We start from the raw sequence: 135,431 nt of genomic DNA on the forward strand, positions 1-135,431 counted from the left end.
AACATATTTGATAGTATACCCAATTTATAGATGAGGAAACAGAGGCTCAGAGAGGTTAATTAAGTAGATGAAGGTCACACAGCTCATAAGGTATACAGCAGGAATTTGAACCAAGCTCTGCCTGACACTAGATATCCCTTTCATTTGCTCTTTTCTTTCTTCCTTTCTGCAAACAACTTTCTAAAACTGCATAAGGAATACGTACAATGTTTTGTGTGAGTGCAGCCTAATTCATTTAGTCAGTCTCCCATTACTGAGGGTTCTCTCCATTCCCCCACCCCCTGCTGCTATCATAAGCAATTCTTCAGTGAATATCCTCACAGCTAAACCTTTACGCATAGTCCTTAATTATTCCTTTAGGATGAATTCTCAGCGATGGAATTTCTAGGTCAAATACTTGCATGTTTTTTTAGACTTTGGAAAAACATATTCCCAAATAAGTCTCATGCTCTTTCTACTGCACTATACTGGCTCCCAAGTGGTTTGCCAATGACAGGGAGCTGCCCTGAGCTTTCTCTGACCTAAGGCATCAGGAAAGCAGGGCCCAGAGCTTCTGTCTGCAGGTGAATCTATGAAATCAAATGAATAATCAAACCTGCTGTTTAAGCAAGCTCAGCTGACCAGTGGTTCTTATATGAATAGGGCTTCTTTTTCCAGCCCCACACGTCATTCGTTCAGAATGGATTAGATTGCCCTGACTGGTGTGGCTCAGTTGGTTGGACCATCATCCCATGTAATGGAGGTGGCAGATTTGATTTCTGGTCAGGGCACATACCCAGGTTTCAGGTTCGATCCCCATGCAGGAGGCAACTGATGGATGTTTCTTTCTCACATCGATGTTTCTCTCTCTCTCTCTCTCTCTCTCTGGGAATAAGGAACAATTAAAAATTGATTAAATAGCCCTAGCCAGTTTGGCTCAGTGGATAGAGTATTGGCCTATGGACTGAAGGGTCCCGCCTGGGTTGCAGGCTACATCCCCAGAGGGGCATGCAGGAGGCAGCCAATCAATGATGCTCTGTCATCATTGATGTTTCTATCTCTCTCTCCCTCTCCCTTCCTCTCTAAAATCAATAAAAAATATATCTATATATTTATATATTTTATTGACTTTTTACAGAGAGGAAGGGAGAGGGATAGAGAGTTAGAAACATCAATGAGAGAGAAGCATCGATCAGCTGCCTCCTGCACACCCCCTACTGGGGATGTGCCCACAACCAAGGTACATGCCCTTGACCAGAATCAAACTTGGGACCTTTCAATCCGCAGGCCGACGCTCTATCCACTGAGCCAAACCGGTCAGGGGAATAAAAAATATTTTTAAAAAACTGATTAAATGTTATGTATTCTTTTAATAGATAAGGTATAAACAGGGTACAAAATTGGAAAGACAAAGGACATTGATTACAAAGTTTCCCTCCCACCCCATCTCCTAGACACCCAGCTTCTCTGTAGCGAGAACCACTGTTCTGGGGACTAGAAGGCACGGGCACATTGTATTTCACTGGATAAGAGGGCTGGGAGATTTAACCTGTGGGTGCTGATGTTTTGGTATCTCAATATTCTTGAGCTTTGTTCTTTGAAAGTATAGTTGACCCTTGAACCACGTGGGGGTTAGGGGCCCCCCCTCCCTCGCGGTGAAATGTCTGTGTTTAACAACAGAAGATAGCCCGCTGAGTGTGCTGCTCAGCAAGGCTTCTTCACCTGACTCCGCACTTGGGGGCTTGCTCTGTATCAATACAAGGAGACCTTCTCTGTTCCTTTTAAACGGGCACAGGGTGTTCCGTGGTGGAGACGGCCCAGGATTTCTTCAGTCACCCCTTGTGCGGCCGTTAGATTGCCCCCACTCTCCTGGTACAAATCAGTGCGGCAAGGAGCATCCTTCACCAGTGATTTATCAGACTCCCTCGGTGCCCGGGATGAGGATGAGGGAGAAGACGAGGCAGATGTTGTTCGTGCCCTCAGAGAACATCAGATCAGGAGGGAGGGACGGTCAACAAGCAGTCGCACAAACAGGGAAGCATGCGGTGCTCAGGGACACCCATGGTGCCTTGGGAGCCCTGACAGGTGCCCAGCCGCAGAGGCAGAGCCAGGGAGGGCGTGGGGGAGCCCCTCACCTGCCTCTCGCCATTCCCAGCAGCTGAAGTAGGGAGGGGACGTGTTTGATGTTGACGTGGACAACTTTTGGATCTCCCGTAAAATGTTATTGTCTTGGACCAGGTCTGACCCAAGATTCACTGAAGCAGGGCAAGAAGGCGTGGCTGGTTTGGCGCAATGGATGGAGCATCGGCCTGCAGACTGAAGGGTCCAGGGTTCGATTCCGGTCAAGGGCACATGCCTGGGTGGCAGGCTCGATCCCCAGTAGGGGGCGTGCAGGAGGCAGCTGATCAATGATTCTCTCATCATTGCTGCTTTTCTCTCTCCCTCTCCCTTCCTGTTGAAATCAATAAAAATATATTTTTGTAAAAAAGGAGAGAAGCAGGATCGGGCAGGTCAGGGGCTGGTAAATCCAGCTGTGGCCTGACCCTCCAGGGCAGGGCAGGGGCAGGGGCCACGGTGCTCTGGAGACTAAATTGTACCATAGAATTGTCCCACTTTGAGGTGGGAGGGCCAACCTTTTGTGTCCCTGTATCAGTCACCAACCATCAACGGCAGGCTCTTGGGTAGGGGGGCAGCAGGGGGGTCACAACCTCCTGCCCCCTGAATAAGGGCAGTTCTCCGGAGCAGGAGCAGCCAGCACTCCCAGCAGCTGAGGAATGGATGCCTTGCTGGGGCAGGGATCCGGGCGGGACAGCACGCGGTGGCTCGCTGACTGCGTGTCCTTCTGCAGGTAGCTTGCCCTCTCTGGGCCTCGGGTGGACTGGGGAGTGAGTCTGTGAAGCTCTGAGCTGCTGTCTCTGCACTTTTCAGTGCATCATAAGCTGAGTACATCATGACAAGCCCACATGCCGCAGCGTGCAGCCTGCTCCGCGTGGTTTCAGAGTCCCCAGGGAACCTGACCCGCCCGCCAGCCCCAGCGCTTAACAGGACACACTGGAGTTTGCACCCTTGTTTCGATGAGTAGCATGTTGCAGTTCCTGTCTGCTTCCCTGGAACATGTGTTGTTGTGGTCACACTGGGGGTAGAAGGTGGCCGGGTGGGATGAGCACAGAATTTGAAGTCATTTTCCAGCTGCATAGCCCGGGGGGAGGCTCCTTCACCTCCCTGGCCTCAGTCTCCTGAGCTCTGAAATGGAAATAGCAGTTCACAAGAACGCTGTCAAAAAGATAGGGTCAATAAAGCACCACACATGCCCTGGCCGGTTTGGCTCAGTGGATAGAGCATCGGCCTGCGGACCGAAGGGTCCCAGGTTCGATTCCAGTCAAGGGCACATGCCTGGGTTGCGGGCTCGGTCCAACGTGCAGGAGGCAGCCAATCAATGATTCCCTCTCACCATTGATGTTTCTATCTCTCTCTTCCTCTCCCTTCCTCTCTGAAATCAATAAAAATATATTTAAAAAAAAGAAAAGCACAACACAGGGTAGGTGTTCACTAAGAGTTTATTAAAGATTTAGGGCCTAAATCTTTAGTGGTTCTCAACCTTCTGGCCCTTTAAATACAGTTCCTCATGCTGTGACCCAACCATAAAATTATTTTCGTTGCTACTTCACAACTGTCATGTTGCTACTGTTATGAATCGTAATGTAAATATCTGATATGCAGGATGGTCTTAGGTGACCCCTGTGAAAGGGTCGTTCGACCGCCAAAGGGGTCGCGACCCACAGGTTGAGAACCGCTGAAGGCAGTTCTGAGATCTTACATTGGAAGGGCGCAGCGGGATGCGTGGCTCTCGCTGGGGCTTAGAAAATGTGCATTTGTGCCCCCAGCTTCCTGATTGCGGGCAGAGCCCTGGGTGAGGAAGTTTTGGCTGAGCCAGGGCCGAGCACTCAGGCCAGGGGCCGCCAGAAGGGCCATGGACAGCAAAGAGACTGGTCCTCAACTGCCAGAGCGTCAGGTGTGAGGGCGAGGGCATGACGCCAGGGCATGTGTCCGGCCACACCCTCTGGTTTGCATGAGAGCCATGGGCTTCTTGGGAAAGACCTACTCCCTGTCCCAGTGCCTGAACTGGGAATTGGGGCAGGTTCCACCAGCCCAAGCCAGCTGGGCCGGGCCAGCAGACGCTGGTTAAAGGGAGCAAAGGGGCCTCAGAGCGGACCACAGAAGGAAGACACGGGCAGAGGGGCCTGCCAGGGCCTGGAGCGGCGAGAACGGCTGTGCCAGGAACCGTCTGAGGCCGTTTGCCCTTCTTCATCCCCCACCTAGTCCTTGTTCGCGCTGGGACAGAGGAGGCTGTGGTGTGAAGACAAGAAGGGGTTCCCGTGGGGCCCCCACAGCTCTGCCAAGGGGCCCCCCTTCTGAAGGAGCTCAGCGGGAAACACTGTGAGGGCTGGCCAGAGGGAGGGGTCAGCAAAGGCCTCCTGGACAGGCAGGGCCGGGGGATGTTGGCAGGGGGCCAGGGCCTGCGATGCACGGACAGCGGGCAGAGGGCCTCGGGCCTCAGAGAGAGCCACAGCCCGCAGAGCCCAGCGCCCACTGACCACCTGGGGAAGGGACCGCGTCCAGGACAGATCTGCTGGCCCAGCTGCAGGGACTGGGCACCCAGACGCAGGCGTGGCTGCACCGCGGCCCGTCGTGCTCATGGCTCACCGCACCTCCTCGGCACCTGCTCCGTGCCCAGCTCCGTGCCAGGTGCACAGCGAGGAGAGATAACACGCAAGTGACGGGAGGATCGCGGTAAGCTGGGAGAGCTGCGTGCGGTGGCAGAGTGGCTGGGGGCGGGCTGAGGGACAGGGCAGACTTGGTCATTCGTGTCCTGGGGCGGAGGCGGCACAGCTGTTCCTGTCCTTGGGCCCCTGTCCCACCTGGGGGTCAGGCCCACCCAGTGGGTTGCCAGGAGGGCAGGTCAGCTCCGCACGCCAGCTCCAGGGTCTTACCCTGGAAAGGGGCTGAGTGCTGGGTCTGGGATGTGCCCCTACCTGCCCAGGAGGCCCAGGCTCCAGGAGGCCGCGTCACCTGTGACTCATTGACTGCGGGCTGCCCTGGGGAGCGCCTGCCACACCCTCACACACACACACACACACACAGCCCCACGCCAGGCCTCCGGGAGGGAATCTGACCAGAAACGCTCATGGGAGTTGGGCTTGTGGTGACTGAGGCAGCAGCCTTCCCCCGCAAACCCGCACCCCCCACACCACCCCTTGGCTGTGGTGAAATCTAAGGTTCATTTTGCTTCTCCCTGTGGGGAGGGGCAGGGCCCTTGAGGACCGATGTCAGCATTTCTCTGGGGAGCGGCCGGGACTGTCCTGCAGCATTTGCAACACTTGCTCTAAGAGGCGCTAGCTGGCGGCTCCTGCCCGTCACCAGCCTTGTCCTGCCTCCTCAGAAGTGCCTCCTTCAAAGCCCCCTGATTCCTTCCTTTGTACCCCCCTCGTTCACTCAAGCCAGACCCTCCCTTCCACTTCTGGGCGTCACATTTCCCTGATCCAAAGCCTGGCCCCCTGGCCCTGTCTGCCCTCCGACTGTCTCTCTCCCTTCCCTGCATTTCAGGTTCCTCTTCTGTAAAATAGGAATAAAGAGTCAAGCCTCAAAGTGGTATCTGATGTTTAAATCCAGCAATTATTGCGTGAGTTAAGAAACAGAACGCACTTGGAGCAGGGCCTGGGCGTAATAAGCACTCAGTACAGGGTAGCTGTTTTACTATTGTCACGATGAAATGTTTAGCGAGAGTCTTTCGTGCTAGGCAGGGGACTCAGTGGTGAGGACAGCAGACGTCATCACAGTGGAGGAGGTAAGATTCAGAAAGTGCGGCACCGGGCCCACAGAGGGTCCCCAGTAAGTAGGGGTCCTCCTCCCCTCCTTCCCAGGGGCGCGTCCCAGCTCTGAGAGCTGTGGTGGCCCTCAGTGTTCACTGACACCCGTATATCGGACGTCAGCGGGAGGCTGAGTGACACGCTGGCTGGCAGAAGAGCCCAGAAGTGCCTGCTCACCTTGGGGCGTGCCATGCCCCAAGGAATGCTTCCCTGGGGAGGAATCCTGAAGAGAATCTGCCAGACAGGGGGCCAAGCTTCCCACACTGCTCACCAGTATCTGGAAATGGGTTGTTAGGCCCGGCCAGTGTGGCTCAGTGGTTGAGCGTCGACCCATGAACCAGGAGGTCACGGTTCGATTCCTGGTCAGGACACAGGCCCAGGTTGCGGGCTCCATCCCCAGTGTGGGGCGGGCAGTGGGCAGCCGATCCATGATTCTCATCATTAATGTTTCCATCGCTCTCTCCCCCTTCCTCTCTCTGAAAACAATAGAAACGTTTTTAAAAAGAAAAGAAACGGGTTGTTCGGAGCTTGCCTTTCTTGGGTCCTCCTGGTCAGGCCTGCGTTTCCTGAGGCCACACAGCTAACTGGAAACAGAGTCAAGATGTGCTGCGTGGAGGGACTCCGGGGCCCAGTCTGACCCACAGCACTGATGTCACCGCCGGTGAAGCCCAAAGGAAAGTGAGAATCCCGAGCTGCGTGGTCTCTGGTGGTTCTCAACCTGACGGGGCATTAGAATCATCAGGAAACAGTGGATTCCGAGTCCCTAACACTACAAACACTAATCCAGGAGCTGGGGCCCAGCATCCCTATTTTCATCGTTTCTCAAACGACTCTGCTACTGTGGGTTGAAACTCACTGCCGTCGCTGAAAAAGGTTTGAGGGCTCTCACCTCTTCCCCGGCCTTGACTGTTTTCCAGGGGGCTCCCGGCTGCAGCCCAGCCCACCGCGCAGGTGGTTAGGAATGGTTGTCAGGTAGAGCGAGGGTAGGGCCATGTCATCCGGCTGGTTTCAAGTCCTGACAGGCCTTGCATTAGGGGTGTGACTTTGGACAAATGGCTTCACTTTTCTTTTTTAAAAAAATTAAATGTATTTTTACTGATTTCAGAGAGGAAGAGAGAGGGAGAGAGAGACAGCAATGATGAGAATCATTGATCGATAGGCTGCCTCCCACACACCCCCTGCTGGGGATCGAGCCCACAACCCGGGCATGTGCCCTAACTGGGAATGGAACTGTGACCTCCTGGTTCATAGGTCAACACTCAACCACTGAGCCGCACCAGCCAGGCGGCTGCACTTTTCTAAGCCTCAGTTTCCTCAGCTTAAAAATAGGGGCTAATTATATGGTGACTTTACGGGGGTGCTGTAAGGAATAAAAGGATTAAAGGCCAGTAAAGGAAGTAACAGCAGAGTAGCTTGGTAAGAATAACACTCCCTCAGATTAGAATTACACAATCTGAACAAAACATTTCCAAACAAACACCACAAACAAACAAACAAACAAACAAAACCCCAGTCATTTGACAGCACTGGGAGAGCATCGATTTGACAGGCGGCAGAGCTGTGAGGGAAGCCCGCCCTTGAGACAGAATGGGGCTTACATTTTTGTCTTCCTGCCCGAGGCGCTCTCTCATCTGTGTGGGAGGTGGAGAGCTGCAGAAAACGCTGGTTTTACTGGTGTGACGTGTCAAGAGTTCAGGATTGCAAGCAAACTTCTGGAACTTTAAGGTGATCCCAGAAAGAAATGAGCTGAGATGAGTTCCACATTTTGCACATAAACTATGTCCAAATCCTGGGCTGTCCACTGAATTACATGCATGCACAGGAGGCCCCAGGGGCCCCAGTGAAATCAGCAGCTGGAAGTGGAAAGACCTGAGTGAAACAAAGTTTAGAGCTTGAGTCCAGCCAAGTTAATTGCCTGCTAGAACCAGACCAACACCCTTGAGAGGGACATAATGGAATCCAATGTGGACCCAACGTGTCACTGACAACGTCTAGCACAGGAAGCAACAATGGAGAGAATTCAAGGGAGAAGCAGGCAAACTCACAATCATAATTAGGAATTTTAATCTCTCTCTCAGTGATCGATACCAAAAGATCTGCACATTGTAAACCCTTGACTTAATTGCTGTTTATAGAACATTACAACCTAAAATAATAGGATAAAAATTCTTTTCTAGTACACGTGGAATAGTCGCTGGGCAAAAACATGTTTAACAAATTAACAAATTTTAGAAGAATGAAATTAGAAGTCATAACAGTAAGATATCTGGGAAAGCCCTAAATTGTTGGAAATTAAACAAAATACTTCTAAAAAACCCATGGTACACTTAAATAAGTTGAAAACTTACATCCAGCCCAACCAGAGTGGCTCGGTTGGTTGAGCGTCATACTGTGCACCAAAAGGTTGCTAGTTTGATTCCCTGTCAGGAGGGCACATATGAAAGGCAACTGATCAATGTTTCTCTCTCCCATCAATGTTTCTCTATCTCTCTTCTTCTCCCTTTAAAAATCAATAAAAAATATTTTTTTAAAAGAAAAGAAAACTTGTGTCCACACAAAAATCTTCACATAAATATTTATAGCCATTTTATTCATATTTGCAAAACCTTGGAAGCATCCACAGTGTCCTTCGGTAGCTGAATGAATAAACAAATCCTGGTACATTCATACAATGGAATATTAATCAGTGATAAAAAGAAACAAGCTATCAAGCCGTGAAAAGACAATGAGAAACCTTAGAAGCATATCGCTAAGTGAAAAAAGCCAATCTGAAAAGGCTACACACGGTATAGGCTTTCAACTACTGTGTGTGACATTCTGGAAAAGGCAAAACTGTGGAGACAGTGCAAAGATCAATGATTACCAGGAGCTGGGGGAGAGAGGGGTGAGCAGGTGGAGCCCAGGGGATGTTTAGAGCACTGACACTATTCTGTATGACACTGTAATGGTGGGTACGTGTCATCATACGTTTGTCAAAACTCACAGACCTGTATGACACAAAGTAAAATCTAATGTGCGTTATGGGTTTTTTAATAATGTGCCATCATTGGCTCATCAATTATAACAAATGTACCACAGGAATATAAGAAGTCAGTAATAAGGTAAACTGTGTGTTGTGGGAATTCTTTGTACTTTCCCATCAATTTTCTCAGTAAACCTAAAATTGCTCTGAAAAATAAAGTATATTTTTAAAAAACCCATGATCAAAGACTATAAGTGACCTGATGAGTACTATGCTCAGCATATGTCCTGGCCCAGTAGTTCAGTTGGTTAGAGCTTCGTCCTGATATGCCAAGGTTGCGGGTTCGATCCCCTGTCAGGGCACATATAAGAATCAACCAATGAATGCATGAGTGCAACAACAAATCCATGATTCTCTCTTTCCCTCTTTCTCTCTCAAATCTATAAATTAAAATCAAGGACAAAAAGCTCACCATATACCTGACTTCCAATATTTTGTCTTCCCATAATGTGGAGATTTCTCTGCCCTTAAGGATTTTCTCTTTCTCAATCGGGGAGGGAGTTGCAGGGGGATGGGAGAGGAAGCTGGATATGAGATGAGGGAGGTAATCATGGGAATATCAGGCGAGACCAGTTGTTCTGGAACCTGGCTGGCCTTCTCACTCACGAAGCATTCTTTCTACAATCTTTGGGCTTCTGCTCTGCACGAAGTTCTGCACTGGGCACTGAAGATGTAATTGGCAACAAGTCACATCCCTTCCCCGAGGCATTCACAATCCAGTGGGAGGGAATGACAAGTAAACGGGCAGTGCCAGTTCCCTGTGCTCCGTGTCACTACAGAGGTAAGTGCAGGGTCCGTGGGAGTAAGGGGAGGAGTATCTAGCCAGCCATGGTTTGGTCAAGCGAGACTTCCTGGACGCCAGGCCTCAAAATTATGAGCAGCAGTTAAAGGCAATGGAATGCCTCCTGGGCTTGGTCAAGGTCTGGAAGCATAAACAAGAACATGAGCCCATTGGGAAACTGTAAGCAGTTCACCATGGAATGTGTGTGTGTGGGGGGGGGTCGCGGGGGGGGGGAGTGGAGGTTAGAGGTGAGAGAAGGAGGGACGGGTGAGGACCTGTCACACCTGAGCCTTTGACCCTCAGGAGCAGTGTCTAGGCAGCTGGGCCAGATCGGGCAATGCCTGCTCCCCCGAGTCTGTGCCTTAGGCAGATGACGCGTCCCGGGAGACGCACCAGGTCTCTTGAACACACTTGGTAGATGGCGAGATCCTATAATTATCTTGGTGATAATTAGAGGAACTTCCATGGCCTCTTTCAACAAACACTGCACAAGCTGCGGCCCTCTCACCTGTGGGGCTGGGGGAGCCAATGCCCTCATCGCCTGCCAAACACACCTGACGCCCGGCTGAGGCCCAGCGGTGCCATGGATACGCCTGGGGACCGCTCCGGCTTGGAGCCCGTGCTGCTGGCAGAGGACCTGAGAGTCACTCCCGAGTGCCCGGCTGGGCAGCCTCCAGGCAACCCTCAGGCTTCAGATCGGTTTCAGTCTGGCCTTCGGGGACTTCAGAGGCTGGCAGAGACCCTGACTGGGACCTGGAGGTGCCTCTACACGTGGGCAACCTTAGCCGAGAGGCGCGAGCCACCAGTCTTTGGGTGCACACTCGTCTTCCTGGGACCATGGACACAGGATTTCCATGGCGGGACACTCCCCAGCCCTGACAAAGGCTGTCTGGCTTCTTCTAGGGTCGGTACTCACATGTTTTCCCAAGAGACGCTTGGAGAGCCTATGGTTCAGATGAAGAGAAGAAACCTTTTCTTCTCATTTCTGACCCCATCCCTTCCCCCAGACCCTTCTCCCTCCTTCTTTCACCAGATGGTTTTTTCAGTGCAAAGAGTGGCTCGTTTGCTCCTGGGAGAGCCTTGACTTCCCTCGGTATCTCCTGTTCCATCACCTAATACCAGCTTCTCACTTGGTTTGCCTTCCGTGACCCACTGGGAAGTGAAGCCCAGGTGAATCGCCCAGGGGCTCAGTGTGCCTTTTGGTTTCATTAGCGCCCTGTCTGATGTTTGTTCTTAGCTCTTCACAGAAGGCGCTTCAGCATCTCCCAAGCCACGGGTGCCAACGGCTTACGGCTTTTCCCATGGGGTCGGAAGCCTTACTCAGGCCCCTTTGAGACTCAGAATGACTGTGTCTCATGTTCAAGGTACAGATGGGATTCTGTAAAAGCACCTGGCAAAGGTGTAAGAACTAAGTTAACGTCAAAAATGTAGGCTCCTTGCAATGGCCGGGTAGGTCAGTTGGTTAGAGCATCATTCCAATAAACCAAGGTTGCAGGTTTGATCCCTGGTCAGGGTATATAGAAGAATCAACCAATGAATACATAAATAAGTGGAACAACAAATTAGTCTGTCTCTCTCTCTCTCTCTCTCTCTCGCCATCCCACCCTCCCTCTCTCTCTAACATCAATTTTAAAAAGAGCATTAAAAAAAGAATTTAGGCTCCTTGCCTTCCCTTTCCTCACGACAGCCCCACATCCAGTGCCGTGTATGCTGGGCAGATATTTGCAGGCTGGTATCTTCCTGTTAATGGTCAGAGGAGGGTCTCTGGTGCTTTGGCAATTTTGGGGGGCCCTACTTCAACCCTCTCCGGGACCTTGATTGTATCAGCTGGCGCCTCCCCAGGGCTCTCCGGTGGAGCTGTAGGAAAATGGAGAACCTGGCTGGCCCTGGCACCTGGCAGTGGGGGAAGGAGGAAGGAGAGGTTGCTTCTGAAGGAAAAGTGTACTTGGCTCTCTCATCAAAGGGCTCCCCTAGGGGAACGGGCAAGCAGCAGCTGTATGGGCAATGGCCAGCTGATCCATTTGGAGATAGATTCAGGGTGTGGTGCTCCCCGGGAGCTGGGCAGGCCCCGGGAACCTGGAGCAGAGCTGGGTGCTGGCGTGACATGGGGCGAGCTGCCGAGGAGCGGGGCATGCTGCTTTCAGGCGTGCGGCTCCGCTCACCGTGGAGCCTGAGGTCTAGGGGGCTAGCGTGTCTGTTGCCAAGTGTGCTTCTGAAACCTGGAGCTGCACTGATCATTTTCATTCATTCTCTTCCTAGAATGCCTTCTCTCCAGGCAAGCCTTGGCCTCATCCATTCCTGGAGAAGCACTCACTCCCCAGTGCCCTGGGGTGCAATTCATCCCTCCCTCTTCTCCCCCTAAGCTCCAGATTCACTCTGCTGGTCTGTGGTCTAGCTCATTCTTCGGGTGACAGCTCAAATGTCACCTCCTCAGAGAGAGGCCTTTCTTGACCAACCGATCAAAAGTAGCCCTCACCTCGACACATCCTCTGTCCTATTACCCGTTCTTATCATCTTCATAAAACTTAGCAGCATCTGAAACGATCTTCACTTGTTTTGTTTGTCAGCTTAGACTGTCTGTGTCTCTTCCTCCAGAACGTAAGCGTTCAGAGGGCAGAGATCTAGCAGAATGAGTTGATAGTTGGCTCCCAATACATATCTGTTGATGGGTTACATGAAGGCAAGTATGGGGTACTCAACTTGGCCCCTAGAGGATGTGGCGCAGAACCCGGGCGCAATAAAGGTTGGTTGCTTAGAATATTCGCTAAACGCATGAATGGGACCAAGGAACAGACGAAATACGGGATGCGGCGCTTTGCCTGCGGACTGACAGCTTGACTGACAGTTGAAGACCCGCCGCTCGCAGGCTGTTGATTGACAGCTGACAGCTGAGTGGCAGCCGACCGACGCGCATCGGGGCTCCTGATTGGCTGGCTGTGGCAGCCCCTCGGGAAGGGGAGGGAGGGCCCGAGGCGACGGCTCCGCGTGGAGAGGCCGCCCCACCTCCCGGAGCCGTGCGAGCAACAGTCGCCTCGAACCGAGGAACCGACGTCTTCGCGCAGGGGCCCGGCGCGAGGGGCGGGGCGCGCGCGTCACGTGAGCGTGTTTTGGGCACGTGACCCACGCGGAGCCAGGCTGGCCCCCGCCCTCCTCTCCTCTCCTCTCCTCTCCTCCGCGGTGCGAGCCGAGCGGCCTCGCCTCACCGCCTGGCGCCCTCGCCGCCGCCGCCACCTCCGCGCCCGCCATGTCCCCCGGCCGCCGCCGCCGCCGCCCGAGCACGGCGCTCCCGCGGCCCAGCGCGCAGTGAGCGCGGGCCCACTGGTCCGCCCGCCCGGGGCCCCTTGTTCTCAGCGCCGCCGCCGCCATGTTGAGTTTGGAGCCGCAGCGGAGCCGCCGCCGCCGCCGCCGGTGAGGGAGGCCCCCCGAGAGCGGAGCCCGCCGCGCCCCGGGCCCAGGGAGCGGGCGCCTCGGAGCCCGGCCTCCGCGCCCGCCGCCTTCCCGGTCCGCCGCCCGCCGTGCGAGCGGGGAGCCAGCGCCGGGCCGCGGCCGCGCCTTCCGCTCGCGGCCCGAGCGAGCCCGTCGCCCGTTCGTCCCCCGCCGCCGGCCCGGCCGGAGCCTGCAGCGGAGCCCCGGGAGCCAGCGCCATGGCGGAGCAGACCTACTCGTGGTGAGTGCGGGGTCGGGGGAGGCCGGGCGCGGCCGGGGGTGGGGGGGTCGGGGCGCCGGCGCGGCCGGCCGGGGAGGGGGGCGGGGAGAAGAGGAGGAGGAACAGGTGCGTGTTGGGGTGCACGCCCCCCTTGTTCCCACCAGAGGGGGTGGGTCGTGCCCGGGGAGGGCGGGCCGGCTGGGGACCCGGCGTCCGAGAAGGGGGATGGAGGCGGCGGCGGGGGCGCGGCGGAGTCTTCCGGTCCCGGGCGGAGCAGGTGATGGAGAAGGGGAGCCTTCCCCCCCGGGGTGGGGGGCCCGCGGGCGCCCGGAACTAGCTGGAGGGCATGGCTCCTGGGCCGGGGCAGCGGCGGGTGGAGCGGGCCGGGCCGGACCGGGCCGGAGGTGGCCCCGGGCTGGGTGAGGACAGGTGATCAGAGGCCGAACTTGGAAGTGTGGGCGCGGAGCCGCCCCCCCGGGGCTGCTGCTGAGGCTGAGCCGGGTGAGGGGGTCGGGGAGGCGGAGCGGCCCGGCGCGCGGCGAGGAGAACCGCGGAGGGGAGCCCCTGGCAGAACCAACTTCTGGGAAGGAAGTCGGCGACGGGGGCCTCCCTGCAAGGCTGCTCTTCAGAGCTCGGAGCGGCCTGCGCCCGGTCGGGGCGGAGATGGAGGCGCCGCGAGTTGTCTTTACGGGGCTTTGAAGTTCCACAGCAGCTGGCGGGGGCCTCGGAGGGGAGCGACCTGCCCCGGTAGCGCGCCGAGGTTTGGGAGCGGGAGGCCCGGCGCTGCCGCGGTGGGTCTGTGCTGAGGGCTGGGGATGGCGGGGAGAGGACCCGAGAGGAGCGCGCGTTGCAAGTGATCGCCCGAGGGCGAGGCCGCAGGAGAAGGGGTGACTGGGGGTGGGGATGGGGTTGCAGCCTGAGAGCTGGTCGGCAGGTGTGGCTCGGAAGCAGATGTGGGTTGGGACCCGCAGGCCTGCTTCCTTAGGGAAGAGCATCGTGGGTCCCAGTGCCTGGCACGGGGACCGGGAAGACTTGGGCTGCTCACCACTCCCTTGCCTTACAACTAAAGTTCCCCATTTCTTTTTCATTATGGATAAAATAGGGAATTACCTTTATCATAGGCTTAAGGATTAAATGAATACAAAGCACACAACAGACTGTTCAGTGCTGTATTTTATTACATTATAATTATTTTAGGGAAACAGCAAAGAAATGGGTCCTATCTGAAAATGAAGAACGGTTTGAGCCCGCCCAGCGAAGCTCCGTGGTTGAGTGTCGACCTAGGAACCAGGAGGTCACATGCCCAGGTTGTGGGCTCGATCCCCAGGAGGGGGCGTGCAGGAGGCAGCCCATCCATGATTCTCTTTCATCATGGATGTTTCTCTCTCTCTCTCTCTCTCTCCTCCCTTCATCTATGAAATTAATAAAATTATATTAAAAAAAAGAATGGTTTGGGGTAGAAGGTTTTCATTGAGTGGATGATTTGGGGGAGGCGGGGGTTAGTGATAAGTTAAGAACTCCTGTCTTCACACAGGGAAAGAGGATTGGTGATAGAAGGTGATAATTAAAAAGGGAACTTCAGCGATGTGTATACAAATCTCAAGAAGATAACTGAGAGATTGGAAGAAAGTAATGCTAAAAGTAGAATTAAAATCTTGGTGAACAGTTGTGATTGCATATGTATTTTAAAAAAATGTGTAAAATAAGTCCTGCTGACATAGCTCAGTGGTTGAGCGTCGACCTATAAACCAGGAGGTCAGGGTTCGATTCCCAGTCCTAGCATATGCCCGGTTTATGGGCTTGATGCCGGGGGCAGCCAATCCATGATTCTCACTCATCATTGGTGTTTCTGTCTCTCTCTCCCTCTCCCATCCTCTCTGAAATCAATAAAAGTATATTTTTAAAAATGTGTAAATTAATTTGATAGTTGTGAGCAATAGTGAACTGCCTCTCAGGTGATATAGAACACAAGATTACAATTCCAGCTTTTTTATTTTTTGAGAGTATGTTTGTTTATTAAAAAGCTGGGGACAGTGACACAAAGGAAGGGCTTAGGATAGGAGAAGCAACAGGAGAGAGCCTAGGTGCTGCTGCTTTGACCCTCTAGAAATGTTATAGGAGGGAAGTGAGCCATGCGGGGCTGGGTGTACTCCCCCAGATGGAAAAGTCACAGTGACAGAGTGGGCCAAGGCAGGGCTGCTGTTGGCTCACTGAAAAGTCAGAGAAAGGGAGGCCTTGGAGACTGGTTCGGGGGTTAGCCCGGGAGGAGCTGCCACTGCCCACTGCTCCCCTGGTTGCAAGTCTTGTGGGGACCCTTAGAGTTTAGGAGAAAGAGAGCAGAGATACAGGCCCAAGAAAAGGAGGGGTCCAGGCGTGCTCCAAGTCAGGGTGCCTACAGTTGGAGCTTTCTTGTGGACAGAGAAAGAACTGTGGTAAGTCATTCTGAGCTCCTTAGCACTGGGCACGCTGACAGTGGTGTGGCTGCCCTCCTGTGTTCACTGCTGTGCAGAGGTGTGCGTGATTGAGAGAGTAATCAAAGAAATGGGAAAATGAGAATGTTTTACTGGGTGGCTTGGCCATAAGCTACCTCTGTGTGATGCTGGACCGCTCCAGTCGTTAGGGGGTTATTTTGTGAAGTTTGGCAGTTTACAAGAATTGTCCTACTAAAATACTTTCTTCAGTCTCAGCTCGCTTTGTTTCACAAAGTTCCTTGAAACCATAATGCTTAGCCCCTCAGGTTTAGCATGTTTTGGGATAAAAGTTCTCGAATCATTTTGAGAAGGTGGTGTATGAGGAAACCAGCCTGCTTTGCGGCTCTTTCTGTCGCCTGGGTAATCCCCACGGGAACTGCCATGTGGCATTTAGTGTATCCCAGGTCCTCAGATCATGTCCTTGTACTCAGTGTCGTTTGGTATGACCATGCCATGCCATAGGAACTTGGCTCTCATTTGTATCAGTTAGCCTATGGTACAATAGGTTTGTTGTACATCATTTAGCTCAAAGGTGTAGAACCTGTGTACGATGTTACGTAAGGACTTGCTGTAGACTCACTCAATTCTTACAAGTCCCTGAGGTAGGTGATCTTTTTCTGTTTTATAGATGAGGAAACTTAGGCTCAGGAGACCAAGTGATTTGTCCAAGATATTTCACCTGTGATGATTTATTTTGTTTGACATGAATTCTCCCATTTAATTTATTCTTATTGAAATGTAAGTATGGAAAAGGTATTTCAAAATTACATATAAACTGAGTTTTGGATTATCTATCATTTTGCAATATCTTTGTTACTGTTCCCTTGGTTTTTGCAAATAATCAAGAGTTGATTATTTTGTTTAAAAATAGACTCTCCTGCCAAAACCGGTTTGGCTCAGTGGATAGAGCGTCGGCCTGCGGACTGGAAGGTCCCAGGTTCGATTCCGGTCAAGGGCATGTACCTTGGTTGCGGGCACATCCCCAGTGGGGGCTGTGCAGGAGGCAGCTGATCGATGTTTCTCTCTCATCGATGTTTCTAACTCTCTATCTCTCTCCCTTCTTCTCTGTAAAAAATCAATAAAAAAAATATATTAAAAAAAAATAGACTCTCCCACCTTCTTTGTTATATGGCCTTTAGTAAAGGCAACTTATTTTTTTTTGGTTAATCTTCACCATTGGATTTTTAGAGAGAGTGAAAAGGAGTGGGGGAGACACACAGAGAGAAAAACATCGATATGAGAGACACATATTGATTGGTTGTCTCCCACATGCATCCCGAAACAGACCCTTCAATCTGTGGGCCAGTGCTCTAACCATGGAGCACACTGGCCAGGGCAGGAAAAGCAACCTTTTTGAGAGTAGTTTGGCAGTATAGATTTATCTGAGATGGAGTCAGTGAAGAATGTAGAAGCATATGGAAATGCTTCTTTAGGATTTTTGTGTAATAAGACATGCAAATTGTAAAACAAGATTGGCCATGAGTTGATAATTATTGAAGCTCAGGATGAGTAGGTTTATGATTTTACTAGAGGCCTGGCGCCTGAAATTTGTGCGCTGGCCTGTGATCAGGGCCATCTTCCTCGGTTGCCGGCAGCCAGCCCCGCCTCCCGCTGCTACCCGCTCCAGGTTCCCTGTTCACCGTCGGGCGATCGGAGCCTGCCAGCCGGGGGGAGGGACCAAGAGGTGGTCAGTGTGCCTCATAGCTACTGGCCGAGTGGTTGTTCTGGTTGTTCTGCTGTTCGGTAGATTTCCATATTACTCTTTTATATATATAGATTCTATACTAGAGGCCCAATGCACAAAATTTGTGCAAGAGTAGGCCTTCCTTCCCCCGGAAGGCTTCCCGCTGGCACCCGGGACCTGGGCTTCCCTCACAGCTCTGGCTTTGTCCAGAAGGACATCCGGTCTAATTAGCATATTATCCTTTTAATATTATAATTTTACAGGTTTACATTTTTCATTTTAAAAAAGTCTCTGTACATAAATTCATGCTGTTTTCTGGTTTTTGTGCTTGCTTCCTTCCTAGCAAATTCTGTCAAAGTCCTGTTACCTAAGGGTCTGGCTCAAAGTCCACCTAGCTGTGAAGCATTTTCTGACCACCCAACAGAAAGTGATGTCTCTGTTTTTAATACTTGTAGTTCTGTCTGCATCACTTCTTCCTTTTCACCTGTGAGTACCTCGTCTCCTCACTGGTTCGTAAACTCCTTGAGGATAAGGATGTTATCACACTGATCTTTGTCCTCTCATAGTGCCCAGCACATTGTCTTGCCCATAGCTCCTGCTTAGTACATACTGAGTCACTGAATATGACAGTAGATTTTAGGGTGGTTCATCGTTTGTTGAATGAATAATGAAGCATAAAGGAAGCTACAAGTAGATGTTTACAGCCCATATACTTATAAAAGAGAGCTTTTGGTAACTTAGTTTTCTGGTGTCCTCAGTACTGTAAGAATAAGAAATGCCCTTAATAAAGTTTTACATAAAAGCTATTGACAGAAGAAATGAAAATAATTGGTAGTAACACCACAAGCTTTATCATTATTTAACCACAATATTCTGCTTATATTCTTTTTACTCTTAAATACTGGGGAAATGAAAGAAGGCACGTGAAAACACAAATTGAAGGTGCAAACTAGACTTTTATTAATTTGAAAAAAACACCTTGCTCAATGTAAACTTATGACCGGTTGTATTAGTGTAATTTCTGTGAGAAACAGGAGTTTGCCTCTTGATGGAGTCAGTGTAATACTTGTAGATAACTGAACTTGAACTTTGGTAAAAATTACTGATGTTAGGCTTGGTTTAGGACAGTGATGGTGAACCTATGACACGTGTGTCAGAGGTGACACGCGAACTCATTTTTTTGGTTGATTTTTCTTTGTTAAATGGCATTTAAATATATAAAATAAATATCAAAAATATAAGTCTTTGTTTTACTATGGTTGCAAATATCAAAAAATTTCTATATGTGACACGGCACTAGAGTTAAGTTAGGGTTTTTCAAAATGCTGACACGCCGAGCTCAAAAGGTTTGCCATCACTGGTTTAGGAGTTTAAAGGAAGTCAGGACATGTGAATCTCCTGCAAATGAATTTTGTTACCAAAGTAGAATAATAGTTTATTGTGTTTTCTGTGTACTAAGGCTTTACAAACATTGCTAAGTAAGGAAACTGAGGCTCAAAAAGTTTAAGTAACTTATCCAAGGATGTAAATGGTAAAAGGGTGCAGAGTCAAGACTGTTTGACAATAAGACTCTGGCATTGAATCTGTCTCCTTCCATTTCCACAATCACTACTTTGCCTTCTTTTACTTGAGTTGCCTATTAACCTCGTCATTGGGTTCCCGCCATTCTCCACACAGTGGCCATTCTCCTCTGTGGCCTCCTAACAACCTAAGTCAGATCATGTCAGTTCTCTGCTTAAAACTCTTCAGTGGCCTTTGGCCACTCTTTAGAATAAAATCCAGACTCCTTGGTAAGGCTCTTTGTGGTCTGATCTTCTGTGTATCTGAGGGGATGACAGACAGTAAACAAACTAAAAGTTACAAAAGAATAAGATTCTTTATATTTTAGAACTCTTTCCATTTCCTGGGATAGAAAAACAGATGAACGAGAATGCTTTCTCCAGACCTACATAAGATCTAACCTAAGGATTGCGTTATATGGAGGCGATACGTTGTGATAACTGATACTGTCCTGTCAGGTATTTGCAAATAGTGCTAAACCTGAAATGAAAATAACACATATTTCTAGAACTAATGGAAGTCACTTCTACTCTCAGATTATTGTAGTATGTCATTGCACTCTGTCTGTTGTAATCATATCTGATTGTATGATCATTGCATCTGATCAAAGTTTTTCAGAGAAAAACTAGTGGAAAATGTGTGTCTAGTGAAAAATGCTCATTTAAAAAAAAACATGTTTTGCCTATAGTTAAAGTGCTATGATAATGTTTTGGTGATGTGTGATTCCAACTAAAATTAGCCAAAGCTAAGAGCATAAATTTGTATTGAAATAATTTCCCTCTATGTTTCTTATAAAGCCTTTGGGGGGAAATAGCTGGAGTGCTTGTAACCATATCAGCCTGTAATTTATCAAGTAGTACTACGAATGAAAATGCCCAGTGCTCGTGTGTTTTTACATTATTTATTTGTAAACTCCTCACCTGAGAATATGTTTGTTGGTTTTATGTTATTTATTTTTAATTTTTTAATACATTTTATTGATTTCAGAGCGGAAGGGAGAGGGAGAGAGAGATCCTATCTAATAATAGACAAACATGGTAATTGACCGTACCTTCACTACGCCTCCCATGGGCTAATCAGCGCGATATGCAAATTAACCGCCAACAAAGATGGCGGTTAATTTGCATACGTAGGCTCCAAGCGGTGGAGCGAAGCCTGACGGCCCAGGGCTGGGGCCAGCGGAGCAGCGAGGCCTCACGGCCCCGGGGCCGGCGGAGCAGTGAGGCCTCACGGCTCTGGGGCCGGCTCTGGCCAGAACTCGGCCAGAGTGAAGGCCTGGGCCCCGGGTGCCAGAGGCAAACCAGTGCCAGCAGCCAGGGGAAAGGAAGACCTATTGCACGAATCTCTTCGTGCAGCAGGCCTCTAGTAGAAACATCAATGATGAGAGAGAATCATTGATTGGCTCGCCTCACACTGGGTATCGAGCTCGAAACCCAGACTGGGAATGGAACCATGACCTCCGGTCCATAGGTGGACACTCAACCACTGAGCCACGCCGGTCACGCTGGCATCTGAAACTTTCTGTGATTGTTATATCCCCAGCAGTAGAGCCATCAGGATAATTTGATTTTTAAGATTATGTAATTAGTCTCTGAAGAAGTTTCATGGTCTCTTCTTAGGAGTTAAAGGATAATATTGGTTTTATTTGTTGTATGTGTAAATCAAGAAACTTTTGCAACTTTTGAGTTGTAGCATATATTCTAATCCTCACTTAAAGAGTTAGAGGCAAACTGCTGCTCTTCTGAACTCTTTTTTTTTTTTTTTAAATAAGAGAAAGTTTATTTATGTGGCTTAGTTGATTGGACTGTCATCCTGGACACCAAAAAAGGTTACAAGTTGGATTCCTGGTCAGGGCACATAACTTAGGCTGCTGGTTCTTTCAGGGGGAGCACGGGAGGCAACCGATCAATGTTTCTCTTTCAGATATTTCTCTCTCACATTGATGTCTCTGTCTCTGTCTGTCTGTCTCTCAAAAAACCAATAAACATATCCTCGGTGAGGATTTTTTTAATAAAAGGACCCTTGGAGCCTGGCTGGTGTAGCTCAGCAGTTGAGCATCAACCCAGGAACCGAGAGGCCACCAATTCGATTCCCTGTCAGGGCACATGCCTGGGTTGCAGGCTCAATCCCCGGTGGGGGGCATGCAGGAGGCAGCCGATCAGTGTTTCTCTTCTCATTGATGTCTCTGTCTCTCTATCCCTCTCCCTTCCTCTCTCTCTAAAAAAAATCAATAGAAACATGGGGGGGGGGAGGGCTTGAAGCTTAGGAGAGAAAGGACAAAGGTAATGACGGGGTGGGTTGGGGGAGGGGTGTGCCGGGCTCCCAGGAGCTCATTTGCTTTTTAACCTTTTAGTTGTCTAGAGGGGCTCTGGGTGACCAAATTCAGTGTTATAGGAGAAATCTATACAATTAGTTCCTGTGATCCTTGCAGTGAATTAATTACCTCTCAGATTTTGTTAATAGGTCTCACTAAGGCCATAGCTTAAAAATAACACAGACCCATTATTTGCTCTGGTAAGACTAGATTGAGTTGCTATGAAAAAGTTAGGTTTGAAAATATTTTTAAGGTATTAGACCAATGAATATGCATTAGCCTAATAGAGACCTAGTAGAAAATCCCATTTCTTGGTTTGTGGGGTTCATCCTAACCTGGTAGGAAAACCTGATACTCTCTATCTTGGAGTTCTGGTATTGATAGTGAAGAAAGAGGTGTGCTCTGGTTGTTGTTTTTTACACATTTACGAATTCTATGGATTATAAGTGATCACTCAAAAATTATTAAATTTTTATTTGAAATTCTAAGATGTGAGGCTCTAATTCTGTTCTGGTTTCTTGGGATATCTTTACTGTTAGGGTGATTGTCATCTCTGATTGTGACCTAGTCTTGTCTTAGTCCTGGTGTTGTCTTTTGCACAGTGGTTATGCCTGCCTTACGCAGCGGTTCTCAACCTGTGGGTCGCGAACAATGAAAATACATCCTGCATATCAGATATTTACATTACGTTTCATAACAGTAGCAAAATTACAGTTATGAAGTAGCAACGAAAATAATTTTATGGTTGGGGGTCACCACAACATGAGGAACTGTATTAAAGGGTCGCGGCATTAGGAAGGTTGAGAACCACAGCTCCACAGGGTTGTTGTGAGGACTCAGTGGATAACGTATAGAAAATGTTTTGTAAATTGCTAAGTGCAATATAAAAGCAAGTAATTTGTTCTCTACATTGTTATCCAGATAGGTCCTAGATAGAGTGCCTTACTACAGCAATGATATTTCTTGTTTCACAATTTAACCAGCATTTAAACCTGACATATCCATTCTAGTGAGAATTCTATTAATTCTGTTAATAGAATTACAAATAATGACATGTAAAAAGAAATATGAGTATTTTTGCAAATTGTCATTGAGTTATAGTGTACTTTGTGAAATGTGTTTAAGTCATCTTTTAGTCACAAGTTTCATTGTCCATTGCTACATTCTGTAAAATGAAATATTGTGAATTGAATAAAGGCTAATTTTTTTCATAATATACTTTTGATCTTTTGAAGGCAATTCCCCTCAAACTTTATTCAAATGAGGAAAGAGCATTGGTGTATATAATGCTGATCTTTCTCTTGGTTTTCTTTGGAATGTACAGGAAATTTTCCTCCCTCAGAGGCCTAAGGAGGAGCTGTTGGCAGTTTCTTATCTGTTTTCTTATTCCACACCAAATCTGCCAGGCACACCCACTTCCCTTCATCTCAGAGCTTCAGGCGTGGATTTGCACCTGGTTATCTAGACCTTTTGACCTAAGTAATTGCTTAACTTGTATTGTAGTTTCCTTGTCTTAATTTTTGCCCAGAGTTGTCTAGTTTGACCTAGATTTGACTAAATCTTCAGGATTTGCCTGACAGCCTTAACTTTTAAACCTTTGATTATATGCTTTGACTTTATAAACTTCTAGAAATTTACATTCATTTCTCAAAAATGCTTGCAAAAGAGTACTGTTAGAAGTAAAAGTTAATTTTAGAGAACAAAGTCTCTTATCAAAGCCATTGATTATTACAAGCACTGATACCTTAAAATATTAAGATCTAATACCTTAAAAATATTTCATACATAGCTTTTTCATAGGTGCTCAATCTAGTCTTATTACAGAAATGCCACGTGGGCCACAGCTAGACTAGCTAGAAGCAGTTAAGGATTTGAGACATGTCAGTTCACCAGGAGGGTGAACGGAGACCAGAAGTTGAGGCTTGGGAAACTAACAGTTGAGAAATGGGAGGAAGAAGTCAAAGGAAGCTCCACCAGAGGTAGGATAATTAGCAAGTGCAATGGTGATGAGAGAAAAGCCACAGAGAATTTTTAGGGACAGGAGTGTAAAAAGCTGCAAGGTTCAAATAAAAGGAAAAACAGGCTATTGAACTTACAAAGGAAGTCATTATTGTGAGGGTGAAAGCCGAATTAGGAATGGGGAATGAAGAAATAAAGGCATCCTTTGGGTATTGGCCATTTGTTTGAGAAGTCAGGTAGAAAGACAAAAGGAAAGGATGGTTGTTAGAGACAACAGGGTCATAAGGGTCCTTTGTTTTCTTTCCCAATGAGGGGGAGAATTGTGTATTTGAAGCCAGAGAGGAGGAGACATTAATCTTGGAAAGAGATATTTTTAAACTGTAGTTTAAGTTTAGAGATTTCTTTCTTTTTTTAAATGATGGATTTTTTCATGAGTTGTAATGAGAACTTAATAGGGAATGAATGTTTGATATGTATACAGTATTTAGTCTGTTTCTTTTGGTCTTTACATTGTTACTAGTTTGGATTGTATTGCATTTGGATGTTCTAGGCCAGTGATGGCGAACCTTTTGAGCTCGGCGTGTCAGCATTTTGAAAAATCCTAACTTAACTCTGGTGCCGTGTCACATACAGAAATTTTTTGATATTTGCAACCATAGTAAAACAAAGACTTATATTTTTGACATTTATTTTATATATTTAAATGCCATTTAACAAAGAAAAATCAACCAAAAAAATGAGTTTGCATGTCACCTCTGACACGCGTGTCATAGGTTCGCCATCACTGTTCTAGGCTTTTAAAAAATTGCCTACAGTATAAAATTCAACCTCTAAAATCTGACTTTTAAAACAATCTGGCATTATAATCCTATTTGCCTATATTTTCTTTTTTAAAAAATAACTATCCCTGAAAGTATTACATAGGTCCTCCCTTTCTCCCCATTAACCTCTTCCAGCCTGCCCCCCCATATTTCCCCTTTTTTTGTTCTACACCCCCCCCTCCCATTTCCTTTAAAATTCTTGTTATTTCAGCCAGACTTGGTTACTCACTGTTTCCTGTTTTATTTAAGCTGACTCATGTACCTGGTTAGCCTTTCTTCCAAGTCTCTAAATATGTTGAGTCCTACCCATCTTTCAAGGTTCAGCTGAAATTCTGACCTTTCATAACAGAGCATTCTGATTGGCCCAAGGGATATATTCTTCTGATGTTGATAGTTCTTTATCTGATCCTGTCACATGGCAGCACTTAAGATTTTCTGACTTTGTATGAGTTATTTATGTGGCTGTCTTCCGACCTTGAACTTCGCAAGGATAGACTCCAAGTCATCAATTTCATGGTGCAAGGACCTACACATAGTAGATGCTCAGCTTTTTTTTTTTAAGAATGAATATTTTAGAGGAGAAATTTGCTGGATTTTAAAATAGATTATCTCCCTAAAAATATGCCAGGGCACATAGAAGAGAGGAGAGAATACTTACCTAACATCTCTTTGTTCTTTCAAGAAAATACGAAGTGCCCTAACTGGTTTGGCTCAGTGGATAGAGCGTCAGCCTGGGGTCTGAAAGGTCCTGGGTTCGATTCCGGCCAAGGGCATGTACCTTGGTTGCGGGCACATCCCCAGGAGGAGGTGTGCAAAAGGCAGCTGATCGATGTTTCTCTCTCATCGATGTTTCTAACTCTCTATCCCTCTCTCTTCCTCTCTGTAAAAAATCAATAAAATATATTTTTTTAAAAAAGAAAGAAAAGAAAATACGAAGTAAAATTGTTACTGTTAAGTTGGACCAAGTGTTATGGTCCAATTTGTCTAACACAGCAAGTTATACAGAATTTAAAGAAAGAAAGTGGGTCAGCCTGGCCCTGGCCAATGTGCTCAGTTCGTTGGGCATTGTCCCGTGCATCAAAAGGTTGCCGGTTCGATTCCCGGTCAGGACACATGCCCGGGTTGGGGTCTCGATTCCCAGTCCCCAGTAAGGTGTGTGCAGGAGGCAGCTGATAGATGTTCCGCTCTCACATCAATCTCTCTCTCTCTCAAAATCAATAAAAGTATTTTTTTTAAAAGAAAAGAAAGTGGTTCATCCTGTAACTGAATGCCTACGGCTAGCATATCAAACTCACAGCCCATAACTAATATTTTTGTGGCCCAGCCAATATAAAGGTATGTAAGAAACGTTTTGATAAAATTGCGTAAGTTAATTTCTACAGTATCCTGTTATACATAATCATTAATAACAAACTACAATGTTCCCTAATGACGGATTGCTATCATTGTGTTGCATTCATTTCCCTTATGCGCCTTACACGCAGGCGCACCATTTCCACTAATACTAGCAGCGAATATTTTGGCAGCTGATGGCCACGTCATTAGTTTTGGACTGACTTGTTTGGTGTGTGCAACAGGAAATATTTCGCTTTTGGAGAACAAGAAAAATAGGTTTATTTGCATTACACTTATTAATTTGTGCCGTTATTCAGTGTCTGGTAAGTTAATGTTCAAGAGAAGATACTAATTTTTATTAAAATGTCCTATTATTTTATGTCAGCAATGACTCATTTATTTCAGCCCTTTGTATTCAGCATGTCTCTATTGAAATAAACCTACGTTTCTATGAAAATTGAAGCTTTTGTTTTTTTGCGGCCACATAAACTTACACCTTGTTTATTTGGCCCGTGTTAGCCTTTGAGTTTGACATGTTTGGCCTAAGCGCAGTGATGGCGAACCTTTTGAGCTCGGCGTGTCAGCATTTTGAAAAACCCTAACTTAACTCTGATGCCGTGTCACATATAGAAATTTTTTGATATTTGCAACCATAGTAAAACAAAGACTTATATTTTTGATATTTATTTTATATATTTAAATGCCATTTAACAAAGAAAAATCAACCAAAAAAATGAGTTTGCGTGACCTCTGACACGCGTGTCACAGGTTCGCCATCACTGGCCTAAGGTAACATTTACAAAGGCCCAGGGGCCTTTCAGAGTAGTCTTCATTTATCTGCAGTCTCCTTCTCCAACTTGACCACAGCCTGACTGCTACCAATTTACTTACACTTTGTCTCCCAAATAGGCAATGTTAAGGTGGAGAAGCTCTGCCTTTCTTTTTCCTCGATAGCAAAACAGTTTTAGGGGAAACATTTTATTAACATGCTCAACTGAAAATATTTTGTGGAAAACTTCCTTTGAGGCATGAGCTGTAAGCTATATGGAAACTAGTTTCTGATCAATGTAATGCTTTCCCTTGCTACTGTTTCAGAAATTCATATTCTTTGTATTTAAACTTGTTTAAAAAGCTAAAACACTTAAAAATAATTTTTTGCCTTCATATTTTTCCTATTTCTAAAAAACTTCTTTTTAAAAAAATATATTTTATTGATTTTTTACAGAGAGGAAGGGAGAGAGATAGAGAGTTAGAAACATCGATGAGAGAGAAACATCTATCAGCTGCCTCCTGCACATCTCCGGCATGTGCCCGCAACCCAGGTACATGCCCTTGACCGGAATCGAACCCGGGACCCTTCAGTCCGCAGGCTGATGCTCTATCCACTGAGCCAAACCGGTTTCGGCATTAATTTATTTCTTTTAAAAATATATATTTATTGATTTCAGAGAGGAAGGAAGAGAGAGAGAGAGAGAGAAACATCCATGATGAGAGAGAATCATTGATCGGCTGCCTCCTGCTCGCCCCACACTGGGAATCGAGCCCACAAACCGGGCATATGCCCTGATCGGGAATCAAACCGTGACCTCCTGGTTTATAAGTTGATACTCAACCACTGAGTCATATCACCTGGGCTTGTTCATGTCTTTATCCTCAGTGGTTTGGCACATAGTTTATTAAAAATAGGTGTTATTCATATCAATAGGTGTTATTTAAACAACCCTAAGAAAAGTAAAATTAGTAAGATGGGAGAGTATGTGATATCTTAAGTTGCTATCAATCCTCAGTGTAAGAGCTTAAAGGGACAAGTAACAAACAACTTTTGGGGCATAATCTATATACTCCATAGATTACTCTCTTACACTGAGCATATATTACTCTATTATTCAATACTAGAGGCCCGGTGCACAAAAATTTGTGCACTCGGGGGGAGGAGGGGGGTCCCCCAGCCCGGCCTGTGCCCTCTCGCAGTCTGGGACCCCTCGGGAGATAACGACCTGCTGGCTTAGGCCTGCTCCCGGGTGGCAGAGGGCAGGCCCAATCCCTAAGTGCAGCCCCTGGTCAGGCTCAGAGCAGGGCCGATTGGGGAGTTGGGGCACTGCCCCGTCATGCACAGAGCAGGGCGGATCGGGAGGTTGTGATGCCACCCTCAGTCACGCTCAGGGTAGGGCTGATTCGGGGGTTGGGGCACCGCCCCCGTCACACTCAAGGCAGGGTCGATGGGGAGGTTGCGGCGCCACCCCCTGTGATGCACAGAGCAGGGCCAATCAGGGGGTTGGGGCGCTGCCCCCTGTCACTCACAGAGCAGGGCCCATTAGGGGGGTTGGGGCTCCGTACCCTGTCACACACAGAGCAGGGCCAATCAGGGGGTTGAAGAGCTCCCCCCTGTCACTCACAGAGTAGGGCCGATAGGGGAGTTGGGGCACCGCCCCCTGTCACACACACAACAGGGTGGATCAGGGGTTGGGGCACTGCACCCTGCCACACTCAGGGCAGGGCCAATGGGGAGGTTATGGCTCTACCCTGTCACACACAGAGCAAGGCCCGTGGAGGGGGGTTGGGGCGCCACCCTCTATCACCCACAGAGCAGGGCCGATCAGGGGGTTGGGGCGCCGCCACTGTCACACTCGGGGCAGGGCCAATGGAGAGGTTATGGCTCTACCCTGTCACACAGAGCAGGGCCCGTGGGGGGCTGGGGGTTGGGGCGCCGCACCCTGTCACACACAGAGCAGGGCCGATCAGGCGGTTGGTGCGCTGCACCCTGTCAAACACAGAGCCGCAGGGCAATCGGGATTGGGGAGCTCCCCCCTATCAGGCACAGAGTAGGGCTGATCAGGGGGTTGGGGCACCTTCCCCTGTCACAAACAGAGCAGGGCGGATAGGGAGGTTGTGGCCCCGCCCCCTGTCACACACAGAGCCGCAGGGCGATCAGGGGGTTTGGGCGCTGCCCCCTGTCACGCTGATCCCGGTGCCGGAAGGCATATTACCCTTTTACCATATAGAATAGAGGCCTGGTGCATGGGTAGGGGCTGGCTGGTTTGCCCTGAAGGGTGTCCTGGATCAGGGTGGGGGTCCCCCCTGGGGTGCCTGGCCAGTCTGGGTGAGGGGCTGAGGGCTGTTTTCCGGAAGCGGGTGACTGAAGCTTCCAACCGCTCCTTGTTTTCTTTTTTTTTTTTTTTTTATTCTGGGCCAGCTTTAGCTCTGAGGCCTCGCTACTGAAAACATCGATACAAAGTTTCGGTCCGCCTGGCTTTCAGTCCAGCTGGTTTCTGGAGTTTTGTTTATCTTATTTGCAACATAGTACATAGTTTCTTAGAGTTGTAGCTCAGAGGCCGGCAAGTCAGGCGGGGAACGTTGGGGTTCGCAGTCACTGGAGCAAGCAAGCCTCATGTTTGCTTCCAGCTGCCTGGCTGCCGGCCGCCATCTTGGCTGACAGTTAATTTGCATAAGGATATGCTGATTAGCCAATGGGAAGGGTAGCGGTTGTACGCTAATTACCATGTTTCTCTTTTATTAGTGTAGATGTTGGGCTTGACCTACCTTGATAATCATTGATTTATGAAGCCTCTTTAAAAAATACAGTGGGAGAATTGGTTATTGTATTGGATAATTATTGTTACAATACTGCATAACAAATTACTCTAAAAACGGAGTGTTTTAAAATAGTAATCAAGTATTTTCACAGATGTGCAGGGTGCCTGGGGCAGCTTTGCTTCTTTCTTTCGATCTAGAAGTCAGCGGGCTGGTGGGGCCTAGGCTGAATGGGCAGCAGCTGCTCAGGGTAAGCTCACCCCATGGCAGTAGCTGGGGCACAAGAGGCAAGTGGAAACGTGTAAGACTTCTTGGGTTCAGGCTCAGAACTTGCACACCACCATTCTTTCAGGTGAAGCACATCATGGTAGAAATCAAAGATAGATAGGTTAACGCGGGAGTTTGCTGCCTCGAACAACCACTTCAAAAGTACAACTAAAAGACAGATCGGACATTATCCAGAACCACAGGAAGGCTGGCTGAGTGGAAGTTCTACAACTAGGAGGAACCGAGAATCAGAGGAGGCGCAGTGCTGAAGTAAAACACTAAGGTGCGGAGTGCGCGCAGCGCGGGCTGGTGGCTGAGGGCGCGGTTGTCTGTTTCAATCCGGAGGGAGCCTCAGGCTCTGAGCTCCAGATCCGGGCGAGTCTCTAGGGACCCAGACTCAGACGGGAGAAGCGGGACTGTCTGGCTTCGGTCCCTCCGAGGTTTGCAGCGGTTGCTGGGACAGAGAGGCAGAGCCCCTGGGGACGGACTGAGAGCAACCAGAACTGCTCCCTCCTCCGCCCTGTTGATCCTGTGGGACCCGCCCCGCCCAAGCCCTGCACAGAGCCATTTGCCGGATAGCTCAGGCAAAGGCTAGATTAGCACCTCCCTAGAGGACAGAAGTTCTCCCACTGCAAACACAGCTGATTCTCACAGCCAGTTGGCCTGGAGGTCAAGTAGTAATTACCTACAACAATCAAGGCTTGACTACAAGACTGCTCACAGAGACCACAAGGGGGTGCACCAAGAGTGTCTACCTCAGGTAATTGGGACACTTAACACGGAAAGCCACTCTATCGACACAGCGAAGCATAAAAAAATGCCAAGACAAAGAAACAGGCCACAAAGGACAGAACCGGAGGAAGGCAGGCTACTGTATATAGAATTCAAAACCACACTTTTGAGGTCTCTCAAGAGGCTTCTAGAGGCTGTCGATAAACTTGATGAGATGTACAGGAAATCTAATGAGACCCTCGATGGTGTGATAAAGGACCGACTAGAAAGTAAGCATACACTGACTGAAATAAAGAATATTATACAGACTCCCAACAGCAGACCAGAGGAGCGCAAGAATCAAGTCAAAGATTTGAAATTCGAGGAAGCAAAAAACACCCAACCGGAAAAGCAAAATGAAAAAAGAATCCGAAAGTGTGAAGATAGTGTAAGGAGCCTCTGGGACAGCTACAAGCGTACCAACATCAGAATAATAGGGGTGCCAGAAGATGAGAGAGAGCAAGATATTGAAAACCTATTTGAAGAAATAATGGCAGAAAACTTCCCCTACTTGGTGAAAGAAATAGATTTACAAGTCCAGGAAGCGCAGAGAACCCCAAACAAAAGGAATCCAAAGAGGACCACACCAAGACACATCATAATTAAAATGCCAAGAGCAAAAGACAAAGAGAGAATCTTAAAAGCAGCAAGAGAAAGAAACTCAGTTACCTACAAGGGAATACCCATACGACTGTCAGCTGATTTCTCAACAGAAACTTTGCAGGCCAGAAGGGAGTGGCAAGAAATATTCAAAGTGCTGAATACCAAGAACCTACAACCAAGAGTACTTTATCCAGCAAAGCTATCATTCAGAATTGAAGGTCAGATAAAGAGCTTCACAGATAAGGAAAAGCTAAAGGAGTTCATCACCACCAAACCAGTATTATATGAAATGCTGAAAGGTATCCTTTAAGAAGAGGAAGAAGAAGAAAAAGGTAAAGATACAAATTATGAACAACAAATACGCATCTATCAACAAGTGAATCTAAGAATCAAGTGAATAAATAATCTGATGTACAGAATGAACTGGTGATTATAATAGAATCAGGGACATAGAAAGGGAATGGACTGACTATGCTTGCGGGGGGAAGGGGTGTGGGAAATGTGGGAAGAGACTGGACAAAAATCATGCACCTACGGATGAGGACAGTGGGTGGGGAGTGAGGGCGGAGGGTGGGGTGGGAACTGGGGGGAGGGGAGTTATGGGGGGAAAAAAGAGGAACAAATGTAATAATCTGAAAAATAAAGATTTAATTATTTAAAAAAAAGAAAAAAAAAGAAATCAAAGATAACCTCAAAATTAAACCTTGCCCCTTTAGTGGGAGGAGCTGCAAATTTACATGGCTAAGGAGTAGACTCAGGGGTAAGGAATACGGATTGACCAGTAATGCAGTCTATCACAGTTGAAGTTCCCTCTTCCCTTTCAGATGGCTAGTTTCCACTTTTTTTTTTTTTTACAAAAGAACTTTTTAAAAAGGTGTGTTTTTATTGATTTTAGAGAGAAAGGGAGAGGAGAGAGAGATAGAAACATCAATGCATTAACATCGATTGGCTGCCTCCTGCATGCCTCCCACTGGGGATGGAGCCTGCAACCTGGGCAAATGCCCTGACCGAGAATTGGCGACCTCTTGGTGCATGGACTGACACCCAACCACTGAGCCACACTGGCTGGGCTAGTTTTCACTTTTTCAGTCTATTCTAAAATGAAGTATAGTCAGGCCCCTTTCTATAGCATTCTGGTTTTCATTCTAATGTTTCATATTTTTAGATAGCTTTTTTGAGATATAATTCATATACTTTATACAATTCACTTAAAGTATACAGTTCATTGTGGTTTTTACATTCACAGAGTTGTGCAACCATCACCACATCAAGTTTAGAACATTATTTTTTCCATCCCAAAAGAAATTCTGTACCCATTAGTAATTATTCCCTTTCCTCCTTTTCTCCAACCCTTGGCAGCCACTGATGTACTTTTGGTTTCTTTGCCTATTTTATATAATGGAATAACAATTTGTGGTCTTCTGACTTTTCACTTGGGTTAATGTCTTCAAGGTTCCCCCTATGGGAGCATGTATTAGTGCCTCCTGGCTTTTTATTGCTGAACTAGGGGCCCAGTGCATGAATTTGTGCACCTTGAAAGGAACTCTGGGCGCAGGGGCGGGTCTCGGCCCATCCTCTGTGCCCCCGCCCAGCCCCTCCCACCACACCCCTGGTCACCTGTCCATGAGCAGCCCTGCTCCTGCCACTGCCACTCCCATGCGCTGACGGCACTGGCCCCACTCACACCTGTTGAAGGCGCGATTGGGGCCAGCGCCAGCAGTGGGTGCAAGCAGCGCCGATGCTTTCAGCGGATGCGAGTGGCAGCTGCTGCCCTCATCACCCCTCAGGAGAAGGGGGAGGTGGAGAAGCCCTCAGGAGCAATCAGGACCGGCAGTGGGTGTGAGCAGCGGCGTCAGCTGCAGGTGCAAGCAGGGCCGGCGCTGGCAGTGGGTGTGAGCGGTGGCTCCGGCACTGGCAGTGGGTGCGAGCGGGGCTGTCGCCGGCAGTGGGTGCAAGCAGCGGCTGCTGGCCCCAATCTCTCCTCTCAGGAGCAGGGGGAGGTGGAAAAGCCCTGAAGGGCGATTGGGGCTGGCAGCTGCCGCTCACACCCGCTGACGGCGCTGAGTGATTGGGGCCAGCACCAGGCTCTGGCAGTGGGTCTGAGTGGCGGCTCTGGCACCAGCAGCAGGTGCAAGTGCTGGGCGGGACTGCGGCGTGCAGGAGCAAAGAATTTTCAGTAACTACCAGAGGCTTGCCCCGATGACAGTGACCGGTGCCCTGCCTTGGTCTGGAGACCCCACTCACCTGCTCCACCATCCCGCCATGGCCAACGCCCTCCATGTTCCGCGCACATCCCCTAGTGGTCAGTGCACATCAGAGCAACCGGTTGTTTGGTTGTTCTGCCATTTGGTCTATTTGCATATTAGCAAATAGGATAATATTCCACTGTATGGATAGAACACATTCTATTTTTCCACTCACCAAACATTGATGGATGTTTGGGTTGTTTTTATTTTTTGGCTATTATGACTAATGCTACTGTGAACATACATGTACAAGTTTTTGTGCGGATGTGTGTTTTCATTTCTCTTGGAGTGGAATTACTGGCTCATAGGATTTCTCTGTGCTTAACATTTTGAAGAAGAGCCAAACTGTTTTCAAAACAGCTGTACCATTTTATCTCCCCACCAGCAATATATGAGGGTTCTCATTTTTCCACATCCTTACCAACACTTGCCATTGTGCATTTTTTAAAAAATATATTTTATTAATTTTTTACAGAGAGGAAGGGAGAGAGATAGAGAGTTAGAAACATCGATGAGAGAGAAACATCTATCAGCCGCCTCCTGCACATCTCCTACTGGGGATGTGCCTGCAACCCAGGTACATGCCCTTGACCAGAATCAAACCTGGGACCTTTCAGTCCGAAGGCCGACGCTCTATCCACTGAGCCAAACTGGTTTCGGCTGTGCATTTTTTTTATTAAAGCCATCCTAATGTGTGTGAAGTGTTTTTTATTTGTGTAGTGTTTATACTTAAGGTTTATAGAGAAAAAAAAGCATTGGCTTAAAATGATAGATCGGTTTCTTCGTAATGGTGTCGTACCAAAGTGGAACCTCAGTTTTAGTTACCTAAAAATCTAACCTTGCCCTGGCCAGTGTGGCTCTGTCGGGTGGTGTCCCGTGCACCAGTCAGGGTACATAACCAGGTTGTGGCTGGATCCCTTGCAGGGGGCGTGCAGGAGGCAGCCGAGATTGATGTTTCCCTTTCACATTGATCCTTCTCTCTCCCTCTCTCTTCCTCTCTGAAAATCAGTTAACTATTCTTTAAAAAAAATTTTTAGCACTGACCCTGGCCAGGTAGCTTAATTGGTTAGAGCGTCATCCAATACACCAAGGTTGCAGGTTTTAACCAGGATCAGGACATATACAAGAATCAACCAATGGAAAAGGAGACATATGTAAAACTTTAGACAATAAAATAAATAAATAAAAAATAACAATAACTATAACAAATAAACAATAATACCATTATTTAAAAAAAGAATCAACCAATGAATGCATAAATAAATGGAACAACAAATTGATGTCTCTCTAAAATCAATATAAAAATTTAAAAAATCTAACATTAAGGGAGAAGTAATCTTTTGGCTCACAGATTTTTCTTGAGGCTAGTCATTTCTTTTACATGCTAGACTTATTAGGAAGAAATTAGCCTCAGTGATTGTTAAACTAGTTCCTGCTCTTTGGGTGAGTGAACTTGCTGCATCATCCTGAGTCCTGGGCTGAAGTTTTTGTGGGGCCGGGGGCAGTGGAAGAATTCCTCTATATCACTGATGTTTCTATCTCTCTCTCCCTCTCCCTTCCTCTCTGAAATCAATAAAAATATATATTTTAAAAAAGAAACAAAATTAATTTTAATAATATAGTTTATTTAGTCCAGTATATAAAAAATACTTATTGCCATTGATTGCATGTAATCTATACAAAAAATTGTTAACAATATTTTCTTTCATTTTAAAAAATATATCTTTATTGATTTCAGAGAGGAAGGGAAAGGGAGAGAGAAACATCAATGATGAGAGAGAATCATTGATTGGCTGCCTCCTACATATCCCCTATTGGGGATCAAGCCCAAAACCCAGGCATGTGCCCTGACTTACTGGTTCATAGGTTAATGCTCAACTACTGAGCAACACTGTCTGGGCCACAATATTTTACATTATTTTTTCAGTGCAAAGTCTTCTCAGTTAGAATAGCCACATTCGAAGAGCTCAGTAGTGACATGTGACTAGCAGCTGCTGCCATATCCACCTCTGCTGCAGGCAGGCGGTAAGGAGCGAGAGAGTGCAGGCCAGACTTAAGGAACCCCCACTTCTCCCCCAGTGCACTAATTTCTTGCACCAGGCCTCTAGTCAATAAATAAAATTAAAAATAAAAGAGATAAAGATTTCAGTGAGCCATTGTATAGATTCTATATCCCAATCAATCATTCAATTACTAGAGAGACTGAATTTGGTTAAAAGTGTCTTAATATTTGAGTGCCTTTACTCATAACTTACATTTTGTAATTTGTCTAAGTCCCCACCACTTTCTTTTGCTGTATAACAAATCTCTACATCACCAGTTTATATTATTTACCTAGCAATGGAATTGTCACCTCTTGGTGTCTAAGATCAGTTCTAGGTCATTGCCTCAAGGTTGGGTTAGGGATAAGGAGAATACTGATCAGTACTCCAGTGACACTGGATATGGACAGCTGCGTATTTAGACACAAATACTTTCACCAGATTTGACCATTGCATTAAGCATCACTGACTTTTTAAAAAATATATATTTTATTGATTTTTTACAGAGAGGAAGGGAGAGAGATAGGGAGTCAGAAACATTGATGAGAGAGAAACATCGATCAGCTGCCTCCTGCACATCTCCCACTGGGGATGTGCCCGCAACCCAGGCACATGCCCCTGACCGGAATCGAACCCGGGACCCTTCAGTCCGCAGGCCGATGCTTCTATCCACTGAGCCAAACCAGTTTCGGCCACTGACTATTGGATGTTTCATCAGCTATTGCTCTGGTTTTCTGAGCACTGACATGCAGTTAGATTCGGGGAAGGGTGTTATAAATGAAATTCTCTGACCAAGAGGACAAGGGTCTCTACTTAATTTATATGATTTGTCCTCCAGCATTCATCTTTGAATTCTCGGCATTTATGATAGTGTGGACCCAGGGCCCATTTGTGAGTTCAGGGATTTGAATTTGAAGGCCACGTGAAATCCTTATGTGTTATAGGTCCTCAGTACACAAATATGGAATTAAAGAATACAATGAGTAATACTATATTTTAGGTAAACAACTTGTTTGTTGGCTATGTTCAGGTTTTTTTTTTTTTTTTTTTTTTAAATATTTCTTTATTGATTTAAGAGAGGAAGGGAGAGGGAGGAAGAGATAGAAACATCAATGATGAAAGGGAATCATTGATTGGCTGCCTTCTGCACAGCCCGCTACTGGAGATCAAGCCTGCAATCTGGGCACGTGCCCTTGGCCAGAATCGAACCTGGTACCTTTCAGTCCACAGGCCGACGCTCTATCCACCGAGCCAAACCGGCTAGGGCTATGTTGAGTTTTTGATATACATTATGATTTTTATAATTCCCAAATATATTATATTTTGACACTTGTTCATTAACTTCTTTATTTTTGAAATATGCTTGAAAGCCTTAACCTTACTAAGTTAAACATTGTCTTTTAGTTGTTGAGTTTGAAATGCTTTGAATTTTTGGTATTATAAACCATTAATTTTTAAGGGCTATTTTACCTGTTCTCAACTGAGAGCACAGTCTGCAGTGACTAAGCTCCAAGTTGGTTGGACCAGTGGGGACAGAATTAGAAGCTTTACCTCTTCTCTGGTCGTGGTGAGATCAAGCCCACAACCCGGGCATGTGCCCTTGACCGGAATCGAACCCAGGACTCTTTCAGTTCCGAGGCCGATGCTCTGTCCACTGAGCCAAACCAGCTAGGGCTGTTTTTTTGTGTGTGTTTTTTAAAATATGTTTTTATTGACTTTAGAGAGAGAGAGAGAGAGAGAGAGAGGAAAGGAGAGAGAGAGAGAGAAACATTGATGAGAGAGAAAGATCTATCAGCTGCCTCCTGCATGCTCCCTATTGGGGATTCAGCTCGCAACCTGGGCATATGCCCTGATTGGAAATCAAACCAGCAACTTTTTGGTGCATAGGATGATGCCTAACCAAATGAGCCACCCTGACCAGGGCATATAGTTTTAACTCTTACGTTTATGACTCTGATCTATTTTGAGTCAATTTTTGTATATAATAAGCATCAACTTCATTCTTTTATGTAATTCCTTTTGAATAGAATGATAGGTCCTACTTGGTTTGGCTCACTGGTTAGAGTGTTGGCCCGTGGACTGAAGGGTCATGGGTTCTATTCCCAGTTAAGGGCATGGACTTCATTTGCAGGTTCCTCAGCCCTAACCTTAATACTAATCCTCTCTCCCCCCTCCCTTCCACTCTCTAGAAATCAATGGAAAAATTATTCCTGGGTGAGGATTAAAAAAAAAAAAGAAAGAATGATAGTTCACTATACATACATACTATGATCCTATATCTTGTTTTTTGTCACTTAATGTATCTTGACCCCACTGACTTACTTTCTTTTCATTCTGTCCCAGTATTCAGTTGAAAGACGTGAGCCAGTGTGTAGGAGAGCTTTTTTTTTTTTTTTTTTTAAATTCTTTATTGTTTAAAGCAGTGGTTCTCAACCTTCCTAATGCTGCGACCCTTTAATATAGTTCCTCATGTTGTGGTGACCCCCAATTTCATTGTTACAAATTGAACATAATTAAAGCATAGTGATTAATTACAAAAACAATATGTAATTATATATGTGTTTTCCGATGGTCTTAGGCGACCCCTGTAAAAGGGTCGTTCGACCCCCAAAAGGGTCGAGACCCACAGGTTGAGAACTGCTGGTTTAAAGTATTACATATGTCTCATTTTTTCTCCATTGGCCACCTGCCTCCCCAGTGTGTAGGAGAGCTTTTGACTGGCTACCTTAACTAACAGTTAAAGGACAACCAAATAGGAGTATTAATCCAAGGAATGAAAACTGAAAGGAAAAAGCAAAAAGAAGGGAAAAGAAGATGGAGTGTATAGGAATAAGTATCATCAATTTTTGCTCTCAGGAGGACGAATTGCTATTTTGTTTAAAGTTTATCAGGCACGTAGTTAACACTTTGTGTGTTTATAATTTATCCTTCAGTCAGTCCTCTGAAATGTGGGTAATAATATTTCCCCCATATTACAGTTGAAAAACTGATTACTTATCCGAAATTATATAGTTAATGAGTGGCAGCATTAGAGTTTGAACACAGATATTTTTGACTACAAAACCAGGGCTCTTTGCCATTACTGGTTTTCCAAGAATAAAGGGAACCTTGAATCAACTAAGCTTGAGAAGGCTGCATATTAAATTCCTGTCTTGGAAATTCATAGACAGTTAGCATATTATGAACTTTGAGAAATCGGGCAGTAAAAAAGAAACTTGTATAATTTTCTTTAAATGTTAAGACACTTGCTAAAGGGAAGAGTTTGCTTGGCATCTTAATACCTGGAACATTTCTCTCTTAACACTATTTTGGGAAATGCCGCTCAAGGTTGTGTTTTTTCTTGTATCAAATCTCAAGCAATGCTAATCAGGAAATTAAATCCTAACTTGGTGAAGTAAAGACACAGTCTGTAGAATTACCTAACAGACCAGCCGTGTAGCTTTTTGGAAAGTGAGGGTCAGCTTACTGCAAAGTAAATTCTAAAGGACAGGTGCTTTTCTGGAGGTGAATTGCATATACACTTTGTTCACAGGACAAGTAAGTATTTAGCTCTAGCTTTATTTCAGTGTGTATGATGTAAAATTATACATATAACAGAAAGATTTAAGACATTCATTTAGAGCTATTTAAGAAAGAATAACATTTAAACCGCAATACTTTTTATATACTAGAGGCCCGGTGCACGAAATTTATGTGTGTGTGTGTGGGGGTGTCCACTCAGCCTAGCCTGCACCCTCTCCAATCCGGGACCCCTTGGGGGATGTCTGATTGCCACTTTAGGCCTGATCCCGGCAGTCAGACATCCCTCTCACAATCTGGGACTGTTGGCTCCTAACTGCTCACCTGCCTGTCTGCTGATTGCCCCTAACCTCCCCGCCTGCCAGCCTGATCACCCCTAACCACCTCTGCCTGCTGGCCTAATCGCCCCTAACTGCCCCCCCCGCTGCCGGCCTGGTCACCCCCAACTGCCCCCCCCCAACCAGCCTGGTCCCCCCCAATTGTCCCCCCTGCCAGCCTGGTCGCCCCACACAGCCTGCTGTTCAGTCGTTTGGTCATTCCTCACTAACCCCCCTGCCGGCCTGGACGCCCCACGCAGCCTGCTGTTCGGTCATCCGTCTGGTTGTTTCGGTTGTGATGGCCCCTGGCTTTTTATATATTAGGATGAACTTGCAGTTACAGGTTCTTAGTCATGAAGTGTTAATTTAAATGTACCAGAGATAACAAACTATGATTTAGGAAATGAAAGACTTTCTCTCTCTCATATGTGCCATTTAAAAACTGAACAGAGATGGTCAACAAATGAATGAATCAGCAGCCTATTTGCTTTTATTTTGTAAGAGGAAGTCATTTATCAGTTTGAGATCCAAGCCCTTGATTAGGTATTGCTTTTAGTATTCTGCAGGGTTAATCCTATCTTTGTCTTTACAGAATGCTCTTTGATTTTTAAAATGTTTTTGCCCATTAATGATGCAAGTTGTTAAGTTATATAAAATATCTGGTTAGTGTTTATCTGGTTAGTGTGTTTTTTAAATGTTTTAATTGATTTCAGAGAGAGGAAGGGTGAGGGAGAGAGAGAGAAATAACAATGATAAGAGAAAACCAGCTGCCTCCTACATGCCTCCCTACTGGGGATTGAGCCCACAACCTGGGATGTGCCCTGACCGGGAATCGATCCATGACCTCCTGGTTCACGGGTCCGCAGCTCAACCACTGAGCTACACCGGCTGGGCTGTGGAACACTATTTTTACTTGAAAGAGTGATTGACAGAAAACCTATGGTTATTCAGATTTGGGTATTTGGCGGACATTTTATAAAAAATGAAAGAACCGATATTATTTGTTGCCAGTTATAAAATTTGAGCTTGACAACTTCCCAGTATTTAAAGACTTCTCTGATGAGGTCCAGGGGTAATATTAACAAATATGAATTCCTGATATTGAATAATGAAATATATCAACATTTTGAAGAGCCACATAAATCAGTAAACTAATATTTGCTAAGTAAAGAGCCAAAGTGCAAGATAGACGAGTGGATTTTAATGTACCAGAATACAGAAAGTTCACGAAATCACGTCGTCAAGACTATACCCAGAGGCAGAAAAATGAACCTTCTCTTCCTGTTTTTTGTTGTTGTTGTTATAAATTAAAGGAAACCTTTTCCTACTACCTCTTTGGCCAGAATTGCATCATAAGCCTAAGCCAGTTCACTGCCAAGTGGACAAATTTCCAGGATTTGCCTAGATCTGTGCTGTCCAATAAGGTAGCCATCAGTTACATGTGGCTATTTAAATTTAAATTCATTAAAACTAGATAAAATTATAGATTTCATTTCCTTAGTTGTACTCACCACATTTCAAGAGCTACTTCATTCCACAGTGCAGATACAGAGCATCTTCATTACAGAAAGTTCTCTTGGACAGTGCTGTCTTAAAGTAATCATGATTCACCCTCTGGGCACTCTCAAAGGGAAAGAGATTCTTTTTTATAGCTGCATAGTATTCCATGGTGTAGATGTACCACAGCTTTTTTATCCACTCATCTGCTGATGGACACTTGGGCTGTTTCCAGATCTTAGCTATTGTAAATTGTGCTTTTATGAAAATAGGGGGGCATACATTCTTTCTAATTGGTGCTTCTGCTTTCATAGGATATTCCTAGAAGTGGGATCACTGGGTCAAATGGCAGTTCCATATTTAATTTTTTGAGGAAACTCCATACTGTTTTCCATAACAGCTACACCAGTCTGCATTCCCACCAGCAGTGCATTAGGGTTTCCTTTTCTCCACATCCTTGCCAGCACTTGTTGTTTGTTGATTTGTTGATGGTAGCCATTCTGACAAGTGTGAGATGGTACCTCATTGTCGTTTTGATTTGCATCTCTCGGATGATTAGTGACTTTGAGCATTTTTTCATATGTCTCTTGGGCATCTGTATGTCCTCTTTGGAGAAGTGTCTATTTAGGTCCTTTGCCCATTTTTAAATTGGATTGCTTGTCTTCCTTTTGTTAAGTTGTGTGAGTTCCTTATATATTTTGGTTATTAACCCTTTATCAGATGTTGTATCATTGCTAAATCTGTTCTCCCATAGAGTGGGCTCTCTTTTCGTTTTATTCATGGTTTCTTTTGCTGTGCAGAAGCTTTTTATTTTGATGTAGTCCCATTTGTTTATTTTTTTCTTAGTTTCCTTTGCCTTAGGGAGGGGTATCTGTAAATATATTGCTACAAGACATGTCTGAGATTTTGCTGCCTGTGGATTCTTCTAAGATTTTTATGGGTTTCCATCTCACATTTAAGTTCTTCATCCATTTTGAGTTTATTCTTGTGTATGGTGTAAGTTGTTGGTCTAGTTTGATTTTTTTTTTTTGCATGTATCTGTACAACTTTCCCAACACCATTTATTGAAGAAACTCTCTTGACTCCATTGTATGCTCTTGCCTACTTTGTCAAATATTAATTGAGCGTAATGACTTGGGTGGATTTTTGGGTTTTCTATTCTGTTGCATTGATCTATATGCCCGCTCTTGTGCCAGTATCAGGCTGTTGTGATTATGGTGGCTTTGTAGTCTAACTTGAAATCTGGTATTGTGATTCCTCCAAGTTTATTTTTCTTTCTCAAAATTGTTGAAGCTATTTGGGGTCTTTTTTGATTCCATATAAATTTTTTATTCCATACAAATTTTTGTTCCAGCTCTGTGAAATATGCCATTGGTATTTTAATAGGGACTGCATTGAATCTGCAGATTGCCTTGAGTAGTATGGACATTTTAATGATGCTGATTCTACAAATCCATGAACACGGTGTATTCTTCCACTTGTTTATATTTTCTATCTCTTTTTTCAATGTCCTGTAGTTTTCCAAGTACAGGTCTTTTGCCTCCTTGGTTAAGTTTATTCCTAAGTATCTTAATTTTTGTTGTTGTAATAGTAAATGGGATTGCTGGTTTAGTTTCTCTTTCTTAGAATTCATTATTGGTGTATAAAAAAGCCATTGATTTTTGGGTATTGATTTTGTATCCTGCTACATTGCCAAATTCATTTATTAAATCTAGTAGTTTTTTGGTGGAGTCTTTAGGATTTTCTATGTACAATATCATGTCATCTGCAAATAATGAGAGTTTTACTTCTTCCTTTCCAATTTGGATGCCTTTTATTTCTTCTTGTCTGATTGCTGTGGCTAGGACTTCCAGTAAGTACTGTGTTGAGTAAGCGTGGTGAAAGCGGACATCCCTGTCTTGTTCCTGTTCTTTGGAGAAATGCTTTTAGTTTTTGCCCATTGAGTATAATTGGCTGTAGGTTTGTTATATATGGCCTTTATCATGTGGAGATATGCTCCTTCTATTCCCACTTTGCTGAGAGTTTTTATAAAAAAATGGGTGTTGGATTTTGTCAAATGCTTTCTCTGCATCTATTGATATGATCATGTGATTTTTACCTTTCAATTTGTTTATGTGATGCGATTTGCAAGTATTGTACCAGCCTTGCGTCCCTGGAATAAATTCCACTTAGTCATGATGTATAATTTTTTTTCTCATGGCGTATGATCTTTTTAACATATTGCTGGATGCGATTTGCTAATATTTTGTTGAGGATTTTAGCATCTACGTTTATCAGTGATATTGGCCTGTAATTCTCTTTCTTTGTAGTGTCTTTATCTGGTTTTGGAATTAGGATAATGCTGGCCTCATAAAAAGAGTTTGGAAGTGTTCCTTCCTCTTGGATTTTCTGAAATAGTTTGAGGAGTAGAGGTGTTAGTTCATCTTTGAATGTTTGGTAAAACTCCCCTGTGAAGCTGTCCGGACCTGGGCTTTTGTTTGCTGTGAGTTTTTAAAAATTATTGCTTCTATTTCATCAGTTGTTATTGACCTATGCAGATTTTCTGATTCCTCCTGATTCAGTTTTGGGAGATTATATTTTTCTAGGAACTTGTCCATTTCTTCCACATTGTCCAGCTTGTTGGCATATAGTTGTTCATAGTATTTTCTTAGTCTCTGTGTTACTTATTTCTGATCTAATCTTTATTATTTCCTTCCTTCTATTTACTCTAGGCTTTTCTTGTTGTTCTTTCTAGTTCTTTAAGTTGTAGGGTTAGTTTATTGCTGATTTTTCTTGTTTTTTTGAGGTATGCCTATAGTGCTATGAACTTCCCTCTCAGGACTGCTTTTGCTGTGTCCCAGAGATTTTTGGGTTGTTGTGTGTTCATTTTCATTTGTTTCCAGGAAGTTTTCTTATTTTTTTCTTTTTTTTTTCTTTTTTAATATATTTTATTGATTTTTTACAGAGAGGAAGGGAGAGAGATAGTTAGAAACATCGATGAGAGAGAAACATCGATCAGCTGCCTCCTGCACATCTCCTACTGGGGATGTGCCCGCAACCCAGTTACATGCCCTTGACCGGAATCGAACCTGGGACCCTTCAGTCCGCAGGCCGACGCTCTATCCACTGAGCCAAACCGGTTTCGGCTTTTTCTTGATCTTGTTGGTAACCCATTCATCTATAATAATAAAAGCATAATATGCTAATTAAACCAGACAACCGAACAACCTTCTGGACGTCCTTCTGGACGAAGCTGGGGCTGCAAGGGTCGAGGCAAGCTGCTGTGCCTGCGAGGGTGGAGGCACACCTCCGCAGCTGTGAGGGCTGAGCCCCTTGCAAGAATTTTGTGCATCGGGCCTCTAGGTGTTTAATAACATGCTATTTAGCTTACATGTGTCTGAATCTTTTTGAATGTTTTTACTGTAGTTGATTTCTAATTTCATTCCACTGTGATTTGAGAAGATGCTTGATATGATTTCAGTCTTCTTGAATTTGTAGAGACTTGTTTTGTCTCCTAACATGTGGTCTATATTTGTGAATGATCCATGTACACTTGAGAAGAATGTATATTCTGCTGCTTTGGGTGTAATGCTCTATAAATGTCAATTAAATCCATCTGATCCAGTGTGTTCTTTAGAGTCACTGTTTCCTTGTTAAGTTTTTGTATTTCTTATTACAGCAGTCCCTTTACCATTTCTTGTAATGCTGGCTTGGTGGTGATGTACTCCTTTAGCCTTTTTTTTTTTTTTTTCGTCCAGGAAACTCTTTATTTGACTGTCTATTTTGAATGATAGCCTTGCTGGATAGAGTAATCTTGGTTTCAGATCCTTGCTTTCCATTACCTTGAGTACTTCATACCATTCCCTTCTGGACTGTAGAGTTTCTGATGAGAAATTAGGTGTCAGCCTTATGGGAGCTCCTTTGTAGGTAACAGTTTTCTTTTCTCTTGCTGCCTTTAAGATTGACTCTTTGTCTTTAATTTTTGGCACTTTAATTATGATGTGTCTGGGCACAGGCCTATTTGGGTTCTTCTTGCTTGGGGTTCTCTGCCTCCTGAACTTGTGTGACTTTTTCTTTTACCAGGTTAGGGAAGTTTTCTGCCATTATTTCTTCAAACATGTTTTCTATGCCTTTCTCCCTTTCTGCCTCTTCTGGCACACCTGCTATTCAAATATTGTTACATTTCACGTTGTCCCACAGCTCCCTTAAGCTGTCCTCTTGTTTTTTAATAGTGTTTTCTTTTAGGTTCTCTGATTGAGTGATCTTTTTCAACCCTGTCTTCTAATTCACTGATTCGATCCTCAGCTTTCCCTAATCTGCTGTGTATCCCTTCCAATGTGTTCTTTATTTGTGCTATATCATTCTTTTTTTGTTTTGTTTTTAAATATATTTTTATTAATTTCAGAGAGGAAGGAATAGGGAGAGAGAGATAGAAACATCAATGATGAGAGAATCATTGATCAGCTGCCTCCTGCATGCCCCCTACTGGGGATCGAGCCTGCAACCCGGGCATGTGACCTTGATTGGAATTGAGCCCAGTACTCTTCAGTCCACAGGCTTATGCTTTATCCACTGAGCCAAACCAGCTAGGGCTGTGCTATGTCATGCTTTATTTCTGTTTTCATGTGTTGAACATTTTTACCATCATTATTCTGAACTCTATATTGGAAAAATTTCTTTTTTTTTAATTTTTTTTTTTATTGCTTAAAGTATTACAAAGGGTATTACATATGTCTCCTTTTTTCCCCCCGCCCTTGACAATCCCCTGGCCTCCCCTACCCCCCGGAAAAATTTATCTCCATTTTATTTATCTCTTCTTTTGGCTAATTCTCTTGTTCTTTCATTTGGAGGTTGTTTCTTTGTCTCCTCATTTTGGCTTCCTCTTTGGGTTTGTGACTTTGTCTCCTCATTTTGGCTTCCTGTTTGAGTTAGACAGATCTGCTACAACTCTCAATCTAGTGCAGGACAGTGACAAACGCCGTTTCTGACTAATTAGCTCAGGTAAAGACTCAAAGCCTCCAGAGACCGCCTCAGCCTACAGACGGATAGGATTCCATCTTGAATTGCCCTCAGGCAAGTGTCCACAGGTGTGTCAAGATTTTTTTCAACAGGGTGGGACAATTGCTTCTGCGTAGGGGCTAATTGTTATTCTTTCTGTTTTTAACCCATTGTATGCCGTGTCTGCAGACCTTTCCCACATGCCATATGCGTCTATAAAAAAGAAAGGTTTTCCCCAAATGCAGCCCTGACCACCTTTAAAATAACTTTTTGTGAGAATTTTCAGCTGAAAATACTCAAGAACACCCAAATTGTGACTAATATATTTATTTTTATAATATTCATTGCAAATTGATTTTTAAAATTAAAGTCAAAATATTGTGGTGTGTGGGGATGGTTTCCGTTTTGGACACATGGCAGTTAACTGGTATATATATATATATATATATATATGTATATGTATATATATATATAAAATATGGCCTGATTTTTAAAAATATATTTTATTGATTTTTTACAGAGAGGAGGGAGAAGGATAGAGAGTTAGAAACATTGATGAGAGAGAAACATTGATCAGCTGCCTCCTGCACACCCCCCACTGGGGATGTGCCTGCAACCAAGGTACATGCCCTTGGCCGGAATTGAACCCCGGGACCCTTCAGTCCGCAAGCCGATGCTCTATCCACTGAGCCAAACCGACCAGGGCTGGTTTACATATTTTTATTGATTTTAGGGACCTATGATTTACTTGGCAAAATTAGTTTATATATTTGTCAGTTTCTAGTTGGGTAGTTGAAAAATGCCAATAAAGTATGTTATTTATGTTTATTTTTTGTGCTGTCCAGATGATATTGAGGCTCTACTTTATAAGTTATTACAACTATGAATTTGGATTGAACTATTTTAGTGTTCTCCATCACCTAAGTATCGTTTTTACTTTGCTGTTGCTCATCATGGTGGCAGGAAAAGGCTATAATCATTGATAGTCTCCTTGAATTTCTAGTCATTCTTGTACTTCTGGGATCTTGTGATCACTCCATTCAAAGAAAAGAACATTAAGGAGCTGGAAGGATACTGATTTCCTCTCCCCTTCCTGCATATTAAAGGTAGGGCCAGAGAAGCTCTGCATTCTTCTCTCTGTCTTACTTCCCCTTGCTGGGGTGAGGGTGTCATCACCAGTTACAGGCATATACTGAAAGTCCTGACTTGATACTTGGTCCAGATAAGTAGCATGAATATTGTCAGTATATAAGAATGTTATTTTTATTGCACTGTTTCTCTCAATTGAGCATGTTTTGGTTATACCAAAAAATTTTTTTTTAAAAGCCTTGCTTTGGAAACATTTGACAATGGCTATTATTTAAAAGGAATAGGAAAAACAGGAAGTTGAGCTTTTCATTGTTCATAACCTTTGCAAAGTTCTGTAATTTAATGAGGCTTAGACTTTGGGGTATTCAGGCTAACTAATATTTAGATTGACTCAGCAGCCATTTTTGAGTCCTTTCGAATTTTTTTTTTGTAATTGTATACTTTTGTGCCTTAATAAAACATACTGAATACAGTTTAATATTTATTTGACTGTTAAGGCTGTGGTAGGACTTCAAACTCTTGCCTGTCAGTTACTCTTACTGATTTATAGATGTAGTTGCTATAAGAGAGAGGTGACCACATAGCACATCATCCCTGATTTTTTTTTTTTTTACTGTGCTTGCATACTTCTATTTTATGTCAGCAGGACTAGATTTAGTTATCTGTTAAGTGTGTAATTTGACATGCACTACCTAAACTTACTAGTTTATTCAGTAGTCAAAAGCTCGGTGGATGGGCCATGTTTTTTACAAAATTAATTTAATATTTTCCCACTGAACGTTGACAATTAACCTGGCACTTGATGGTGAACGCTTGGGCTTTTCCAAGCTTTAGTTTCCTCACAGGAGGCTGTTACAAGTGTTATCACATTTAATCCTAGCAGAGCTGTCAGTGAAGGGTAAATTGGTAACTTGCACAAACCTCAAGGAGCTCAATTTGAGTAGCTCAGTTTTCTTCTGTTTGAGGAAGAATTGAACTGTCACTGTTTTCTTTTCTTTTTCTGTTTTGTTGTTGGTGTTATGTTGTTTCACAAATTTATTCCCTCACCTGCTTTCATAATGCACTCTGTAGCTTTTCTGAATTGCCACGAAAAGGTGAATTTTATCTAAAACGGTGATTTAAAAGTTTTTAAAAATTAATTTGTTGATTAATTTTATTTATTTTTGTCTTTATTTTTATTTTTTATTAATCCTCACTTGAGGATTTCCACTGACATTAGATAGATAGATAGATGATAGATCTGCTATTCCTCCCAGCCATGCACCCACTGGTTGACTCCTGTATGCCCTCCGGGGATTGAACTCAAAAACCTGGTGCATTGGGACATCACTCCAGCCAACTGAACCACCCTGCTAGGGTTAAAAACAGTGGTTTTTAAAGTGAGGTCCCTGTACTATCGGCATCTGCACCACTTGAGAACTTTCCAGCAATGTAGATTCTTGGCTCTGCCACAGATCTTCTGAATCAGAAACTTTGGGGTGAGACTCAACCATCTCTATTTCAACAAACCCTTCAGGTAATTCTGCTGCACCCCTTGACTTTGAGAATGACTCATCTAGATCCATGAATTTGCAGCATTTTGGACAAATTCTGAAACTTTCTCTCCATATGCTTTGATTTGTATCATATCTTTTCTCTTTAATCACTCTTCAAACAATATCAGAAGAATCAGGCATGGCTCAGTGGTTGAGCATCTACCTGTGAACCAGGTGGTCACAGTTCCATCCCCATTCAGGGTATGTGCTTGGGTTGCGGGCTTGATCCCCAGTGTGAGGTGTGCAGGAGGCAGCCGATCAATGATTCTCTCTCATCATTGATGTTTCTATTTCTCCCTCTCCCTTTCTCTCTGAAATCAATTAAAAATGTATATAAAAAGAACCAGGATGACAAATTGTATTACAGTTTTTTATTTTGCTAAATTGTGTACATTTTTAATGTTGAAAATGACTATTTTTTAAAATCTTTATTGTTGAAAATATTACATATGTCCTCCTTTTCGCCCATTGACTCCCTCTAGGCACCCAACCTTCAGCACCTTTTTATCTGTGTCCATGGGTTATGCATTCAAGGTCTTTGGTTGATTACCACCCACCCACCCTCCTCCCCCATCTTCCCTCTGAGATCCCACACTCTGTTCCCTGCTTCCATGTCTCTGGGTCCACTCCGTTCATCAGTTTATTTTGTTCATTAGATTCCACATATGAGTGGGATCCTGTGATACTTGTCTTTCTCTGACTAACTTATTTCTCTTAGCATGATACTCTCAAGGTCCCTCCATGCTGTCTCCAAGGGTAAAAGATTCTTCTTTTTTACTGTTGCACAGTATTCCATGGTGTAAATGTACCACAGCTTTTTTATCCACTCATCTACTGATGGGCACTTGGGCTGTTTCCAGATCTTAGCTATTGTAAATTGTGCTGCTTTGAACATAGGGGTGCATACATTCTTTCTGATTGGTGCTTCACGTTTCTTAGGATGAAAATAACTATTTTTTTGATGTTTGGTGTCAGGTGGTTGTTTTTGTGACATTTGAATGAGTAAATTAATTCCTTTGGACAGACGAAAATGTCAATGTATTTTATTTGTCTAACACAGGAGTTCTCTGCCTTTAGGTATATTATATTCCTGGAGAGTTATAAATAAAAATCCTTTTATATGCAGACATTTTCCTTCATCTGCTCACTTTTCTCAGGAGAAAACTGGATGAACTGATGCAGTGGTGATAAAGAATATATTTTTAATAGAAAATGTCAAGTTGGTATGCAAAATACTGTATATGTGATAACAAACTGGAGTTCCCTCCATTACTTGTTTTAGCCCATTATCTGGAGATACAGCTGTGCACTTTGCATACCGAAATGAATAGGCCCCCAGCTCCAAACAGTGGCCCAGGCCCTGTGGGTCCCCCAGCAGACTCACTTGGGCATCACAGGGTATTTTTAATTTTCCAGGGAAACACAGTGACATCTGTCAGACATCACAAACTGCTAGCTTACGATAGTTCACAATTCAGCATTCAGTCACATTCCTTTTGATCTGATGTCATATTTTTGCAAAGCTGGGATTTTGGCCATTGTCATGAATAAAGCAAGCACTTTATAAAAGTTAGTGTGAAACAGGAAGGGTGGCAGTATCAAACTTGATTCTAAGAATCAGAAATTGAGAAGTTGTGAAATACTCATAAGGTGCTAAATTAAGTTGTTAGGACATAAACACTTATGAAGTGTGGATCTAACAAAAGTGTTAGGAATTTCTCTTGGGAACTTCTGGTTTGGGCTAAATGATTTTGTTTTGTTTTGTTTTTGGTAAATTTTATTTTGGACTTATTTAGGTATGGTAAAAAGTTGTTCAAGAAAATAAGAGGAGAAAGGCCAGGGAATTATAAACAGTACAGGAGGAGAAGAAAGTATGTGGTAATGGTATATGGACCTAGGGCCATATGTTTTGGTTTTGAGTCCTAGTTCTTTGCCTAACTATATGACTGGCTGAGGAATTAACTTTTCTAAACCTGCTTTATTCATAAATATAAGAATGATAACAACTCATAAGGATTAAATGAGATATTGTAGGTAAGTGTGCTTTACAGAATTAAAACATTTTATACAGGTGTGTGATGGGCTGACTAGGAGCCAGCCGTGAGAGTTATCACATCCTAATTCCTGCTACCGTGGGAATGCTAAAAGAGATGCTGCAGATGTGATCTAGTTAAGGATCTTGAAATGGGGAAATTATCTTGGGTAACCAAGGTGGGTTCAATATAATCATAAAGGTCCTTATATAGAGATCAGAGTGAGTAGTAGGAGATTTGATGATGGGAGTAAGAGGTTGGAGTGATGTGATATAAAAAGGGAATAGGAGCCAGAGTATAGACAAGCTGCCTCTGGAAGTTGAAAAAGGCAAGGGAACTAATTTTCCCCTTAGACCCCCTGAAGGAGCCAGCCCTGCCAACACCTTGGTTTTGGTTCCATAAGACTCAGTGCAGATTTATGACCTCCAGAATGATGAGAGAGTAGATGGGTGTTGTTTTAAGTCCCTACATTTGTAGTAGTTTGTTAAAGTAGCAATAGAAAACTAACTTAGGATGTTACTCCAGTTGAAAGGGAGAAAGTTTCTTTAAGAAACCATTAGTCCAGCCCTGGCCAGTTGCTCAGTGGTTAGTGTCAGCCTGTGGATCAATGGATCTTGAGTTCAATTCCTGTCAAAGGTACATACTTTGGTTTCGGATTCAATCCCATGCGGGAGGCAACCAGTCAATGTGTCTCTCTCATGTCAACCTCTCTCTCTTTCTCTCTATCTACCCCCTTCACCCCCCTTCTTCCTCCCTTCCACTCTGTCTGAAAATCAATGGAAAAAATATCTTCAGGTGAAGATTAAAAACAAAAAGAAAGAAAAGAAACCATTAGTCCAGCCCTGCTGGCGGCTCAGTTGGTTGGAGCATTGTCCTGTATACCAAAAAGATTGTGGGTTTGATTCCCAGTCAGGACACATATATAACATATATCTAGGTTGCAGGTTTGATTCCCTGTCTGGGTGTGTATGGGAGGCAACTGATTGATGTTTCTCATATAGATGTTTCTCTCCCTCTTTCTTTAAAAAAAATTTTTACATTTTTTTTTAAGAGAGAGAGAGAGAGAGAGCGAGAGAGAGACACACACACATACATCAATGATGAGAGAGAATCATTGATTGGCTGCCTCCTGCAAGCCCCCTACTGTGGATCGAGCCCACAACCTGGGCATGTGCCCTGACCAGGAATCAAACCATGGCCTCCTGGTTCATCTGTTGACCGGGAACTACTGAGCCACACTTGGCTGGCTCTCTCTCTTTCTGTCTCCCTCTCTCTCTAAATTCAATAAATTTACCCTCGGGTGAGGATTTAAAAAAACAAGCATTAGTCCATTGTCAGAGACTCGGAGTTCTTTTTCATAGTGTGGAGTCTGGAATAGCAGTAATTGGCTTTTTAGGCTTTCTACACGGTGTCATAAGCTTCCATGGTGCGGATACGTTGAGAAGGCTTCCTTTGACCTTAACACGCACATGGCTCTAGGGCAGTGGTTCTCAACCTTCCTAATGCCGCGACCCTTTAATACGGTTCCTCATGTTGTGGTGACCCCCAATTTCATTGTTGCAAATTGAACATAATTAAAGCATAGTGATTAACCACAAAAACAATATGTAATTATATATGTGTTTCCCGATGGTCTTAGGCGACCCCTATGAAAGGGTCGTTCGACCCCAGGTTGAGAACCGCTGCTCTAGAGAATGAGCTGTGGGGAGGACTCGTAAACCTCTGCATCGTCAGATAAGAGTATTCCAGGAACCGAGTTCCCTTGGTAGGCCCTGGAGCTGTCCTTTACTGATCATCCATCATGTTTCTAAACCTAGTGTGGTCTAGCACGTGACTTTAGAACAGTTTCTCCAAGCCTTATGAATTTAAATTTGCACACCAGAGGGTAATATTTCAGAACCAATCTGAAATGTAAACTTGTGGTTTTCCGTGGCCGGGTGATTCAGCCAAAGGAAGCATCTGACCAGTGTTTGCCTGAATACCAGGGGTGGGCAAATGTAGGTTTACAGTGCATATCTGTTTACACTGTTAGGAATGGTTATTTTTACGGAATCCTTGTCAGCATCCTTTCAATTCTAGATTTTCAAATAAAAACATTTCATGCTTGCCTTGGCTGGTATTGCTCAATGGTTAGAGTGTTGGAAGGGTTGTGGCTTTGATTCCCAGTCAGGGGCATGTACCTGGGTTGCGGGTTTGATCCCTAGCCCCAGTTGGGGTGTGTGCAGGAGGCAACTGATCAGTGTCTGTCTGTCTGTCTGTCTCTTTCTTTCTTCTCCTCCTCCCTTAGCTTTCCACTCTCTAAAAATCAATGGAAAAAATACCCTCAGGTGAGGATTAACAACAACAAAAACCACACACACACACACACACAAAAGAACAAAAAAACATTCCATACTAGAGGCATGGATTTATAAAGTAGCAGCTGTCATAAAAAAAGTGATAAGGCTGGAGGATATGAAAACTTTAAGGGGAAAGTATGTGTGGGAAGATTTAGAGCCTGTAACCCAGAGTTGTTTTAAAGAATCTCAGCAAAACTGGATTTTTCTAGTCCCAAAAGTTATAGACCACATTTGTTATTCACTGATTAGACTAGTCCAAAGCTAACTAGAATGCCGGGCATAATCCAGACTTATTTTTGGACATATTCTCAGATGCCACATGCATATATCATACAGAATACGTTGGTCTCTGTTTTTTAGGGCAATTTGGATTTTCTAAGTAAAATTCATTTTACCTCTATTTGCTATATATTCCAAATCTAACTTCCAAATCTTTTATTTATGATGTTTTTACTGATTTCAGAGAGAGGAAGGGAGAGGGAGAGAGATAGAAACATCAATGATGCACTCTACTGGGAATAAAGCCCATAACTGGGGCATGTGCCCTTACTGGGAATCAAACCAGCAACCTTCTGGTGCATGGGATGATTCTTAACCAATTGAGCCACACTGGCCAGGCCCAAATATTATTTTTTTTTAATGTTTTTATTGATTTCAGAGAGTAACAGAGAAGGAAATAGAAACATCGATGATGAGAGAGAAGCATTGATTGGCTGCCTCCTGCACGCCCCCTACTGGGGATGGAGCCTGCAACCTGGGCATGTGCCCTTGATCAGAATTGAACCCAGGACCCTTCATTCTGCAGGCTGATGCTATATAATGCTGAGCCAAACCGGCTAGGGCCGGGCCCAAATCTTTTAAGCAGTTGCTGGGTAAACAGATCACCTATTTGAGCTGCTTAACCAATAGCTTGGGAAAGTGTTCTGCCAGTTGGCTAAATTTTGTAGAAGTGGGTACCAATTATGCAGAACTTTTTACCTTTAGAAGACTGACTTAGATGGTTTGATATACAGTGAAGCCTTTTAGAGTCGATCAACCCATCTAGTAATATTGTTAGCGAGGAGACTATCAGGGGTATATGTAAGTTTAGCTTTAGTTTTACTTTTATTAATGTAAAAGCATTTACATAATAAGTTTGCATTACATCCTGGGCCCTGAAATATTACTTTTTAAAAGAAAAACTGTCATACAAATCATCTTTAGTTTACTCACTTTTTCTTCATTAGTGTTTTTACACAGAGAGGTGATAAATTTTTTGAAGAATTTTTTCCCTTTGCAGTTTGCTTACTTCCTTTACTATTATTCACTTACACACTAAAAGAGCAGCAATGTAAAGCACCTGTGAGAAACCTAGCCTTTTCCCTTTGTAACCTACTGGGTTTGTGTGATTTTTGGAAATGAGACAAGTGTAGTTTTGGCTTTTTAAAATTGTAAATGTATAGATTAATTCACAAGTCCTTGTAAAAAATGCAGATGACTGAAATAGCATAGCAATTCTCAAATAATACTTGTTAAGCTAGCTCATTTTAGGGTAAACTTCTCAGCCATTCAGACCAGACAAGAATTAGCAGTGCTCACCCACCCGTCTCCCTGCCCCCCTTCCTATGTTGAGGGGTTTATTTGAGTTCTTAGTTCTGTGAGTATGAGAATAATTCTAAACCCGTATGCATCCCCTGTAGTCTTCAGCTCACTACAGGGTTCTAGGATCCAGTGGCTGTGGTTTGGCTTGTTTTCTCAGACTCTTTCCTTGAGATTTATATCCTGATCCTGGTATATTAGAAAATGGCCTTTGGAAAAAAAATGAGATTAGATATGCAACTACAATTTTGCTTACAGTGCCAACTAGCACAGCCTTGAGATTCTCTGTTAAGTCAATACTAGTGAATCTTCTTTCCCTTTAATAGATTCTAGCTGCTCAGTTCATCGGAGCTGGAGTCTAAGTCAGAATTCATTCTTTCTTGTACACATGGACCACCTTCTCATCCCACTCAGTGCTGATGAACAAAAACAGGGCTAGTTTTATTTTGTCTTGTTTGCATATTGCCTTACTTTTCCTTTTCTGTCACCAGACATTCAACTGCTTACAAAATCACTCTCTACCCAAACCAGAGAGTATCCCCATTTATCTCAGCAGTTAAGACAAACACAGTTCATATTCACTGTGGCTAAAAGCAAGGTACATCCTCAAGGTGGTTATGGTATGTGAGGATAGGAGGACAAGAAGACCAGTGCTCTGCTATGGAACATTATGAATATTGGCATTGTTTTTGTTTTTTTAATTTAAATTCTTCATTGTTTAAAGTATTACACATGTCTCCTTTTTCCCCATTGACCTCTCCCCCAGCCGCTCCCACCCCCCAGCTCATGCCCTCACCCCCCTACTGGCTGTGTCCACCATTGATTATGCGTATATGCGTGCATACAAGTCCTTTGGTTGATCTCTTACCCTCCCCTGCCTTCCCTCTTAGGTTGGACAGTCTGTTCGATGCTTCTGGCATTGTGTTTTTTTTCCCATTAGACTAAAAGCCAGCTTAAATATCTACCTTAAAAATAAACCTAATCTGTATATTCAGCCTCTCTAGAGAGACTAAATTCATATTTTCCTTTTTCCTCTTTTTTTTTTTATTTCTCTCTACTTAGCATTGAAATCAATGTTACATCTTTTATTATTATTTTGGTTTATTTTGTTCATTTGAATCTCCTTTTCTACTTTTTCTTTATGTTTGGTTCTATGCATAGTGAAGCTTGAGGCTATTGGTACAGATATTCACTAATATAAAACTTCATTTATTTGGTTTATAAGCCATAATCTTATTTTACTTCTTCCTGAGTCTAAGGAGAAATCTTAGAAAAGTCCATTGAGATTCAGGTTATAAACACACTACTTAATTACTGCACAAGGTTAACCACAGAGTCTGCTGTCACAATAGAAATACTCAGAAGAGGGCCTGAAAGAAGCCTCCATACTTCCACCCCATGAACTCTCTTGCCCTGACCGGGAATCAAACTGTGATCTGGCTCATAGGTTGACGCTTAACCACTGAGCCACACCGGCCAGGCTAGATCTCCTATCCTTTGAGAACAATTCAAATATTACCTCTTCAGAAGAAGCTAATGTCAGTAACCTCTGCAATTGGAAGTAGTCTCTTCCTCCTCTCCTGTAGTTGTTCCTTTTATTGAATGTTAGATCTCTTTCTGGTTCATTTAGAGTCGTTTATGTGCATTTTATCTCCCACTTAGATTCTAATCTTGAAGTCAGGAGCTGTAAGGTTTTACTATGTCCCTGCAGTGCTGATGCAGTGCCAAAGTCGTCCCTTAATGCTTCGGAAGGGCTCAGTAAAACATCTGTCCAGGTCACTGATTTAAAGAGCCTTCCTGGCCCTGGTTGGTTTGGCTCAGTGGACAGAGCATTGCCTGCAGACTGAAGGGTCCCAGGTATGATTCCGGTCAAGGGCACGTCCCTAGGTTGCGGGCTCAATCCCCAGTGCAGGAGGCAGCTGATCAATGATTCTCTCTCATCATTGATGGTCCCCCCCCCCCCCCCCCCCCGCCCCATCTCCCCTCTTCCTCTCAGAAATCAATAAAAATATTTTTTTAAAAAGTCTTCCTATGCAGGTCAGATCTCTGACATTAAATTGCAGTGTGACAAATATTTGTCATTCAAACCAGATTTTAGGTAGTTGGTGCTTCTAAGGTAGGTATACTATTTCCTGTTTTTATGAATGTTTTCTTAAATACTAACTTTATTCTTAATTTTTTGGGAAATTAGTAACTGTACATGTATAAGATAGGAGTAACAATAATAACTTTGTCACATGGCTATTTTGGGTATTAACTGGGCTAATTTACTCAAAGCACTTAACATAGCACCCTACATGTGTTAAATGGTCAATAAACTAAGCAGCTGTCATTACTTTTAGAGATTTACAATTTGAGATTTCAGATTGTTGGTGGTATGAAGGCAAGTGCTGCTGCCGCTGATTTTTATGTTTTGAACTGTGCTGAATAGTTTCCTAGGAATTAAACTAGCCCTGAGATGTTATGTCAGCTGAGGATTTGGTTTCCAGGTGACAGTATTGCAGCAGGAAGCAGAGCTGGCTCTCCCTTCAGAGGAAAAAGCTTTCTGTGGGGATCCATGTAGCCTTTTTGTTTTGTTACCAGATTCTTTTTTCCCAGCGCTCAGATTAAAGTGACAGTTCAGCCCCGGTCGGGTGGCTCCGGCTCAGTTGGTTGGAGCATCGTCCCCGTGCGCCAAAAGGTTGCGACTTTGATTCCCAGTCAGGGCACATACCTAGGTTGCGAGTTCAGTCCCCCATCAGGATGCATATGGGAGGCAACCAGTCAATGTTTCTTTCTCACATTGTTGTGTGTGTCCCCTGTCCTCTCTCTCTAAAATCAATAAACATATCCTTGGGTGAGGATAAAAAAAAATTAGTGATAGTGTAAAGTAGAGAATAGAGAGCCTCTGTAGAAAGGCTCAGCAGAACTTCAGGGAACTGACTGCCTGGAGAGATGAAAAGCAGTTTTTGTTTTGTTTTTGTGTGTTAAGCACTCACTTAGTAGAAACGATAAACACCACAATAGGAAGGAAAAGCTATATCAGATATAGGTGGCTGAGGCACGAATCCCAAAGTAACTAACCTCTCCCTCACATAAACGGGCAAACAGGAGACATAATGAGTGAAATAGAGATGTGGTGACGGGGAGGAATTTCTTCTCAAGGGGTGTGAGTGGGACCTGATTCAAGGAGCCGTCAGCAGTGGATACATTTCCCCTTTTGTGAAAAAGGACCAGCTAACTTGGGGGTGAGGACTGATAGGCCCATGGAGCCACAGTGAGCAGAACTGTATGCGGGCTGGGCTTTCCTCTAGGCCACAACAAAATCTGCAAGTAACAGACTTGCAGCTGCAGCGGAGGAGTGCAGTGATGTGTACGAAACAAAACAAACTGACAAATATTGGCAACATCTTCATTTTATAGTAGACTGGAGCTTAGACCTGAATTCCTGACTTTCCCCTTCCATCCCCAGCGCACACATGCACGCATGTTCCCCTGTATGTAGCCTCCCATCTCGGGGTGGTGGCTCCATCTTTCCAGTTGCTTGGACCAAAACCATCGTAGTCATCCTTGGCTCCTCTTTCTGTCATGGTCCAGGTTCAGTCTGTCAGAAAATCCTGTCGACCTTATCTTCAAAATGTAACTAGAATCAGGTCACTCTCACCACGAACAGGACTTTTACCCTAGTGCCAGCCACCAGCGATCGTCCTGTGCCTGGATGACTACAGCAGTCTACATGCTCTTACCCCACTACAATCTGTTCTTGATACATCAGCAGAGAGTCACCCTTTTCCCCCTACTTTTTAAAAAAGGTCTAATTTGCCAACAGTAAAATTCACTCTTTACACACACAGGTGTATGAATTTTGACAACACACACAGTCTTGTACTGACCACCATAATGAAGAAATAGAACATTTCCATTGCCCCAGAAAGTTACCTCATGCCCTTTGAATTCAGCAAGTCCCCTCCTTCTACCCGTAGCTTCTGCAAAGGGTCTCTTTCGTTTTTAAAATTTATTGGGGTGACACTGGTCCCTCCCTTTAGTTTACCTTTTCAAGGATGTCATATAAATGAGATCTTTCATTTAGCACGATTATTTAATTTCCGAGATCGGGCGCACTCAGGTTGGTAGGCTGGAGACTAGCATACTGTATTTAAGATTCATCTACATTGCATCCATCAGTAGTTTGTATCTTTTTATTGCTGAGTAAGTATAAAGGTACTGCAATTTATTCACTAGTTGACGGACTTTTGGATTATTTCCAGTTTTTAGCATTCTGGATACAGCTGATATAAACATTCATATTCACACTCAGGATTTTGTGTGTACATACATTTTCATTTCTCTTAAGTCTTATGGTAACTTGTTTAACTTTATATGTAACTGCCAAACTATTGCTAAAGTGGTTATACCATTTTTCATTCCCATTGACAATGTTGGAAATTTCTAGTAGCTTAACTTCTTCATCAGCACTTGTTACAGTCACCTTTAGTTTTTTAATTTGAACATCCTAATAGGTATATAGCTGTAACTCTGTGTAAGTTTTAATTTTTCATTTTCTTAAGGACTAATGATGTAAGCATCTCTGTGTGTGTATTTACCATCTACACCTCTTCTTTGGTGAAGTGTCTGTTCAGATCTTTTGCTAATTTTTTAATAGTGGATCATCTGTTTTCTCTTTTATAGTGGTCGTCTGTTTTCTTACTGAGTTGAGATAGTCACATATATTCTGGGTAATGTTCCTTTATCTGATACATATTTGCAGAATTTTCACCAGGCGAATGGCCTGTCTTGTTATTTTCTTGACAATGTCTTTCAAAGAGCAGAAGTTTTTATTTTGAAGTTCAATTTACCATTTTTCTTTTATGATTTGTGTGTTTGTCTTAAGTCTTTACCTAGCCCAGTGTCACATAGATGTTTCTCCCATTTTCTTCTGGAAGCTTTATGGATTTCAGTTACAAATTGATGCTTGTGATCCATTTTGAGTTAATTTTTATATACAGTATGAGGTTTTGTATGTCTTGCCATAAGGATGTTCAATTGTTCAAACACCATTGTAAAAACTATTCCATTCCACGTGGCATCTGTGTCAAAAATCAACTGATCATAACTTTGTGGATTTCTGGAATCTCTGTTCTGTTCCATAGAACAGCATGCATGTTCTTCACCAATAGCACACTGTGAATAATGTCGTTTTATAGAAAGTCTAAAGTCAGTTCATGTGAATCCTCCAACTCCTGCCCGACACCCCTCCTCCCCCGCCGCAATTGGTTTGGTTATTCCAATTCCTTTGCTGCCATAAAAATTTTAAGACTAGCTTGGTGATTTCTACGGAAATAAATTTTATAGTTTTCTGTTTCATTGATTTCTCCTCTGTATTATTTCCTTTCTTCTACTTGCTTTTAGTTTAATTTGCTCTTCTTTTTCTAGTTTCTTATAATGGAAGCTTAGATAATTGATTTTACTTCTTTTCCAGTATAATCTTTAATGCTGTATATTTTCCTCTAAACCAGCGGTTCTCAACCTGTGGGTCACAACCTCTTTGGGGGTCGAATGATCCTTTCACAGGGGTCGCCTAAGATCATTGGAAAACATATATAATTACATATTGTTTTTGTGATTAATCACTATGCTTTAATTATGTTCAATTTGTAACAATGAAAATACATCCTGCATATCAGATATTTACATTATGATTCATAACAGTAGCAAAATTACAGTTGTGAAGTAGCAACGAAAATAATTTTATGGTTGGGGGTCACCACAACATGAGGAACTGTATTAAACGGTCGCGGCATTAGGAAGGTTGAGAGCCACTGCTTTGTAGCCACCGAGGAAAAATTGTCTTTTTTTTAGTGTGACTTAAAATTTTTGACATTAATCTTATGAATGTCTCACTTTTTGTCGAGATTAATTAGAAAATTTGTAAGTAAAATTACTCATGCCTTCTCATTCTTGTTTCAGTTTCAGTATATTTGTATTGGGTTTTCTTTTCCCCTCCTGAAGTCCTAGACTCTAATTATTTCATCTGAATTTTTTAGAGGAGTGAAATGAAAGACTTCAGTCATTGATTCTTTGTGTATATCTCTGGAAAAAACAACAACCACAAGGATATTAAATACTCATAATTACTAAGGACAGAAGAGTCCTCTCTAGACAGATAAGTGTCTGCTTTTGGAGATATCGAGCACAGAATGCCTCAGAGCTCTGGGCTCAAACTGTCTGGATAGGATCCACTCTGTCACCTACTAGCTTTGTGACATTGAACAAGTCATTGAACACCTTTCTGCTCATCAATTTCATCATTTTAGAGATGACAAAAGGGTGGTAATGAGAATTAAATAATGAAATTAAAGTGCCGCATAGTGCATACTTGGCACATAATACATGCTTAACAAATATTGTTTGCTATTATTATGGTTGTTGCTATTTTTATTTAGTTTCTGAATCAAGAGTTAGCGATCATGTTTTACCTAGTTTGTATTGGAAAAACGATTTAAAAATATCCCCCCCCCCTTTTTTTAAAAAAGATTCCTTCTTTTAGAGCAAAGCTTCCTAAAGAGTGTGCTATGGGGCATAAAACCATTAGGTGTGCTAAGAAAAAAAGGGGGAGGAGGAGGATAAGTTTTGTGGCAAAATATATTACGAACTTTAGGAAGTTCTTTACAAAAACAAAACAAAACCCAGCAGTCAAGTTAATTTTGTTTAGCTCGGCATTTACCAAATCTATTTGTCCATCACTGCTTTTAGTCATGCAAATAAAATAAATTGCCTAAGAAGTTTTTGTCCCATAGAATCTATTTTGGGAAACACTAAGAGGTGGTTTTTGTTTCTGGTTGTTTTTTTGTTTGTTTGTTTGTTTTGAGTGACATTGAAGTTTGCCAATGTGTATGGAGAGTAGATGTGCCGTTCCCTCATGTTCTTGTAGCATCTCATTCAGGTAAAGTCCATTTGAATCAATGGGGGCAATAAAGTTGAAACAGAACATGAGCTTGGAAGTGTCCTAGTGAAGGAAGTTGGAGGATGAAGTAGCCCAATGGGAGCACATACCCCAGTGGAAGGTACAGAAGAGTTTAACCTCAGCAGGAGTTAGCATTTCTCCTCCCACCTCCCGGCTGCAGGCAGCCCTGTCACTGCAGTCACTCCGCAGAGCTTTGGGTCTCTGTGGGGAATGGGGCCCTGGGGCTGACCTTGGCTTGTCTGCTGGAAAATGACAAATGTCTGCAGCCAGCCCTCGGTCATTTTCACTAAGAGAGGGAAACCTTTACTTGGAAGCTCCAAAGTGGCAGCTATTGAGAGCAAACAAAGAACTTCAGAGCTTCTTATCCAGACGGTCTGGATTTAAATCCAGGCTCTATCACTCACTAACTTTGTCAAGTTAAACAAGGTATTTCACCTCCCTATCCCTTGGTTTTCTTACATATAAATTAGGGATAATAAAAGTTAACTACTTCCTGGTAGTAATGAAGTTAAAATAACAAAATTGTCAGAATAAGCCAAATCTTTAGTAAATGTTAGTTATTACCCCTATAGAACTATTAAAATAATTTTCCTTATTCTTCTCATTTCATCATTCCCTAGCTGAAGAATTTATAACAGTAAACGTATGTTATTAACACTCCATTTACCAGATAACTTCATTGAGAGCTTAACTCTGTGAAAAGATGGTATTATCACCCTCATTTTACAAATTGAAGACTAGAAAGGTTAAGTGACTTACACCAGGTCACAGTTGGCAAAGAGAATCAGGATTTGAACCCAGTACATCTGACTGCAGAACTTGTCTTCTTAACTGTGCTATACCACCTGTCAAGGCACTCCACATGTTTCATTAACCTGGTTCTCTTTATTTTATTAGGTGTTTATCCTCCTTAAGTCAGCTAATTTGGTGCATTTTCATCTTATTACTGAAAGGTTCGGAGTGGGCCGGGGTCTCGCACCTATGACATGAGGCCATAATGTATCAAAAGAGATTTTATTCCGGGCACCTGGGTGCAGGTAGGCTGAGACCAAGAAAGGCATCAGCGAAGAGAGCAGGGAGAGATAGGTTTTTATTAACTTTTGCTGGCTGCTAGCCAGTCTGCTAACGTAAGGGCCGGGCTGTCCTTGGTTCCTCCCATGCCAGGTGTCTTCTGGTTATCTGAGCTATGCTGTGCTCAAGGCTGCAAGCTTTCCGCAAGATATCTGCTAAGCAAAACAAGTCTTTCTCTGCCCCATTTTATTCTCTTTAACCCTTTCAATTACCAGTATATATGCCATCTCTTCTGCTTAAAAATCTCCCTTTCTTCAGCCAGTCTTCTGGGAAACCTTCCACAGTTCACCTCACCCAACTCTTGATACCTTTCTTTGGCATCTTGACCTGGCTGATTTCCATAGCACTTAGATACTCATGATTCTTTGGAGGGAATTCAAGTGTCCCTTTTTATGTATTCACTCAATATAAAGAAGCTCTAACATACATTTTATAAAAGTAGGTGATTAATTTATCTTAAGAAACCAAGCTTTGAATTTACGGAAATTTCAGCTTGAGATACTTATAAACTCACTCTTTTCCTTTGAACCTGTTGTACCTTCTTCACTTCACTGAATAGCTACCTCTGCGTGCCTGCTATTTTATGGATGAGATTGAGACTTTCTAGCACGAGTACGTTTATCAAACCTCATCTCTACTTCAGCCCATTATTTTTTATCTGACCTTTCTGGGCTCAGTAGAAAAGGTGTTATTTCCCCTTCTTTCTTGTTTTCTCTAAAATTGTGCCCACATAATTATTTCCCTCCTCTGGTTATCCTTAATCTTCTAAGAACTTCTATTTTTCTTGTATTACAAGTGGCATAGGTTTTCCCTAACTTTAAAAAATAGAAATAAAGTCACCTGTTTATTTTCTGCATTGCTCTTCAGTTTCATTTCTGTCTTCTAGTGCTAGACTTCCTCAGGCAGTGATGGGAATTCTCTACTTCCACTTTCTCTCTACTCACCATCCTACTGAAACTGCTCTAGGAATCACAGTAATCTCTCCTGACCAAATGGCCTACTCTCAATCCTCATACTCTTTTGCTTATGTTGAGAGGTAATACGGTATAATGGTTAGAAGCATTAGAAGCATATGTACTCAGCATTTAACACTTCTTTGTTGCATCCCCAAATGACCTTTTTCCCTCAGCGCTAAGCTCTCCCTGTAGTAACTCCGATTTCCAATGTCCCAGCTGTTCAGGAAAAATGAAACCGAAGATTGAAAGCTGAGTGTGGAAACATTTTTTTTACTGTCAAAAGAGTAAAGTCAGTCCAGCATAGAGTGTTGGTGCTGGGAGGTGAGATTTGAAGGAAGGGGAAGTGGGATAGGGTTTTTACAGTCAAGTCAGTAGAGCATCTCAGTTCATTTTTAGGAAGGTGCGTGTCTGGATGTGGCTGATGGCTGGTGCTCGGGGGCTTGTTGATGGGGTAAGCACCGGGCTATGTGGAGGTGGCCTGGGTCCATAGGTTCTGCCTGGGAATGTGACTTTCAGCTGGCTCTGCTGCGTACACGAGGGCCTGAACTGGGGTTCTGTGCTGTTAGGTGCCCACCATGTCACCAGGCTCGATGGTCAGGTCAGCATTTGTGCTACTCACAGAAATTTGTTTTGTTTTGTTAATCCTTACCCGAGAATCCACCCCCCCCCCCCCCCCCCGCCCAATTGTTTTATTAGAGAGTGGCAGGGAGGGAGGGGAAGAGAGAAAGAGAGAGAAAGAACATTGATGTGAGAGAGACACATTATTTGTTTGCTCCTGACTAGGGTTGAGGATCAAACCTGCAACCCAGGTACAGGCTGACATTCTAACCACTGAGCCACGCTGGTCAGGGCTAAGTCACATTAATAATAATAATAATATATATATTATTGATTATATATTGAATATATATTAATACATATATTTTATTGATTTCAGAGAGGAAGAGGGGTGAGAGAGAGAGAAAGAGACATCAATGATGAGAGAGAATCATTGATTGGCTGCCTCCTGCGCGCGAGTGCGCGCACACACACACACACACACACACACACACCCCTACCACGCCTTCCCTCCTCCCAGGTATCGAACCTGCAACCCGGGCATGTGTGACCACTGAGCAACACCAACCAGGCAATGCACATGCTTTTGAAATTGCAGTATGAGGACTTACGTGTGAGAGTAATTCCTAGGAAAGAGTTGAAGCATATTGCCATGGAAGCCTTTACTGTGGTGTTTCCTTTCTGTTTTACCAAAGCGCGTTTCAATTCTTTCTTGTCTACCCTAGGCCCGTGGTCGGCAAACCGCGGCTCGCGAGCCACATGCGGCTCTTTGGCCCCTTGAGCGTGGCTCTTCCACAAAATACCACGTGGGGGTGCACACGTACAGTGCGATTGAAACTTCGTGGCCCATGCACAGAAGTTGGTATTTTGTGGAAGAGCCACACTCAAGGGGCCAAAGAGCCGCATGTGGCTGGCGAGCCGCAGTTTGCCCACGGCCCTAGGCAGTAACGTGTCTGAAAACAAAGTGACTCCTTATCCCCTTCGCTGCCTTGGAGACTAATACCTTCCTTTCATAGGAATTTGCTTAATCATCAGATTTAGTATCGCTGATGGAAGTCAAATGTAAAATATTAACATATGGTGCATCTCATATATGTTCTTGCCATAAAGCATTTGGTGTTAATGGAGGGATATGAAGAATGAAGATACTTCCTTTCTAATCCAAAAATATTTTGATATTGGAAATCTACTTCATCTTCATGGTGTGACTCAGAGATGCTCATGATTCATGACTATGGCTAGTCTATACACACACACAAACCCTTTTGTACAAAGTAAGAAATTGTGTCTCCCCGGCCAGGTGGGCTCAGGCTCATAAATCACCTTTGTGAAAGGAAAAGATGTCCTCCCGCCAGGTGGCTGCACCCACTCACTAGGGTACAGCCCTTTCTGCACAGGGCCGTATGGTAAACATTTGGCCTCTGTGAGCCATAGGGTCTGTGACAGCTGCTCACTCTGCCATTGAGGCGCTACAGCGGCCATAGACCGTACCTGAATGAATGAGCTGGGCTGTGTTCGTTGGAATCCAGCAGGCCATAGTTTGCCCACTCCTGGCATGCAGCAACACATAACACTTCCATAGCACTTTATTTCTTTATTAAAACATTACATTCTGCCACCTTGTATGATGTGTCTTTCTTACTTAGATTGTAACCTTAAGTGACTCTCTCATTCACTTTTTGTATCTTGCACATAAAGATGAAATTTAGTTTATTGTTAAAATTTTACTTGATAACTTATTCCATTTTTTAAGCTTATACATTTGTTTTTTTCCCCTTAAATTATGAAAGAGAAATATTGTGGACATTATAATAGCATATATTTTAAATAAAAATTCCTATTTCAACATATTTCACTATGAAGAGAAAAATTGTAGCATTTCTTAGACCTGGAATATGTCATTTCCTGTATATTATATTTGAGGCTCAAAGTCTTGCATAGCAAATAAGTTGTAACTACCTCTTGGTGTTTGTGATGGGATAGAACTGCATGTGAGAAAATGCTAGCCATTTGTATAGCCAGGGCTTATAGGTAAAAGTATAAAAGGCAGCAGTTCTCAAAAGTGTGGCTGTGGATTCCTGGGGGTTCCTCATATTCTTTCAGTGGGTCATGGTCAGATTATTTTCATAATGCTACTGAAGTTATTTGTCTTTTTCATTTTGACCCTTTCTTCTTAAGGTGAAAAGCAGTGTTGAGTTAAACCATACTCTGCTGTACTATGAATCAAGGCAGTGGCACCAGACTGTACTAGTAATCATTGTATTCTTCACCACCATGCACACACAGTTTTTTGTGTGCTTTTTTGAAGGTGGTTTCACTTAGGGCAAAGCAGTAAAAATACTAGCGCTTTTATTAAATCTCAACCTTTGAGCACAATTTTTTATGATAAAACGGAAAGTTCCCTCTAAAGCTTTCTCCTGCTAAAGTACCATTGGTTTTCTTGAGAAAATCACTTGTGCAGTCATTTGAGATGCTAGTTGCACTAGCTACTTTTTTCTTAGAATACCATTTTTACTTGAAGAATAACTAGTGGAGAAACTAGAGTTATTCACACTTGACAGTTTCTCAGAAATGAATAAAGTGAGCCCATCACTTCAATGCAAAAAAAACTGTTTTTGCCAATGATAAACTTTGAGATTTTAAGTGAAAATTAGATTTTGGGAAAATTTGGATTTATTATCATAAGCATCAGAAATGATATTAAGTGGGGTTTTTTCAGATATTGTATAATGAAATATGACAACATCTGGAATAGCTGTGTAACTCAGTGAACCAGTATCTTCCAATTGAACAGTGTGTGAGTTCACAAAATCATCCATAGGTACCCATTCCAAGTACAGCACAGTGTATTGAATTTAAATGTAATATAGTTTTTTAAAATCACTGATATGGTTTCAGATTCCATATTACAATTAACCTTTAAGAAATTAACCACTTAGGTTGCGTTGGTGGTATAGTGGTGAGCATAGCTGCCTTCCAAGAAATTAACCACTTGTTGAATTTTAGTGGAGTATCAAAGAATATCCTGAGTTATCTGAAATGGTTACTAAAATGCCCCTCCCTTTTCCAACTGCCCATTTGTGTAAGGCTGATTCCCCACCCCTGTCCCAACCAGAGTTCAGCCAAAACAACATATGGCAACAGATTGGATGCAGAAGCAGATGTGAGAATCAGACTATCTTCTATTTAAGACAGATGTTAGAGATGTTTGCAAAAAATGTAAAGGAACACTCCTTATCTCAGAGTATTTCTGTTGCTTCTTTGGAAAATAGTTACTTTCCTTTAAAATTGTTTTTTATGTTCACAGGCAATGGTTTTATTATGTTCAAATGAATTTGTGAATAAATACTTTTATTTCAAACTAGAGGCCTGGTGCACAAAATTTGTGCATTGAGGGGGGGGCAGTTCCCCCTCAGCCTGGCCTGCACACTCTCGCAGTCCAGGAGCCCTCAGGGGATGTCCCGGAGGTGGGAGCGCTACTGCACTTGCCAGCCGTGAACCCAGCTCAGGGCTTCTGGCTGAATGGCGCTCCCCCTGTGGGAGTGCACTGACCACCACGAGGCAGCCCCTGGTGGTCAGTGCATGTCATAGCGACTGGTCATTCTGCTGTTCAGTCGATTTGCATATTAGCCTTTTATTATATAGGGTGTGATAAATATCATACCTCTAACCCAAAAGAACAAAAGCTTTTAGGGGTCTTCTATTTTAAGGCTGTAAATGGTCTCAAGACCAAACATTTTGCAAAGTGCTGGTCTAGGGCAGTGTCTGTGCAGAGTTGGAATAGTAGTTGCTTGGTCTGTGGGGTGGACAAGAATGCTTTCATTGTATAGCTGGAAGGCTGACACAGAACGTTACAGAACAGTACTCTCTCTGTTTCAGTTTGGCATGATTTTTAACAGGATATGTGTTAAAAGCACTTGCTGGTATAGCAGCTAGAAATAGATATTTAGTTTTAGAGCAGTTACTAAAATCCAGCATCGTTCTAAAAGTCTTTGGGTGTAGAATATAATGTTATATATGTGAGAAATTTCTGGTAGCTCTTTGTGTCTGTTCTATTAAGGGTGGGGGAATGTAAAGACTTAGTGGTTTTTGTAATGACCACATAAAACTTTCCAGCTGAACAGCTGACCTGTACTAATACATCACTTAGCAAAGGGTTCACGTCTGTGTTAGTACATTTGGCTAACCTGATTTTGGCATGTCTAAATGCATGTCTTTAGTTTCTTCTTGCATTTTAGTAAGAATTCCTTTATTTCAGAGTGTAGTGTCATTCCTGTTTTTGACGTGCATTTGGAGTGTCTGGAAACAAACCTCAGTAGGAGGGCCTGAGAGAAGACACATTGCTGTTGATGCTTTGTGTAGGTAGGGAGAGGCTGTGAAATAAAGAAGATTGCTGGGCTTTGATTTTCTAAAATTGGCCAGACTATCCACCCTTTTTTAGTGGGAATACCTTTCCCTTCCTGCTTACCGTCTTCTAGTGTTACCCTAGAGCCCAGACCTATTTCCTGTAGTAAAATGCTAGGATCTCTGTTTACTTCTGAAGTGTTGATGAATCTTCAATTTTTAGTCTGGGCAAAGAGAAGAAGAGAGAGAGGTAGAGGCAAGGACCTTTTCCTCACCATCATCATTAGCAATGAAAACCTTTAGACATTTTTTAAATAGCTGTATGCTTGTTTTTATGGGCTTGTGGAGTAGTTAAAAAGTGAGCCTCCTTCAGGAGACCAAGGGTATAAACAAATATAGGACAAACCAGTTTATTTGGCAAAGAAAAAAAGAGCTAATGGTTCGGACCCTAAGACTGGCCACATTTCAAAAAAAGTTACCCAAGAGAAAAATTTTCCCGGGGTTGATTAAACCAACCAGAGACTCTAACCGTATAATGGCTTAGCTTTATCTGTCTCTGCTGGCATAATGTAGGTTTTACATAAATCACTTTTAAGTCTGTAAATATTGAGTGATTAAAAGAAGAAAATTAATTACTGTTTTCAGTAGCCTGGGAACAGTGTCGTCTTTGTCAGTGCTAATGACATGCCAGTGATCAGCCAAATGAGAGACAGTTATCTGTGAAAGAATATTTCTGGCAATATCTTTATTTTTGGAAGAAAAACACAATGCAAAAATCTAGAATCTTGAAGATAAAAGCTAGTTGGGCCTCCATGTTCATCTAGGCCAGTGATGGCGAACCTTTTGAGCTCTGCGTGTCAGCATTTTGAAAAACCCTAACTTAACTCTGGTGCCGTGTCACATATAGAAATTTTTTGATATTTGCAACCATAGTAAAACAAAGACTTATATTTTTGATATTTATTTTATATATTTAAATGCCATTTAACAAAGAAAAATAAAAAAAATGAGTTCACGTGTTACCTCTGACATGCGTGTCATAGGTTCGCCATCACTGATCTAGGCCAACAGAGGATTTTCTAGAGACCAGAAAGATAGCAAGACTTGCCCCGGGAAGATCAACTGCCTAGTTATAGTATAATTAAAGATAGAACCAAAGCCCTGGCTGGTGTGGCTCAATTGGTTGGGCATCGACTAGTGCACTGAAAGGTTGTGGGTTCAAATCCCGGTCAGGGCACAAGCTCAAGTTTCGGCTCATTTTCCTCTTCCTCCCTCTCACTTCGAAGCTCTTTCTCTCTAAAAATGAATAAAAAATATTGAAAAGAAAAATAAGAAAAGATAAGAATCAGAGCCTCCTGACTCCACTTGTCATCCAGTTTGGGGCAGATGATGAAGTCATTTTGGGAGACTCTGGAATTAGGCTTTCTATGTTCAGAACTGTACCTCGCTCCTCATCTCAAAAATGGTGATAATCACACAAGTCCACAAATCCCCAAACCAACAACTCTGCAAACTCAGTGTTCCTGTCATTCTTTGGAAGCAAATGTGAAATAAACTGATAGGAGGCTATTTATAATCTTTATTTATCTTCCTTAGTGGGACTATTCATATGTTTCACTACAGAAATACTATTATTTGATTATAAAGTACCACTCCAGGCCACAATAGGGGTTTTTTCTATTGAGTTTAGGAACCACAATCTACCCTCCTAATTCAGAAAGGTGAGTTAGATGAAAAAGTGAGAAACAGTGGAAGACAGGCTATTATTAATACAGAATTGAGAATTGCTAGACAATGTTGATGTGGTTAAAAGTTGTGTTCATTGAACCTAGAATATTTCTCTTTACTAAAAAGAAAAAAGAGTGCATTCTATATTGTTAAATTTTTCATGTCTTAATTTTATAGCAAAAGGCCAGTAACGTAAAGCAGTAGAAAAGAATAGCTCCTGATACACGTTGAGCTTAAAAAAGAGCAAGTTACAGAAGAACAGGTGTGCTTTGTTTTTGTAGTGTGCATACATTCTGTACACACAGTTTATATGGAAGGATGCATATACCAATTGTAAACAGTGTCTACAACCAGGGAATGGGCGTGCAGAGGGAGGAGGGAGGAGGGCCTTATACTTCTGCTTTGTATATTTACTGGTATTTGAATTTTATTTTTTTTTACAATGAATAATTATTTTTGAAATTTTTTTAAAAGGAAAATTGATAGTATTTTAAAATCAAAATTAATTTTAATTCATGTTCTGTATTTTCTAAGAAGTAACTTTTTTAATAAAAAAGCTTTTTTAAAAAATATGTTTTATTGATTTTTTTACAGAGAGGAAGGGAGAGGGATAAAGAGTTAGAAACATCGATGAGAGAGAAACATCAATCAGCTGCCTCCTGCACATCCCCAGATGGGGATGTGCCCACAGCCAAGGTACATGCTCTTGACTGGAATCGAACCTGGGACCCTTCAGTCCGCAGGTCGACGCTCTGTCCACTGAGCCAAACCAGTTAGGGCTAAAAAAGCTTTTTATAAAACTTCTGTAAGGGTAGTTAGAATTGAAAACATACGAAATTTCAAATAATACCATGAAATAAGTTGTAACTTCTAATTATGTGATAGTTGGCACAGTTTACCAGGAGTCAATTTTAACCAGATTTTCTTGTGTAGATTTATTTGAAAAAGAAAACAAAACCAAAAACCTGTTTAGTCTAGAAGAAGCCGTTAAACATGAGAGTGTTTTTTTCTGAAATCATGCGTTTAGTTCTGCAGTGGGCACCATGCTTACCGCCAGCCAGGATATAGAGACCTGACCTGGTAGCCCTTAAGCAGCCTCTTCATAAGGTATTTGTACATGGTCAGCCCTCACCTTGAAAAACAGACTGAAGAAAGTCAGTGACTACAAGATGGGCAGTCACAGACTAGAACACAGCACAGGACTGTGAAGTAGAAGGAGCTGGTTTCAAAAAAATTCAGCTCAGACTTTAAGAAGTCTTAAGCGACGAGTGTCCAGGGTCTCCACTGATTTGAGGGATGTTGCATAAGCAATAAACACTAGTATCAGACCTAAGACACTGAGCTTGGGAGGGTAATGACAAATGCTTCAGAATACAAAGGGTACCAAAAAGCCAAGCCATTCAAGTAAAACACCAGCAAAAGTTCCTCAGGGGGAAAAAAGCTGCTTATATTTCTATAGCTCTGGAGTCTGGAAAAAAATTTTAATTGCTTTTCAAAATGCCTGCTAGCCCTTAATCATAAGAATAGCTGCTCAATCTTAAATTAATTTTTAATTACATCAGAAGATTAATTAATGCAAATGAAAACCATATTGAGATACCAATTTTCATCTGTCAGGTTGGTAAAAATTCAAAAGTTAGACAATGCTCACTGTTGAGAAGACAATGAAGAAAGAAAAGAAAAAAAGAAAAGAAGAGAAAGGAAAAGAAAAGACTCTTATCCATTCCTAGTGAGAGTGCAAAATGGTTTAACTTCTCTGGAGGGCAGTTGGGCAACATCTGTCAAAGTGCATTTCCTTTTCAATCCAGATCTCAATTTTAGGAACTTTATTCTACACAGATGTGTCATTTCGTTGTGTGTGCGGTGCAGGTAAATTTACAAGTCTCTATTAAAGAATTGTTTGTACAGGAATTTTTGGATACCACAATGCCCATTTAAAAGGGATTTGTTTTAAAAGAAAAGCAATGTAGTATATCCACACAACGGAATATAATGGGGATGTATAAAGAAAAAGAAGAAAAAGTTCTCCACATATTGATACAGGAAGGTCTCTAGGCTATACTGTAAAAGACGGGTGGGGGAGTACAAAGCTGTGTATTTAAATATGTGTGTGTGTGTGTATTTTTTATAGAGAGAGGAAAGGAGAAACATCTATCAGTTGCCTTCCATATGCACTCCAACTGGGGACTGAACCCACAACCTGAGCATGTGCCCTGACCAGGAATCGAATTTGAAACCTTTTGGTGCATGGGACAGTGCTCAACCAACTGAGCCACACCGGCCAGGGCCAGAGCTGTGTATTTAATATTTTGCTGTTTGTATAAGACATGGTGAGAATGCTCTAAAGAAACTAATAAAAGTGACTATTGCCCAGCCAGTGTGGCTCAGTGGTTGAGCGTCATCCCATGAAGCAGGAGGTCATGGTTTGATTCCCAGTCAGGGCACATGCCCGGGTTTTGGGCTCAAGCCCCCGGAGGGGGCATGTAGGAGGCAGCCAATTGATGATTCTCTCTTATCATTGATGTTTCTCTCTCTCTCACTCCCTTCTTCTCTGAAATCAATAAAAAAAATTTTAAAGTGATTATCTAGAGATAATCCAGTCTGACCCTCATCACTTCACTAAGACTATTTTTGTTAAGGTCACCAGTGACATACACATTAAATAAATCCGGTGGACACTGCAGTTTTCATCTTGACCTCTCAGCAGTCTTTGTCACAGGTGGCCTCTCCTTCCTACTACAAACAATGAATGCTGAGTACGTACAGTGTTCAGCTCTCTATATGAATTATTCATTCAATTCTTTAACAGCTCTTTAAAATAGGTGTTGTCATTATCCCCATTGTACAGATGAAGCTCGACCTTAGAGAGGTTAAGTAATTCCATCTTAGTAAGGGGTAGATCAAGGGTTTAAATTCAGACACCATCCAATCCTGCTGCCTCTTTGAAACTCATCATCCTGCGATCCTGGGTTTTCTTCCTCTTTCTCTGTTTCTCTTTGGATTTCTTTGCAGCTCCTTCTTGTGCCTGGTCTTTAGGTTTTGGAGGTTTCTTAGGGTTTTATCTTGGATCCTCTTCTCACTGCTGCTAGGCAGTCTTACCCACACCATGGCTTCGTTACCACATAGAAGGTGATGAGCTCCCAATATATATTTTATAGCTTAGAGCTGCTTCTGATCTGTAGACCCAGATATCCAACCATCTCAACCATCTAAAACCTCATTTTTAACCTGCTCCTCCTATGCTGCCTTTTTTTGCTAAATGGTACAAGCCGTCCACCTGCGGCTCAGCAGAAACCTGGGGACCTTCCTAGTCCCGTTAACCATCACCAAGTCCTGTGTGTGTGTCTTTCATCTTCCCTAAGGAGAGCAGCCCCGAAGTTCTACTCACACTTTCTCGTCGTGTCCTGCACTGTCTTCTCCCTTTCACAACACTTCCCATGATTATATTCACTTGCTTTGTGAACGTTGGGTTTTTTAATTCCTCAGCCTGAAATTTATTTTTTTATTCCTTTAGAAAAGACATTCAGGGAGGAACCAAGACAATCTTATTTGTTACTATATCCCCAGTGGCTAGCAGAGTGTCTGTTTGGCACAGAGGCATCATTAAATATTTCCTTAAATGAAAAAGAAACAAATTTATTTAGGAAAACCCCTAACAAAACAAGAATGAGTAGTGGGAGGGTGAACTCCTGGAGACAGACTTACAAACAAGGTTTCTGAGAGTCAAGCCATGGAAGGGAGCTAAGGAATTGGCCTCAGGATTGAGAGAAGAAGGGGAGTTGAGGGTTTGGAATTGCAGGACCCAAACTGTCATTACATGTGGGAGGTAAGATCAGGGGTGGCAACAAAGCAACAAACTGCCCTAGCCGGTTTGGCTCAGTGGATAGAACATAGGCCTATGGACCAAAAGGTCCTGGGTTCACATCCGATCTAGGGCACGTACTTCACTTGTACGCTTCTCCCTGGTCAGGGTGTGTGGAGGAGGCAACCAATCAATGTGTTTCTCTCACATCGATATTTCTGTCTGTCTTTCCCTTTCTCTTCTCTTCTTAAAAATCAATGGAAAAATATCCTTGGGTGAGGATTAAAAAAAGAATGCAACAGATTTCTAGCTTTGACAGCTGAGGAGATCATGTTACCGTTCCTTGAGGGGACCAGGTATGAAAAAAAGAAGAATGACTTTAGTTTTGGACCTGTTGACTTTGAAGAACTTCCCGCGGACTCCCAGATGGAGAGAACCTGTGGGCAGTTATAAAAATGGGAATAGAATTTAGGAGAGAGATACGGGCCTTACCTCATCACCAGTAAAATACTATTGGTAATTCAAGTGTAAACTGATAAAAGTTTACTCACCGAGACTTTTCATCATTGGTACAGAATAGGTAGATATTATGGTAATTTTTAAATTGGGATTGGATAAGATCTACTGTATGTCATACAGAAATGGAATTTTTACATTAATATTCAATATCCTGTGAATATTAACTAATAATAGCTGTGAAAACTAGCATATCTCATTTTAATGATGTTATTTTGTTAATGCTAATTTATACCTTTTTATATTAAAGATGAAATAACAACTTAGTGAGGTTTGTAGACTGTAAATTGTGTGAGAACTTGCTGCCATGTGATTTAATTTTTTCTCATTTTTCTAGGGCCTATTCCCTGGTGGATTCCAGTCAAGTGTCTACATTTCTGATTTCCATTCTCCTGATAGTCTACGGTAGTTTCAGGTAAGATGCTCTCAAAGTGAGACTAAGCTCAGTGGGAGGCGAGATTAGCACCAAAACTTACTGCTCTGTGAAGAGAAATATGACTGACAGGAATTGAGTTAGAACGGGATAATTCTGAAATTTCTTCTTTAATTTGGCCACTGTTAAAAGACTTCTTGGTTTTGCTTATATGATTTTGGAATTTTAATGGAAACATGAATTGCTTAAATTCTGGTTCTGGGAATAATGACTCCCATGAACACACATATTGAGAGGTTAAGGAGAAAATCCTTGACAGTGATTTTAGAGTCTCAAAGGGAACAAAGTTTTTCTTAATATAGGTTGACAGAGGGTGAGCCATGTGAAATTGCCTATAGTCAACTTTTTTGACCCACACAAATAATTTATGGTTCAGCCTAATTATGGACATTAGTATTTACTAAGTATTTTCTCTGTTGACTTTGGGAATGCTGAGACTGGATCCTCTTGAAATTCCTATTGTAGAAGGCAGCCACAGGAATAGGAAGTTAGACATTTACTCTTCTTTCTCACTATCCTTTCTTGAAAGGAACTTTAATATAACTCAAATAGTTTTGTGGCTGACACTCTTAACAATAAAGGTCACATAAGAAATTTTAAATTGAAAACTTGAAAGAGAGTGATGGTGATAAATGAAATAGGCATAAGAATTTTGAACTATTATATCTGGATTTTAATAGAACTTAGCAAAATCACAGGCTTTATCTCAACACTGCGTAGAACAAGTACAATACTGTTGGTAATTCCAGTATCAACTGATACATGTTTTAATCATTGAGACTTCTATTGAGAATCCTACATTCATAATGAGTCTTAGGAAGCATTAGTTAAGCCAGAGCAACTTAGAACCTTATCACATAATCTTGATATTTTTATATTGCTATCCTTTGTACAAGTTTCTTATTTTTCTCTTTGTGTATATGTCAGCATTTTCAAAGACGGTAATTTTTTTAAAAATCTTTAGACCTACAACCCTAGTACTACAGTAAGTCTTTTTTTTTTTTAAGTCTTTACTTAATGTCAGTAAGTTCTGTGACTTTAAGTGAAATGCCGTATAATGAAGCCAGTTTTACCATAGACTGATTGATGTAAACAAGGGTTAAGTTCTTATAGCATCTTATCAACGGTATAACTAAACTAGTGGCCCAGTGCACAAAATTTGTGTATGAGGGCGGGGTGTCCCTCAGCCCGGCCTGCACCCTCTCCAATCTGGGACCCCTCAGGCCTAAACCGGCCGTCAGACATCCCTCTCACAATATGGGACCGCTGCCTCCTAACTGCTCACCTGCCTGCCTGCCTGATTGCCCCTAACCACTCTGCCTGCCGGCCTGCTCGCCCCAACTGCCCCCCCCCCCCCCCGTGTCGGCCTTCTTGCCCCATACTGCCCCCCCCTTGCCAGCCTGATCGCCCCCCCTCCCCCCGCTGGCCTGCTCGCCCCCAACTGACCCCCTCGTCGGCCTGATCGCCCCCAACTGCCCTCCCTGGCTGGCCTGATCGCCCCCAACTGCCCCCCACCCCCTGCCGGCCTGGTTGCGCCTTACTGTTGGCCTGGTTGCCCCTCACTGCCCCTCCCTGCCAGTCTGGTCACCCCCAACTGTCCCCCCAGCTGGCCTGATCACCCCCAACTCCCCCCCGCTGCTGGCTTGGTCACCCCTCACAATCCCCCCTGCCGGCCTGGTCACCCCCAACTGCCCTCCCCCCCGCTGGCCTGGTCGCCCCTCACTGCCCCCCCTCACTGGCCTGGTCGCCCCACGCAGCCTGCTGCTCAGTCGTTTGGTTGTCCCTCACTAACCCCCCGGCCGGCCTTGTTGCCCAACTCAGCCTGTTCGGTCATCCGTTCGGTTGTTTCGGAGGTGACGGTCTCTTAGGCTTTTAGTATATAGATGGCATTATTTGTTCTTTCATTAGTATATGTGACCTTTTGTTTGGCCTATTTTATATACTGGGTACATTTTTATAGTTTAAATCATTTATATTCTGATTATTTTCACCTAATAAAAATATTTTCCACAATCATCTTCATACTAATTTTTAGTACTAGTAATTTGGTATTTCTTTGTGGTACTGTCTTATTCCACGCTTGTTGGACATGTGGGTTGTTGAGGTAGCCATCTTTTTATGTTCTTTTGCTTTGGTTGAATTATACAAGTTAAATATTCAAAACTTGAAATACTTAGGCAGAGAGTATAAACTGGCTTTTAGTATATAGTGCTGTATTGTTTTGCAGGCAGGTTATACCAATTTAGGATCATGCATGTTTTAAACAAAATTGATGCTTATAAATGCACCACAGAATTATATCAATGGAAAAGATTTCTCTGGTGAACTTCTTTGTTTTACAAATGAGGAAACTGAAGCTCAATAAGATGAGGTCACTTGATAAAGATTACACATCTCATTTGGTGACAAAGTCTGGTTTGGGACCCAGTTGTTAGCGTGTTGGTCCCAGGACATTATGTCTTTTATACTTTAGTAATATATTTCTGCAAAAAAGTAAATTGTGATGCCTTTGATTATACATTTAAATTGCCCTCATTGAAAAAGTTTAGAAGTGTTTTCTCAAAAAGATTATATATAAGTTGTATTTCTTCTTTAAATATATGATAGAACTCACCAGTGAAGCCATCTTAAGTCTGGGTTTTGTGGAAAAATTCTTCATTGTTTTTTTCATGCTTTGTTCACTACTTTTTTTTTCTTCTTATTATTAAGTACTGGCAAGGAGCCCTAGCCAGTTTGGCTCAGTGGATAGAGCGTCAGCCTGTATACTGAGGGTCTTGGGTTCAGTTCCCGTCATGGGCACGTACCTCAGTTGCAGGCTCCTCTCTGGGTTGCCGGCTCGATCCCCAGTAGGGGTGTGCAGGAGGCAGCCCATCGATGATTCTTTCTCATCATTGATGTTTCTCTCTCTCTCTCTCCCCCTCTCCTTTCCTCTCTGAAATCAATAAAAATATATTTTTAAAAAGTACTGGTAAGGATGTTTTTCTTTTTGTGGTAAAATAAACATAAAATGAAATTTACCATTTCATTTTTAAGAATACAGTTCAGTAGCAGGTACAAGATTTTAAAAACACGTTATTGTCTCTTTATTTTAACCATTCTGATTCTAGGGCGTGGAATGATTTCTCTGTGGCTTCGATTGCATTTCTTTAATAATGGGGATTAGGATGCTGAGAAGCTATTTATTAAGCATCTTTTCATGTGCTTATTGGCCTCGTGATTTTTCCAGTTTGTTTCACCGTTTATCCCCCCCCCCCCCCCAGAGTATTGATAAGGTGTGTTTTTTAAAAAACAACAGCAGCAGTGGTTTATAGAGATATAATGTGCCTACCATTAAGTTCTTCCATATAAAGTGTACAATTCAGGGGTTTCAGAATATTACTAAGTTGTGTAAACATCACCATAATCCAATTTTAGGACATTTTCATCACCCAAAAGAAATCGTGTACCCATTAGTAGTCATTTCCCTCCCTCTCCCCTACTCTAGGTAACCATTAATCTTTAAACTTTCTGTCTCTCGAGATTTGCCTGTCTTCTTTTTTAACATAGGTGTTTAAAGCAGCAATTTTCCCCCTAACCACTGCTTTAACCGCATCCTCTAAATGTTGTATTTTAATTTCATTAAAGTCAAGATGTTTTCTAACTTTCCTGGTGATTTTTTTTTTCTTTTGACCTATGGTTTTTTAAATTACTTTCCAAATATTTAAGGATATTTCAGAATTCTCTCTGCTGTTGAAAGGAATTTCAACCACTTAATTCAATTTTGTTGTGGTAAGAGACATACTTTTAATGATTTCAATCCTTTTAAATTTGTTGAGGCTTGTTTTAGCATACAATCCATCCAGGAGGCTGTTCATGTGCAGTTCGAAAAATGAGCCTTCGACAGAGTTGAATGCAGTGGATGACATGATCCGGTTTGTGTTTTGGAAAGGTTGTTCTGGGTTGTGTATGGGAAATAGATTGTGTGTCACAAGGAAACCTGGGGGAGACTGTTGCCCTAGTACAGGCAACAAATGATGATGGCTTCAACTAGGATAATAGTGGCGGGATGAGGTATCAGTAGGTTAAGGATGAGATTGCTGAGGGGATGGATATAGTTGGTATGAGAGAGAAGTCAGGAATGACTCCCAAGGTTTATGGCCTAAACACCTGGATCCAAAGATGGTGCCACTTTTGAGCTGGAAAGCTCCATAAGAAAAGCAGATAATAAAATATTGGATAAAACATTTGTGGACTGCTATTTCCCACCAGGCTTTCACATCTCTGAGTACAGAGGGGAAATGATATCATGTAACACTAGATTCTAAAAGCCGAAGCACATCCTTGATTTAGGAGTCCTTATGTTTACCATCCCTTACTGAGCTTTTCTAGATTTCCTATATTACTTAAAGCTGACACCCATCTCTCTTTAACCTTCCAGCTGTTCAGAAACAAAATAGCATAATTACTCATTTTAGTAGTAAGTTCCCAAAGAGTTTGACAGACCTACAGCAGAGCATTGAGAGAGGGAGAGGGAGAGAAAAATAACTGGATATATATCCCGGTGACTATAGTTAATAATAATGTATTATATACTTGAAATCTGCTAAGAAAGTAGATCTTACTAATAAATGTTCTGACAGCAAACAAAAGGCAACTAAGGGAGGTAGTGGATATGTTAATTCATTTGGTTGTGGTAATTATTTCACATTGTATACATATATAAAGACATGTTGTTGTGTACCTTAAATATACAGATGCTCCTTGACTTATGATGGGGTTACATCCTTACAAACCCATCGTAAGCTGAAAATATTGTATATCAAAAATGAATTGAATACACCTAACCTACTGAACATCATAGCTTACCTAGCCTACCTTCAGCGTGCTCAGAACACTTAAACATTAGCCTACAGTTAGGCAAAATCATCTAACACAAAGCCTGTTTTGTAATAAAGCGTTAAATATCTCATGTAACTAAATACTGTACTGCAAGTGAAAACAGAGTGGTTGTATGGGTATTTGCCATTAATACACATAGTTGAAAATGCGCTGGGCCAGGATGGCTGAAGCGTTGCTGGGTGATGGGGGTGTGACAGCACCAGGGTCATCCCTATCTTTCTCTTCTGATGAGGCTGGAGAAGAGCTGGTTTCTACTGAATGTGTTTCACTTTTGCACATTGTGAAGGTGAAAATTGTCATGTTGAACCATCATAAAGTTGGAAACCATCTGTACACAATTTTTTGTCAAAAATAATCTTTAAACAAAAATTAAAGATAGTTTCCAGGTTGTGGTACAGGGAGAAAGATTCCCTAGGTGAGGAGGCGGAGCTGAGGCAGCTAGAGCTAGTAAGTCAGAATACAAAAAAGAAGAAAGCTTACAAAGAGAGGAACTCCGAGATCTGCAGAGGGACCCTTTGAGCATTGATCAGTGTGGATTGGTGCTACATGCGAGGAAATGAGCTAAGACTGAGGAAAGAACAATGTGAAAGAACTAAAAGGGAAAGTACCTGTTCCCTCCAGCAAGATTGGAGAAAACTTAGGATTGATGTGGCATTGGGTAAGGAATTCAGAAAGGTCCTGCTTCAGTGGTCGGAGATAATTACCCTAGACTGAACACTGCTTCAGACCTGCCTAATAAATCATAAAGTGGGGCCTGAACAAATTAAACTGTTTCCAGGTAACTACAGCATCCCAGAACAAAGCTTAAGAAGATTTATAGTACTGTAAAAATATCAAGCAGCCAGTAGGAATATAAAAATATTGAGATAAGGTAAAATTCACAAAGTCTGGCATATAAGCAAAGATTGCCAGGTAGCAAAGAGAAAGAAAACATAACCAATAATGAGAATAATCAATCAAAACCAACCCAGAGCTGACACAGATGTTAGAATTAACAGAGAAGTACATCAGAACAGGTAGTATAATTATTACATATGTATAAAAAGTTAGCTAAATACTCTAAACTACCCAAATCAAACTTCTGGAAATGAAAATAATATCTCAGATAAATACATTGGATGGGATTAACATCAATTAGTCATTACAGAAGAAAAGATTCATGAAGTTGAAGATACAACAAAAACTACAAAATGAAATAGAGAAAAAGTGAAAAAAATTGTTAATGAAAAGAACATCCAGCAGCAACCTCCAGCAGCCTAATGTGTGAGTAACTGGAGTCTCTGAGAGGAAAGGAAGGGAGGAGCAGGAACGAGCTTGAAGAAGGAATGGCCACGCCCTGGCTGGTGGCTCAGTTGGTTGGAGTATCGAACCATGCACCAAAAGGGTTGTGGGTTTGGTTTCTGGCCAGGCACATGCCTGGGTTGCGGGTTTCATCCCTGGTCAGGATGAGTCAGAAGGCATCCAGTTGATGTTTTGCTCTCACATTGATGGTTCTCTTTCCCTCTCTCTCTAAGATCAATTTTAAAAAAGAAAGAATGGCTAAAATTTTTTCACACTTGAAGAAAACTATAACCCACAGATCTAAGAAGCCCTACTCCAGGCATAAGAAACAGGAAGAAATTGCTCAAAACCAGTGATAAAATTGAAAACCAAAAAGCAGCCAGCAGGGCCAGGGGGCAGATATGTTCCGTTCGTAGGAATAAAAATACTTGAATTCCGTTCATAGGAATTCAAGTACAAGTGAAAAGACAGTGGAACAACACCTTTAAAGTACAGAAAGAAAAATTGTCAACATAGAAGCCTATAGCAAAAGTATCTTCTAAAAATGAAGACAAGGTAAGATATTTTCAGGTATACAAAACCTGGAAGAATTCATTACCAACTTTCACTACAAGAAATGTTAAAGGATGGACTTCAAGCAGATTAAAAATGGTATCAGTTGGAAATCTGGAGCTACACACAAAAAAAATGAAGATCAAGAAATGGTAATTACATTGATAAAAGGGTGTGTGTGTGTTTTTTTTTTTTTTTTACCTAAAATTGTTTAAAAGATAATTGTATAAACAAAAATATATCATGGAGTTTATAGCATAACATGTAAAATGCCTGGCAATAATAGTACAAAGGTTGGGAGGGGAAAAATAAATGTAACCACTGTAAGATTTTATACTGTCCATGAAGTAGTATACTATAACTGTGGGTTAGAAATGTATACTATAAGCTTTAGCAACCACTAAAATAAAAGAACAAAGAGTTATAGCTAATAAGACAACAAAGAAGATAAAACAGAATCATAAAAAAAAAATACTGTATTAATCCAAAAGAAGGCAGGTAAGCCAAAACGGTTTGGCTCAGTGGATAGAGCGTCGGCCTGAGGACTGAAAGGTCCCAGGTTTGATTCCGGTCAAGGGCATGTACCTGGGTTGCCGGCACATCCCCAGTGGGAGGTGTGCAGGAGGCAGCTGGTTGATGTTTCTCTCTCAACAATGTTTCTAACTCTCTATCCCTCTCCCTTCCTCTCTGTGAAGAATCAATAAAATATATTTAAAAAAAAAAAAAAAGAAGGCAGGTAAAAAAGGGAACAACAACAAAAAGAAGGACAAATAGAAAACAAATAACAACATGATAATATAATCATAGCAATAATTACATTAATTGAAATTGACCTAAACACCCCCCCAATTAAAATGTAGGAGTTGTCAGATTGAATTAAAAAGCAAGATCCAATCACTGCTATAGATATAAAGCCAGAAAAAATACTTAGAGTGAAAGATTGAGAAAAGATAACCTTGCTTATGCTCATCAAAAGGAAGCTGGAGTGGCTATATTAATATCAGACAAAGCAACTTCCACAGCAAGAATATTACTACAAAGAAGGTTGTTTAATAATAAAGGGATCAATTATGCACCAAGATGCAATAATCCTAAATGTTTATACATCTATTAAAATACCTTAAATACATGAAGCAAAAGCTAATAGAACCACAAAGAGAAATAAATCCATAAATGCAGCTGAAGATTTCAACACTCCCCCACCCCACCAATAATGAATAGAACAAATGGTCAGAAAATCATCGATGCTATAATGGCTTGAACAAATCCAAGGTCATAAAGATTTACCCCCATGTTTTCGTCTAAGAGTTTTATAGTTTTAGCTCTCAAATTCTTTAAATGTAATTAGTTAAAATTAAATAGCATGTAGAATTCAGTACCTCGGTGCACTCCCACATTTCAGGTGCTCATGTGGCTAATGTTACCACATTGGTCAGTGTAGATGCAGAACATTTCCAGAATATTTCCATCAACACAGGAAGTTCTTTTGGACACACAAACACCCTCAAATCCCTTTAAAAGAACATAGAAAATGAACTAAGCACTTGAACAGGTAGTTCACAAAGAAATAAATAAGTGGGCAAGCTCATATACATAAAATTGTTCAGAGGTAAAGAAGTCTGAATTGAAACAGGTGGCGTTTTTAGTCCCCAATACTGACAAACTTCCTTAAGGTCTTGACTCAGCAGTCACACCAATGAAGCCTTCCCTGCCCGCCCTATTAAAACTTCAAGCCTAATCTCTCCATTTCCTGCCCTTTTTCCTTAGCTCTTACCATCAATAGGCCATGTGCTTAACATACTTTTCTTGTTTATTGTTAGTCTCTCCCTCTTTCCACATAAAGCCTGTTTTACTCACTATTTATTGTCCTTCCAGTATCTGGAACAGTCCCAGATACAATAGAAACTCAGATATTTGTTGTTGAGAAAGCTGACAAGGTATAGAGAAACAAGTACTTTCATAGCCTGCTACCGAGTAAATCGGTCCAACCATTCTGGAAGTAGTTGTATAGTATGTAAAAGTCTCAAAATTGTGTTTGCCCTTTGACCCGACATTTCTCCCTCTAGGTATTTATCACATACGGAAGTAATTAAGGGTGTGCTAGAAGATTCAGCCACAGTGGAACGCTTTTAAAACTCTTGAACTCTGACATATTGGAAGGAATGTAGATTGTTTTTGAAATGTGGCAAGAACTGTTTTGCAGAATTGGTCAAAAGAGACCTTCCTTTCTCTCCTGATACCTTAGCTTTTAAAAATACTGTTTTGTTACTGACTTTTTAAACCTGCTTCTTCCTAAAGCAAAACTAAAACTGACCTATCCAATTTTTCCACAGGTCCCTTAATATGGACTTTGAAAATCAAGATAAAGAGAAAGACAGTAGCAGTTCTTCGGGGTCTTTCGGTGGCAACAGCAGCAATAATAGTAAGGCGCCTTATGTCAGTTAACTTTCATGCCTGTCGTCGCTTCTTGATTATTTCTGTAACCCAGTTCATCCAGTGGGTTCAAGATGTACGTTTGCTGTAACAAAATCTAATCTGTATGGTATAATTTGTAAGTTATTATGTTTTGAATCTGAGCTACTGATTTCCTGTGTGCTGCTTCTCACTCATGCCTAAAAGCTTGCTGTGGGGGTTCTTTATCTTCCCAAAGATAAGCAAGATAGATGACTATCTGCCCGTTTATGACTTCATTTCAGTATTTTGTTGAGGCTGATAATTTTGTTAGTAAATCATAAATTCATTCCGTGACTCTTAAAGATAGCTACTTGAAGTACTTGTAAAAACTAAGTACTGTATCTCTTCTGAATTTAAAATCCTGTAAGAATACTTGTTTTAAAAAATACACAGAAGTGTGGTATATGGCAAATGCTCAGCAGCATTATTCATAATAGACAGAAAGTAGAAGCAACTCAAAGATCCATAAGATAGTGAATGGATTAACAAAATATGGTCTATTTATCTATAATATACATGAAATGCTGTTCAGCATTGAAAAGAATGAAGTACATGCTGTACTGTGGATGGAACTCAAAACACTGTGTTAAGTAAAAGAAGCCAGACAGAAAAGAATACATATTGTCTGAGTCATTTATATGAAATTTCCAAAAAGGCAAATACATAGAGACAGAAGGTAGATTAGTGGTTGCCTGGGCCTCGGGATGGGAATAATTAACTAACCTGGCATGAGGAAATCTTCCTGAGTTGATGAAAGTGTTCTAAAATTATTTTATGGGGATGGTTTCACACTTTGGTAAATTTACCACAAAAAATGAATTATACACTTAAACGAGTGAATTTTATAAATTGTACTTCAATATAGTGATAGAAAATTGGTAATCCTATCTAATAAAGAGGTAATATGCAAATTGACCATCACTCCAACAAACAAGAAGGCCAGCAGGGGAGGGCAGTTGTGGGCAATCAGGCCAGCAGGAGAGAGCAGTTGGGAGGGACCAGGCCTGCAAGGGAGGGCAGTTGAGGTGGACCAGGCCTGCAAGGGAGGGCAGTTGCGGGGGGACCTGGCCTGGAGGGGAGGGCAGTTGGGGGGGACCGGGCCGGCAGGGGAGAGCAGTTGGGGGGAACCGGGCCGGCAGGGAAGGGCAGTTGGGGGGACCCAGGCCTGCAGGGGAGGGCAGTTGTGGGGGACCAGGCCTGCAGGGAAGGGCAGTTAGGGGCTATCGGGCCGGCAGGGGAGTAGTTAGGCGTTGATCAGGCTGGCAGGGGAGTGGTTAGGGGGTGAGGGTGATCAGGCTGGCAGGCAGAGCGGTTAGGGGCAATCAGGCAGGCAGGCGAGCAGTTGGGAGCCAGCAGTGCTTCCTCGAGGGGTTCCAGATTGGAGAGGGTGCAGGCTGGGCTGAGGGACACCTCCCCCCCATGCAATAATTTTGTGTACTGGGCCTCTAGTGTTTATTATAAAAAGAAAATGAATTAGCAATAAGGAGATTTGGTTTGATAATATTAAGAGATTGGTATTGGATATCTACTATGCATTCGGCATTCTCTGAAGTATATTGAAAGATACAAAAATGTAAGAGCTGCCCTGACCGGTTTGGCTCAGTGGATGGAGCGTTGGCCTGCGGACTGAAGGGTCCCAGGTTCGATTCCGGTCAAGGGCATGTGCCTTGGTTGCGGGCACATCCCCAGTGGGGGGTGTGCAGGAGGCAGCTGGTCGATGTTTCTCTCTCATCGATGTTTCTGGCTCTCTGTCCCTCCCCCTTCCTCTCTGTAAAAAATCAATAAAATATATTTAAAAAAAAAAAAATGTAAGAGCTGGTTCCCAAGCTGTCCCAGGGGCAGTGTGGGCAGAATCATTTCCAAAGGGTGATAAATGCTAAGACAGACATAGCAAACACTGCTTCCCATCTGATACCTACAGTAGATACTTCTGACCCTAACATAGCCTCAGAATCCTTCTGAACAAGCACCAGCAACAGATCAGAGGAAATACTAGAGGTGAAGTCATTTTGACATATATATACAAAGAGAGTAAAGCGAGCCCAGCTGGTATTGCTCAGTGATGTGAGTGTAGACCCATGAACCAAGAGGTCCCGGTTCTATTCCCATGGGTTGTGGGCTCAGTCCCCGGTGTGGGGCATGCTGGGGGCAGCCAATTGATGATTCTCTCTCATCATTGAGGTTTCTGTCTCTCCTCCTTCCTCTCTGAAATCAATAAGAATATATTTTTTAAAGAAAGCGTAAAGAGAAAGGCAAGTCAGGGTGAGCAACAGTGAATCAGATTAGCGAGGGACTCTTTCCTAGAAAAGGTGAGTTTGACTTGAAACAGTGAACTTGGATTGGTGGAGAAGTCGTTCCAGGTGGGAAGGACATAACAGCAGGCACAGAGAGAGCGAGTATGACCTACAGGTTAACATCACCTTTGAGTAAGGAGGAAATACTAGGGATCGAATATAAAGTTAGATTGAAATATCATGGAGGATCTTAGAGGTTAAATTGGAGATCACTTAATAGCTACTTTAGTTTCTCTAGTTATTGTAATATCCCACCAATGAAATTAAAGAACTTCTGAGGTTGGCAAGGTTCTATTTCTTGGCCTGAAAGAAATTAGCTATGTGATGATTCACTGTGCTCCTCACATTTGTTTCATATTCTTCTCTGTACATGTGCCGTGTTTTACAATATAAAGAGTTAGAAAGGAGAGGGAGTGGTCCCTCAGGGTCCTCTAATTTTCCCTCCTCTTGCTCTTTCTCATCACTACGCCTGCCCCAAGAAGTCTATATAAAGATTTTTACCCCTGGCACATCAGTCCTTCATTTAATTAGTATTAAGGGGGGGGGGGGGTTAAGTGCCCCTCCCTTCCCATTATCTAATAAATTGAAGTCCTTTACTAGGTTTTCCATGTAATTTATTTTAACTACGAGGATTGATGGAAACATACAGTTGGAATTCTCTTCATTAAGAAGGACATACATCTTTATCTCCCCATCTACACTCTAAACTTTGTAAGATCTGGAAATGACTTTTTAAAATTCCTCATGTTGCCTACTAGATAATAGGTGTTCAGTAAATACTTGGTTAAAAGCATGCTTCTCTCATGGAGGTACAAAATCAATAACTTTCTTCACAATTATCAGCAATACACTGTGTATTGCTTGATGTCTGCTAATTATATGACCAGACATATAATTAGCCTATAGCCATGTTCACTGAATGCTAAACATGTCTGTGTACATAATTTGTAATTCTAACACCAGGCACTTTTCTTTTGTTGATGTTGGCTTTAAATACAATGCAGCTGCACTTAAGTCCTCCAAATTATGGCTGCTCTGTTTGCTTTGCTGTTTTGTTTTGATGTCCCTGGATTTTGGCTAAAATTGTTAAGTACTAGCTCCTTTCCCTTCAGGACCCTTTTCTACAGCCCTTTAGAAAGTGCGGTATTGAAGTTGTGTACACTGTATTAGGCAGCATATTGTTGGCAACGAAAGGGGCTTAACTTGTCGTGTGACACTGCTGTTTGGTAAGCTCTCTTGGGCACCCTTCCTTAAAACTAACGGTGGGAGCAGTGTCTAACACCCAAGTTAAAAATCTCTGCTTTCAAAAAAGAAAAAACTGCATTCAAATTAGAGAAAGGTTCTTTGTATTCAGTTTTGCGTTTTAATTGCAGAATGAATTTCTAAAATTTAGATTTATTATAAACAAATACTTCTCATGCCTGACTTACTAAACAGTGTTTGTTCTAGCCAGCCATTTAATTTTTCTGTTCATATTTTAAACGAATATAATTAATCTGTAGGCTATATGATGCTTCATTTTACAGAAAAGGGGGTGTATTTTAAGATTTATAGATTTTTTTAAAAGACTTGTTTTTACCTTATAATAAAAATTATTTGAGAAACCATTATTTTCTGTTGTGAAAGGCACCTGAAATTTGTAGTTTCCTCTAGTTCTTTGAACTATTGTAGAACACTAAAAAACCCCACAAAACTAAGTGAAATATAGTTAGAGATTTCATAGAGTTTTGTCTTATAAATGTCCATAAGCTCCCCCAACCCCACCAAATGATCCATGGGCTATAGTGAGATACAGCATCCACCTCTTCTCCAGATCATTTCTGTTTGTCTTTTTTTAAAAATTTTTTTTTTATTGATTTCAGAGAGGAAGGGAAAGAGAGATAGAAACATCAATGATGAGAAAGAATCATTGATGGGCTGCCTCCCGTACGCCACTTACTGGGGATTGAGCCCACAACCTGGACATGTGCCCTGACTGGGAATGGAACCCAGGACCCTTCAGTCCACAGGCCGACGCTCTACCCACTGAGCCAAACTGGCTGGGGATATTTCTTTCTTTCTTTCTTTCTTTTATTGATTTCAGAGAGGAAGGAAGAGGGAGAGAGAGAAACATCAGTGATGAGAGAGAATCATTGATTGGCTGCCTCTTGCACACCCCCTTCTGGGGATGGAGCCCGAAACCCTGGCATGTGCCCTTGACTGGAATCGAACCCAAGACCTTCAGTCTGAGCTCAATCCACTAAGCCAAACCGGCTAGGGCTTCTGTTTGTCTTGACATATAGATCACTCTTCCTAAATTGAATTACTCTATTCCTAAGTGAATTATTTGACTCATCTACCCAGCTAATAAGCAGTTTTGTTTCGTAGAAATATTTAATATTTTATTTCACCAAAATCCCTAAATAATGTTCTTAGGGACGGGTAAGTTTACCGAAGAACAATTTTTTTAAATAATATATTTTATTGATTTTTTTCAGAGAGGAAGGGAGAGAGATAGTTAGAAACATCGATGAGAGAGAAGCATTGATCAGCTGCCTCCTGCACATCTCCTACTGGGGATGTGCCCGCAACCCAGGTACATGCCCTAGACCGGAATCGAACCAGGGACCTTTCAGTCCGCAGGCTGACGCTCTATCCACTGAGCCAAACCGGTTTCGGCCCGAAGAACAATTTTTAAATGTTGGTTGCTAATTGCAACCCTTTGTGTCTAGTTATGTTCATCCTGGGTTTGGGCCTGGGCATTGTAATTTTTTCTAATCTCCCCAAGGTGATTCTGATGATCAGCCAAGAACAGAGAACCACTGGGCTAAATACTATTTGTTCCTTCAAATGTTCCCACAACATAATTTTTCTGACCTGCTGTTTTCAGATGTTTTGTTCTCTCCCTTTCCCCACCCCCAAAGTCAGTCCTCAACTATTAGCAACAGTGAGGAAGAGTCATTAACATCAGCACATTAAACCCACGGATGATGAGAAATAATTTTAGTCAGTGGTTTAAACCACCTTTTACCAAGCCTATACACAAGACCCCCAACTGCACTCAAATTGACAACTCTGAATGTTTACTACCTTCAAATGTTCTTGATTTTGTTCTTGGCACCCTGTCACCCAGATGGTTAGCACCTTAGTTCAACAAGTATTTTTTGAGCAGCTACTATAATGAAGGCATTCTGAGGAGAGCAAGTAGTTTATAGTCTCATCGGGCAAGAAAGATTTAGGAGGCCTACAGAATCTGTATCTTATATACTAGTCCCTAGAACTGTCTGCATTCTAATAAGTTAATGTATCTAAAGTACATGGCATGCTGTACATTAATATGTTCCCTTTTCTCTCTTTTAGGTATCCAAACTATTGACTCTACCCAGGCCCTGTTCCTTCCAATTGGAGCATCTGTCTCTCTCCTAGTTATGTTCTTCTTCTTTGACTCAGTTCAAGTAGTTTTTACAATATGTACAGCAGGTAAATTAATTTCTGTCTATTCTTAACATTAACCTAAAAGGAAATGTGTTCACCATTTTTTATCATCATTCAAAAGTTAAGATCTATACACTATGCCATTCATCAAGTTTTTCTTCATAAGTCTGGCTTTTCCTCCTCTCACTCCTCCTTGAACCACTTGAGACACATATTTCAAACCTGCCAACATATCTGAACAAAAGGCCAGGGGTTGAAACCTGGTGAGCTTTGTGACACCAGCGCAGATCACTTTGGCTATGGCTCCTGGTCTGGTAGCTTACTAGAAACCATTTTGGCTGAGTGGTCATTGGCAACCCTGACTGATGTTTCCACAGATAGAAACATTGATATCTAATCAAGGTAATTCGACTGTCAGCTCTCTGATCAGTTTTTAAGCTAAGCAGTGATGGAAATGTATAATATATGAACAAAATGCTAGATTTGTTAGGAGTTAACCCCCTCACCCGATATTTATCTTTTCTTGTTGAGACAGAAGAGAATGAGAAAATCTACCTATGCTTCCCCTACTTTGTTCAAATCAGGCACTTAAAAAAAAAAAAGTTTATCTGTGCGATGCTAAAGGGAAATACTTTTCTTCTCTGGTTAATTTGTATCTATTTGCTGAGAAAAGTATTCTGGGAAATGATTAAGTTTCCATAAGTCATGCCATTTTTTATAATGGAAAAATAAATCATACACAACAAAATTTAACTATACATTTTCTCTCTGTAGTTCTTGCAACGATAGCTTTTGCTTTTCTTCTTCTCCCGATGTGCCAGTATTTAACAAGACCCTGTTCACCTCAGAACAAGTAAGTTGGGAATTTCCCCTAAGTTATAAACTTGTGTGTTTTTTTTTTCACACTTGCTAGCATTATTAGGAGCCTAAAATTTCTTTTTTAATTTTATTGATTGATGAGAGATTTGTTCCACTTATTTGTTCATTCATTGGTTGCTTCTTGTATGTGCCCTGACCGTGGTTAGAACCCACAACCTTTGCATATTGAGCTAGCTGGCCAGGGCCAGGTCTAAATTTCTTGGTCTTATATTGACTGGAGCTCACACATGCTAGAAAACTGGGAAGTGAGATGTTTGATTTTTAAAATTGGAAGATAGTAGCACTTCCTTTTGCACCTTCTCATAGCAGAGGAAATATAAACAAATCCTAGGAAGTCAGAGTCGTCGTAATATGCTTCCTGCTTAGCTTACTGAAAGATGAGAATTTTCCTTGTAAAGCAACACTTTCATTCTTTTACTAGTGAGTGAGTGGGATCTGAAAATAGTAGTTGACTCTGACATTCTTTGCCTTTTATCTTTGGTGACCTAGAATCACTTAGGTTTAATCCCATTGTTCACACCTTAACCCCTACAGCTGTTGCTCCATGGAAACAGAAGTCTCTTGTTGACGGAGATGCTGTGTGCACTTGGGAAACTATCACTTGAGGCAGCTGATATTCCCAGGAATTAGTGATAATCAGATAGATTTATTATCTTATAGTATTAATTCATCTTTGCTAAATGAATTGAATTAGTAACGTTCCTAAATATTTTCCTCATACAATAGAATTTCCCCTGTACTTAGAATCTTCAAAGATTGATGTCACTTTAAATTTCTAAAAACCCATGTTGATAATTTGGGATAAAAAGTACATTATCAGCCCTGGCCGGTTTGTCTCAGTGGATAGAGTGAGTGTTGGGCTGCCGACTGAAGGGTCCCGGGTTTGATTCCGGTCAAGGGCACATGCCTGGGCTGCGGGCTCAATCCCCCGTAGGGAGCACGCAGGAGGCAGCCCATCAATGATTCTCTCTCATTGATGTTTCTCTCTCCCTCTCCCTTCCTCTCTGAAATCAATAAATATATATACATTTTTAAAAGTACATTATCAGATGGGTTCAGACTGTGTGGTTTACTCTAAAGAGGTTTGGGTATTTTTATATCAGGGATCTCGTTACTTGCCTCATACTCTAATATGGCCCTAATGAAACCTGATCATGAAGAGAGCTTGGTTAGTGAATAACGTTTATTGCCCATTAGTCCAGTAAATGTCATGTGTTCCAGGATTTCCTTTGGCTGCTGTGGACGTTTCACTGCTGCTGAGCTGCTATCATTCTCTCTGTCTGTCATGCTTGTCCTCATCTGGGTTCTCACTGGCCATTGGCTTCTCATGGATGGTGAGTAACTAACATGTGAGAAGTTAAAATTCCAATTTAGTTTATAAGTAGTTACATTGGGTCCCTCCTTCCTCTGCTGTCTGTGTATTAGTCATAATATACTTTATCAACTTTTATTACCATGGATATTAGGTATCCAAAGGTAGTGTTACTGAGGTTTTTTTTTATTATTTTTACCCACATTTTAAAGATTTTTTAAGAAGAGCTTTTTTGAGGTATAATTCACATACATACCACATATAACTTACCTATTTAAAGTGTATGATTCAGTGGTTTTTAGTATAATCACAGAGTTGTACAACCATCACTACAGTTGATTTTAGTGCATTTTTATCACCCACCCTCTAAAACAGCGGTCGCCAGCTGGTGGTCCGTGCGGTCTGGAAGTTGGCGACTGCTGCTCTGAACACATCCCCAGCAGCAGTTACTGTCCCATCCCCCACCCAGGCCAGTCACCCACTGGTCTACCTTGTGTCTCTGAATTTGCCTCTTCTGGACAGTTCAGAACCAAGGATGTCCTTCTGCTCATGGTCAAAGTGGATAGAATTTAACAAAAAAGATTTTAAACTCTATTTTTCCCCCCTATAGTCCAGAATCAATAACATAGTCTTAACAGAGAAGAAATTTTAAACCTAAGGGAAACTAAAATCTTATTCTTCTATTTTAAGAGTTTTTTTCTCTCATAACTTATTTTAACCAGTGGAAGGGTTTGAAATTCATATGTACCAAATTCACTAGTGAAAAAACTCTAAGAAGCTGCGTATTAACAGGGAAGAAATATAGAGTGGATTGTAAGCTCTGTAAAATTATATTTGAATGGCATCTGTTATTTTAATCAAAGGTGATAATTACAGAAAAAGTACTTTTTTAAAAAACATACAGAATATATGCTGTACTTATTTTACTTATTTTTAAATATGTTTTTTGCTTAAGATAAAATTATAGTGATGGAGAATAGATAAGTGATTATGTGGAGAGAAGAGTTTGAATATAAAGAAATAGCACAGGGATTTTATTGGGGTGGTACAGCTGTTCCACACACTGAGTGCGGTGGTAGTTCTATAAATCTGTTAGAATTCACAGAGTCATACATCTAAAGAACAACTCTCAATTTTACTGTTTGATAACGTTAAAAATTTTAAACATATATATTTGTAACTATATAAATACATCATTTGTTTGTATATATTTGTTGTCATAGTTATTAAAAAAAAATTTTTTTTGAGTGCCTACCATATACCAAATATTCAAAGTCAAAAGTGGTTCCTTGAGGTTACAGGTCAGGTTAACCTTTAGACTTACATCCAGTCTTTAATGACGCAGAATGGGAAGACCGGGTCAAAATCACCAGTGCCTGCTCCCTGCTGTGATTCACCTTGGCTGATTTCTGACAACTTTGGTCTTATTTTAGCATCAGACATTGCCATATAAAAAATATTCACTGTGATCATTTGCTTCAGAACTTCAGTGCCCATTGTGCATATAAGCGTTCTGAAGTACAGTGTTTCAAATGTTCAAGTGGTTGTCAGAACTGCTACATTTTCCAAATGGAGTATCAGTGCTGTCGGTATTCTTAGCAATTGGTGTTTGGTTCTTCCGTGCTTCTGGAGGTTGATAAAGAGTAAGTTGAGAAACAGACATTACATCCAGGAGCCACACTAGCTGCTCACCCAGCTTGTGGGAGGAGGATGATGCTTATTTTATTTACTAGTATACTAGGTGTTGAGAGTGACGCCGTGGCTGGTGTGTTTGACTTTTCCTGAGATTAACTCTTGATTTCTGTAGCAGAATGGTTGAACTAATAGCACAGGTATAAACTGAGCACTTATTTTACTCCACCTACACAAACGTTATGTGAAATGAGACAGTGAAGCTCCAGGTGCCACTTTTTCAACTAGAGTAAACATAAAGCAGTATCCACCCCCACCTCCATCCCCCCCCCAGGACAAATGGGAGATTTTGACATCATTTTCTGTTGTTGTTGCTATTTCCCAATACTTGTCCAAAAATGTCTTCTTCTACCAGGTTGCATTGGTTAAACTACCCTTGTGAACAAGTATAGAGTTTTCCCTCAAAAAAAAAAAGCGGGGGGAGCCTTTGAGCTTTTTAATTGTTTTTCAGATGAATGATTAGTGTGTGTTTTCTCCTATTATAGGAAATGTAGCTTTCTAGCCATGGTCTTTAATGTTCTCAAATACGTTTTTCTCTGATGGAGAAATTATCTTTCCAGACTTCTCTGCAGCATCAGAAATCATCTGGTAGGCAGTGATTTGGTGGTAGTGTTTTTAAATGAGTGTTTCATAATTAAAGCCTGCTCTTTGAAGTTAATTTAGAGTGAAAACAGAATGGTAAATGTGGTTGTTTTAGGGCTAGGCATGATGTATATTTTCAGGGTTATACTAAGAAGCATTAATATTAAGAAGAAACTTCACAGTTTTCTTGGACTAAATCTAGAGCTTTTTTTAATCTACTCTGTTTCATCTGGTAAATTAACCTTTTAAATTTGGGGAAGCTTAAAGGGTTTGACCAATAGGTGGTGTGGTGTATTAGCCAAAAGCTGATGAATCTTGTGCCCACATACCTAGCGTTCAAGGGTCGCTTGACCAGGGTCACAGTCTGCATCCCCTGACCAGTTCAGAGACTAGAAGAGTCTTCACAGATGTCTAGCCAGCCCTTCACTCCACAGCACTTGCCTCTAAGCTGTGATTGGAAAATGTTTAGTGTCAGAAATCTAGAAATTCGTGGGGTTTTTTTGTTTTAAGATGCCAGAGTCTTAGAGTCTAGTATCTAGAGATCTTAGAAGCAAGACTGCTTAAGACCTTCTAAGTCACATAATCCTTTTCAAGAACAGTTAAGCTCAGTTTGGTGTCATTGTCTTTGTCCTTCACCTGCTGGTTGTGGAAGACAAGGTAATAGTAGAGATTATATCAATAATAAATTGAAAGTAATTATAGCGAAGTAGCTAAGATTAATAATTTACTTCCTAACACTGCTGCTTCATTTACATTTAACCAGAAGGTAAGTTTGTTGGTGAAGCTGTCAGGGAGTCTTGGAGCTTCTCAAGCAGCATGGAGCAAGGGAAGGCATTGTTTCTCTTCATTTGGGCTGGGAAAAGCCCTAGGACAGCGGTTCTCAACCTGTGGGTCGCGACCCCTCTGGCGGTCGAACGACCCCTTCACAGGGGTCGCCTAAGACCATCCTGCATATCAGATATTTACATTAAGATTCATAACAGTAGCAACATTACAGTTATGAAGTAGCAACAAAAATAATTTTATGGTTGGGTCACAACATGAAGAACTGTATTTAAAGGGCCAGAAGGTTGAGAACCACTGCCTTAGGAGAAAGGAAGATTGTTCAGAGTTACATGAATGAAAGAATGAAGAAAAAGAGAAGCAAACTAGATGAATAGTTGTTTCAGTGGTAAGACATAGCTGGTAGCAATATTCATTTGGGTATAGGAGTGATATTCATTCAAAAGACTTATATTAAGAACCACCTCTGAAGTGCTCAAAAGGGATGCTTTCTGCCTCTTCAAACATGGAACTTCAAGGACAGTGGGGAGACTTGGTTGGCATGGAAAGAGGTTATTGCTCACTGGAGAGGAGGAGAGGTTGAAGAATAGGAATAGCCCTGCCGGTGTGGCTCTGGTTGAGCGTCAACCCATGAACCAGGAGGTCACGGTTCGATTCCTGGTCAGGGCACATACCCGGGTTGTGAGCTCGATCCCCGTAGGGGCCGTGCAGGAGGCAGCCAATCAATGATTCTCTCTCATCATTGATGTTCCTGTTTCTCCCTCTCCTTCCTGTCTCTCAAATCAATTTTTTAAAAAAAGGAAAGAAAGAAAAAAGAATAGAGATACAGGGAGATGGACCCTGTGGCCAAGCCTGTGTGCACAGCACTGTTCTGTGTGAGCTGTGCCTGAGGGTGCATGACTGTGTCATAGACTTGATCCCCTGAGAGGAGGGAGCCTGGGGGCCTTGGGGCAGGACATGATGTGAACTGATTTTTACAATGGTCGTGAAGGAGGACTGGGAGAGGAAGTGTGGGGAAGCGCGACCAAGGTTTGCAGTAACAATAAGGACTCACAACACACAATGGCTCCCAAGTGAGGTACATAAATGAAAGACGTGATAAACTGAAAATAAACTCAGAGTTTCTTGTTTGGAAGCTTAGAGATAGAATGACATTGTCTAGAGCAGCGATTTTTAACTGGTGTGCTGCGAGAATTTTTAAAACATGCAATACCTGACTGTTAGTCAGGGGCACGGACCTCTTTTCCCTTAGATTGTCAAGTTAAAAAATGGCAACAGCCAACACAACAATAGCCGTCCAGTGTGAAGTAATCAAAATTATACCTATTTTTCTTGTCAGATTGGCAAAAAATATATATTTTTTGGTGTGCTGCAGAATTTTAGTAATTAGTTTATGGGTGCCATGAGATGAAATGTTGGAAAATCGCTGGTCTAGAGTCATGGAAAATTCTGTCACTGAGCAGTTGTCTTGTCAATGCTTGGTTTGACCTAGGTAAGTAGGTTTAGCATAAGATGAGTGATTAGGCATTGAGTGATGCTTAGAGACCTGTCAAGGTTCCTGCTGGTTTAGGATTAAGTGATTGAATAGTCAGTTGAATAGGAAAGTTCTGAATGGACCAGTCACCTGCGTGTGTTAGAGGCAGATACATTGAACCTTGGGAGCCTGCCCTTTTGCTTGTCTGCCCAGTAGGCTCCCGTACCCTCTGTCAGTTACCAGCAGACGGTCCTCTGACCCTCACTGCCCACCGCAGGTCTTCATTCTTCCTTTGTTCCCTTGATGCTTTCCACTCCATGTACTCACTTGTAAGTTCCTGAAAAGATCACCATCACTGCGGCCAGCATTCCTAGTTTGGTCTGGTCTCTGGTCATTAGTTCCCAGCCTCTGTCCAGGGGCTCCCTTCCTCACTGACCAGTCCTGCTCCTCGGGCCAGCAGAGCTTATGCTGCCAGATTATTTATTGACAGCACAGACAAACCTCGTTATTAAAAAATTAGTGGGGGTTGATTATAAGGGGCTCTTAAGTACATTTCTTCACGCCTTAAACATATTTCAGCTTGCAACTTGAAAAGTTTCAATCTTTGCAAAGCCTAATTGACTAGTACAGTCCGTTATATTCCTATGAATTGGCATATATTTTACCAGTTTGGTTCTGAAGGAGACCCTAGTAAAATGGCATCTAGATTATTATAAAGTCAGGCATTAGGTCTTCATTACATCTCTCCAAAATACACACTGGAGCCCAGTGAATGCCTGATCATAAAAATGACAGGAGGAATAGAGATAGTTTTTCTTCCTAATTTTACTGTTTTTCCAACCCTTCCCTGTTGTCAGGATGGGAATTACTTTTCTCTCGTGTTTATGCGACACCACCTAAAGTAGGAACTCATTAAATATTAGTTGAATTGCTATATCCTGGGTATGCCCAGCTGTTATACGTGATGCCTCGTTTTATTACGTTTCACTTTATTGGGCTTCACAGATGCTGCATTTTTCACAAACTGAAGGTGGACCCTCCGCTAGCAAAGAGAGTATGACCCTTTATTGTGATACTCACTTTATTGTGGTAGTCTAGTCTGCGACCAAACCCATAATGCCTCTCGGCTATGCCTGTATCTGCCCACTTTGTTACATACATTGACAATTTACTGAATTTTTTTAAATGATACACACCTGTAATATGGTTTTACTCACTTTTCTTAGACTAATTTGGAATTTGAAGCTGATAGAACATAATTTTTCATTTATTCAGCAAATATTTGTTGAATGTCTACACTGTCAGTTGCTGGGGATCCAGAGGAACAGATAAGCCATGGTTTCTGTTACTAGGAGCACACAGGGAATAAACTACGTGTGTATAAATAATGATACTATTGTAAATGGACGCAAAGAAAACAGCAACTTCATCTGGCCAGGTCAGGAAGGCTTTCTGTCCTGGCCTCTTAAGAACGAGGATGAATTTTCCAGGGAAGAAGCCCAGGTCAGGGCCCTGTGGGCAGAGCATGAAAGGACATGGTGTGTATTGAACAGTGCATCACATTCGAGTGGCCTCGGAGCAGCAGGAAGTGCACACTGAGGGCAAGGAACACAGAGGAGAGTGCCCTCCTGTTCCTTCCTGCAGGGCCAGGCCGAGTTCTCCTGGCACCCACTTCAGGGAGAACCCACAGGAATCTGTAGGAATCAGGCCTGGGTTCTCAGAAGACCGGGGGGAGAGAACTGGAGGCAAGGAGAGACCATTCATCTGCCAGGCCGTCCTAGACTCCAGGGATAGGATGGGAGCCTTGCCCTCGAGGACCTTACATTTTAGTTGTGAGGAGAGAGAATTTTAAAAAGATACATCATGTACCAGATTTTGAGAGGTGCAAGGATAGAGGAATGAATTGCTGGAACAGTGTCCCTGAGTAAATGAAAGGGGATGCCATAGAGGGTGAGTTAACTTGAAAGCAAGGAGCAAGGATGATGAATCCGCAGCGATGGGGGAGGCAGAGGCCAGAAGGCCCAGGCTGAGCCTGTCTTGGAGCTTCATCAAAACAGAACCTCCTGGGTCCTATAGTGTGAGAGAAGGGATTTCCCCAAATACCAGCAGGTCACAACGGGCTGACGTGGGCACTTTTGCACTGTAGGGTGTACATTCTTAGACCAGAGCTGAAGGCTGCCTGATTTTTGAGGGGACTTACAACTTTGTTGGATTTATAAGCGAGTAGCTTGTGGAAAGGGGATGGGCCTGTGCTGCACACTGACTGCTGTCTCCTCCCCAGCCCTGGCCATGGGTCTCTGTGTCGCCATGATCGCCTTCGTCCGCCTGCCCAGCCTCAAGGTCTCCTGCCTGCTTCTCTCAGGGCTCCTAATCTATGATGTCTTTTGGGTAAGTGTCTGTTGAAGCCACTGCTCTCCTTTGTGTTTAATTGGGGTCAAGCATCTAAAGTCTGGCTGGCCGGGGTACCCCCTGTCTACAGCCACTCCCTCCAGTCCTGAGCTGTCTGTGTTACAAGGTGAGCCGGCAGCTGGTTGACATGTGTTACAGAAGACAATACATGATAGTTATGGTGGAAGAGGAGTAGGCAGAGTTCTCTGCCTCAAAGCATGCAGTCACAAAAGTTTGATGGCCCTCACCGATTCGGCTCAGTGGATAGAGCATCAGCCCGAGAAGTGAAGGGTCCCGGTTCGATTCCGGTCAAGGGCAGGCACCTTGGTTGCGGGCTCCATTGCCAGCCCTGATGTTGGGGATGTGCTGGAGGCAACCAGTCAATGTCTCTCTCACATCGTTGTTTCTCTCTCTCTGTCTCTTCCTAAAAATCAATGGAAAAATATCCCCGGGTGAGGATGAACAAAAACAAAGGCTTGCTGTCACAGTTTTGTGCAGCTCTGCTCTTACGAACAAAAAGGACAGGTTGCTCTCTAGCTCCCTCTCTTAAAGGAGACTCTCCCCTCGCCAGGTGTTTTTCTCCGCCTACATCTTCAATAGCAACGTCATGGTGAAGGTGGCCACCCAACCGGCTGACAATCCCCTCGATGTGCTTTCCCGGAAGCTGCACTTGGGGCCCAATGTTGGGCGCGACGTTCCTCGCCTGTCTCTGCCTGGAAAACTGGTTTTCCCGAGGTAGGACTGACACGCCAGGCTCATGACAGCCAGCGCACGGCCTTCCGGTGCCTTGATTAGTCGGTCTTTGTCATCCACAGTCTAATCCTAGACTAGAAAGGGTGAGTCAGCATCTCCATCTTACAAAAGGAAGAGAATGTTGACTTGCAAAGGTTTATCACTAAGGGATACAGATGCTGCTTTTTATTATTGATTAATGTTATCAAGTAACCATAGGTTACTACTATTAATTCTCTCCAGCCAACTTCAAAATATATTAACAGGAGATTCTGGATCTTTTTACTTCTAAGACATTTGTAAAAATACGTCCTAATGCTTAAATTACACAGTTCCTGGTAATAGAATCCTGAAAAAAATGAATGTGTTGCTTTAATCTCCTGTGTCTGGTAGTAGTTGGGTGCTTATTTGATGTCTCAGCAGTGTAGGTGTGACAAAGAGTGAATTGCTTGGCATTTCTAGAGGTGGCAGTGCTTACGCAGTCATCTACAAGGTGCTCTCTGAAGCACTGAGGGGCAGGGGGAAGACTTCTTTCTGTTGCTAGTGCTCTTGTGGCTTTTAATCTCTAAACTCTTAAAACCTCGCATGCAACCCGTAGAGATTCCCATCTACCATTCAGATAAGTTCTCTGACTTCTTAAAAAGCTGACAAACTGCCCCGAGGAGGAGGAGGGTTTTACAACGTGGCATCCCTGACCTGTGACACTGCCTTCCAGCTCCACTGGCAGCCACTTCTCCATGTTGGGCATTGGAGACATTGTGATGCCCGGACTCCTGTTGTGCTTTGTCCTTCGTTATGACAACTACAAAAAACAAGCCAACGGTGACTCCTGCGGCGCCTCTGGACCCGCCAACATCTCTGGACGCATGCAGAAGGTCTCCTACTTTCACTGCACCCTCATCGGATACTTTGTAGGTAAGAGAGAATCAGACACTGCATTTGGATCCCCTCTCAGGCTGTCCTCCCCCCTGGAATTAAACCAGGTCTTCTAGCTGCAGACCCTGGATAGAAGGAGAGCAGCAGCTGCTTGCTTTTAATAGCTAACCACCCAGGAAAATGCCCCTCAAGCCCATGAGGTGATAGGTGCTGACTGCTGGCCAGCCCAGTTCGCTGTCTGAAGAACATCGTAGTAAGAGTACGGTTTGGCCTCAAAGCCAAGAACACCTACCACACAATGGTCATGGGTCAGTCTACATGCTTCATTACAAATCTCAAGCTTACTGAAGTCGTGTATATTTCCCTTCATTTGTTCTGTCACGGCAGACTCTCCCTAGGCTAGCCTTTCTCCAGCCAGCTCTCCTACCGGCAGGTAGGAATAGTGGTAACCCATCTGCCACTGCAATGCCTCCTACAGCAGGACTTCACTAATTCCATTGCACTTTCATATACATGGTTCATTTCCGTCTCAAACTCTGAGGGGACAGAGCAAAGGTGTTACCCCCATCAGACAAATGGGGGGAGGCTCCACGAGGTGAAATGTCTTAACCAAGGTTACAAAGGTTTGGAAGTAGCAGAGTTGAAACTTGACAGTAGACAGAGGGAGGCCAGGCACACTGAGGACTGAAGTGGGAGTTGGTCACAGGTCCTTGGAATTGGAGGATTTCTTTTTAAACTGTGCTGTCCATGTTTCTTTTAACTGCTCGAACTAGACATTTTATAACCTACCCATTGGATGGGTGTGCCTGTTACCTGGATGTGTCTTGGCACTAGAGGTTGTATGTGTCTAATGTGACAGTCTCCTCTCAGGGCTGGCCCGTTGCCCTTACTCTCGAATGCTTCTCTATCCTCATAGGTCTGCTCACTGCTACTGTGGCATCTCGCATTCACCGAGCAGCGCAGCCTGCCCTCCTCTATTTGGTGCCATTTACCTTATTGCCACTCCTCACAATGGCCTACTTAAAGGTGAGAGAAGCAATAACTTGGCATTGGTCCTGGATTTGGGTATGTATGCTCCTTGCTGGAGGTGGTTCTACCTAAGCCCCTGATCTTGACAGTGGGGTCTTGTTCTTTCATTTTATTAACCTGATATTAGCATCTTCCAGATTCTGGCAGCACTGGGTTAGACCACTGCGCCCCCTGCTGCTGGGTTATTAACGGCATCCTACAGCTCCAGAGACTTCTCGTAAAAGCAGCACCCTGTTGCCACCAACAGCTCTTTAATGCTCTGCGTTCAGGTTTAAAGTAGGAGCAAGCAGCAGGGCCAACACACCCACCTGGCCTTTCTCCAGCGAGCTGCTCTGCAGGCAGGCCCAGTGCCCCAGGTGCTGTAGTGCCTGCTTGGCTACACGTGGCTTTCCAAAACTACCAGGCACTTCAAGCCTGCACAGAGGTCTCTCCTACAGGGGACCGCTCAGTACAGCAAACCAGATAAAGACTAGGGAGCCGAGGAGTACCCCGGGGCCAGAGGGGCCGGTGAGCACCATCATTGACGTTTCCTCTCTCCACCTCCATACGGTGGGTAGGGCTCTGTCCTGCCTGCAAGGTCTCTGCACTGTGTTCCTGGACACATGGCTGGAGCTATTTCTGCCTGAACAAAGGAGCAGGCAGGATCAACAGGCCATTATTGCACGCACCTGGCCTCCCCCTCTGGCAGTGCTCCAGCTCAGCAGGCCACAACCCCAGACCTTAAGCAGCCACTCGGCTCCTGCCGACCTGCTGAAACCACCCTGCAGGCACAGTCCACACACAGCACACTGCTGCACAGAGCCCTTCCCGAAGGCTGCAGGAGATGGCAGTTTTCTCTAACGCATAGAAGCCAACATAGAAAGTCAAGAAAACAGAGATAATTAACTAAACAAGGATAGTTTAAGGAACCTCTGAAAACATCAAGTGCTCGAGTGTTTGCATTATAGGGATCCTAGAGTGAGAAAGGAACATAAACTTTATTTTAATATGGACCACGTCACGAATTTGCGTGTCATCCTTGCACTGGGGCCATGCTAATCTTCTCTGTATCGTTCCAAATTTTAAAAAGCAATGGCTGAAAACTTTTCTAATCTGGGAAAGGAAACGGGTATCCAGGCTTAGGAAGCACAGAGAGTTCCAAACAAATGAGCCCAAAAGATGCACACAAACACACAGTGTAGTTAAAATGACAAAAGTTATAGACACAATCTTGAAAGAAGCAAGAGAAAAACAAGAAAGGAACCTACAACCTAGAATCATTTACCCAGTAAGGTTATTCAGAATCAATTGAGAGAAAAAAGAATTTCCCAGACAGGCAAACACAAAAGTACTTCATCGCCATTAAACCAGCTTTACAAGAAATGTTAAAGGGTCTTTAAATAGAAGAGGAAAGACCATAACCAGAAATATCAAATACCGAAAACCTCCGTATAGGCAGATATTCAATAAATACAGCAAATCAGACAAAAGCTATGGCCAAGGATGAAAGAAAAAAATATTAAACTTCAATAAGTAGTTTGGAGATACACAAACACAAAACAATTTAAAATAGGACATCAAGAACATAAAGCATGGAGGGGGTGTAAGAATGTACTTATAGAATATATGTAGGGTGGAGCAAAAGTAGGTTTATCATTGTTCATCTATAAATATAAAAAAGCCTAAGTGGCTGTCCAACTGGTAGCTATGATGCACACTGACCACCAGGGGGCAGAGAGTCAACGCAGGAGCTGCTGAGCTGCAGAGACTTGGCAGCTGCGGTTCTCAGGTGACACACTGGAACTAGAGAAGGAGGAGCCTGATCCCAGGGTGCATCACCCAAGAACCGCCCTCTCACAATCTGGGACTCCTTAGGGGATGTCAAAGAGCCGGTTTCGGCCCGATCCCCACAGGCCAGGCCGAGGGACCCCACCGGTACATGAATCTGTGCACCGGGCCTCTAGTATAAAAATGAAATATCCTACCTGATAAAGAGGGAATATGCTAATTGACTGCCACACCCTCACAAGATGGCAGCACCCAGTCCCCTCAGCCCTGCCTCATCCAGCCTCAGTCCCACCTCACCCAGTCCCCTGCAGCATCCAGCCTGTCCCCCAGTCTCCTCAGCCCCACAGGGGAAGGCAGTTGGGGATGATCATGCTGGCAGGGGAGCAGTTAGACGTCAAATCATGTCAAGGCAGAATGGTTAGGGGTAATCAGGCAGGCAGGCAAGTGGTTAGAAGCCAGGAGTCCCTGCGGGATCAGGCCTAAACCGGCAGTTGGACATCCCCTGAGGGGTCCCAGATTGGAGAGGGTGCAGGCTGGGCTGAGGGACACCCTCTCCCCCTCCTATGCACGAATTTTGTGCACCAGGCCTCTATTTTAATACATAATAATACAAGAATCAACTCTTTCACATACCCATAATTGTAAACCTACTTTTGCCTCACCCTCTGTACTTTAACACCTATCAGTTTAAAATAGACTGCTATACATAAATGTCATGGTTAACGAAAAACCTACAAAAGATGTATACAAAAAGAAACCTAAACTAGGTTGCAATGTCAAACCAGTAAAGCACAAGGGAAGAGATCAAGAGAAGAAGAAAGGAATAAAGGACAAGTACAAAACTGAACAAAATGGCCTAAGTACATGCTTATCAGTAGTTATTTTAAACTAGAGGCCCGATGCACAAAATCTGTGCAAGGGGCTCGGCCCTCTCAGCCCCGGCTGCCTCTCAGCCCCACAGCCCTGCCCACTGGTCATTCCGAAAGGTCGTTCTGCCGTCTGGTCTAATTAGCATATTAGCTCCTTATTATTATAGGATGTAAATGGACTAAATGCTCCAATAAAAAGACATAGGGTGGCTGGTGCTGCTTACTTCAATTTCAGAGACATAGACTGAATGTAAAGGGATGCAAAAAGATATCCCATGCAAACAAAAATGAAAAGAAAGCTGAAGTAACAATATTTATGTCAGATTAAATAGATGAAAAAAGAGAGAAAGAAGGACATTACATAATTGTAAAGGAGTAATCCAAGAAGAGGATATAATAATTTTAAATATCTGTGCATCTAAAGTATATAGGGTGTCCCAAAGTTCACGCAAGAAGTAATTTTGATAGAAAACACAGGTTTATAATTAAAAATTGTAAATTTTTTATTGATTCATAAAGTATACAGTATAGGGTTATGTATGGAATAGCACATCGGGTAAATGGCCTCCACAGCTTTGCTGGCACATATGCAAAGCCGTGGTCTTCATTGGTCTTCATTGTCCCTGCTCCTGGGCCATAATTGGTACTTGGTAATGCTTATCAAATTGAAGGGATTGAAATCAAAGAGCAACAGATATTAGAATCTGATTCAATAAACCAAGTAAAATTAGGCTTTTATTTTTTTGTTGTTAATGCTCACGCAAAATTCAAATCTTGCGTGAATTTTGGGACACCCTATATAAAGCAATTATTAATGGACATAAAGGGAGAAATTAACAGTAATACAATAATAGTAGGGATTTTAATACCCCATTCACATCAATGGATAATTATCTAGACAGAAAATAAATGAAATAATGACCTTAAATGTCATTATTAGATGAGATTGATTTAATAGAATATTTTATCACAACTTTTCAAAATTTGTGGTATGCACCAAAAGTAGTTCCAGGAGAGAAGTTCATAGCTGTACAGGCCTCCCTCAAGGAACAAGGGAACTCTCAAACCATCTAAACTCTACACCTAAAGAAACCAGAAAAAGAACAAACAAAACCCCAAGTAGGAGGAAGGAAATAGTTAAGATGAGAGTGAAAGGAAACAAAAACAGTAGAAAAGATCAATACAGCAAAGAGAGCCGGGATGTGGGTTCTCAGCAGAACTTGACTCTGCTGTCACCCTAGGCCTCAGACTTCCAGCCTCCAGAACTCACAGAACTAAGTTTCTGCTTACCAGCCAAAAGAGCCCACATGAATGAAAAAAGTTATAACTGATACCACAGAAATACAAAGAATCGTTAAAGAATACTAGGAACAACAATATGCCAGCAAATACGATAATCTAAAGGAAATGGGTCAATTTCCAGAAGAATGTAACTTTCTAAAACTGAACCAGGAAGAAAAATACAAAATGTAAACAAGCTGTGAAGTACTAGCAATGAAATTGAAGCAATAATAAAACTCCCAACAAATAAAAGTTCAGGAGCAGGTGAATTCTACCAAGTGTTCAAAGAAGAAAATTAATACTTATCCTTGTTAAACTATTTCAAAAAAATTGAAGAGTTAGGGATGCTTACAAACTCATTTTACAGGCCAGATTACTCTGATACCAAAAACAGATAAAGACATTACAAAAAAAAAAAAAAAAATGGCAGGTCAGTCCCCTCTATAAACCTAGAAAAATTGTCCAGCCAGATTTAGCAGTACATGGAAAGGATTATACATCATGACCGAGTGGGGTTCATCCCAAGGATGGCTGACCATCCATAAACCAATCAATGCGTCACATCACATTAACAAATGATAAAAACCCTCAACAAAGCGGGTAGAGAAGGTATACAGTGGGGCCTTGACTTACGAGTTTAATCCGTTCCGAGACCGAGCTCGTTAAGGAGCTCATTAACTCAAATTACTCTATCAACTCAATGCAAAAAATCAGCCGAGAGACAGCTGGTATCTCAAAAAACTCGTTAGCCGGGACACTGGTAAGTCAAGGCCCCACTGTATCTCTCTCTCAATACAGGCCATAGAACCTGCAGGTAACATACTCAGTGGTGAGAAGCCGAAAGCCTTTCCTCTAAGATCAGGACAGGCAGGGGTGCCCATTGTTCCTTCTGTTCAGCATAGCAGTGTGAGCCCTGACCACAGCAGTCAGACAAAAAAACAAAAGGCACCCAAATTAGAAAGGCGGAAACAGAACTCTCAGAATTTGCAGGTGACATGATACTATTATAGAAAACCCTCAAGACCTCACCGATGAACTACTTGAACTAACAAGTGACTTCATGTAGTTGCAGGACGGAGTCGCTGTACAGAAATTGTTGCATTTCTATACATCAGTAATGAACAATCAGAAGAAATGAAGACAGAAATTGTAGAATTGCAAATTTACAATTGCATCAAAAGTGTAAAACACCTAGCAATAAATTTAACCAAAGAGGTGAAAGACCTGTACTCTGAAAACTGTAAGACACTGAAGAAAAAATTGAACAGGATACAAATAAATGGAAGGATATACCTTGCTCCTCATAGATTAGAAGAATTAATAGTGTTAAAATGTAGCATACAGATTCAGTGCAATCCCTATTAAAATACCAAAGACATTCTTCTCAGAATTAAAACAACTAATCCTAAAATGTATATGGAACCACAAAAGACCCCAAATAGCCAAAAAAATCTTGAGAAGAACACATCCTGATACCAAATTATATCACAAAGGTACAATAATCAAAGCAGTGTAGTACTGGCATTTAAAAAACAGATCAATGGAATAGAATAAAGATCCCAGAAATCCCCACTTACATGGCCAATTAATCTGCGACAAAGGAGGCAAGGTTACATAACGCGGTAAAGACAGTCTCTTCAGTATGTGGCGAACTGGGCAGATAAATGCAACGAAATGAAATTGGACCACTTTCTTAGACCATACATAAAAATAAACCCAAAGTGGATTAAAGACTTAAAAGTTAGACCTGAAACCATGAAACACCTAGAAGAAACATTGGCAGTGAACCCTTTGACATTAGTCTTAATATCTTTTTTGATATAGCTCCTTGAACAAGGGGGAACAAAAGAAAAAATAAACAAATGGGACTACATCAAACTAAAATGTTTTTGAATAACGAAACCAACAAAACGTAAGAACAACCTACTGAATGGGAGAAGATATTCAACAATGATATACTCAATTATGGGGTTAATATGCAAAGTATATAAAGAACTCAGACAACTTAACACCGAAAAACAATTCAATTTTTAAAATGGGCAGAGGACTTGAATGCACATTTCTTCCAAAAGGACATACAGATGGTCAGCAGATACTGCAAAGATGCTCAGTATCACTAATAGTCAGGGAAACAAAACCACAATGCATATCCCCTCACACTTGTCAGAATGGCTGTCACCAGTAAGTACCAAGTGCTGGCGAGGATGTAGAAGGAGGAGCCTTGACACTATCGGTAGGAATGTGAGTTAGCGCAGGTCAAACAGACCTGCCTTACGATCTAACATTTCCACTTCTATACATTTATCTGCAAACAAAAAACCCTAATTCAGAAAGATATATGCACTGCTATGTTAATTGTAACCAAAATGGGGGAGCAACCTACAGGTCCATCAATAGATGAATGATAAAGAAATGTATATCAATACCCATAAATCTGCATAATAATGGACTATTATTAAGCAGTAATAATGAAATCTTGCCATTTGCCACAACATAGATAAACCTAGAGGGTGTGAAGTGAAATAAAACAAATACCATATAATCTCACTTTTATGTGGAATCTAAACTGAATGACATTTTTAGAAATAGAAAACGGCAACTAAGAGCATTATCTTATTGCCAGGATTTCTGTTTTTCACTCTATTGTACAGATGAGGAAACGGGCAGAGGTAAATTAGCTTGTTCAGGTCATCTGACTCGTAAGTGATAGAATTTGTACCAGGATCGAGTTGGTAAAAGCCCTCCCTGCCCCAGGGGCCTAAGCTCTTCCAGTGAGTTCTTCACAGAATGGCGGGTTACTGTTCCGTGAGTCTCCGGGGAAGCAGCCTGAGACTGAGAATCAGAAAAGACTGGTAGATATGTGTGCCTCCCGTGTAAACCTGTAACTTAGTCCAGTTCCTTTTTCCCAGGGTGACCTGCGGCGGATGTGGTCTGAGCCCTTCCACTCCAAGTCCAGCAGCTCCCGATTCCTGGAAGTATGATGGATCGCAGTGACCAGACGGCCATCCTCGTCTTTTCTGTCGACGCGTTTCCTCTTGGAGTTGGCCTGGTACTCGGAGACGTACCTGTTTAAGGAACTGACGTGGGACTGGATTTTGCGTTTGCGGGGAGCTTGTCTGCGGGAGCGAGGTGCTGGGGCGCTGCCGGATCCTCTTCCCGCCGCGGTGGAGGCGGAGTCCCTCCTGAAGTGACAGGCCTCCCCAGCCTCCCCCTGGCTTCCTGGGCCTGCAGTGGACTCACCGTGGGAGATGGTGTGGGACTGCTTAAAACTGACGCGGCGTGGAGTCGCTCTGTACCTTCCGAACACTAAAAGGATGAACACATGAGCAAAGTGAAGTTTCCTCAGTGAACCCTCCAGAACGTTGGGATCAGTTTCCAATGGGGACTCGTTTCAGAGAACAGAGACAGAGCTCTTCTGTCCTTATATTCTTTCCTTTTTTGGATTTATTAAATATTTTCTGTGGTGTGAAATGACTTATTAAATCCACAGACATTGAGTGACTTCTTGCAACATACACATATGGATTGTTGTAAAGCGTTCATGTCCACCCAGATGTGTCGGCAGTGAATGGGGGCACGGTTTTTATACACACACGCACATAGATATGTATGAATAAACAAAACCTAAAACCTGCTAAGATCATGCTGTGTAGCAGACAGGGGCTCGCTGTGATTGTTAGCATGTAGAGCCGTTTTCTCTGGCTTTCTTGTACATGGATAAGCTGCTGTCTTTCCCTCCACGACTGAGCGTGCAGTTAAAAACCAGTATAGTATTTGTACTGATATACTCATGGGCGTTAGGGGTCTCATTTGGTTGTGGTCAGTATAGCAAATTAGGGATGAAAAGATAAACCTTTTTGGCCCTTTTCGTTTCTGCAGGCTCCTCCCTTGCAGGGTTTTAGTCCTTCCTTCCTGGACTGATGCATGTATTGTAGCAGCAGGCGTCTTTGTGCTTTCTGATCATAGTAATGGACAACTTGTAAATACATTTTTCTATTTTCTATTTTTTTGTATTTTTTTTGGCATTTTGTTTCATTGGTGTGCTGTATTTTCCATGCCCTCACTCCTTTAAGGAAAAAAAAAAAAAAGGAAAAAAACAACACAATCCTCTCCTTGCTGTTGTGATTATAGTCTTGGTTTACCTGTGTTGACAACTGGGTATTGGGGACAAATGTCACGCGCCCCCTTCCCCCACATTCCAGGATGCACCCGACATTCCAGGAATTGTGGTCCGAGCCAGCGGCCCTGTTTGCCAGAGAGCAGCGTTCCCATGGTAACTAGTGTGAGTGACGTGCGCCAGCCTTTGTCTAGCAGCCCTGCCTGGTAAGGAAGTGCCCAGTGTCCAGAGGCAGAGAGAAGCTGGAATTGGCCTGCGTTTCTGACAGCGGAGGCTGGAGCGGCACGAGTCCTGGTCTCCCGCGAGCAGGACCCTCCTGGCCCGCCCTGACCTGCGTGATGAGCCTGCGCTGTGGGTCCTGTTGCCTGAAGGCCCGGTGGACAGCACGGTGGCGCCGGTGGCCTTGGGAATGGGAAGCCATCAGGGTGGTGCGTTCTTCTATGTCTTCAAATCCTGCTGAGGGCCGCCTTGTTTTCTGTTTGGTTTGTTTTTTAAAAATAAATGACTCCTTTTAGACTTTTTCACCTCATCTTCACTTTGGTTGTTGGTACCAGACTCCCTCGCCTCCCTGCTCTGTCGGCACCAGAATACGAATAGGAGACCCTCTCCAGACGGGCCGCAGCTCTGATCCCGCGCAGACAGAAGGCAGCCTCTGGCCCCGGAGCTGCCAGCCGGGCGAGGGCGCTGCGCTCTTCTCCCCACACCAGGAGGCTGGTGGCTCAGCAGGCGGGCGGGTGGCTTCCGGAATCGCTCCAGGCGAAGGCAAGGCCAGTAGTTAGAAATGTCATTCTGGCAGTTGGTCATTTTACTTCTTCTAACTTCTCATACAAAAACTAAATTCCAGACAAGGAATGTACCGTGATTTCTCGTTATTCTCAAGAAATTCTGTGCAGGTTCAGGGCGGGAATACACGGGGCTCCTGAATGTAATTTGGATTCCATTTGCTAGTTCAGAGTCCTACACTGCCACACCTCCAAAATAGAAACCATCCCCACCCCACAATATTTTGATTTTAAAAAAATCAATTTGCAATGAATATTATAAAAATAAATACATTACTCACAATTCGGGTGTTCTTGAATATTTTCAGCTGAAAATTATCACGAAAAATGATTTTAGGCCTGGCCGGCTTGGCTCGGTGGAGGGAGCGTCAGCCTTGGGACTGAAGGGTCCCAGGTTCAATTCTGGCCAAGGGCACATGCCTGGGTTGCGGGCTCGGTCCCCAGGGGGGCCATGCAGGAGGCAGCCGATCAATGGTTCTCTCTCACCATTGATGTTTCTGTCTCCTCCCTTCCTCTCTGAAATCAATAAAGAAATATATAAAAAAAATGATTTTAAAGTTGGTCAGGGCTGCCTCTTAGGGAAACATTTTTTTTATAGACACGCGTGGCGTGTGGGGAAGGTCCCAGGCGCATATGGCGAACAAGGGCTTAAAACGGGCCGAGGAACTGCAGATGCTCCTGTGGTTTTAAAGTGACCACAGCGGACACGAGTTCCCCGAGTCCTGCACGCAGCGCCCTTTGGCCGGAGGAGGGGGAACCACATGCTTTTATATCTCTGTGCATCGTACCCCCCTCCCCCCGCCTGAGGTGCTATGGCCTCGTCTTCCTCCTGCTTCTCAGATGCTCTGGGTTTGGGGTGTTCTAAGAAGTCTTGCATTAGGCAAGGTGTGTGCACAAGGTTCCAACGCCACTTACCCCTTCCTCGCTGCTCCGAGGTTCTCACACGTGACTGCCTGTGGGGACTCATCACTAATGAAGATGAGACAGCAAAGTTGATCCAAAGCCACATGTTCATCGCTGGCACCAAGCTCGGGCCTCTTCTGGAGAAGACTGTCCACAGCGCCCTGCGGGAGCCGCGCCCACGGGGAGGGGCTGCCGGTCAGACAGGTGAGGACATGGGCCACACAAAGCACACACCGAGCTCCCTAAGGGTGGAGGGAAGAGTCTGTGTTGCCAAAAAAGTGTTAAAAATAGAATCTGCTGTGTCTGCATAGCAGCTCTCGCATGACTGTCCGCCAGGCCCAGTGCTGTGTGTAGACGTGTTTTGTGAAGTCTAACAGCGTCAGAGCCTCGGACGGAGCGGTTTGTGTGTCCGCGGCGCCACTGGGCAGGCCGTGTGCAAGGGCAGCCGGAGCAGCGAGGAGGGAGCAGCCCCGGGCCCCCGGCGGACGGCCTCCCCTCGCGGCCGCGGTTCCTTGGCGGTGTCCACAGTGACTCGCTTCAGGAGCAAGGGCCCGAACGCAGGCCTGCCCTGAAGCGCTGCACGTCTAGGCCCTCATCGGGGAGGGCCACGCCTCATAAGAGCTTCTCAATCTAAATGATTTTTATTTCTACGTAACTCATAGACTGTTTTCTATTTGCAAGACTCTAATTTTTTTATATTGTCAGAGAGGAAGGGCGAGGGAGAAAGAAACACCAAGGATGAGAGAGAATCAGGGATCAGCTGCCCCCTGCACTCCCCTCACTGTGAATCGAGCCGGCAACCCAGGCATGTGCCCCGACCGGGAATCGAACCGTGACCTCCTGGTTCATAGGTTGACGCTTGACCACTGAGCCACACCAGCGGGCAAGACTCTACTCTCTTGACTGCTCCTGGGTGCGGGCTCTCCCGGAAGCACCTCTCCCGCTCTTTACAGCCATAATGTGTCCCCTCGCACCTTTCCCTCGAGCGCAAAGCCCTTCCCACCCACGTGAGGCCAGTCCGTGCTGTCCCAGCTGAGCTGTGTGGGCGCCGCGTGCTCCCCTCCACGGAACCCCCCATCCTGACCCCACGCGGGCGCCCTAATTCGGGCTGTAGGGCTGGACGTGCGGGGAGAGGTGGCAGCTTCCCCCCGACCAGGTCACCGGGCAACACAACACAGATCTACCCAGAGCTTTGATGGCACGCTGGCCCGGGGCACAGAGCGGAGCTGGGATGCTGTTTTAGAAGCGGGAGAGCTCCTTGTCCGGGGCCATCGGGCAGGAGAGGCCGGGCCTGAAGGACCAGCAGGTGCCCAGCACCCTGCTCCCACGTAACACGGGCCCCACGTCTCACCACGCGGAGCAGGAGCCACAGGCGCTGTGACGGGTCGCAGGACGCCAGGGTGCCCGCCAGCAGACTCAGCCTTAGCGCAGGGCTCCTTTAACGTGGTTTCCTGTCAGTTCTCAAGTTCCAATAAGCCTGCTCCCGTCGGGGGAACCTACGCCTGACACGGAGGAGCCGAGAGCGGACCGAGGCGAAGGGGTGGGACCTCAGGCAGAGGGAACTGGACGGAGCCTGGGGGTCAGAAACGGCCGCGTGGGCCTGGGCTTCGCCTGGTGAGGAATGCAGGCAGGAGGTGGGCGTCCAGAGGACGAAGACGGAGAGCGGGCAGCAAGGTGGCCACTTGCCAGCATTCCAACCCCGGCAGTGGGTGCCGCTCCTCCGCCTGCCCCGCTGGCAGGTCCTGGCCCTGCAGGGGGGATGTGCTGCCCTCCCGAGGCTGCGAACGGGGGGAGGGAGGAGGGGGGGCTCTGGATGGAGAAACACCCTCACCCCGCTCCCCGCTCCGTCACCCTCCTTCCCCTCACGCCGCCCCCCCCCCCGCCCTGCTGCTCACACACACACACACACACACACACACACACACACACACCTGCTGCCACCTCAGCTGTTTACCCAGCAGGCCCGGCCTCGCCAACACCTGCAGGGGAGAGGGGGCCAGGAGGTGAGAGGGGGCCAGGAGGTAAGAGGGGGCCAGGAGGTGAGAGGGGGCCAGGAGGTAAGAGGGGGCCCTGCAGGTGAGAGGGGGCCAGGAGGTGAGAGGAGGCCAGGAGGTGAGAGGGGCCCAGCAGTGAGAGGGGGCCAGGAGGTGAGAGGGGGCCAGGAGGTGAGAGGGGGCCCTGCAGGTGAGAGGGGGCCAGGAGGTGAGAGGAGGCCAGGAGGTGAGAGGGGCCCAGCAGTGAGAGGGGGCCCTGCAGGTGAGAGGGGGCCGGAGGTGAGGGCTGACAGGACCTGCTCCCCGGTGCAGAGGGTGGGGATGAAGACGGCACCAGGGCTTTAACCTGAACCATGAGTCGCCCAAACAGATGAAGGATGAGAGGGCTGTGTGAGCCCACAGAGCAGCTAAAACTAAAACACAGCACAGCAGGGAGTCCTCAGCCGGGACCGGAATGAGGCCTGGGGGGCCAGTGGGACTCAGGACGGGCCGTCCCTCATGCGGCCGCTCAGCCTCGGCGAGTGGCAGCCCCGCGGAGCCACGTCACAGGAGGGGGACGAGGTGCCTCTTTTTAAGTCTTCACCGAGCGTGAGGGCTACTCGCTGCGTATTGGGCACTGCGTGTCCGGGCTCCACACGTTCACCAGCTTCGTGGGGGCAGCAGTGACAGCCAGCCTGATGCAGGGCCCCCCTCGCCCTGCCGCCGCCCCTTCTCTCAGACCCCAGGCCTCACTGCGGACACGGCTCTCCCCACGGCTTGGGGTGAGGGGGGCTGGCCCCTGAACCCCCGTCCAGGCTTGCAAACAAGTGGATCTAAAGAGACAGCAGGAGCTTTACCATGAGCTGGGCCGGTCCAGCGGGCGAGAGAGCCAGACCCAGCCGGGATCTCACCTTTTCCTAAACACTGAGGCCCTTGGTGCCAAGCGGCCGATGCGAGTCTGTGGAGGTTTCCCACGTCCCCGGGTCCTAGGACATCTGGGAGCCCCGGCCCTTGGGGAGGACCCAGCCAGGGCCCCACGGGGCGGGGGCGGGGACCCACCTCCCAGAGCCCAGGGCCTTCCTTGAGCCACTGTTACAGGCCGGCCAGGCCAGGGAGGCTGTTGTGTTACAGGTCCATTGGGCCAAGGGAGGCTGTTGTGTTACAGGTCCACGGGGACCAAGGGAGGCTGTTGTGTTCCAGGTCCACGGGGGCCAAGGGAGGCTGTGTGTTACAGGTCCACGGGGGCCAAGGGAGGCTGTTGTGTTCCAGGTCCACGGGGGCCAAGGGAGGCTGTGTGTTACAGGTCCACGGGGACCAAGGGAGGCTGTGTGTTACAGGTCCACAGGGGCCAAGGGAGGCTGTGTGTTACAGGTCCACAAGGCCAAGGGAGGCTGTGTGTTACAGGTCCACGGGGGCCAAGGGAGGCTGTGTGTTACAGGTCCACAAGGCCAAGGGAGGCTGTGTGTTACAGGTCCACAAGACCAAGGGAGGCTGTGTGTTACAGGTCCACGGGGGCCAAGGGAGGCTGTGTGTTACAGGTCCACAAGGCCAAGGGAGGCTGTGTGTTACAGGTCCACTGGGCCAAGGGAGGCTGTTGTGTTACAGGTCCACGGGGGCCAAGGGAGGCTGTGTGTTACAGGTCCACAAGGCCAAGGGAGGCTGTGTGTTACAGGTCCACGGGGGCCAAGGGAGGCTGTGTGTTACAGGTCCACAAGGCCAAGGGAGGCTGTGTGTTACAGGTCCACAAGGCCAAGGGAGGCTGTGTGTTACAGGTCCACGGGGGCCAAGGGAGGCTGTGTGTTACAGGTCCATTGGGCCAAGGGAGGCTGTTGTGTTCCAGGTCCACGGGGACCAAGGGAGGCTGTTTTGCAACTCGGACTCCTGGCATGAGTGAGCCCAGGGCAGGTGCAGAGGCCCTGCCGCCCTTGTCACGACCCAGTTGGCAGAGGTTTGCCTAATGGGTCCTTAACAGTTTGCTTGCTTAACACCCATATCACCTCTAACCTGATTCTATCAACGATGACATTTTTCTATACTCGTGGTTTTTCCATGATAAGCCACCTCTGCCCTCTTTTCCTTCGGTCCTTCAGAGGCCGCTGCCCGTTGGGGGAAAGGTGACTGTACACTGTGGAGCTGCCGGGTTCTCCGCCTGCAGGTTTTTCTCCAACACCCTTGGGTCAAAGGACTCAGGGGGCCAGCCTCTCAGCCTATTTTATTTTATTTTATTTTACTGTTTAAACTATGATTTTTATTGACTTCAGAGAGGAAAGGAGAGAAAGTTAGAGAAAGATCAATGATGAGAGAGAATCATTGACTCCTGCCTCCTGCACGCCTCCCACTGGGGATGGAGCCTGCAACCCGGGCATGTGCCCTGACCGGGAATCAAACTGTGACCTCCTGGTTCATAGGTCAACGCTCAATCACTGAGCCACGCCGGCCGGGCCTAAAATAAAGAGCAGTGTCCTTCCCAGCCTCTTGGCTCAGGTCAGTCCACAAGACGGGGAGGGCAAGAGCGGCTTGAGCCTCCAGAGGTTCTCTGACCTGGGCCAGCGGGGAACAGCACCGGGACCCTGCGGAAGTGGGTTCCTAACTGCTGGGGTGACCCCTCACCCCCCATGAGCAGAGGAAGGGCCTGAAGGTAACTGGGAAGCTTGTCCGCGGCCTCCAGCCTCCGTCCGCAGCCCAGCCCTGCCTGACCTTCTCTTGATAATCTGGCTGCGGACATAACCGCCAGGCTTGGCAAATGTGAGGAGAATGTGAAGCCAGGAGAAGGCACGAAGCCAGGACCCTCACAGACCAGCCCAGGAGGTCAAATCAAACGGGACATGGATGGGGAGCCCCAGCGAGTGAGCCAGACATGAGAACGCCTCTCGGAGCTGCTGCAACGGTCAGTTCTACAGACTCCCCAGGCGCGACATCAACTGGGAAGCGGCAAAATGCACTCTAAACACTGGCCCGTGACCGTGACCACTGTGCTCCCTCCTCCTCACAGTCACCCACAGACCTTCCCACTGCACCCCGTCCTCACAGTCACCCACAGACTCACCCCACTGCACCCCCTCCTCACAGTCACCCACAGACTCACCCCACTGCACTCCCTCCTCACAGTCACCCACAGACTCACCCCACTGCACTCCCTCCTCCTCACAGTCACCCACAGACTCACCCCACTGCACCCCCTCCTCACAGTCACCCACAGACTCACCCCACTGCACTCCCTCCTCACAGTCACCCACAGACCTTCCCACTGCACCCCCTCCTCACAGTCACCCACAGACTCACCCCACTGCACCCCCTCCTCACAGTCACCCACAGACTCACCCCACTGCACTCCCTCCTCCTCACAGTCACCCACAGACTCACCCCACTGCACCCCCTCCTCACAGTCACCCACAGAATCACCCACTGCACTCCCTCCTCCTCACAGTCACCCACAGACTCACCCCACTGCACTCCCTCCTAACAGTCACCCACAGACTCACCCCACTGCACCCCCTCCTCACAGTCACCCACAGAATCACCCACTGCACTCCCTCCTCCTCACAGTCACCCACAGACTCACCCCACTGCACTCCCTCCTAACAGTCACCCACAGACTCACCCCACTGCACTCCCTCCTAACAGTCACCCACAGACTCACCCCACTGCACCCCCTCCTCACAGTCACCCACAGAATCACCCACTGCACTCCCTCCTCCTCACAGTCACCCACAGACTCACCCCACTGCACTCCCTCCTAACAGTCACCCACAGACTCACCCCACTGCACCCCCTCCTCACAGTCACCCACAGAATCACCCACTGCACTCCCTCCTCCTCACAGTCACCCACAGACTCACCCCACTGCACTCCCTCCTAACAGTCACCCACAGACTCACCCCACTGCACTCCCTCCTAACAGTCACCCACAGACTCACCCCACTGCACCCCCTCCTCACAGTCACCCACAGAATCACCCACTGCACTCCCTCCTCCTCACAGTCACCCACAGACTCACCCCACTGCACTCCCTCCTAACAGTCACCCACAGACTCACCCCACTGCACTCCCTCCTCACAGTCACCCACAGACTCACCCCACTGCACTCCCTCCTCACAGTCACCCACAGACTCACCCACTGCACTCCCTCATCACATTCACCCACAGACTCACCCCACTGCACTCCCTCCTAACAGTCACCCACAGACTCACCCACTGCACTCCCTCCTCACATTCACCCACAGACTCACCCCACTGCACTCCCTCCTAACAGTCACCCACAGACTCACCCCACTGCACCCCCTCCTCACAGTCACCCACAGAATCACCCACTGCACTCCCTCCTCCTCACAGTCACCCACAGACTCACCCCACTGCACTCCCTCCTAACAGTCACCCACAGACTCACCCCACTGCACTCCCTCCTCACAGTCACCCACAGACTCACCCCACTGCACTCCCTCATCACATTCACCCACAGACTCACCCACTGCACTCCTTCCTCCTCACAGTCACCCACAGACTCACCCCACTGCGCTCCCTCCTCACAGTCACCCACAGACTCACCCCACTGCGCTCCCTCCTCACAGTCACCCACAGACTCACCCCACTGCGCTCCCTCCTCACAGTCACCCACAGACTCACCCCACTGCACCCCCTCCTCACAGTCACCCACAGACTCACCCCACTGCACTCCCTCCTCACAGTCACCCACAGACTCACCCCACTGCACCCCCTCCTCACAGTCACCCACAGACTCACCCCACTGCACCCCCTCCTCACAGTCACCCACAGACTCACCCCACTGCACCCCCTCCTCACAGTCACCCACAGACCTTACCACTGCACTCCCTCATCACAGTCACCCACAGACTCACCCCACTGCACTCCCTCATCACAGTCACCCACAGACTCACCCCACTGCACTCCCTTCTCCTCACAGTCACCCACAGACTCACCCCCACTGCACCCCCTCCTCATCACAGTCACCCACAGACTCACCCCACTGCACTCCCTCCTCCTCACAGTCACCCACAGACCTTCCCACTGCACTCCCTCATCACAGTCACCCACAGACTCACCCCACTGCACTCCCTCCTCACAGTCACCCACAGACTCACCCCACTGCGCTCCCTCCTCACAGTCACCCACAGACTCACCCCACTGCGCTCCCTCCTCACAGTCACCCACAGACTCACCCCACTGCACTCCCTCCTCACAGTCACCCACAGACCTTACCACTGCACTCCCTCATCACAGTCACCCACAGACTCACCCCACTGCACTCCCTCATCACAGTCACCCACAGACTCACCCCACTGCACTCCCTTCTCCTCACAGTCACCCACAGACTCACCCCATTACACTCCCTTCTCCTCACAGTCACCCACAGACTCACCCCACTGCACTCCCTTCTCCTCACAGTCACCCACAGACTCACCCCACTGCACTCCCTTCTCCTCACAGTCACCCACAGACTCACCCCACTGCACTCCCACATCACAGTCACCCACAGACTCACCCCACTGCACTCCCTCCTCCTCACAGTCACCCACAGACTCACCCCACTGCACTCCCTCCTCACAGTCACCACAGACTCACCCCACTGCACTCCCTCCTCCTCACAATCACCCACAGACTCACCCCACTGCACTCCCTCCTCACAGTCACCCACAGACTCACCCCACTGCACTCCCTCCTCACGGTCACCCACAGACTCACCCCACTGCACTCCCTCCTCACAGTCACCCACAGACTCACCCCACTGCACTCCCTCCTCACAGTCACCCACAGACTCACCCCACTGCACTCCCTCCTCACAGTCACTCACAGACTCACCCCACTGCACTCCCTCCTCCTCACAGTCACCCACAGACTCACCGCACTGCACTCCCTCCTCCTCACAGTCACCCACAGACTCACCCTACTGCACTCCCTCCTCACAGTCACCCACAGACTCACCCCACTGCACTCCTTCCTCACAGTCACCCACAGACTCATCCCACTGCACTCCCTCCTCCTCACAGTCACCCACAGACTCACCCCACTGCACTCCTTCCTCACAGTCACCCACAGACTCACCCCACTACACTCCCTCCTCACAGTTACCCACAGACTCACCCCACTACACTCCCTTCTCCTCACATTCACCCACAGACTCACCCCACTGAACTCCCTTCTCTTCACAGTCACCCACAGACTCACCCCACTGCACTCCCTCCTCCTCACAGTCACCCACAGACTCACCCCACTGCACTCCCTCCTCACAGTCACCACAGACTCACCCCACTGCACTCCCTCCTCCTCACAATCACCCACAGACTCACCCCACTGCACTCCCTCCTCCTCACAGTCACCCACAGACTCACCCCACTGCACACCCTCCTCACAGTCACCACAGACTCACCCCCACTGCACTCCCTCCTCCTCACAGTCACCCACAGACTCACCACACTGCACTCCCTCCTCCTCACAGTCACCCACAGACTCATCCCAATGCACACCCTCCTCACAGTCACCCACAGACTCACCCCATTACACTCCCTCCTCACAGTCACACACAGACTCACCCCACTGCACTCCCACATCACAGTCACCCACAGACTCACCCCACTGCACTCCCTCATCACAGTCACCCACAGACTCACCCCACTGCACTCCCACATCACAGTTACCCACAGACTCACCCCACTGCACTCCCTCCTCCTCACAGTCACCCACAGCCTCATCCCACTGCACGCCCTCCTCCTCACAGTCACCCACAGACTCATCCCACTGCACGCCCTCCTCCTCACAGTCACCCACAGCCTCATCCCACTGCACGCCCTCCTCCTCACAGTCACCCACAGACTCATCCCACTGCACGCCCTCCTCCTCACAGTCACCCACAGACTCATCCCACTGCACTCCCTCCTCCTCACAGTTACCCACAGCCTCATCCCACTGCACTCCCTCCTCCTCACAGTCACCCACAGCCTCATCCCACTGCACTCCCTCCTCCTCACAGTTACCCACAGACTCACCCCACTGCACTCCCTCCTCCTCACAGTCACCCACAGCCTCATCCCACTGCACTCCCTCCTCCTCACAGTCACCCACAGACTCATCCCACTGCACGCCCTCCTCCTCACAGTCACCCACAGACTCACCCCACTGCACTCCCTCCTCCTGACAGTCACCCACAGACTCACCCCACTGTCCTCCCTCCTCATCACAGTCACCCACAGACCTTACCACTGCACTCCCTCCTCACAGTAACCCACAGACTCACCCCACTGCACTCCCTACTCACAGTCACCCACAGACTCACCCCACTGCACTCCCTCCTCCTCACAGTCACCCACAGACTCACCCCACTGCACTCCGTCCTCACAGTCACCCACAGACTCACCCCACTGCACACCCTCCTCCTCAGAGTCACCCACAGACCTTCCCACTGCACTCCCTCATCACAGTCACCCACAGACTCACCCCACTGCACTCCCTTCTCACAGTCACCCACAGACTCACCCCACTGCACTCCCTTCTCCTCACAGTCACCCACAGACTCATCCCACTGCACTCCCTCCTCCTCACAGTCACCCACAGACTCACCCCACTGCACTCCCTCCTCCTCACAGTCACCCACAGACTCACCCCACTGCACTCCCTCCTCATCACAGTCACTCACAGACTCACCCCACTGCACTCCCTCCTCACAGTCACCCACAGACTCACCCACTGCACTCCCTCCTCCTCACAGTCACCCACAGACTCACCCCACTGCACTCCCTCCTCACAGTCACCCACAGACTCACCCCGACTGCACTCCGTCCTCACAGTCACCCACAGACTCACCCCACTGCACTCCGTCCTCACAGTCACCCACAGACTCACCCCACTGCACTCCCTCCTCCTCACAGTCACCCACCAACTCACCCCACTGCACTCCCTCCTCACAGTCACCCACAGACTCACCCCGACTGCACTCCGTCCTCACAGTCACCCACAGACTCACCCACTGCACCCCCTCCTCACAGTCACCCACAGACTCACCCCACTGCACTCCCTCCTCCTCACAGTCACCCACCAACTCACCCCACTGCACTCCCTCCTCACAGTCACCCACAGACTCACCCCGACTGCACTCCGTCCTCACAGTCACCCACAGACTCACCCACTGCACCCCCTCCTCACAGTCACCCACAGACTCACCCCACTGCACTCTCTCCTCACAGTCACCCACAGACTCACCCCACTGCACTCCCTCCTCCTCACAGTCACCCACAGACTCACCCGACTGCACTCCCTCCTCACAGTCACCCACAGACTCACCCACTGCACTCCCTCCTCCTCACAGTCACCCACAGACTCACCCCACTGCACTCCCTCCTCACAGTCACCCACAGACTCACCCCACTGCACTCCCTCCTCACAGTCACCCACAGACTCACCCCACTGCACTCCCTCCTCCTCACAGTCACCCACAGACTCACCCCACTGCACTCCCTCCTCACAGTCACCCACAGACTCACCCGACTGCACTCCCTCCTCACAGTCACCCACAGACTCACCCGACTGCACTCCCTCCTCACAGTCACCCACAGACTCACCCCACTGCACTCCCTCCTCCTCACAGTCACCCACAGACTCACCCCACTGCACCCCCTCCTCACAGTCACCCACAGACTCACCCCACTGCACCCCCTCCTCACAGTCACCCACAGACTCACCCGACTGCACTCCCTCCTCACAGTCACCCACAGACTCACCCCACTGCACTCCCTCCTCACAGTCACCCACAGACTCACCCCACTGCACCCCCTCCTCACAGTCACCCACAGACTCACCCCACTGCACTCCCTCCTCCTCACAGTCACACACAGACTCACCCACTGCACCCCCTCCTCACAGTCACCCACAGACTCACCCCACTGCACCCCCTCCTCACAGTCACCCACAGACTCACCCCACTGCACTCCCTCCTCCTCACAGTCACACACAGACTCACCCCACTGCACCCCCTCCTCACAGTCACCCACAGACTCACCCCACTGCACTCCCTCCTCCTCACAGTCACCCACAGACTCACCCGACTGCACTCCCTCCTCACAGTCACCCACAGACTCACCCCACTGCACTCCCTCCTCACAGTCACCCACAGACTCACCCCACTGCACTCCCTCCTCCTCACAGTCACCCACAGACTCACCCCACTGCACTCCCTCCTCCTCACAGTCACCCACAGACTCACCCCACTGCACTCCCTCCTCCTCACAGTCACCCACAGACTCACCCGACTGCACTCCCTCCTCACAGTCACCCACAGACTCACCCCACTGCACCCCCTCCTCACAGTCACCCACAGACTCACCCACTGCACCCCCTCCTCACAGTCACCCACAGACTCACCCCACTGCACTCCCTCCTCACAGTCACCCACAGACTCACCCACTGCACTCCCTCCTCACAGTCACCCACAGACTCACCCCCACTGCACCCCCTCCTCACAGTCACCCACAGACTCACCCCACTGCACTCCCTCCTCCTCACAGTCACCCACAGACTCACCCCACTGCACTCCCTCCTCACAGTCACCCACAGACTCACCCCACTGCACTCCCTCCTCCTCACAGTCACCCACAGACTCACCCCACTGCACTCCCTCCTCACAGTCACCCACAGACTCACCCCCACTGCACTCCCTCCTCACAGTCACCCACAGACTCACCCCACTGCACTCCCTCCTCACAGTCACCCACAGACTCACCCCACTGCACTCCCTCCTCCTCACAGTCACCCACAGACTCACCCCACTGCACTCCCTCCTCACAGTCACCCACAGACTCACCCCCACTGCACTCCCTCCTCACAGTCACCCACAGACTCACCCCACTGCACTCCCTCCTCACAGTCACCCACAGACTCACCCCACTGCACTCCCTCCTCCTCACAGTCACCCACAGACTCACCCCACTGCACTCCCTCCTCACAGTCACCCACAGACTCACCCCCACTGCACCCCCTCCTCACAGTCACCCACAGACTCACCCCACTGCACTCCCTCCTCACAGTCACCCACAGACTCACCCCCACTGCACTCCCTCCTCACAGTCACCCACAGACTCACCCCACTGCACTCCCTCCTCCTCACAGTCACCCACAGACTCACCCCCACTGCTCTCCCTCCTCACAGTCACCCACAGACTCACCCACTGCACTCCCTCCTCACAGTCACCCACAGACTCATCCCACTGCACTCCCTCCTCCTCACAGTCACCCACAGACTCACCCCACTGCACTCCCTCCTCCTCACAGTCACCCACAGACTCACCCCACTGCACTCCCTCCTCCTCACAGTCACCCACAGACTCACCCCCACTGCTCTCCCTCCTCACAGTCACCCACAGACTCACCCACTGCACTCCCTCCTCACAGTCACCCACAGACTCATCCCACTGCACCCCCTCCTCACAGTCACCCACAGACTCACCCCACTGCAGTCCCTCATCACAGTCACCCACAGACCTTCCCCTGGGAACACAGACAAGTCACCGCTCCCTGCAGGATGGCTGACTGGCCTATTGGCTCCAGAACATTTTGGAGGCAACCTCTGCCCATAGCAAACAACAACAGTTGCAACTGCCTCTGCCCTGGTCCTCCCACAGGCAGTGTCTGCTCCCCATTGTGGGCCAAAGGTCAGTCATCCCAGATTCTTAGCAAAACCTCCTCATCTGCGTAGGCGGGGCCGGTCTTATTACCCATTTCATAGGCCGGGGGACAGTCTCCTGGTTTGCCGCCCCCCCTTAACCTCCCCCACCCCACCCTCATCTTCCGGCCTCTGGGCCTGAGCTTACAGCAAGGCTGTCAGTAGCTGGTGGCACCCAGGTTTGAAAACACATCTTGTTTGGCTTAAACTAAAGGGAGGGATTTTCTATGATCTGGGCAGGACTGTGCAAACGACCTCGCCTGGAGTGGGGTCCCCAGCCCAGATTGGGGTCCCCAGCCCGGAGTGGGGTCCCAGCTCAGAGTGGGGTCCCAGCCCGGAGTGGGGTCCCAGCCTGGAGTGGGGTCCCCAGACTGGAGTGGGGTCCCCAGCCCGGAGTGGGGTCCCAGCCCGGAGTGGGGTCCCCAGACTGGATTCCCGAGTGGGGTCCCCAGCCCGGAGTGGGGTCCCCAGCCTGGAGAGGGGTCCCAGCCCGGAGTGGGGTCTCAGCCCGGAGTGGGGTCCCCAGACTGGAGTGGGGTCCCCAGCCCGGAGTGGGGTCCCAGCCCGGAGTGGGGTCCCCAGCCCGGAGTGGGGTCCCAGCCCGGAGTGGGGTCCCCAGCCCGGAGTGGGGTCCCAGCCCGGAGTGGGGTTCCCAGCCCGGAGTGGGGTCCCCAGCCCGGAGTGGGGTCCCAGCCCGGAGTGGGGTCCCTAGCCCGGATTGGGGTCCCAGCCCGGAGTGGGGTCCCCAGCCCTGTCGGGGGCCGAGCTGGTGGTCCTGGGTCTGAGCTGAGTCAGCTGTACAGGGCGGCACGCAGAGACCTCGTCCCAGGGACCTGCCGCCGTGTGGACTGTTCATCAGGCGGTCCTGCCTCCCACAAAGCAGGCGAGAGGGGCCAGGATGCAGGCGCGGAGCAAGCCAGGACCTAGCAAATAGGACCTCTTTGAGGTACTCGAAGCAACGAGATTTCAATGTTAAAATCGTGAATCCCCCGACTATCATAAGACCACAGACCATGAAAACAACTGCTGCCGGCCAGTGTGGCTCAGTGGGTGAGCCTTGTCCTGTGCACCAGGAAGTCACCTGTTCGATTCCCGTCAGGCCACATGCCCGAGTTGTGGGTTCCATTCCAAGTAGGGCGCGTGCAGGAGGCAGCAGACCAATGTTTCTCTCATCATTAATGTTTCCATCTCTCTATTCCTCTCCCTTCCTCTCTCTCTAAAAATCAATAAAAATATATTTAAAAAACAAACAAACAACGGCGGCTGTTCTGATCTCCCGTAATGGTGGGCTGTAAGCCAGACCAGTCCTCCTGCTAAAGGTGATTTTGTGGATAAAATATCTTTTGAAAACCATGGAGAGGCTCTGCTTCTGCCGATGGTAGAGGAACCAACCCTCCCACAAATGACAACTACAAGTTCTCACGAAAGATATAAAACAACAGGTTAAAGTAGGGAAGAGCCACCAGGTTCCCGACACTCGGGAGCTGAAGGCGGAAGGGAACGGCACTGCTGAGTCCAGGTTTATGGCTTTGGCCTGCGCACAGGTCCCATGGGGAAAACTTAAATAGAAACCTCAACCTCACTGGCTGCAATAACCAAAGGAAGGGGTTCGGAATGACCCCAGCACCTAAAAAGTCAGGGAATAAATCCAGAAAGGAGGGAGGGAACCCCACCTTCTGTGATGAGCTCTGCCCAAATCTGTGACCCCTAAATATGCACATCAGACTCCAGTCAGCTAAAAGAGCTAAAGAGGCATTTCAGCTGCCGCCCACCACGGGGAATCAGTTTTAAGTCTGAGTTCAGCCAAATTAACTGCTTGCAAGAAACTGTGATCCACACTCAAAAGAAAAGGCAATTAATAGAAACTGACTTTGAAGTGACCCAGATGTTAGAATTAAAACTCGAGATTTTTAAAGCAACTATTATATTATGCCTAAGAATGTAAAGGAAAAAATGCTTATAATGAATGAACAAATAGGAATTGTCAACAGAGAAATGGTAACAAAAAGAACCAAATAAAAATTCTAGAAATGAAAAATACAATATCGGAAGTAAATTCAACAGATGGAATTAATAGCACATTGAAGCTGACATATTAAAGAATGATTAAGCTTGAAAAAGTGGGGGTTATAAACCTTGTCTGTAAAGAATCAGATAGTGCCCGGCTGGCATGGCTCAGTGTTTGAGCATCGTCCTAAGAACCTAGAGGTCACGGTTCCATTCCCGGTCAGGGCACGTGCCTGGGTTGTGGGCCTGATCCCCTGTGTGGGGTGTGCAGGAGGTAGCCAATCAATGATTTTCTCTCATCATTGATGTTTCTCTTCCTTCCTTCCTTCCTTCCTTCCTTCCTTCCTTCCTTCCTTCCTGCCTTCCTTTCTCTCTTTCTCTCTTTCTTTCTCTCTCTCTTTCTCCCTTCCTCTCTGAAATCAATAAAAATGTTTTAAAAATAATAGTAATAAAAGGATCAGATAGTCAAGACTTTTCACTTTATGGGTCAAAGGTCTCCAATGCAACTCTTCATTGCTGCCATTGCAGCGTGAAAGCAGCCACAGTAAATGCATGGGGTGGCCTGGGGCTGACCACAGCTTCGCCAGCCCTGACGTGGAGCAGTAGACATCTAATGTGAAGATGGAGAGAGAAGAATGGTGGAGAAAATTTTAGAGCCTCGTGGACTGGGGGACTAATATCAAACAGCCTAACACACATCATTGTAGTCCTAGAATGAAAGGAGAGAAAGGATTAGGCAGAAAATTTTTTTTGGAAAAAGTAATGGCCACATTTTTCCAAATTTGGAAAAAGTACAAGAATCACAGCAAACCCCAAGCAGAAGAAATACAAAGAAAACTGCACCCAGAAACTTTATAGTCAAACTCCTGGAAACTAAAAATAGAAAATCTTGAAAGTAGCAAGATAAAATGACACGTTACATAGGAGAATGACAACACAATTGTGTGAAATAGTGCAAACTTCTCATCAGAAGCAAAGAGACTAGAAGATGATGTAATGACATCTTTAAAGCTATGAAAGTAAAACATGTCAACCCAGAATTCTACATCCAGTGGAAACATTCTTCAAAAGTGGTGCAATATTGCCATTTTCACATAAACTATAATTAAGAAGATTTAGGAGGAAGAACCAAGATGATGGCATAGGTAAACACCCATATTTGCTGACTCTCACAACCACATCAAAATTACAACTAAAAGTCAGAACAACTACCACCCAGAACCGCAGGAAAGCTGGCTGAGTGGAAGTTCCACAACCAGAGGTGAGAAAGCGCATTGAGACTGGTAAGAGGTGCGGAGGCGCGGAAAGTGCTGGCACCTGGGTGCGCTGCTCTTTTAATCGGGAGGGAGATACAAGCTCCCACTTGCTCTGAACTCTAGTTCCGGGCGAGACTCTGGGGGACCCAGACACATACGGGGAGAAACTGGACTGTCTGGCATCAGGAAAGGAACGCGAGGGCGGCTTTCTCTCAGAGGTGCTCACAATCACTGTTCCTGCACGGGGGGCGTGGGGTGCGGGATGCGGGGGCGCAGGATGCGGAGACCCAGAAACCTCTCCGGTGCAGGGCTGACTGGCAGCCATTGCTGTTTGCTCCGCCCTGGTGATTCTCAGAGACCCTGCCCCACCCAATTTACAACCCCATCCAAGCTGTGCGCATTGGCTTTTGCATATGAATGGCCCATCCTTTCTCCACCTAAAAGCTGTCAAACTGCAGCCGGGTCAGAGAGCCCCAGAGCTTCCAAAAGAAGGCCCAAGGCCCAGCAGCAGCAGCCTGCCTTGCTTCACAGCTGGGCCTCGTCTGGGCACTTCCAAACCCCATACAAAGAGGAGGAATCTGCATATCTCTCTGTAGCTCCTGCTGGGTGGCCCCAAACAGGACTGACCTTGCACCTCCTTGGAGATCCAAGAGCCAGTGTACCCAGAGTCAGAGTGAGACCATACTGGATTACAACTGCTCAGATCCATAAGAGACACACTCAAGGGGCAGACTCAGTGAGCACCAAAGCCCCACTGAAGCAAGACCTGCCCCAATAAGGGTGTCTCCTGTGCAACAGATCTTCCAGTGTAGGCACAGCTGGTCATCACAGCCAATTGGCCTAGAGGTCAATTCCTCCCAGTGATACCAACAGCAATCAAGGGTTAACTACAACAAGACTGTGCACACAGCCCACAAAGGGGTGCATAGGACACCTACCACACAAGGCCACTCTATCAACTCAAGGAGACTTAGCAGCTACCAAGTACATAGAAACAAACACAGGGAAGCAGCCAAAATGTGGAGAAAAAGAAACAAGTCACACATGAAAGAAATGAATGAAAGCAAAATACTGGATATAGAGTTCAAAACCACGGTTATAAGATTACTCAAGAATCTTCTATAAACCTCCGAGAAATTTAGTGAGACCCTCAAGGATATGAAAAAGGACCAGTCAGAAATTAAGCATACACTGACTGAAATAAAGAATAATATGCAGAGATCAACAGCAGATTAGAGGTTCCCAAGAATCAAGTCAAAGATTTTAAATACGAAGAAGCAGAAAACACCCATCCAGAAAAGCAAAAAGAAAAAAGAATCCAAAAATATGAAGATAGTGTAAGGAACCTCTGGGACAACTTCAAGTGTACCAGAATTATGGCACCCCCATAATTCATAATCTGAATTACGGGAGTGCCAGAAGAAGAGAGAGAGCAAGATATTGAAAACCTATTTGAAGAAATAATGACAGAAAACTTCCCCTACCTGGTGAAAGGATAGACTTCCAAGTCCAGGAAGCGCAGAGAACCCCAAACAAGAGGAATCCAAAGAGGACCACACCAAGACACATCATAATTAAAATGCCAAGGGCAAAAGACAAAGAGAGAATCGTAAAAGCAGCAAGAGAAAAACAGTTAGTTACCTACAAGGGAGTACCCATACGACTATCAGCTGATTTCTCAACAGAAACTATGCAGGCCAGAAGGGAGTGGCAAGAAATATACAAAGTGATGAATAGCAAGAACCTACAACCAAGATTACTTTATCCAGCAAAGCTATCATTCAGAATTGGTCAGATAAAGAGCTTCACAGATAAGAAAACGCTAAAGGAGTTCATCACCACCAAACCAGTATATGAAATACTGAAGGGTATTCTCTAAGAAGAGGAAGAAGAAGAAAAAGGTAAAGAGAAAAATTATGAACAACAAAGTGACAACAAATACATATCTATCAACAAGTGAATCTAAAAATCAAATGAATAAAAACCCTGATGAACAGAACAGACTGGTGAATGTAATAGAATCAGGGGCACGGAAAGGGAGCAGACTGACAATTCTCAGGGGAAAGGGGTTGTGGGGGTGCGGGAAGAGATTGGACAAAGAGCTTACACCTATGGACGAGGTCAGTGGGGGGGGGGGGGAAGGCCTGGAGTGGGGTGGGAACCAGGTGGAGGGGAGCTATGGGGGGAAAAAACGAGGAACATCTGTAATAATCTGAACAATAAAGATTTTAAAAAATAATAATAAATAAATTTAAAAAAGAAGATTTATCACCCACAGATCCACGTGACAAGAATTACCCAAAGTTCTTCCTGCTCAAGGGAAATGGCACTAGGTGGGAATTCTGATTTACAGGAAGTGACAAGACAACCTGTGTACTAATTTCAAAGTGGTTCCCAGCAATCCTTCCTGACATTTACTATGTTCTGTATATGGTCCCTCCCACATTGTATCAGGATTGGTCTGTGTGACCACCAGCATATGAAGTGAAAGTGTGTAATTTCCAAATCTTTATAACTTTGAATTATGCAAAAGTTTCTTAGATATAACACCTAAGGCACATACAACCAAAGAAAAAAATCGATAACTAGACTTCAACAAAATTGAAAACTTTTGTGATTTTTTGGACACAATCAAAAAGGTAAAATGATAGTCCAAAGAATGGGAGAAATTATTTGTAAATCACATAAGGATTTTATATACAGAATATATAAAGAACTCTTACAAATCAACAATAATTCACTTATTTAAGTAGGCAAAAGATTTTAATATTTTTCCAAAGAAGATATGTAAATGGTCAGTAAGTACATGAGAAGATGCTCAACACCATTAGTCCTCAGGGTAGTAGACCGCAGTGAGATAGCACTTCACACCCACTTGATGACTACAATTAAAAGACAATAATTAGGGCCCTGGCTGGTTTTGCTCAGTGGATAGAGCATTGGCCTGCGAACTGAAGGGTCCCGAGTTTGATTCTGTCAAGGGCACAGGCCCGGTTGCGGGCTTGATCCCCAGTAGAGGGCGTGCAGGAGGCAGCCAATCAATGATTCTCTCATCATTGATGTTTCTCTCTCTCTCTCCCTTCCTCTCTGAAATCAATAACAATATATTTTTTAAAAAGACAATATGTAGGGTGAGGAGAAACTGGACTCCCATGTGTTGCTAGTGGGTTATAAAGTGGAACAGTGTGGCAGCTCCACAGAAAGTAGAGCGGAGGCACATGCGGCTCAGCCACCCCTCATGGCTACGCACACGAGAAAACAAAGCACATGTCCACACAGGCTCCTGTGCGCTGTTCATGGCTGCACCACTCATCACAGCCCCCAGGCGGACACAGCCCAAGTGCCAGCAACTGACAGACGTTTAAACAAAATACCCAGCCATGTAAAGGAACACACTACCGACACATGAAACACCACGGGCGGACCTTGAAAACGTTACGCTAAGGAAAAGATGCTTGGCACCGAAGGCCACGCGCCATGAGTTCACTTATATGTGAAATGTCAGAAGTCGGCAGAGCAGAGACAGACAGGAGGTGAGTGGCTGTCAGAGGCCATGGAAGGGTGAACGGGCCGACAGCTAATAGGGACACAGTTTCTCCGGGAAAGATGGAAGTGTTCTAGAATTAGATGAGTCCACAACTTTGTGAATATATTTTTAAAAACCATGGCACTGTATACTTTCAAAGCGTGAGTTTTATGGTATGTGAATTACATCTCAATTAAAAAAAGAGAGAGAGAGACATTCCCCTCGCAGCACCTTAAGTACCGCTCAGGAGTTTTCTCGTGTTTCGCTCGCCATCTGTTAAGGGCCTTAGATGTCAACACACTGTCTTGTCCACTGTGGGGCGCGGTTACAGTGTTTGGGCCAGGTTCAAGCCTCGGACTAATGAAAGGACGTGCAAGTCCCAGCTGGAGGGCAGGGCTCTCCCAGCACAATCATAGCTAATGGCTGTGGTTGTAAGCTTGAACCTATGGTCTGAACACGTAGCCCCACGTGCCTTGGGATAGAGTTTAGGTGCATGTAGTTGAGTAGGGCTGAGACTCCCAAGAATGCTGTAAACAACGTGATCACGTGGCATCTGCTCTAAAATAAAGACACGGCTGGTGGGCGCTGTAGTTGTCTCCTCATCAGGGAGCAGCGTCCCACTGAGCCCCAGCTATTATTCTCTTGTCTGTCTTTCCTTAATCCTTTCACCCCTCCTCACTCAGAGACACCCTTGGCCGTGCTGGCGCGGCACAGTCCACATCGAATGAAGCGATCTCATTGGTGGAAACCGTGCAGGTCAATCTACGAAAAACGATATAATTGCACGAACCCATAAAGCATTGCAGTTACATTGTATTTTGGTCATTCGAATGGTCTTCGTCTTCAAGTTCCTGGCGCTTTTAGAAATGCCCTCTCTCAGGAAAAGGAAGGAAACCAATGAGACTGATACACTCCCGGAAGTATTTAACGATAATTTATCAGATGTTCCTAGTGAGATCGGAGATGCGGATGACTGTTTTGACGATTCCGGAGAGGATTCTACTGATTCTACTGACAGTGAAATGATTAGACCTGTAAGGAAGCGCAAGGTGGCGGTGCTTTCAAGTGATTCTGACACTGACGAAGCTACTGATAATTGTTGGTCTGAAATGGACACACCACCACGCTTACAAATGTTTGAAGGTCATGCTGGGGTCACTACATTTCCGTCTCAGTGTGACTGTACCCTCTGTGACCCATCTCTTTTTTGGTGATGAATTGTTTGAGATGTTGTGCAAAGAGCTGTCCAACTATCACGATCAAACCGCAATGAAACGCAAAACACCATCTAGAACACTAAAGCGGTCTCCGGTTACACAGAAGGACATCAAGAAATTCCTTGGTCTAATTATTCTGATGGGTCAAACAAGAAACGATAGCTTGAAAGACTATTGGTCAACAGATCCTTTGATGTGTACCCCCATATTCCCACAGACAGTGAGTCGCCATAGATTTGAGCAAATATGGACATTCTGGCATTTCAATGATAACGCCAAAATGGACAGTCGCTCGGGGAGACTTTTCAAGATCCAACCTGTGCTGGATTATTTCCTGCATAAATTTCGACCAATATACAAACCAAAGCTACATTTGTCTTTGAACGAGGGAATGATTCCATGGAGAGGACGTTTCAAATTTCACACGTACAACCCAGCGAAAATAACAAAATACGGTTTACTTGTTTGGATGGTGTGCGAGAGTCACACCGGCTGTATCTGCAATGTGGAGATATACACTGCGAAGGAAGGAAAGTGCAAGAAACTGTTCTTTCAGTCCTTGGACCCTATCTTGGCATCTGGCACCATATTTACCAGGATAATTATTACAATGCTACAGCTACTGCTGAACTGCTGCTGCAGAACAAAACTAGAGTCTGTGGGACTATTAGGGAGAGTAGAGGTTTACCGCCAAATTTGAAAATGAAAACATCAAGAATGAAGAAAGGTGACATAATATTTTCCAGAAAAGGCGATATTCTTCTCCTAGCATGGAAAGACAAGCGGGTTGTTCGAATGATATCAACAATCCATGACACTTCTGTCTCGACAACAGGAAAAAAAAATAGAAAAACGGGAGAGAATATTGTAAAACCTACCTGCATCAAGGAATACAGTGCCCACATGAAAGGCGTTGACCTTGCGGATCAATTCCTTTCGTGTTGTTCCATTCTGAGGAAAATGATGAAATGGACAAAAAAAGTAGTGCTGTACCTTATAAACTGTGAACTTTTCAATTCATTTAGAGTGTACAACATCCTCAATCCACAAGCAAAAATGAAGTATAAACAGTTTCTGCTATCGGTGGGAGAGACTGGATAATATGACAATAATGAAGGCTCTCCGGAACCAGAGACAAATCTGTCCAGCCCTTCCCCTGGGGGTGCAAGGAGAGCACCTCATAAAGATCCACCCAAAAGGTTGTCAGGTGATATGAAGCAGCATGAACCTATGTGTATTCCAACGAGTGGAAAGAAAAAATTTCCTACGAGAGCCTGCAGAGTTTGTGCCGCCCGTGGAAAAAGGAGCGAATCTAGATACTTATGTAAATTTTGTTTGGTCCCTCTTCATAGAGGAAAATGTTTTACACAGTACCATATGTTAAAAAAGTACTAAAAACTTGAATTGTTTTTGTAAATACAAATGTTATAATTATTGAAAAACAACACCTAAAGTGCATTATGATCTGCAGTTATGATGATTTAAATAACGTGCAGTTTGCCCAAAAACGTGCGGTCCCCGGCGTATGTCTTAGAGATTTCTATGCGGTACGCAAGGTGTTTAATTTCTTGGTTCCTCACACCAAGAAGTGGGGGCGTCAAATGCCAGGTCATGAAGACACACAAGCTGCGTGTGGAGAGTCCACGTGGTGAGAAACGCAGATCTCCAGCTACCGACGCCAGGAGCCGCCGGCGGCCAGGTGAGAGCCTGGAAGCAGACCCCCGAGTCAGCCTTCACATGACCACAGCCCTGGCCAGCACCTGACTGCAACCTCCTCGGAAACCACAGGCCAGGACCACCCAGCTAAGCCACGGCCGACTCCCGATTCACAGAGACTGTGGAATGTTTATTGTTCTGTTAAGTCTCTGAATTATGGGGTAATCTGTTATGCAGCAACAGATAACTAATATGGCTGACAAGAAAAAATACACAGATTAAATATAAAAGATTTTTCTCTTCATTTCATTTTTTAAGACATCTTTATTGATTTCAGAAAGGAAGGGAGAGGGAAAGATAGAAATATCAATGATGAGAGAGAATCATTGATTGGCTGCCTCCTGCACACCCCCTACTGGGGATCAAGCCCGCAATCCAGGCATGTGCCCTTGACCGGAATCGAACCCGGGGCTGATGCTCTATTCACTGAGCCAAACCAGCCAGGGCCTCATTTCTTTAATATACACATAATCGAGCAAAAATTTTACATTGCATAGTGGGGCTTGTACCTCTAACAAATATTGCACAAAATAAAATATGGGCTGGGGGTAAATGGACTTAAACAGTTGCAATGTTTTTATGGTTTTGTGATGCAGTAAAATATTAACTCTAGGTAGGCTATAAAAAGCTAAGGGTGTATATTGTAATCTCTTAAGGAAAATACTTTTAAAAATATAAAATGCAAAATATATAGTTAAGAAAAGTCAATAGAGGAATTTAAATGGAATATTAAAAAATATTTGAGCCTGGCTGGTATGGCTCAGTGGTTGAGAGTTGACCTATGAACCAGGAGGTTATGGCTCGATTCCCAGTCAGAGCACATGTCTGGGTTGCAGGCTTGATCCCCAGTGGGGGGTGTGCAGGAGATAGCCAATCAATGATTCTCTCTCATCATTGGTGTTTCTATCTCTCTCTCCCTCTCCTTCCTCTCTGAAATATATATATATATAAAATTTGAGCCCTGCCTGGGTAGCTCAGTCGGTTAGAGCAACATCCCAATATGACAAGGTAGTGGTTCAATCTCTGGTCCTGGCACACTCGAGAATCAAGCAATGAATACATAATAAGTGGAACAATAAATCAATGCTTCCCTCTCTCTCCCTCTAAAAATAACTTTAAAAATATTTAATTAACTTGAAGAAGGCAGGAAAATAGAGAAAACACAGATGGACAAATAGGAAACAAATAGCAAATGACCAACATAAATCAAAATTAAACAATATGTCAAAAGGGTGATACACCATGGTGAAGTGGGATTTATTCGAGATACAAATCAATGTGCCACGCGACATTAACAACACCGGAGAAGATCATATAATCATCTCAATAGATACAGAAACAGCATTTGACAAAATTCAACATCCATGTGTGACAGAAACTCTCAATGAAGCTGGTATAGAGGGAATGTATCTCCACAGAATAGAGCCACGTGTGCCAAGCCCACAGCTGAATCTTGTGCTCAATGGTAACGAGCTGAAAGCGTTTCCTCCAAGATCAGGAACGAGGCAGGGATGCCCACACTCACCACGTTTATCGACACCGTGTTAAAAGTGAGAGCAGAAATGGAAAAGCCAATCCTCACATTCAAAGGAATTACACAGGGAGGGGCCCAAATAGCCAAAACAATCTTGAAAAGAATAAAGTTGGAAGACTCACACTTCCCAAATTAAAAATTCACTACGGCCCTGGCTCAGTTTGGTTTGGCTCAGTGGATAGAGTGTTGGCCTGCGGACTGAAGGGTCCCAGGTTTGATTCTGGTCAAGGGCATGTGCCTTGGTTGCGGGCATATCCCCAGTGGGGGGTGTGCAGGAGGCAGCTGATCGATGTTTCTAGCTCTATATTCCTCTCCCTTCCTCTCTGTAAAAAACCAATAAAATATATTTTTTTAAATTCACTACGAAGCGACATTAACTAAGACAATCTACACTAATAAAATACAAACATGCAAATTGACTGTACTTTCGCTACGCCTTAAGCCACGCGCCATATGAGTTCACTTATATATGTAAAATGCCAGAAATCGGCAGAGCAGAGACAGACAGGAGGTGAGTGGCTGTCAGAGGCCATGGGAAGGGTGAATGGGCAGACAGCTGCGTTCGGTGGACACCAGCCAATCAGAGCGACTATATGCAAATTAACCCAACCAAGATGGCGGCCGGCAGCCATGAAGCTGGAGCAAGCAGGAGGCTTGGCTGCTCCAGTGATGGAGGAAGCCAAGCTTCCCGCCTGCCATGGCTGGCTCTGAGCTCCACTCAAGGCAACAAAGTTTCAATTATAGAAGGTAAATAAATCCCAGAATAAAAAAGAAAAGAAAAAAAGGAGAGGCTGGGAGCTTCTGTTGCCGGGGGGCTTGGCCAGCCTGAAAACAGCCCTCAGCCCCTCACCCAGACTGGCCAGGCACCCCAGTGGGGACCCCCACCCTGAAGGTGGTGTGACCAGCCTGCAAACAGCCATCAGCCCCTCACCCAGCCTGGCCAGGCATCCCAGTAGGGACCCCCACCCTGAAGGTGGTGTGACCAGCCTGCAAACAGCCATCAGCCCCTCACCCAGGCTGGCCAGGCACCCCAGCGGGACCCCCACCCTGATTCAGGACACTC

At 44.9% G+C, this 135,431-nt stretch overlaps 1 protein-coding gene and 1 non-coding gene across 2 annotated transcripts; one reads left to right on the plus strand and one right to left on the minus strand.

Annotated features, from left to right (window-relative positions):
- The first annotated feature begins 12,815 nt into the window (after nt 1–12,815).
- SPPL3 (signal peptide peptidase like 3) lies at nt 12,816–109,310 on the plus strand. Its single transcript, XM_070400006.1, has 11 exons — nt 12,816–13,316; nt 74,039–74,116; nt 83,179–83,267; nt 88,933–89,052; nt 89,782–89,860; nt 91,108–91,220; nt 98,011–98,117; nt 98,689–98,852; nt 99,565–99,764; nt 100,642–100,751; nt 107,581–109,310. Exons 1-11 carry the CDS (start codon nt 13,294–13,296, stop codon nt 107,650–107,652), a joined length of 1,155 nt encoding a protein of 384 aa, XP_070256107.1. The 5' UTR covers nt 12,816–13,293; the 3' UTR covers nt 107,653–109,310.
- LOC138998213 (U6 spliceosomal RNA) lies at nt 101,736–101,841 on the minus strand. Its single transcript, XR_011469085.1, has one exon. It is a non-coding gene; the product is annotated as a U6 spliceosomal RNA (small nuclear RNA).
- Nucleotides 109,311–135,431: the final 26,121 nt, after the last annotated feature.

The sequence above is a fragment of the Myotis yumanensis genome, unplaced genomic scaffold (assembly GCF_028538775.1).
Source record: "Myotis yumanensis isolate MYYU_CA2020_CCGP unplaced genomic scaffold, mMyoYum1.0.hap1 SCAF_19, whole genome shotgun sequence".
Classification (NCBI taxonomy): Eukaryota; Metazoa; Chordata; class Mammalia; order Chiroptera; family Vespertilionidae; genus Myotis; species Myotis yumanensis.

Coding starts and splice junctions, on each gene's coding strand:
- SPPL3 (XM_070400006.1), top strand. CDS start 13,294: ATGGCGGAGCAGACCTACTCGTG. Junction 74,117..83,178: donor ATAGTCTACGGTAGTTTCAG/GTAAGATGCTCT, acceptor ATTTTTCCACAG/GTCCCTTAATATGGACTTTG. Junction 99,765..100,641: donor CCTCATCGGATACTTTGTAG/GTAAGAGAGAAT, acceptor CTATCCTCATAG/GTCTGCTCACTGCTACTGTG.